A 122,010-nucleotide genomic window follows, 5' to 3' on the forward strand; every position below is an offset into this window, starting at 1 on the left:
TGGGCAGAGATGGCCTTAATGCCAAGGGGGTGAATGATTAACCAAATAGGATGGGAAGGTGATAGACAATCAGAGCTCCTCTCCAGGATTACCCAATTCTACCCATTCCCTCCACTTGCAAGTGCCTAACCCCCGTGTACCCCTTTAATCCCTCTGAAAAGTTACAGAGAAAGCTAGCTAGCTGTCTAGCATCAAGCAGACCTGAGTTCAAATTTGGCCTCAGCTACTTACTAGCTGTGTGACTGCTTCAGTTTTCTCAGCTATTATATGAGGATAATAACAGCCACCTCAAAGAGTTGTTCTTAAGACCAAATAATATATGTACTTAGTACATCATAGTAGTAGATGCTCCATAAATGCTTATTCTCTATCCCCTTTTTTATGTATATGTCTCCTTTGTTTCTCCCTTTCTCTGTTGATAGCTTAACCTCTATTTGCCTCAGTTTTCTCATCTGTAAAAATATAGATAATTATTTCACAGGATAGTTGTGAAGATCAAATGTGATCATTGTGATGAACTTAGAGCAGTGCCTAACATATAAATAGGAGTTATATAAATGCTTATTATTATCATCATCATTATAATATGCAGGGACTCCCAATAGCAACTCCCTTGCTAATGAGAAAATTTGCTTCCCTCCCCTTCATGTCCTTCCCCATCCTTTAGATTACCATGCCTACTGCAGGCATCCCCTGGGGAGAAGGTAGGCCCTCCAGGGTCATAACCAATTTGTAGGAATCCTACTTCCCAGCCTCCTCTTTTTATTTTGAGTACTACAGAATATAGTAGGGATAGATGGATAGCAATATATACCTTTAATCTTATCACAGTCCATCTCCTCAATTCTGTTCTAAATTGCCCTGTATCAATTCAAGCGCCACCATCCTCTTCGGTGTTGATTTGATTCTCCTAGATTGTCTCTGAGCCTGTCCAAGTTATCATCCACTCCTCATTCACTTCACCTGATAGATCCAAATCAGTGGCCAAATCTTGATTCTCCCTCCTCCACATCTCAGCTCTATCACTGATGCTCACCTAGCCACCTCCTCATCCGGAGCCCTCATGCTGGACGATTTGTAGTAATATGCTTGGTCTTTCTCAAGATCTTCTCCTCCATTCTATTCTCTATCCTCTGATGTTGTAATGAGATCCCTAAAGGTAAACCTGACTATGTCAGTGCTTCTTTAGGGAACTCCATGGCTCCTTATTGACCTATATCAAATATTATTTCATGTTTATCTCCTCCCTTTTAAATTTAAATTACGGGATAAACTTTATAGTAGACATTATTATTTGATTTTTTTGGTTCATTTATTAATAACTACATGCAATGGTAATTTTCAGCAATCTTTTTTTGCATGGTTTTGAGTTTTACATTTTTCTTCCCCTCTTCCCTCCTCCTCCCCAGGAAACAATCTACTATAAGCTATACATATATAACTATGCTAAATATAGATTCATATTAATCATCTTGTGAAAGAAGAATCAAATCCAAATGGAAAAAAAATTAGAAAAAAGAATACCTGAGTCACCTTTTGAAAACTGAAGATAGTAAATTTTGGTCTGCTAAACACAGCTCCTCCTCTGGATATGGATGATATTTTCCATCACAAGTCTTTTAGAATTGTCTTTGATTGGGGCAGCTAGGTGGCGTAGTGGATAAAGCACTGGTCCTGGAGTCAGGAGGACCTGGGTTCAAATCTGATCATAGACACTTAATAATTACCTAGCTGTGTGGCCTTGGGCAAACCACTTAACTCCATTTGCCTTGCAAAAAAAAAAAAAAGATAACCTTAAAGAAGGAATCCTTGTAGAAATAGTTTACCATATTAAAGTGGTGCTCTGTGTAGAATAAGGCTTTCAATAGGCACTTGAATCAGTCATTCCTGCTGCAAAATCGTTGTAGATAATGCAAGAAGAATATATAATTCAATGCTAAATCAGGATTCAAAGAGTTGAGATTAAATCTCCTTATGTCATTTAGATATCACAGAGGGGTTAGGGTACAAATACAAATAGATCTGCCCAAAGAATGAGTTTCCTATACAAAACCTGAAGGCATAGAAACAGGGTACCTTTGAAACTGGAATTTTTTCATCCCCGAGGAATTGGGATCATGGGAGATGGGGTGAATAGGCCTAGATTGGTCATTGTTCTAAAACAATAATTATCCCCCAATGAGAATCCAGTCATTGCCATTAACTATGAGTCCAGGGGGCCTGAGTTCTTGTCCAGGCTCAATCATTAGCAAGGAGATGGTCAAGTCACATCCCCTAACAGTATAATTTCCTCCTTGATTAATGTAAGAAGTTAACTTTCTAGGACTTGCTGTATTACACCAATTAGACTTAGACCTGAAAAGGATCATAGGAGTGATCTGCTTTAGCCCCTCCTTTTACAGATGAGGAAACTGAGTCCCATAGAGAGAAGTGACTTGACCAAGGTCATGTGTAATAAGTGGCAGTCCCATGATTTGCAAGTCCAATGCCAAATCTACAGTGTTCCATCTTACCATCTCTGCTTCTCTATGATCTGATTCTTCTCAACCTCTAAGTAGTGGAAAAGAAAGTACCCTTAGCCATGGAAGCAGGAAGACCTAGGTACTAATTCCCCCTAGAACTCTATCTGAGGGCATACTCAACCAATTTACTCTCCTCATCTGTAAAATGGGTATCAACTTCCTCAGAGTAGGTTGCAAGCATCAAATGAGGTCATTTTTAAATGAAATTTCTTGCAAATCTTATAATCCTCCTTCAATATTTTCTTTGATTTTCCTAAACCAGTTAGTTTACACCTAAAAGAACTCTGAAATTCCTCATTTTAAGGGAAAGTGGACCACAAAATGAGGCCCATTGCTATACATATCAAGTTAAAAATAGGTTTGAAGATAGCAGAGATTTTCAGCTTTTATTTTTCTCTTCCCTAGCTTAGTTCAAGCTTATAATTAAATAAAAATCACATGTATCAAGAAATCCTGTGGGCCCTCCTGCCAACTTCCAAATGCAAGGATGACTCTGAGCTATACCAGAGGGTTGGGTAGATGGGGGGAAGTGTACTTCCTTCCTTCCTTCCTTCCCTTCCCCCTCCTGCAGTGATCTGGGAGCTGAGTTCACGAATTACCACAGAAGCCTCCGTACCAACACAGCCAACAGCCAGAAAGACAGATCACCAGAGGGAAAGAAGTCACTTAGTGTTGATCATCGTGCCCATTAGAGGTGAAACGTAAAATAATTAACAGCCTTCACCAACACAGCTAAAATCCATGCTCCCTGGAGTGACATGTTAGAGCTGAATTCTAATCTTGTATTATTCTTTAGTGCTTAGAATTATAAGTTTTTATGTGGGAATAAGACTATCCCATATATTTAGAAGGGGGGATCTCTGGAATTGTAAAATTGGCAGAGATTCTCAGAATTTCTCCAGGCCAGAACTGTCAAACATCCAGTCCAAGGCATAAAGCCTCCTGTATTCCCAAGTGCTGTCCAATCAGATTTAAATGCAATTGGAAAATGTTTACCAAAATAAATAAAAATAAAATAATAAATAAAAATAAAATAAAACAGAGAAAATGTTACCTTGATATGTGGTTCACAGGGAGGCCTACCTGTAATTTAGTGGCACTGCCCTTTCTTCTTGAACTTGACAGAATTATTCTAAGCTCTCCCTTCTGATAGAAATATATCCACACCATCTGCCAAACATAAGGGTGTCATGCTCTTCGAACCCTTCTTTTCAAGGAATGCTACAATTCATTTCCAGTACTGGAAAGTATTGACAAGGGTCAGGAAAGCACAGGAAAAGTTTCTGCTGTTGACCCCATAGAAATTTCAGTGGATCTTAGCTGAGAGACCTATCAGGAAAAGGTTTAAGATTAACCTCTGGATCTGGATCTAATTCTTGAGGACTTGGCTTTCCAAAGTAATGTTCTAGCCAGGTGGCCCAAACCTGGAGAGCCTATTGTTGGGTGAAACTGGGGGACTGCTTGACTTCTAAGGACTATAAGTATAGCTGAGCCAGCCTTTCTTTCAGAAAGAAAACCAATGAACTCTGAGTACATATTGAAGCATACTTTTCCCTCTATTTTTGTTTTGCTTTTGTTTTGTTTTTTCCAGACTTCTTTCCAGATTTCTCAGGGTCACATAGCTAGTGTCAAGTGTCTGATACCATGTTGAATTCAAGGCTGGTGCTCTAACCATTGTGTCACCTAGCTGCCCCCTTGAAACAGACTTTTTCATTTTATTTTTCATGGGGTTTTCCCTTACTTTTTGCACCATGGCTAATATGAAAATATCTAAATTTTTACAAATGAATATTAAATACATAAATGAGGTGTTTTTTTTAATAGGATAGGCTAAAACTTCAGTATTAGCATTGGATCTGTGATCTGCATATTCCCAACCAGGATGAAGTTGGAAGATGCAGTCTCAAAAGAATGAGAAAAAAATGGTTACTTTTTTAATTTTAGTAATATTCTCATTGACACAAAATTCTTCCTCATATCAGTCAATAAACCCTTATTCTACATTTGCTGCCTGCCAGAAACTATGAGAAGTATTGGGGATGTAAAGAGAAAAACCAACAGCATCTTCCTTAAAGGAACTCATTAAATATAAAAAGGAGCTATGCAATGGAAAGAACCTGACCTTGGTCTCAGAATACCCATTGCTAATTAGGAAATTTTCAAATTGACAATCCCTTCCAAGTTGTACCTCTGGAGGAGACCCCTTGACCATGGAGACCATCCCCTCTGACAACTGATCTTGTACTCCCTATTTGAAGAGGTCTAGGGTAGGGGAGCTCATTCCCTCCTGTGTCAGCTGATACATCTCCAAGCATTTGAACGTTCTACTCCATCTCTACTCCTGACTCTTTCCTCGGGGACCAAACAGAACTATCCCTCCTCCAAACACCAACCTTTCACACAATTTCAGAGTGAACCAAAGTCTCCTAAGAGTCTCTATTCTTAGAAACACAAATAAAAAGTTGGACAATAAAATGAAGCCACAGAGTAAGTGCTTAGGAAGTGTCTAGTGAATTAAAATGAACATTTTCCTTAATAATCTGTGTGACTCAAGAAACTGACATTTACATTGATAGCTGCCAGGTTCAAGAAATACTTTATACACATTATCTTATATAAGTCTCACAATAATTCAACTGGGTTTATTATATCCATTTTATAGATAAGGAAACTGAGGCTCAGAGGGGTCATATTAATCCAAATTTAAATGGCACATAATCTTGAGTCTTACAAAAATCCTATGAGGATACTATTATTGTCTGCAGAAATATAAAGTGATTTGCTCAGGATCATTTAATCACAGTGAGTATGTCAAAGATAAGATTTGAACTCAAGTCTTCCTGACCCCCAACCCTACACTCTACATTACATTCTTTTCTATCCCAGTGGTGATGTCCTATTGCTTGAAGATATTAAAGCACTATAATTAACACTCCCTCACTTGCATCTAGAAAATGAATATTTGGAAATAAGTATGTGAAGCATTTAAATTAAATTTAAATCTACAAAATGATGGGTTCTGGTGATGACTTCTGTTAAGTAATTTAACCCTTCCAGGCCCCACGTGTAGGGAAAAAAAGGGTTGGACCACCTAGTCTCTTGAAGCATCCTTCTGGTTCTCATGTCCCTTGATTCACTTCCTTTCTTGTGTAATCCAGGTACATTTCTTTTACTAGGGCCAGTATTCTCTAAAAAGCAACTTGTGATTTGTTCATTTTTATACTCAGGTTATGTGATTCCTTTTTAGCCCTTTGCATGACATATCCTTGGAAATTGCAAGACAACAAATCTGTCTTAGTCAAGGTTTGGCAAATGAGTCACTGTTAGGTTAGACTTTAGATTCCCACGGTTTAAAGCTGGGAGTGGTGCCCAGGATAAAAGGTAGGTTGACTTTGTAATAGGTCTGACTCTGTTGGCCTAAGGCTTTGACCTTCCTGACTCACCTGGTGGGGGTTTGAGAAAAATGCCTACTCATGAGTCTTGGGGCTGGATCTACTCTTTCTCCATGCTCTTCAATGTGCATGACCCAACTACTGATTTAAAACTTAATATATTTTTGTTTCTTGTCTTTTGTCTTTAGTTCCCAGGACTACAGGGTATCACTGAATTAAAGCTAGAAAGGGCCTTAGAGTTCAACAATTTGGACAGTTCAATTCATGACCTTTGGTATCTGCTAAAATTTCAAAATAATTAGTGTTTTATATCTTAAGCTAAAGAAGAACATTGACTGCTAAACTACAGTTGATTTTCATAGTGGGTTTTAAAGATAATGTGGTATAACAGAAAATGCACTAGATTTGAGATTAGCTGGGACTGGGTTCATCTAACCTTGAACATTGGACCTCTCCGGGTCTAACTTCTTCATGTGAGAGGAGATTGAGAGATGTCTGAATTACCTACCAGACAGAGGTGGGGGGGGATAATATATGCGGAATGTAAATCTTAGTACTATATAAATGTCATTCTTTAATCCCCTCCTGTTGTAATTAATATTTCCTAGAATTTAGTTTAAAAAAATCAAAGACAAACAAAGCAACATTCATGGGTCTAATGTTTATTAGACCTGCAATAATCTTTCATGAAAGAGGAACTCACAAGGCTGAGTTCAGAGAGGGCATCTTAATGATCTTTTTTATTTCCCTGGTATGGTCAGAAGGTGGGGTTTTCAGGAGGTAGAATCTTCAGTACTTTTCCATCAATGAGTTCCCAGTTGTGGGTTCCCAGTTAGGTCATGGCCATCTAGAAGGATCTTTAAAAATAATTCCATTAATTTCAGAAATGGACCCTCCTTTCTCTTGACCTTGGGTTAGCAGTTAGGCTAAAAGATTTTTTCAAGCATGTGTGGGAAAGGGTGATAGGCCCTATTTGATAGAGTGTAAGAACTCTAAAACATGATAAAACCTATTCAATTGCAAATTGATTTGACTACCAGGATTCTTTGGATGATTAATGACCTTTCCAATCACCTTGTCTTAGAAGTTAAAAAATGAATATATATTTTTTTATAAGAGCACCAATCATTGCTCATCCTATATACAAAGCACTATACTAGTCTTTAGTTCAATTTATAGGGTTTGAAATATGTATGAGAAGGAGGATATATATTATAGAGAGGAAAAGACAGTTCAACTAAGAGTTCTGTAGGCAATCTGAGGTCAGCCTGAAAGATCAAAAGATGAACGCTCGCGAGGCTAGGTGGCTCAGTGAATAGAGCAGCGGCCTTGGAGTCAGGAGTACCTGGGTTCAGACACTTGATAATTACCTAGCCGTGTGGCCTTGGCCAAGTCACTTAACCCCATTGCCTTGAAAAATATAAAAAAAAAATTTTTTTTTTAAAAAGAGGGGCGGCTAGGTGGTGTAGTGGATAAAGCACCGGCCCTGGAGTCAGGAGTACCTGGGTTCAAATCCTGTCTCAGACACTTAATAATTACCTAGCTGTGTGGCCTTGGGCAAGCCACTTAACCCCATTTGCCTTGCAAAAAAACTTAAAAAAAAAAACCAAACAAACAAAATGTGAATGCTCAGTGTAAAGAAAAATGACATTATTAATGGAAATAAATGCAAAGCTGCTTAGTCCAAGCAGACTCCAGCTACAAGTAGTGGGGAAAGCAAGTCTTTTTATAGGGTATTGGATATAGGAGGCAGGGTGGTATGGTTTCTATAGGGACTGGGAGCCATAGAGGCTCCTTGGAAGGTTGTTTTGTTTAGGGGTTTACCAAGGTGAGATTATCCATTGTTTTGAGTTTCTATGGAGTTTAAGGTTCATGTCCTTAGGGAAGAATAATCAATGGGCTTTACTAGGCAACAAGGAAACTCAGGCCTGGGCTCCAACATTCTAGCCTTCTTGTTTTAATTTTACTAAGGGGGGATTGTGGTTGGAGATCAATTCTTCCGGAGCTACTTCTAGCTGGAGGGGGGGGGGGTTGATATTAGGTACATCAAAGGGTAATAAAAGAATGGGACTGTTGGTATCCTTGGGCCTGAAGTGGCATCATGGATTTGGCCATCTGAGATGTTGCGGTATTCACTGTTTTGTGGATGAAGGCTGTAAGCATCCAAAATAAAGGAGGACCCAAGAAGAGAGTCAACAAGACCGTGATCAGTGGGGTTAATATGGGAAGGAGCTAAGGGAATATGTAGGAAGGCTGAAACCAATTGCACCAAGTGTTAGCTGATTTTTCCCTAATACGTGAGGCTCTGTTAGCCCCCCCCTTTTTAGCAGCATCCGGAACCAATCCAGATTGTTTAATATTTTTTTTTAGGTTTTTGTAAGGCAAGAGGGGTTAAGTGGCTTGCCCAAGGCCACACAGCCAGGTCATTATTAAGTGTCTGAGACCGGACTTGAACCCAGGTACTGCTGACTCCAGGGCCGGTGCTTTATCCACTGCACCACCTAGCCACCCCCAGATTGATTACTATAGAAGCAGTATTGTTTTGTCTAGGAACAAACAGAGCCCTCCCCCCCTTCTTGGCAGTCAGTAGGTCCAGGCCCCATCTGTTTTGTAAGGTTATGGTGGCTAGGGAATCCAACTGATCTTGAATTTGTAGGAAGCTTTTGGTTACATCATCAAGACTTTCCTGAAAGCCTTGTGATAGCTGCTGAAAATAATAGAGAGAAGCTGTGATACCACCTACCCCCAGGCCCGCACCAGAAAGGGTGCCCATAACTGCTAAGAGACCAAGGAGAGAAGAAGTCCTTCGGTACCTTGCGTGTATTTTGAGGGTGACAGGAAGGGACTGGCTGTTAGGGATCACCTCAGTGCAGGGTGAGAGGTAGACGAGGGAACAATACCTGTCCAGTGGGGGGGAAGACATAGGTGTGTAGCATTCCCACAGGAAAAAAAGCTCCCATCTCCTCTCAAGCATACACCAAGATGGAGAGAGAGGAGAGGAGCAAACTCATTCCTCTCCCTGTGCCAAAGTGAGAGAGAACCCATGAGGGCTAGACCTGTTCTGGGTCTTGGCTGGCACCTGCCAGTGGGCTTGGTGGGTTGGGAAAGAATGGGGAGTAGGGAGGCCCCCTTGAAAGGAGGCACTATCACAGATCCAAAAGTCTTTGGCAAGGGGTTCAGAAGGGTGTCAGAGAAGCAGTGGGGATAGAAGCTGTAGGAGGGATTTATGTCCTACACGAAGGGAATCATGAAAGTGAGAAAAGTGCCTGCTTGCTTTGGGGAAAGAGAAGGGGGCCATTCTGAGTTAGCCAGCATCCTTGCCATACCGTCCCTTTAGAGAGGGGTGCTTGCTTTTCATCCAGTGTATATTCTGGATTCAGGGTGCTAAATAAGGCGGCTAAATAAAAGTGTGTACAGGGTTGGTGTGTAGTCTGTTTGGCAGTCTGGTCAGCCTTCTCATTCCCAATTGCTACAGAGGTGGACATGCCCTTCTGGCCCTTGCAGTGGATCACCACCAAAAGAGAAGAGTTTAAGGATTAGGTCAGCATTAATTATGGGAGAACCTTTAGAAGTAAGGCTCTCTTTACATGAGGATGTCAAATATGAAAAGCATATCGGGAATCTGTGTAGACATTAATACATTTCCCTTTTGCTAGAGTGAGAGCTCGAATTAAGGCAATGAGCTATGTTCTCTGTGGAAGAAGAGAACTGGACTTAAGATGTAGAGGATATAATGGCATACCCAGCTATCTGACCACTGAGGAAGTCCTATTGCTGAACCAGTCATTTATTTGTCTTCTTCAACCAGTCTATGTCATCTATCATCCATCTAGCCATCTACCTGTCTATATAATCTTTCTACCTATGTATCTGTCCATCTCTCTTTAGCTATCTATCATCCATTTTTATGTATCACATATCTATCATCTATCTCTATCTGTCTATCCAACTGTTTTCCTATCTGGATCTGGGAAGGGGGTTAGAAATATGAGGGAAGGACATGAGAAGATCAGAGAGGACTTCAGGACAGGATTGTGAGGGGGAGGAATCAGAGGGTAGTGGGAGAAGGGTAGCAGAGATATGAGGGCTGATTAGGAGGGCCAGGTAGGCACAATGTAGATGGGAGCCATAAAGAAAGTGTTCAGCTTGGTTGTTAATTAGGTTGGCTAGGGAGTGGGAGGAATACATGGCCATGGGCTGAGAGTGTATACTAACTTCTGGGTTTCTTTGGCTAAAAGGACAGCAGCTTCCAGGACATGCAAACATATTGGTCAGTCCTGGTCTGCTGGGTCAAGTTGCTTAGAAAGGTATGCAACCACTTTCAGGTCCAGTCCGGACTTTTGGCCAAGAAGACCCACTGCTAAAATTTGTATCTCATCATATAAAGAAGGATGGGCTTGCTTTAGCTCAGTGGTTCCTTCATCAGTGCACTCTTGCACTCAACGGTGCTATGCACTGTGACCCCCCCAAAGGATTCGAATATCTGGTTTTGGTACCAAATGAAAGGTCAAGAGGTGAACCCTCAGTAAAAAGGGAAGATGGCACTATAAATGGAAGTAAATGTAAAGCTGCTTATTGAAGGAAAGTACGATGGACTGAGTAGTGAGGGGTAGTGGGGAGAGAAAGTCTTTTTATAGGGTATTGGATATAGGAGGCAGAGTGGGATTGTTTCTATAGGGACTGGGAGTTATTGGGGTCTCCTTGGAGGATTTGCTTTGTTTAGGGGTTCATCAAGGTGAGAGTATGCATTGTTTGGTGTTTCTAAGGAGATTGGGGTTCATTTCCTTAGGAAAGGACAATCAATGGGGTTTTACTAAGTAACAATGAAATCCAACACTGCTCAGAACCAGGTCAGAATCACTGGGCCTACACCAGTCTACCAGCACCCTCCCCAAAAGATGTATACTTCAGGAATATCTAAAAGTCCAGGAAAGCTGGTCTGAAGCTCACCATCTCATAGAGAGGGTGTCTTGGGACCACTGGGTTGCAGTTGCTGTTTACAAGCAGGAGCCTATCTATGACCTTTAGGGAGAGCTTCCAAGGGAACAACAGAAATGCCACCTAACTCTTCTTAATGCTTACCTGTCAGAAAGGCAAGGGTTACTATTGTGGCCTGAGGAAGCTCTTCCACAGTGGGAAACAGGGAGCCCAATATTCATCCTGTGAAATTTGGCAATCCCTTTTCACATTAGGGAGTCAAAAAGCTTTTTTTTAAATTTTTATTAAAGATTTTATTTATTTTGAGTTTTACATTTTTTCTCTAATCTTACTTCCCTTCCCCCACCCCCACAGAAGGCAGTTTGTTTCCATGGTATACATTGATCCAAATTGAGTGTGATGAGAGAAATCATATCCTTAAGGAAGAAACATAAAGTATAAGAGATAGCAAGATCAGACAATAAGATATCAGGTTTTTTTTCCTAAATTAAAGTTAATAGTCCTTGGTCTTTGTTCAAACTTGACAATTCTTTCTCTGGATATACAGATGGTATTCTCCATTGCAGACATCCCCAAATTGTCCCTGATTGTTGCACTGATGGAATGAGCGAGTCCATCAAGGTTGATCATCACTCCCATGTTGCTGTTAGGGTGTACAGTGTTTTTCTGGTTCTGCTCATCTCACTCAGCATCAGTTCATGCAAATCCCTCCAGGCTTCCCTGAATTCCCATCCCTCCTGGTTTCTAATAGAATAATAGTGTTCCATGACATACATATACCATAGTTTGCTAAACCATTCCCCAACTGAAGAACATTCACTTAATTTCCAATTTTTTGCCACCACAAACAGGGCTGCTATAAATATTTTTGTACAAGTAATATTTTTACCCTTTTTCATGATCTCTTCAGGGAGCAGACCCAGTAGTGGTATTGCTGGATCAAAGGGTATGCACATTTTTGTTGCTCTTTAGGTGTAGTTCCAAATTTCTCTCCAGAAAGGTTGGATGAGTTCACAGCTCCACCAACAATGTGGTAGTGTCCCAGATTTCCCACATCCCTTCCAACATTGATCATTGTCCTTTCTGGTCATATTGGCCAGTCTGAGAGGTGTGAGATGGTACCTCAGGGAAGCTTTAATTTGCATTTCTCTAATAAGTAAAGATTTAGAGCAATTTTTCATATGGCTATGGATTGCTTCGATCTCCTCATCTGTAAATTGCCTTTGCATATCTTTTGACCATTTTAGATATGACTCCTTTGTCAGAAATATTAGTTATAAAAATTGTTTCTCAGTTTACTACATTTCTTTTGATTTTGGTTACAATGGTTTTGTCTGGCAAAAGCATTCCCTTTCCATAGATCTGACAGGTAAACTAGTCCTTGATTTTCTAATTTGCTTATGGTATTGTTTTTTATGTCTAAATCCTGTATCCATTTGGATCTTATCTTGGTAAAGGGTGTGAGGTGTTGGTCTAATCTAAGTTTCTTCCATACTAACTTCTAATTTTCCCAGCAGTTTTTATCGAAGAGAGAGTTTTTGTCCCACTAGCTGGACTCTCTGAGTTTATCAAGCAGCAGATTACTATAATCATTTCCTGCTATTGCACCTAGTCTATTCCACTGATCCACCACTCTATTTCTTAGCCAATACCAGACAGTTTTGATGACTGATGCTTTATAATATAATTTTAAGGTTTTTTTGCAAGGCAAATGGGGTTAAGTGGCTTGCCCAAGTCTACACAGCTAGGTAATCATTAAGTGTCTGAGACTGGATTTGAGCCCAGGTACTCCTGACTCCAGGGCCGGTGCTTTATCCACTGCTCCACCTAGCCGCCCCTATAATATAATTTTAGATCAGGTAGGGCTAAGCCTCCTTCTCTTGCACTTTTTTTTTTCATTAAATCCCTGGAAATTCTTGACTTTTTATTTCTTCGTATGAATTTACTTATAACTTTTTCTAACTCATTAAAGTAATTTTTTGGAATTTTGATTGGTAGGACACTAAACAGGTAGTTTAGTTTTGGTAGAATTGTCATTTCTATTATATTAGCTTGACCTATGCATGAGCAGTTGATGTTTGCCCAGTTATTTAAGTCTGATTTAATTTGTGTGAGAAGTGTTTTGTAATTGTTTTCAAAAAGTTTCTGAATCTGCCTTGGCAAATAGACTCCCAGGTATTTTATATTGTCTGAGGTTACTTTGAATGGGATTTCTCTTTCTACCTCTTCCTGCTGTGTCTTGCTATATAGAAAAGTTGAGGATTTATGAGGGTTTATTTTATATCCTGAAACTTTGCTATAATTGCTAATTGTTTCCAGTAGTTTTTTGGATGATTTCTTGGGATTCTCTAGTTAGACCATCATGTCATCTGCAAAGAATGAGAGTTTTGTTTCTTCCTTCCCAATTCTAATTCCTTCAATTTGTTTATCTTCTCTTATTTCTGAAGCTAACATTTCTAATACAATATTGAATAGTAGTGGTGATAATGGGCACCCTTGTTTCACCCCTGATCTTATTGGTAATGCCTCTAGCCTCTCCCCCATTGAATATAATGCTTGTTGATGGTTTCAGATAGATACTGCTTATTATTCTAAGTAACAGTCCATTCAGAAAGCTTTCATTGGGTGCCCACGAATATTGTCTTCCCCTCTACTCTAGCTTGTTCCATAAACTCCGAGGTTGGGAGTATTTGGGAATTCTCTACTTCAATAGTCTTTTGCTCAAACATATCAGAGATCATCGCATGAGATTCCAACATCTTGCTAGAGAGATAAAGGATTTGGAGCTGGAGACAATCACAAAGATCAAGTAGTCCAAGTTCCAATTTGAGGGATGAAGAACTCAAAGGACAAGAGGCAAAGCAGTTTCCTATGATCCAGTAAGTAACTGAACCAGCATTCAAGCCCACATTCTCTGCCTCCCTTCCAGGGCTCTTATCAAATCACTGTGTTCTATGTTTCCTCTGGCATATGGCAGCACAGTTCTCAACAAGTTGATCAGATAGGACAGACATTTTGTATTAAATGATGGAAGAAAGTTTAGCTCTGGAGTTAGAACAAGAAATTCTCCATCATTGTAGCCTATGATTTTAGTATCTTATGAGAACTATTACCAGAAACTTTGGTCCTGCTTTGGAACAAAATAGATCAAGACAGTTTCTTCTAGCGATTTCCCTATGGTATCATGGGTTCATTTCTAGTTCCTGTCTATGATATGATAAAGGTTTAATAAAGTATGATAAAAGACTATATGTTAGTAGAGGAAAGCCAAGACCCCTCTTTTTTGCTCCATTTGCCAGGTTGTTATAGAACCACAGACAATTTGAAGAGAAAGAAAAACTCATCCCTCTTCTAACTCTACCAAATACTGCCTTGACCATCAGAGACCCAGTCTTTCTGGTGGTTATAGAAGTGCCACCCCTTTACCTCCACCCCTCCATCCATACCTCAGTCATTGATAGGTCTTGTGATCAGACTTATCACTGATCTGAGGAACTCCCACATGAAGGAATTTCCTCTACCAATGCACCTTCTAACTTCAGAGATCTGCCTGAAACTCAGAGAGGTTAAACAATGTTGTTCCAGTATAGGACAGAGCCTAGAAGATTCCAATTTGGTTCTTTCTGGCTTCAAGGCCAGCTCTCTGTCCACTCCCGCATACTACCTTTCACTTGTATTATTTCCAGTGTAGTCTACATATAGCTTATTTGTATCTCACTTTTGCACACTGTCTCCCCTTCTTAGACCTTGAGCTCTTTAAGAGTAGGGACTGACTCTTGGCTTTCTTTGTAGCCCAAGAACTTAGCCCAGCGGCTCCCCTTAATTAGTGTTTTTTGACTGGTTGATCCAGAGTTGGTAATGAAATCAACATTACCTTTGTGGCTCTAAAACCTCTGGCAGCCTCGACAGCCTCCTGCTCCATGAGTGACTTAGAATCCCAGGGCTTCTGACTGGTAGTCTGCCCAGGAAGACCTTCCCTTCCCTGACCACCACTCCCTCCTCCTTCATTCCCATCTGCATCAGCTCCATTCCCACAGCATCTCTCTTCATCTTTCCCACCCTTCTATTATATCCTCTGGGACATCTGTCCTATTCTTAATACGACTTCATGGTAGACCTGGGGTGATCTCCCTTCAGAAATTACATTTCATAAGTATGTACATATGTAATCAAGTGATTTGTAAATATATTTTTAAATTTATAAATAGGTGCCACTCCTTCCCTGGACCCCCAGAAGGTAAGCTAGGTGCACAAGTAAGAAATGCTTGATTGGTTGAATTGAATTGCATCATCTAGTTTCAACCCTTCTATGGTACAGATGAGACCAAAACAATGTATTAAAAAGACACCTGCCATGGATTCAGAAATGCCTTATTCAAGTCTTGCCTTATACTTATTAGCTTTGTGACTCTGGCCAAACCACTTCCTCATCTTTAAATATAGATGAGCTGTGGTGTGTGTGTGTGTGTGTGTGTGTGTGTGTGTGTGTGTGTGTGTTGGGGTGGGGGGTGTATGATTGTTGTGTAAAGTTTAATGAGATAAGGTGTGTACTTGTGCTTTATGAAAACCTATGGTATTTAATTAAGTGTCAACTTTTATTATGAGGAAACCTCAGAGGTCAGTGATATGTGATGATTTTCCCATAGTCACTCAACTGGTCGGTAGCAGCTCAGCTTTAAAACGGATGAATCATTTTCTCAGGGGCTACCTTTGTCCAGGAAAGGTAATAAGACTGATCTGCTGGGAATATTTGGCAGATGAATCAGATAAAAACAATAGTGAACCTTGAAATTTCAGAGAAAAGTGTTATATTCATCTCTGGTGGTATTACTTGGGTCCCACAGTTCTTTCCAACACATCTTTCAGCCTGAAGTTCTGTACAGACTGCCAACTGTCCAGCAGCTAGTCAGATAGAAAATTAAAAATAAAAGCATCAAACAAACACCACCTCGGTCATACTGAGTGGGAAGACACAAGTCAGGCAGACCTCTTAGGAGATTATTGCAGCAGTCTAGGCCATGTGTACAGAGAGAAAGCGACAAGAGATGTGAAAAGAGATAGAAAGAAGATTTAGCAACAGATTAGAGAGAGGGTGAGTGATAATGATGGACAAGGATAGGAATAATGCAATTACAGGAGTAAAGTCATTGATTTGCTGCTGGAAAATTGAATAAAACTGCCTTCATCATAAAGGAGGGCATAGGAGGAGGCTGGGAGGAAGAGATAAGTGTTTCGACCTCTAGGTAATTTTTTTTTTTACATTCCTTTCTCTTTTCTTCTAGCAGCCTATTTCACCTTGCCTTCCTCCTTGACCCTCTGATACTTTTCACTTCCTCAAATTATGAATTGGTGTAAACTCTTTAGGTATGGTGATATGAATTGGGAGAGTTTCAATTCCTTTCCTCCCAACACACTGTCTCCACCCAAACCTTTTATATATGGTAATACAGAACGATAATGAAAATTCATCCAGTCATCTTGCAACCACAACCTTTTCAAAAGATGCTGTTACCAAATATAGTATTTACTGTTAATTCAGAACTGGGTCTTTCAAGCATAATGAGATGAGGTGAGGTGTGTGTGTGTGTGTATGTGTATGTGCACATTCATACTTACACATACACAAAATGGCAGAACTTCTGGTCAGAAGATCTGGGTTCTAATACCAACTAAATTTTTTGCTACCTATGCCTTGGGCAAATCATTTCAATCTCTCTACGCCTCTGTCTTTTCATCTGTAAAATAGGGAGGACCCTAGCAGCCTGTCTCTTGCTCATGCAGTCATTGGAAGGCTCAAATGAGATCGTGTGTGTGAATCACATTTAAAAGCATAAACCAATCAAAATTAATACTAGGTATCCTGGTTCAACCAGGGTGTCATTTTTTATGACAATGTGATCAATGAGCATATTTCTTTCTCCTAGTCCAGGTTCTAAAGTTCTCTTGTGATCCTTCATGGTGATGTGGGTGGTGACTCTGAATTCCTGAAGGCTGAAGGCTGCATCCATAGAGCATCATTTCTGGCAAGTCTCACCATGTTGAAAAGTATAGGATTGTGGATAATTAAGATGTCCCTGACCAAATGAGTTGGATTGGAAAAGGTTCATCCCTTCCAAGGTCCAAGTAAGTGTTCCTTAGAATGCTGAAAAAGGAGAGTAGAATGTTAAAAACTTGTCAGTTCTTGAAATAGGGGTCCAAGTCAACATGTATTTAGCAGCCTAGCATTCCAGTGAGCATCAAAAATACAAAGAAAAACACAAAACAGTCCCTGTACCCAGGAAGCCCCCAGTTCAGTGGGGGAATCCAATATGTAAACAACTGTTTGAACAAGATCTAGACAGGAAAAAAAATCAAGATCATTTCAGAGGGAAGGCACTAGCCTTAAGGGAGATCAGAAAAGAATTTTTCTAGAAGGTGGAATTTTATCTAGGAATCAAAAAAAATTAGGGAAAGTAGGGGTGGGAAATAAAGAGGGGGAGCATTTCAGCAATGAGGGAAAGCCAATGAAAATGGTAAGAATCAGGAGATGGAGCGTCTTCTAGGAAGCCAGTGTTCCTGGATTTAAGAGGAGGGGAGCAAGGTGCAAGAAGACTGGGAAGGAAGGAAGGGGCAAGTGGAATGACATTAGTCAGATCAGTGCTTTGGGAAGTTCTATGTGGCAGACGAGTGGAATTTGGACTGGAGTGGGAAGACACAAGTCAGGGACATCGCCTAGGAGGTTATTGTAGCCACCTGAGCCATGTGCCATACAGGAGATGTGAAGATAGAAACAAGAGTGAAAATGAGGCATCATGGATGAGAGGTTCAAAAACCTGAGTGACTGGGTCTGAGAATGACGATGCCTTTAACAGTAATAGGGAAATTAGGATGGGGGTGGGGAGAGAAGCTAATCAGATAATTAGTTCTATATTGGTCTTGTGGAATTTAAGGCAACTGTGGGGCACCCAGTAGGTAGTTACTGATGCAGGACTAGAAGTCAAGAGAGAGGTTAGGGCTGATCTGAGATGATCTGAGAATTATCTGCTTATAAATGATTTTTGAACCCAGTGGATTAGAAGAGATCAGAAAGTGAGATAGCAGAGGGAGCAGAGAAGATTCAGGACAGAATCTTGGGAACACGCGCAGCTAGGAGGAATGACATGGGGAGAAGGATCAGCAAAGGATTTGGAGAAGTGGTCAGACAGGTCAGAAACACACAGAGAACTGTGTTCAGAAAACCTGAGAAGAAGGAAGTGGGGGGGGGGGGGAGAAAGGTGATCCAACAGTGTCAAAGATCAGAGAGGAGTAAAGAAAGATGGCACTCAAAAAGAGTCCCTTAGATCTGGTGATTAAAATGTCTTTGGTATCCTTGCGGGAAGCATTTTTCTTTGAATAAGATAGGAAGCCAGTCTACAGAGAGTCAAAAAGAGGGTTATAGGAAAAAAGGTACAGGTACCACAAATGGACAGCTTTCTCAAAGAGTATAGCTTTAAGAAGGAGGAGGAGAGCTATAGAACCATAGGGTCCGACCAAGTGAGGGTTGTTTGTTTGTTTTTTAAGGGATGGGGAAATTATGGGTGTGTTTGTTTGCATTAGGAAAGGATCCAGTGGATAAGGTTATGCTCAAGATTAGTGGGAGAATAATAGAAGAAATGATCTTCTGGAGAAGAGAAGACAGAATGGGCTCAAGGGCATATGTAGGGAGAGAGGTTTGCCTTGGAAAGAAGAGAAAAGGCCACTTCTTTGGATAAGGGAGGAGAATGGGGGGAAGACCGGTTAGCCAAAATCCCCTATGTTTCAAAATGACTTCTCCGCCACATCCTACACCCATGTTTTTAAAAGCTAGGTGACATGGTGGATAGAGTACTGGCCTTGGAGTCAGGAGCTTGAATCCAGCCTCAGACTCTTAACACTTACTAGCTGTGTGACCTTGGGCAAGTCACTTAATCATCCTTGCCTCCCATCCAGAGGGCCATGAGCATGAAGACAGATTCATATCTGACCCCAGATGACTGAACTCAGATGACTCTGGAGAAGAAAGTGAGGCTGGGGACAGCTAGGTGTCACTTGGAGTCAGGAGGACCTGAGTTTAAATCCAGGCTCAGACAATAATTACCTAGCTGTGTGACCTTGGCCAAGTCACTTAATCCCATTGCCTTAAATAAATAAAAAAAATTTTAAAAAGTGAGGCTGGTGACTTAGCACAGCACCCCCTCACTCAAATCCCATTCATGTGCTTATCATGGCATCACCTCCCTGATGCTGTGATGTTCTTTGAGAACAAAGGACAAACATCAGCCCCTACCCCCATCCCAATTCCCCTAGCTTCCAGATTAGGTATTAAAGAAAAAATCTTACAAACCACATTATTTCACTATTTCTATTCTACTGCTTAAGCTTCTCCCCATGGTTCTTGGCTACCCTGCTTTTTGATCCTTCTCCAACTTCAATTACAGCAACTTTAGAGTGTGAAAAATTCAGCTTTTTTTTTTCTTATCACTTATTTTAGCTGAGGAAGGAAAAGTTTACTTGTCACCTTAGCCTCCCAAAGAATTCTGAAATTCTAGAATTCCAGTTTCCCCGGGGCTTTTGTCTTTCTCAAACTCATGGGCCAGCATCAAGGCTCAGGTTTAATCATGAACCTTGTTTATTATTCAGTTGTGTCTGATTCTTCATGACCTGGTATGGGATTTTCTTGGCAAACAAACTGTAGTAGCTTAATATTTCCTTCTCTAACTCATTTTATAGATAAAGACTTGCCCAGGATCATGTCTAGAGACAAATTTTTTTTCTGCTTATCCTTCCACTTAGAGTCAGTCTCCCCTTGGAACCATTGAATTCAACTTCTGTTAAATACTGAGGTCTCTCCAGGGCCACCTCCAGCCATTCTGATTCATATCTGACCCCAGATGACCAAACCCAGGTGATTCTGAGAAGAAAGTGAGGCTGGGGGACAGCTATTTGGCTCAGTGGATAGAGCACCAGCCCTGGAGTCAGGTGGACCTGAGTTCAAATTCAGTTGTTGGATCTCCCAAGAGGGAAAGTACTTAGGGCTGATGGAAAGCCATTACCTGTTCCCATAACTCTGTTGAGTTATCTAATTGGAGGTAAAAATCAAGATTTGCCCTTCTCTTGAGGTAGAGAAAGCAATGATCAACTCTTCTGGAGAAGAGGAAAGAGGATTGGGAGCATGGAAAAAGCACTGACCTTAGAGTCAGGAGGACCCAAATTCAAATCCACTTTCATATTCTTTACACTTACTAGCTGTGTGACCTTGAGCAGGTAACATAACCCTGATTACCCCACATTTAGAGCCATTTCCAGTTGCCCTGATTTATATCTGGTCACTGGACCAGTTGATTCTGAAGGAGAAAGTGAGCCTGGTGATTTGGCATAACCCCCCTTCATTCAAATCCAATTCATGTGCTTGTCTTGTTATCACCTCCCTGATGTCTTGCTCTTTGAGAATGAAAGACAAACATCCTCCTCCTCCTCATCGTCATTGTTATCATCATCATCTCACTAAATTCCTGGAATCATCCTTCCCCTCTCTCCATATACTCTAATACCCTTCAAATATTTTGATTATGTTTTTAAATGTCCTACCTATGAATATAATTCAACTGAATGACTTTCCATTTATGGTTAATTGCAACAAATGATCATACACATTATTACATACTTGCAAACATTCTTAAATACTTAAGAATACTGCTGCTCTGTCTTCATGCTCATGTGACATTGTTATCCATCTTCAGTCTTTGGATATGCCAACATATAGGAAAAATGAGATCATTCAAAGCCTAGATCCCATCTTATTTTTAAAAAAATTTCAAACAGACGTCAGTGATACCTGTGGGAATTGAATGAACCACAATGACTTCAATTTGTGACTCAGTTCTGATTCTAGCTCAGTTTCTTATCTGTCATATTATGACTCTAATTAAATTTCTGTTTTATAAGACAACTTTATTCCATTATAAGAATTGTGACAAAACTTTATTGCATTGTTTGAACTAACCTTTCATGACTGGGAAGCTGGACCACCTCTACCTGCTGCTTAGAGACTCTTAACTAAGGACCAGGGTTGTGCTGACCAGAAACCCAGTCAGATCCAAGTATTAATGCAAGGATTTTTTTCACAATTATACATTTCAAACAACCCATTTGTCCTAAATGAAAACTGGTCCTGTATTAGTCAATTGGTTACTATTTCCTTGTTCCTTTGAATACAGACAGCTTGGGGGAGGAGCAGCACAATTTTTTTTTTATTTCAGAGAATTGTACCCATTCATTCTTCCCCTCCCCATTTGGAAAGCTCATAAACTTTTCTCCAATTAGAAATCAGATTTCTTATCTGATTTATCCTGTTTTACATTCTGCTAATTGTTTACTTTTGATACATAAAAATCTATCTCTCCCTGTATTCAGGGTTCATTACCAAGCTGAGGAGACTTCATTCTCATTTGTTATGAATGAATGGCATGCATTACTTAATAAATCAATATATATAGAAACTCAAATTTATGTGTATAATAGTGATCCACTGAAGTTTACTGAGCAAAGAAATAGCATGATCAGAGCTTTGCTTTAGGAATATCTCTTTGGTCATTGTGTAAAAGAGGGAGATTGGAGAAAGGAGAGATCTGAGTTAAGAAAACCAATTAATAAGCTATTGCAGTAGTCCTGGCAATAAGTAATAAGGACTGAGTTAGTCTGGTGGATCCCATGAGTAGAGAGAAGGGGATAAATGAGAGAGACTTGGAATCTGATTGGATATGGGGGTGTGAAAGCATGTGAGAAGGCAGCTAGGTGCTGACATGAGTTCAAATCCTGGCTCAGAAAATTCCTAGCTATGTGACCTTTAAACCTATCTGCTTTCGTTTCCTCACCATCTATAAAATGAGTATTATAATAATGACACGTAAATCCTAGAGTTGTTTTGAGGATTAAATAAGATATTTGGGAAGTACTCTACAAACATCAAAATGAGCCTGAGGATGACTGAACAATGGTGATGCCTTCATCTGGAAATATGGAGGCTCAGAAGAAGAGTAGCTTTGGACAGACATGTTAAGTTTGAGATGCTCCTGGGTCTGAGCTCTCTATTAAGTAGTCAGTGATGATGCAGGACTAGAGGTCAGGAAAGAAGCTAGGCCTCTGCAAGAGGCTGAGAGATCTGGGAATCTGCATAGAAATGATAATTAAACCTCTGGGAGCTGATTAGATGACATGATTATGCATATCATTAGATACTTAGAGCAGCTCTGCTATTTATGCTCGAAATTACTACTTGGCCATATTTGTTCTCTCTTCTCTGGTGATAATCTGCAACTTAAAGAAATAGTAGATAAGATGATATACAGGAATATCCAGATCCCCATTAGAAAAGAGAAACAATATAGAGAAGAGCAACCGGGGCAGAGCCTTAGGGCACACCCAGAATTGGGGGATAGCGTATGGATGTATGGATGATGATACAGTAAAGACTGACCAAGAATAGTCAGAAAGGTAAAGAGAGAGAGGGAACAAGTGAAAGGAAAACCCAGAAAGGAGAGAGAGGATCCAGAAGGAGAGGGCAGTCAGTAGCATCACTTTCTGCAGAGAGATTAGAGGTCAAGATGGATGAGGACTGAGAAAAAGTCATCAGATCTATGTCTTAAGAGATCATTGGTGGCTCAGTGGATAGAGCACCGGCCCTGGAGTCAGGAGGACCTGGGTTCAAGTCTGTTCTCAGACACTTAATAATTACCTAGCTGTGTGGTCTTGGGCAAGCCACTTAACCCCATTGCCTTGCAAAAACCTGAGAGAGAGAGAGAGAGAGAGAGAGAGAGAGAGAGAGAGAGAGAGAGAGAGGAGAGGAGAGGAGAGGAGAGGAGAGGAGAGGAGAGGAGAGGAGAGGAGAGGAGAGGAGAGGAGAGGAGAGGAGAGGAGAGGAGAGGAGAGGAGAGGAGTGGAGAGGAGAGGAGAGGAGAGGAGAGGAGAGGAGAGGAGAGGAGAGGAGAGGAGAGGAGAGGAGAGGAGAGGAGTGGAGAGGAGAGGAGAGAGAGAGAGAGAGAGAGAGAGAGAGAGAGATGTGGTTGGTTATTGGTCAGTTGACGAAGCTGAAAGCCAGATTTTAAGAAGCTGAGAAATAAGCAATTTTTCTAGGAGTTTAGTTATGAAGGGACCAGAGATAGAGGATGATAACTTGAGAAGATGGCAAAGGCAAGGATGCAGGAGACCTGAAGTTGTTTAATCATAATAGCTGATTATGTGGCAGCTCTGTGTTAAGCACTTTATAATTATAATCTCATTTGAGCCACTCAAAACCCCTGAGAAATAGGTGGTAGAATTATCTTCCTTTTCCAGATGAGAAAACTAAGCAAAGTGATTTGTCCAGTATCACAGAATTAATGTCTGAGGACAGATTTGAACTCAAGTCTTTCTGACTCCAACTCTGGTGCTCTATCCACTATGCCACCTAGTCAGGAGATAGGGAGAGAGTGTAGGGGCAGTCTGAGACAGAAAGGTATAGGATCAAGGGTACATGGAGAGGGGCTGGCTTTGGAGGGAAAAAATACCACTATAAATGGTAATCTTGGCCATTTCTCCTTTAGCCCCTATCACTTGCCCCTTTGTTCAAATTCCTTTGAAACAACTAGTCAAAATTCAGTAGTGATGGGAGAGTTTTGACTATTTAGTACAAATAAATTAATTAATTTGGTTTCCTTGATTTGGTTTCAAGTTTCTTTAATTCTGTGTCCCACATCATACTAGACAGTAAGTGGTCAGTGATTTCATTAGAATTATTGTAATATGCCCTTGGGGACAGTCAGCTGACTCAGTGGATAGAATGCTAGGTCTGGAATCAGGAAGACTCATCTTCATGAGTTCAAATCTGACCTCAGATTCTTACCAGCTGTATGAACTGGGCAAGTCACTTCATTCTATTTGTCTTGGTTTCCTCATCTGTAAAATGAACTAGAGGAGGTAATGGCAAACTACTCCAGAAATGTTCCAAGAAAATCCCAAATGGGATCATGAAGAATTAGACACTACTGAAAATCCACTAAGCAAGTCCTTAGCCAAAGTGAGCAATCTTTGAAACTTGAATGTCAAAGTAAAAAATGGTGAAAAATGTCAGTTTTCTATGTACATCTATAAATGCTCTGATACAAAATACCAAGACTTATTTCTTCCATTTCACATTTCACAGTCGACAGGTGCCTGTTTTCTTTCTAATTCTTTGCTATCTCGGAAAGTGCTCTAATTTTTAACAATATTCTAAGTTTCTTCTCCTCTGTCATTGTCTTCCTTTGGCAATATGCACATTTTATAAATGGGGATAGTTGAAGGCTGATGAGGTTAAGTGATTTACTCAAGGGCTTCCAAAAATCACAGCTGTAGGATAGAAGGAACTTCAGATCATGTAGTCCAATTTCTCCCCACCCCTCACTCCCCTACCTTTATTTTACATAAGGCTATTTAACGTTCCCAAATTTACCCACAGAATGAGCGGGACCTGAGATTTTAGCCTATATCCTCTGATTGCAATCAGGGTGTTATTCTCTTCACCATGCTACCTCCCGTGATAAATAGCAGAGTCAAGAATCGAATCCAGGGCCTCTGACTGAGTCATTGTTCTGCTACCAATGCTGTCCCTCTCCCCACCATTTGTAGAGAAGAAAATCAGGGCCCAAAGAAATGACATGGTGACCAAGAGGACAAGAAAAAGAGGATAAATGATATTTCATATATATATGCACATGTGTGTTTATAGCTTTACATGCATGTTTATATAGATGTATGTATGTGGTTAAATACATAGACAAGTGGCTCAGTTATCAATGAGCTTGGTCCCAAAGATCTCTAATGAAGGTCAATCTTTGTTTTCAACTCTTAATGACTTTATTTGAGGTTCTCTTGACAAAGATACTAAAGCGGTTTGCCATTTCCTTCTCTAGTTCATTTTATAGAAGAAGAAACAGGATTAGTACTTAGAATAGAGGAAGACAAACAGGGTTATGTGACTTGTGTAGGGTCACACAGTTAGTAGATGCCTGAGATCAGATTGGACCTTAGGTCTTCCTGACTCCAGATCCAGAACTCCATCCACTAGATAACACCTAATTGCCCAGATAAATACAAATAGATATTATAGAAATATGGATGATAGACAGACACACAGATAGATAGATAGATAGATAAAGACAGATAGACAGATTGTTAGATAGGCACAGACAGAAAAATAGACAAAGAGACAGATGATAGATGATAGATACAATAGACAAATGGATGGATAGAGAGAGAGAGAGAAGACAGACAGACAGACAGATAGATGGATAGATAATAGACAGACAGATGATAATTAAATACATAATAGATAGATAGACAGACAAAGAAACATTGAAGAATGGATAGATAAATAAGCTTAGATAGACAGAAAAATAATTGAATAGACAGAAAGATGATAGGTGATATAAACATGAATAGATAGATGGATAGACAGATAAAAACAGATGGATAGACAGATAAATAGGTAGATAAATTACATAGGTAGATAGATGACAAATGGATAGATGGATCAATAGATAGCTGATAGCATTGACTGGATGAAGAAGACAGATGGATGAATGGATAGGTAGGAAGGTAGGTAAATAGATAGACAGGTATATATAGTGGTTAGATAGATTGTTTTGAGAGCCATCATGGCTCATGACTGCCATAATTCTATGTCCAAAAGATTGATTATATGTTATGAAAAAAGTGTTTTGAATCTATTGGAAAATTGGGTATTTGGTCTAAATGTGTTTTTAAAAGTTGGGAAGAAAGGGGAGGTGGAAGCCTTTAAAACTGTGTCAGAGATCAGACTGGAAAATTGCTGGAAAAACATCAGAGACTACTCAAGGAGTCCATTGTGTGGTCATTTCAAAGTGCCCTTTATACCAGTTGCCAGCTTCCACAGGCAGATCTGGTCGAGAAAATCCTCCACTTTCTGAGTGGAAAGAGAATCATTGCTAGGGGACCTGAGGAGGTCCTGAAAGAGGTGGGGCTGTAGGAGACTGATATTTCTAAATATGCCCACTGGAACTCCCTCACTCAAATGCCTTGTCCCCATTCCAAACAGTACTCTGAGGAGGACAAAGGCCAGGCATTCCAGAAATGCCATTGACCATTGCTCAAGCAAGTGTACACTGAGCTCCAAATATCTGCCCAGTGGACTTTAGGAAAGTTGTGCCCTGTTTCTAATATAAATATGAGGGAGTTGGACTAGACAACCTGAGACATCTTTTCCCGCTCTAAATCTGTCATCTTAGCATCCTAAGGCATGAATTCATCAATTAATACCTTAATTTGTTTGTCAAGGCTGATATACCATAACACTTAGCCAATACAGGTTTACAAAAATAAGGTACTTCTAGTAGGAGAAGCAACTAGGTACTAAGTAGATGGAATGTTGGACTTGAAGTCACGTGGACAAGTTCAAATTCTAATTCAGCCACTTGCTTACGGTATATACTAGACACTACCTAATCAATAATCTGAAAAAAATTATTTCAGTTTTACAAAGGAATATCTACACTCAATATACCAAAAAACTCCCCAACAACAGTAGGAACATGTCCCCCCAACATCTCAGAGGTACATTTGCCCCTTGGTCTTTGAAGAGAGTAGCCTCAGACTTGATATGATTCCTAGTTCACATTCAAAGCTGACATCACTCACTACCTGATGGGACATTGTCTCAGTTATCAATGGGCTGGGTCCCAAAGATCTCTAATGAAGGTCAATCTTTGATCTCTAATTCACAAGGCTAATCCTTACTGATTATTCTGTTTCACCTCAAATGAAAGTACAAATGTGACGCAAAAAACTCCAGCCAAAGGGTGAAATGAACAGAACCAAGAGAACCTTATAAACAGCAACAACAATGCTGTTCTAAGAACTTTGCAAACCATGTCATTGTGTGTATATTAGAAATACTCAAAGGACATGAGAAGGAAGATATAAGGTATAAGATCTGATAAATAGAAGTATGTATGTATGGTTTTATACAAACACACACACACACACACACACACACACATTTGTGTCTAATGGTAGCTTTCTCTAGTGCCAGGTAGGGAGGGAAGGAGGGAGGAAAAAAGTGCACAGGAAAAAAAAAAAGAAAACTTAGAAGGAAATGCAGAAAAACAGAGTAGCTTTGAAAACAATGGTATTATTTATTACATTGTTTAAAATAAGTAAACAGTATGAATAGAAATAATGAGGTTTTATACTGAATTTTCTTTATATATCTTTGTAATCAAAGAAATGTGGGGTTTTTTTGTCTTTTTGTATTTAAGCTCAAAATGAATTTTAAAAAAAACCAGCCACATATCAGGCCTCCCTCTTATAGTTTTGTCCCTTTCCACTATTGGTCCTCACTGACTACCAGTATAGGAGTCAAATTTAGAGTAGAGGTCCTCCTCCAAGAAAGAATAGCTGAAAGGGTTTGGCCACTTTTGTTTTTGGAAACAGCCTTACCTTATGTTATACAAGTTGTGGGGAGAAATACATAAAGAAGACTAGATGGTGGGAAGAAAAAAACCCAAAGAAATCTGTTTTGCATACTGTAGAGTTCAAAAAGATCAGAAGAGATATCATTAATAGGCTTATAGCATATAGCCATAGGAGGGGCTGTAGACAAGGCCTCTATGCTGTTGAGTGAAGGGGGAGGAATACTCTGAAAACTCCAGAGGCCTGTATCCTGTAAGGCACCATTATGACCCTGGCTCAATCACTTAACTTCACATTCTTTTGGATATTCTCAGACGGTGATAATTCTTCCTTCTTTATCCAATAATGGAATGATTGAAGCTACTTCAAGAATTCCTTTGGAATCAAGGCTGGTGATAAAAGGGGGTGACCACCCAAGGAATGCTATTTTGGGGGCAAATAGCAGATGCAACTAGAGAGTTATGAGAATATTTCTTGTGTGGGTCCAAAATGGGTCAGATTTCCTCCTAACAACTCAAGGGAACAAAGCAGCCAGGTGATGGCACATGTGATCAGACCAGATTGGACTCTTCCCCCACCTTTGATGCAGTTCATGACTCTCTATGGTTTTTCATTCAGATCTTTCCATAAATCTGCCAATCTGGGTGGATCGATACTCAGGTGGCTTTCATCAAATCATTTTAACAGTCTTACTACAGAAGCTAGACTGTTGATCTATGGTTTCTTGTTATATGACCAGCCCAATTCCTTTTCCCCAAAGATAAGTCAACCCAAAGGTCACCAGCAGCTCAATAAAAATCATTTGAAGGGGAGTATGGGGAAACCTTGGGGAAAGAGTTTAAGAAAAATCATTTCTGTGAGTATTAGTGTGCTCTTGGGCAGGCACTGCCCCTCTTAGAGCTCAGTTTGACTGTTCTCTAGTAACTAGATACTTATTTTAAAGGAAGGGGTTATTTTAGCGGAATAACCCATGCTTCTGCCAGACTTGGAGGCAAGAAGACTCATCTCTCTGAGTTAAAATTCAATATTAGACTCTTACTAGTGTGACCCTGGGCAAGTCACTTAAATTTGCTAGGAAAGGAATTAGCGAGTCATTACAACAGTATCTTTGCTAAGAAAACCACAAACGGGTCATGAAGAGTCGAACATAACTGCATAACAGAACAACAGTAACCACCTCCTAGTATTATTGGGAAATTCAAATAAGACAGTAGATAGAGAGATATAGATAGATGATTAGATAGATAGATAGATAGATAGATAGATAGATATAGACAGATAGATAGAGATAGACAGATAGATAGATAGATATAGATAGATAGATAGATGATAGATGAGAAAGATATAGATAGATGGATGGATAGACAGATCAATAGATTCATTGGTTGGTTGGTTCTTGTCCTTCATTATTGACAAAGACCAATCAATAGATAGATGTTTGATAGATAGATAGCACATTGTACCTATAAAGAGTTATGAAAATCCCACCCATTATATCATCATCATCATCATACCCTTATGTAGGAAAGAATTCAAAGGACTTCCTCATAGGAGAAGTTCTATGTTTAAATGAGATTTTTAGATTAGTCACTCTGGTATAGAAGATTGAACAATCTACTTAGAGTCAGAAAAGATCTGAGTTCAAGTCTAGCTTCAGGCAAGAACTGGATGACTCAGGGAAGTCACTTATCCTTTTCAAATCTCAATTTTTTCATCATTAGAATGAAAGTAATAACACCTAATTAATAAGCTTTTGAGAAATAAAGTTAATGGATGTCAAATGCTTTATTAATTTTGATAGTGTATGTATATAGTTATTACATATGCATACACAGACTATTCTAAAAACCAGTAAAGCAAAGCTATAAAATCTTAAAATTGTGTCAGAACTTTTGTGACTATACACACACACACACACACACATATATATATATATATATATATATATATTTTTAGTATAATATATGTGATTTCATTGGTCGAGAGAACTCCTTTCATTGATGAGGAAACGCTTATCTTCAAGCAGGCCAACACCTTCTCTGAAACATAAATTATGAAAAAAGTTGCCAAGAGTATTTGAGAGGTTATGATTTGTTCAGATTTCTATAGGCACAAAGTGCCAGAGGTGAAACCTAACTTTTCCCGGCTCAAAGGCTAGCTTGATAGCCACGACCTTTTTCTGTCTCTCTAGGCTACTCTCTATTTCTCACCCTCTTTCCTTCTTTCCCTTTTTCTCATTACCTCCAATCTCAGCATCATGCTGCTAACCCAAGCCTTGATTGATGTCACAACCTCCCTCAGCCTCCTCACCATTCTGATGGGAAGACTGGAGGGTCAAGTACCAAAGCCTTCCTCGAGAGAGGACAAAAATTGGACATCCAGCTCACAGCTCTGCCCGGTTTCAATTCCAAGGAATGAGATATATACCTAGATAAATGTATGTGAATGTGTGTATGTATAATAATACACACATACAGACACACACATATAAATGTATACACACATACCCAAGTATTTATGAACATAAGTGATTTCTGTGATGTGGGGATATATGGGTGAGCCAACAATCTACCACCTCTATGATCTTACATTTCCAATCCATTCTACCCACCACTGGCAGAATAATCTTCCTAAAATATGCCTTCCTTTCAACTAATTATCCTTTCCTCTATTCAACTGCCACAGTGATCACCCTAAGGTGCAGGGCTGACCAGCAGCTCTTTCTCTCTCCTCTAGGGTCAGGTTGCTTAGCCCCCCACCTCCTTTCCAGTCTCCTTACACTTCACCACCATCCTCCTGGATATATGACACTAGTCTCCTACATGCTCTATCTCTCTTATTCCTAGCGTTTTCATTGACTATCCCCCATGCCTGGTCGCTCTTCCTCTTCATCTCTGCCAAACTTCCTTCAGTCTCACCTAAAGTCTTACCTTTCCCAGTCTCCTTACATTCTAGTGCCCTGCATTTGGTGATTACCGTATAATTATCCTGTATATAACCTCTTTGTACATAGTTGTTTGCATACTAAGTCTCCCATTAGACTGTGAGCTCCTTGAGGGCAGGAGCCACCTTTTGCTTCTTTGTGAACCCAGCAAATTACCACAGTGCCAAGCACATTGTAGAGATGCTTATTAAATTGTGTTGACTTGGGGACAGCTAGGTGGCCCAGTGTCTAGAGCACCGATCCTGGAGTCAAGAGACTCTGAGTTCAAATCCAGCCTCAGATAGTTAATAATTACTCATCTGTGTGACCTTGGACAAGCCACTTAACCCCATTGCCTTGCCAAAAAAAATTTGCCTAACTGCACTTTCCTATGTCAATATATAGAAAGAGAAGTGGTTCATTTTCCTTTCGTTCAGCAGGGCAGGTACAAGGGCTAATGCTGTAACTTTTTTTTTCAGAAGCTGTTCTGAATGTATAGTAGCTAGGATTCCAAATAAAATGGTTTTCTTCCTTCAGACCCCTTGGTAACAACATTCTCATGGGAGCAATTCAGTTGTGACTCCCTAGAATGTTGGGGAAAGATGGTGGCACATTGCCCCTTAGTGGTCACTGGAATTATTACTCCCTGAATTAACCAGACAAATTCTTTTCCTTTTGATTGTCACTGGAACAACCCCAACTTCCTCTGTCTCTTAAATTATCACACAAAAAATTCAGTTCCTAAACCTGAGCTTAAGTCAGTTAAATCTCCATCCACCATCCCCACCCCTTCCAATTCTTTGCCTCTTTGAGATATCTCAGATCTCTGACTTAAAAACTGTGGCAAATTAAAACACAAAATATATTTGTTACAAGAGAAATAGCTAATGTTGATATGCTTCATAAAATTTTTAAAGCAATTTACAATTTATTCGCTCTTTGCAACAACCCTGGGAGGCAGGTGGTATTATCCCCATTTTCTAGATAGTCAAACCAAGGCTCAGGAGATTAGTTAACACAGTATCTGTCTGAGGTAGGCTTCCACCCAGATCTGTCTGCCAGCCAGGACAGGGCTGTTTCCTATATCATACCACCTTCAACACATACACACAAACACACACGTACACAAAACACACAAATGCATGTGTACACATATGTATGCATGTGTACACAATACACACATGCACACACACACTCGCACACATACTACACCCCAGACTGTTGCTTCTTTCAAGTGGTTATCTCTTTGGAAGTTACTTGGGATTCAGAATCCTGAAGCTGAGTTCCAAATTCTCTCCCCTCCTCCATTCCACTCCCTCTCAATGAGAAGGGCAAGACCGATGCTGGTTAGCACCTTCACCAGTCAGAGACGGTGGCTCACCTATAAGCCCTGGCCAGCCAGATGTGCTGAACCTCATTTTGTTTGAAGTTTGAAGCCTCATCTTTCTGAGTTCAAATCTGATGCTTCTTCAGACACTTCCTAGCTGCATGACCCTGGGTGAGTCACTTTATCCTATTTGCCACAATTTCTTCATCTATAAAATGAACTGGAGAGGGAAATGGCAAACAATTATAGCATCTTTGCCAAAAAAACCCCAAATGGGGTCACAAAGAATCAGACACCACTGAAAACAGGCTTAACAAAAACAACAAATGGCTCATATTGGTTGTTTGGCTAGGGTGACACCATAGAGGGGTTGTGACCAGTACCTGGACTTATTTAATAGTCAGAACCAGAACAGGTCTTATGGATCAAGCATTCAATTCCACGACCATCCCCACTCTTCCTCTATGCATAAAACCTACTTGAGACTCCAGACTCCTGTCCCTGACTCTCAGCAAGCTGTCATTCTCCACTTGTCTCTGGCTTTTTATGAATGGCATCATTTTTTCTTTTAGTTAGCCTAGAGCACTGATTCTCAAATTTTCTTGTCTCAGGACACGTGCAAATTTAAACATTATTGAGGATCTCCCCAAAGACCTTTTGTTCATGTGAACTATATCTATCAATAGTCACCATATTAGAAATGAAAACATCTTAATGTTATTATGAAATAGCTTTATTTATTTATTTTAATTTTTTTCCCCAGCTACATGCACAAACAAGTTTCAACATTTACTTCCAAAAACTTGAGTTCCAAATTCTCTCCCCTCCTCCATTCCACTCCCTCTCAATGAGAAAGCAAGTTACTTGGTATGAGTTAAAAATGTGTAGCCATGGAAAAATATTGCTACAAGTCATGTTGATTAAGGAAAAATAACCACACACACACAAGTGAAAACTCAAGAAAAATAAAGTGAAAAAAATATGCTTCAGTCTGCATTCAGACATCAACAGCTCTGTCCTTGGGATGGATAGCATTCTTTATCATAAGTCTTTCAGAGTTCTCTTAAGTCACAGCATTGCTGGAAAAAGGAAGGTCATTTACAGCTGATCATCCTGCAATATTGCTATGACTTTGTATAAGAAATATTTCCCAATGCACCTGTACGTGTAAAGTTTCCACTGAGAGCATCCTATTCAGCATTTCCCATGACTGAACACAGAATTTATTATGAAATAGTTTTGACCTCAAATATGCTCTGAAAGCATCTTGGGAACCCCAGGGTTCCCCTGATCACACTTTGAGAATCCCTGGTCTAGCAATGACCCTTAATCCAGGTTCTATGAAATTTAAGAATAGTATTTTGATAAAATTGGTTTCTTTTCTAATCTCATGTATTTTATTTTATGCATTTAAAAATATGCTAAGGAGAACCATAAGCTTTACTAGATCATCAAAAAGTTAAGAACCCCTGGGCCAGGAATTGATATAGATTACCCAGTTAAACAATTAACTATTAGCCTCATCCTTTCCATTCCTTATGGAACCAGGTTCACCATAAAGTTTTTACAAAAGCAGGATTCTACACAGCCCTTTAACCAAAACATCAGACATTCATCATTAGCGAGTTAATAGCAACTTACCCAGGACATTCATTGCCTCAGCCTTACATCAACTCTCCCACCACCCTCCCCAGCTATTGACAGACCAGTAGTTCCAAAGATCAGTCCTCTGGACCACTGCCAATCCCCATCAGACCTTTGATACGTTGTGAAACCTCAGTGATGTGATTCAGGGCCTAGGAGTGTTCTGCTCTCTTTCCCACAGAAAAAGCCTAGGTTGCTAGGCTGGGAAGAAGGGAGGTATCCACCTCTCAGGATTCCTTTTTTCCATGCTACATCTTTCCCTGGTGCAATATATTAAGGTCTCTGTCCAGAAGGAAGCCTGTAGGGAATTTTCCCCTTGTGATACAAACTACCTGGTACCCTCAGTGCCAATGAGTTCGAGGGGATCATCAGAGGGACTTAGGGCATGGGGCAAGGATTTCTCTGACAGCCCACGTGATCATAATAAGTACACTCGTCCTCTGCCACACTTGCCACACTGAACAGATTGGTACTGTGTTAGATAAATGAAATGCCACCTTTTACCCCCAAGCCATTATTACCTGAGGGCCGTAGAACATGTGCAGTCACTGAGTAGATCCAGTCTGATATACAAAGGGGCACAGCTTTGTTGTTGTTACTGGTTTCAGTCTAAATCTTCATGACCCCAATTTTTGGGTTTTCTTAGCAAAAAGTTTGTTATTCCCTTCACCACCTCATTTTACAGTTGAGGAAATTGAGGCAAAAAGGGTTAAGTGACTTGCCCAGTGTTACACAGATGTGTCTGAATCCACATTTGAACTCGGATCTTTCTAACTCTAGACTCAGTATTCTATCCACTGTACCACCGAGCTGCCCTGTGGCATAGTTATACTTGCCAACCAGGAACTTTCAGGGGATAAATCAGGGGGAAGTGTGCCATTTAGGGAAGGAGCATGTCTTAGGCTAAACAGCATTGAGGGAATCACCTCAATGGGAAGTCAAGGCTTAGACAATCACACCTGCCTTGATAAGCAATCCCAGAGTTATCACAATCGCACAAAGCACAAGATGCCTCTAAAGAGATGAAGTAGTGAATTAAATTCACACAGAATTCACAAAGAACCCTTGATTCCCAATGAGGTTCTGCCGGACAGAAGATACTTGATAAAGGGGGAGAGGAAGGGAGAGGAAGCACGGGGTTCACTTTAGAAAAGTATCTCTTTCCCTGAATTTGCAGGGAACAATGAAAAGCTATCAAAAGATACAGGAAATGTGGGTCATGTGGGAGAAATTACAGGTCAGTGGATCATGATATGTTGGAGTCTTCAAAATAAGAATAGAAGATACAGTGTTACACAGACTTTAGTTTCATTGGGGTACATGCCCCGAGATAAATCATACCCCCTTCTCCCTTACCCTAGAGTTTTTTCTCCCTTCTTTTGGGGAGACGTCCATGATCCAGATCGGCCAAACTTCATTCCCATCCCAATAATGCTTCGGACTCTCTAGATGTCATTGCTTAACATTTCCCCCCTTTTTGACTCCCTTTAATAGATTATATTCTCTCATTAGGATAGAAGCTCCTTGAGGACAGAGATTATCTTTTTTTTTTAATTTATTTGTTTTTTCAACAACATGCATGGATAGTTTTCACTGATCTTTTTTTTGGCAAAGTTTTGAGTTTAACATCTTTCTCCTTCCCTCCCTCCCTTCCCCCTCCCCCAAACTAGAAATCAATCAAATATAGTCTCTACATGTGTAATTATGCTAAATATAAATCCATATTAATCATGTTGTGAAAGAAGAATCAAATGCAAATGGAAGGGGAAAAAACAGAGAGGAAAAAAATGGCAAAATACATAAGGCAACTTTTAAAACTTGAAGATAGTAAGTTTTGGTCAGCATTTAAACTCCACAATTCCCTCTCTGGATATGGATGGTATTTTTAATACCTTTAACCAAAAGTCTTTTAGAATTGTCTTTGATTATTGTACTACTGAGATGAGCAAGTCCATCATAGCTAATCCTCACCCAATGTTGCCGTTAGAGTGTACAGTGTTCTGGTTCACTTAGCATGCAAGTTTTTCCAAGTTTTTTCTAAAGTCCTGTACTTTCTGATTTCTTAAAGAACAATTTTTTATAGAATATTGCATTCATATATAACAATTTGTTCAATCATTCCCCAAATGATGGGCATCCCCTCGATTTCCAATTCTTAGGCACCACCAAAAGACCTGCTATGAATATTTTTGTATGTGTGGGGGTTTTTTTTTCCCTTTTTTAGTGATCTCTTTGGGATACAGACCCAGTAGTGGTATTGCTAGGTCAAAGGGTATGCACAGTTTTATTGCCCTTTGAGTATAATTCCAAATTACTCTCCAGAAAGGTTGGATCAGTTCAAGCCACCAGTGCAGTGCATTGCAGCAATGCCCCAGTTTTCCCATATCCAATATTGATTAGCCATAATAGGTGTGAGGTGGTTCCTCAGATTTGTTTTAGTTTGCATTTCTCTCATCAATAATGATTTTGAGCAATTTTCCTTATGACTATAGATAATTTTAATTTCTTCATCTGAGAATTGCTTTTTCCATTCCCTTTGACCATTTGTCAATTGGGGAATGACTCGTTTTCTTATAAATTTGACTCATTTCTCAACCACTAATTGTAAAAGTTATTTCCCAATGTACTGCATTCCTTTTAATCTTGGTTTCATTGGTTTTGTTTGTGCAGAAGTTTTTCAATTTAAAGTTATCAAAATTATCCATTTTTTCTTTTTTTGATGTTCTCTATCTCTTCTTTGGTCCTAAATTGCTTCCCTTTCCATAGATCTGGCAGATAAAGCATTCCCTGTTCTCCTAATTGGCATATTCTATGTCTAAATCCTATACCCATTTCAACCTTTTTTTTTGGTAAAGGGCTTGAGATGTGGGTCTAATGCCTAATTTTGGGCAAGAACTTTCCTTTTTCTTCTCTCCAGCTAGGTCTTGACACCTAGTAAGCACTTTGTTTTTGTTCTTGCAAGGCAATGGAGTTAAGTGACTTGCCCAAGATCACACAGCTAAGCATTAAGTGTCTGAATCTGGATTTGAATTCAGGTCCTCCTGATTCCAGGGCTGATCCACTGCATCACCTAGCTGTCCCTTAGTCGGCACTTTAAAGACACTTGTTGCCTTGCCTTCTGATTGCCTTAGTAGATAAGTTTCTTAGTTTTGGGGGGTGAGGAATCTTTTCTGCACTTACAGTAAAATAGCAAATATTTACATATCTCATTTCATCCTCACAATAACCTTGGGAGATAGGTGCTCTTATGATGAAGAAACTGTTAAGTGCTTGGGGTCACACAGTAAGCGTCTGAACCCAAATTTGAACTCAGATATTCTGACTGAAGGTCCCGGGTTCTACTAATTGTGGTACCTAGTGGTGCTTATGATTAACAATAATAATAATAACATAAAGCTCTAAGGTTGACAAAGCACTTTATATATATACTGAAAGGAAAGTTAGGCCTTCAAGGAAAAGGGCAAGTTTAGAAGAGGGCAGGGTTTGGGAGAAAAACAATGAGTTCTGTTTTAGATCCAGTGTGTTGAACATTTTGAAATCAATGGTCCAAGAGACCACTGATGATACAGGTCTAGAGCTTAGGAGTTACTCGATCTGAGAAGCACATCCATAGAGTTAATCACTGGCTCCAAGGGAAGTCATGATGTCACCAAACAAGACAGTCTAAAGGGAGAAAAGAAGAAGGTCCAGCACAATGAACAGGGTTATTATGTATGATGTGGATAAAGATCTAGGAGTGGGTGCATAGCCAGGAGGAGAAGCAGGAGAGACCAGCATCATGAAAACCTAGCTAGGAGATGGTGGTTGTCAGCAGCATCAATTGCTACATAGAGGTCAGGGAGGAACAGGCCATTAAATCTGATTAGATCATTAGAGGATGGAGAGGGTGGATTAGAAGAAACACTTTAGAGGGTTTAGAATTCAAAGAAAAGATAGGAAACAGAGACACCTAGTGGAATTGACTTTCTTAAAAAAAAATGAGCCAAAAAGAGGGAGAGGTTAGTTAGTTAGTAGGGATGGTCAGATCGTGTGTGTGTGTGTGTGTGTGTGTGTGTGTGTGTGTGTGTTTTAAGGATGGGTGAGATATGAGTGTGTATTTAGGCATCAAGGTAGTGATTCATAGATCACTGAAGAACTGAGAAGAGACCGAGGAACAGAGAAAGAATGGGGAAAGAGTGTGGACAATTTGTTGGATAAGATAAGAATGGAGGCGAGTGCATAGAGAGGGGATGGCCTTGACAAAGAAGAGAGCTACTTTTTTATGTAAGATGGCATGGAGGACAGTGGGGAGGACATCCGGACGATGTGAAGAGGAGATGAAGAGAAGGAAGAGCTCTGAGTGAATGGTCTCAATTTTTAAAAAAAAATTATTTATCTAAGGCAATGGGGTTAAGTGACTTGCCTAAGCTAGGTAATAGTTAAATGTCTGAGGTCAAATTTGAACTCAGGTCCTCCTGACTCCAGGGCCGGTGCTCTATCCACCGTACCACCTAGCTGCCCCCTCAACGTTTTTTTTAAATGAAGTTTGAGACAAGGTCTTCAGCCACGAGGGCTGGGAAATGTGTGAAGGATTGAGGACTTTGAGTTTGAAAAGTTGTACAACATGACATGAGCTTATAAAGTTTATCACCTGGCAGTGTTACTAGCAGAAAAAAAAAGGTTGGCTGCTTTTTAGCCAGGCAATGTTGTGGATAGAGTGGCTAGAGACTAGGTTTGAAGGCAGGAAGATCTGAGTTCAAATTCAACTGCACACATTTACTGTATGACCCTGGACACACAGGATGGTGTTTGTCACATAGAAGGAATTTAATAAATACTTGTTTCCTTCCTTCTTTCCTTCAACTGAAATATTTCTTCCTGGATGTTTCCTTACTCTTCATTATTAGATGCTTAACAATGACATCAGATTGAAACTAATCTAATTAGACAAGGCTGAGGTCCTTGCTATAAAATCAATGACCTTGTGGCTTAGGATAGAATGCTTGCATAATCACACATAGGAGAATGATGAGAAAGTGGTCTAAGATAGGCATCAGGCAGTAGGGCCACTTCTCTTTGGTTATCTGTGTTCTTTCCCTCACTGACTAAGCTGCAGGTATATTCTGCTCCTTTGGAGAAATGGCTGTCTCAGGTCAACTTTCCTTTTGTGGGTTAAAACACTCCAGATTAAAGCTTGCTCAGTGCTAAAATTCTATGGAAATGCATGCTGGAAAAATGAGCCCATATTTGTTATATACTGTAGAATGCAGGTCCTAGAGTCAGGAAGGCTCAGCTGCCCAAGTTCAAATCCAGCCTCAGGCACTTACTAGTTGTGTGGCCCTGGGCAAGACACTTTATCCTGTTTGCCTCAGTTTCCTCATCTGTAAAATGAGCTAGAGAAAGAAATGACAAACCACTTTGATTTGGGGAATCTTTCTTGATCATCATTACCCTTTCCTTAAAAGAAAATTTATCGGTGGCGATTCAGTTCTTCTTGGGTATCAACCTCTGGGCAGTGACTGCTATGAATAGAAGTAATGCTAGAAAGAAAGGCCAACCTGTAGTTTTTAGTAGATACTTCTGGGCACATTTCTAAGTCTCCCAAAAGCAACGGAGGGGGAAAAGGGAGAGGCACTCTAAAGTTGGGAGAAACAAGCTTTCTTGATATTGTGTGGATACCAATGGAGCCCACAGGCTGTGCACCTCTTGCTCTCTGACTGACCTATTCTCTTATTCTGATCACACATTTATCTGATTACTGAATGTGAAATTCGTGACTAATTACTTCTATAAAACAGCATTTGGAAAATGTATTCATTCCACCCACCTAATGCGCCTTACCTCCTATTTTCCACCTACTCCTATCTTACTCATCCTTCAAGATCTAGTTCAAATCCCATCTCCTAAGTAAAACAATCCCTTATTTCCCCATCCTGAAATGATCTTTCCCTTCCTGTTGCTCTTTTGGGGCATTTTCCTATTTCTTCGCTAAGGCTAAACTTGGTCTTTATATTTTCATAGCATTTTGTTTTGATTTGTTGTTGCTGTTCTATGGATTGCAAATATACAAACATTTTCTTCTACCTATTTTGCTCTGCATCTTTTCACATAAATCTTCTCATGTTTCTTAATAATTTTCCTATTTACTATTCTTTTACTTTGCTTAATTCACCTTTCAAGAGTTGTAATTGAAATAGCCTTTCCTCAATTAATGGGCAGTTCTTTTGTTTCTGATTCTTTCCTATTACCTTAACTGATACCATAATTATTATAGTCTTTTAATCATTGGCCACTTTGGGATATATGCCTGGTTGCTGAATTTTGGGGTCACATTCATAAATTAATTCCAAATTGCCTTCTGGATAGGTTGGACCAAAAACTTGTATATTACTGGTATACAAAAGGTTTCTGTTCATAAACCTCAGCCAACAACTATCTATTAAGCACATATTTTGTACAGGGAAAACTCTTCAAAATCTTTGTAGAATATTTTGTTGTTCAATTGTTTCCATGGCCCCATTTTGGGTTTTCTTGGCAAAGATACTAGTTTGCCATTTCCTTCTCTGGCTCAATTTACAGATGAGGAAACTGAGACAAACACTTTTAAATGCCTTGCCCAGGATCACACAGATAGTAAGATAAGTCTTCCTGACTCCAGATCTGTGTACTATGTTTGTACACCTCAATGCTTTTCTGTAAAATATGCAATGGATATAATCAACAAAAATTTTCTAAGTATCTACTAAGGACTAGGCACTGTGCTAAGCAGCATCTTCCCTCATGGAATTCATAGATGGAGATAGTGATGGTGATGGTGAGGATGATGATGAAAAGAAGAAGAAAAGAAAGCAGAGGAAGAGCAGGTGGGAGATGAGGAGGAGAAGGAGAAGAAGGTAGTAGTGGTGGTAGTGGTGAAGATGAGAGGGTGATGGTAATAATAATAATAATAATAATAATAATAATAATAATAATAATAATTACTAGTTTTATATAATATCTTCTATATGACAGGCACTTTGCTAAGTGATTTCAAATATTTTGTGATACTCACTACAACCTTGGGAGATAGGTGCTATGATTATCTTTATTTTACAGTTGAGAAAACTGAGACAAACAAAAGTGAAATGACTTGCTCAGAGTCATACAGTTCGTGAGTTTCTGAGGTTGCATCCATTCACTATACCACTGCTCAACAAGGTCACACACACACACACACACACACACACACACACACACACACACACAAAATCACCATGCAAATATGAACACACAGACATGATAATAAAAATTCTATTTAATCATTGGATAAAAGAAATATAAACCTAGTCTTTTCTACAAGGCTTAAGCTAATGTACATGTAATGTACCCAATGTATAGTAATAAAAAGAATGCTAGATTTGGAGTCAGAGAACTTAGGTTTGAATCTTACTTCTGGATCTTCTATTTGTATGGTTAAGCTGATTAAGCATTAAGCTCTATTAACCACAGGCAATTGTGGGACTAATTGCTTTAGTGGGATGAGTTGAAATGTAATTTCATCTTTATAGGAGATGTCAACTTCTTGTCTTAGTTCACCTCGAACATTGAGAGATTAAGTCCTGGTGAACCACTTTTCAAGTAAGTTAAATGTTTTCTGATTAAAGTGCTTTCCTAGGTTTTTTCATTCTCCTTGTTGAAATTAATTTACATTGATTTAATTTCTCAGTAAATGCTTATAATCAGCATCAATATTGTTTCTGATGTCCATTTCCCATTTTTGACGTACAACAGTTTTTTAAAATAATTCAAGATTCAATTTTCTTAATGTTATGCCATATCTTTTTCTCATTTTCTGGTTTTTCTTTGTTTTCTTATGAAATCTGAATGTAACTGTTGAATCAATGATCTGACTATACAACCAATGACTTGGGTGCTGTGATATTGACTACTATATATATCTATAATGTTAAAATGTAGTTATTTTAAGCTATTTAGCATTCACTATCTCAAGTTCATAAAGACTTGAGAATCTCCTATAATCTATTCACCTTTAGCCTTTCTTTCTTCAGAACCATGTTTTACCTTTATTTGCCCCATCCTTATCTTTGTGCAAATTCACCAAATACCAGAATGTCTGTTGAGATGATATGGTGGCTCTTATCTAGTTCTTCATAGAATTTCTCTACCATTTCATCCTCAGTAACTGGTGTGTAAGCTGCAATTATTTTCATGGTAGTCTTTTTGCAAATATTATTGTATTACCACATTTGACCATGTGTACCATAAAATAGCATTTCTTGTAGCTTTGGGAGTCACAATAAAAACCACGTTGCCAATTCTTTTTTTAAGCTACAACTTCCTTCTTCTGGTTTCACTTCTAGTTTCATTTCTGGTTTCATCTGATTTTCACAAGAAGGTTAAGATTGATATGGTTCAGTTTCTTCAGCAATATGTCTACTTACTGTTTATTGGCTTAGGATCTTCTATTCAGAGCACCGACATAAAGTAAAATTTTGTTGACAGTCTAATAAGGATGTAATTCCTATAACTCTCTTTCCATATCATTATAAAATCAGAAGAGGAATACATGAAACTAAAAGCTGATTTTTAAAAATGTTCTATTTTGTGGGTTGCCATGGCCAAAACATCTTTCATCAGCAGGCACCTTACCTCCTGGTGATGTGTCTCTCTATGATTAACTAAGCTATATGTGGAAGACAAACTTAGCCTGTTCTCAGAGCCATACTTGAAGCATTTCCAGCAGGGTAAAACCTGCCAGGGCTTGTCTTCTATTGGCATCACTTTCAGAAACCCAGGGTCACAATGAGTCATCAGGATTTATGAGGAACATTAAATTATAATCATTTGTAATACCATGCCTGGCATGATGAATGATGGCACTGCAGTAACTCAGCTGTGCCATATTAGGTTTACAGGCTAATGGCATTTAAGAGCTGGGAAGGAACTAGAGTTATCTAGATCAATGTCTTCATTTTACAAATAGGGAAACAGAGGCTTAGAGAGATAAGGTGATTCCACAGAAGTTTAGTCTAGAAAGAATCTCAGAGACCATCTGGTCCAGCTTTGAAGTCTGTAGAGCCTTTTTCAAAATAATGTATTTTTTAAAAATCTCAAAATTGAAGGGAATGATAAACTTCAGTTAGAGGTTAATGACAATAAAGATATATTTATCCCCTTCGAGTTCATTAACCCTCTGAAATCTATTCATAGACAACTGAAGAATTGACAAAATGGTTTTTATTGTGGATCCCAAAACTACAAGAAATACTATTTTATGGTCAAGTGTTGTAATACTAAGGATAGATATTTGCGAAAAGACTACCATGAAAATGATTTCAGCTTACACACCAATTCCTGAGGATGAAATGGTAGCAAAATTCTGTGAAGAACTAGATAAGACTCTCCATATCATTTATTTTATTTTATTTTATTTTTGTATTTTTTAATAAAGACTTTATTTATTTTGAGTTTTACAATTTTTCTCCTGATCTTACTTCCCTCCCCCCACCCCCCACAGAAGGCAATCTGTCAGTCTTTACATTGTTTCCATGGTATACACTGATCCAAATTGAATGTGATGAGAGAGAAATCATATTGTTAAGGAAAAAACATAACATATAAGAGATTGCAAAATCTGACAAAAAGATATCAGATTTTTTTTTCTAAATTAAAGGTAATAGTCCTTGAACTTTGCTCAAACTCCACAGTTCTTTCTCTGGATACAGATGGTATTCTCCTTTGCAGACAGCCCCAAATTGTCCCTGATTGTTGCACTGATGGAATGAGCAAGTCCATCAAGGTTGATCATCGCCCCCACATTGTTGTTATCTCCAGATCATTTGGTATTTGATTCCTGAACTAGGTCTACCCATATCTGAACAGGAATCTTCTCTTTAACATACTAGACCCAAATGGTGTTCTGACCATGTCTTGAACCCTTCCACTGATAGGGACCCCATTTCCATAGGGGGGCAACTAGGTGGTGCAATAAATAGAGCGCCAACCTTAGAGTCAGAAGGAACTGAGTTCAAATGTGGTCTCAGACACTTGATATTTAGTAGCTGTGTAACCTTGGGCAAGTCACTTAAGCCTGATTGCCTCATATCCAGGGTCATCTCTAGACCCACATCTAGAGCCATTGGTCCCAGATGGCTCAGGAGGAAAAAGTGAGGCTAGTGACTTAACACAGTTCCCCTCACTCAAATCCAATTCACTTGCTTGTCATGACCTCCCTGATGGCATGGTCTTCTTTCAGAGCAAAGAACAAACATAAGCATCTTCATCATCATCATTACCATTCAGACAGAATTTACCACATCAAAAAGCAGTCCATTGCCCTTTCAACCAGGCCTAAATGTTGACCTGCTAAAAGATCCTCCAAGACAGAGACGAGTAGGGAGTGAATTCCAAGTATGACAACAAGCCAGTGTTCTATGACAACTGATCCTTACCAACAAACCTAAGGCTTGTTGGAAATTTTAGCTACCACCGATTGCTACTGGCTCTGTCCTCTAGAGCCAGGAAGACCAAGGCAAGGCCTCTTTCTTACTGAAGAAACATAGAAGAACAGCTCTTTGGTGAAGGATGTTGCCATAACTATATGCTATAAATTGAACTAGTTCCTGTATGAGTGTATGTGCATCCCACTGAGAGGCAGGAGACTACCCAAAATCTTTCAGAAAAATTAACTGACTATAACCTCAGAGATTATATGGTCCTACACTCTCATTTCACAGGCAAGAAAAACCAAGGCATGAAAAGTCAAAGGATATCATATTGAAGGTCACAGAGGCATCTGACATTTAAACCCAGGTCATCCACAATGTGGGTTTAAAGACCCAGGCCCTCCCAAAATAGGAAAATAAAATTGGTTATGGAATCAGAGACCAGTTTCAGATTCTGTCTCTGATCCTGAGTACCTGTGTAAATTTGGGTAAGACACAACTTCCCTATCTCTTAGTTTTCTCAACTGTAAGATGATGGGTATGACTGAATGACCTCTGAGGTCCCTTCTAGGAGTCTATTGTTTTTTACACTATAGAGAAACATTTAATAAGTTCCTACTGTGTGTGTAAAAAGTTATGTTAGGTTGGTATGGCATGTTGGTAGGTATTGGAGGTACAAAGTGTGTCGTCATTGAGTTTACACTACACTCACTCTTTACATTCACTCCCTCTTCTTCTCTGCCTTGTAGAATGCTTTTTCAAGTCTAGCACTGCCCTTTACACAGTCTGATCCTCCCAACTCCTGATGGCCTCCCTCCCTAACTACCTTTGAGTTCAAATCCAGCCTCAGACACTTGCTGTGATATGACCCTGGACAAATCTTATCACCTCTATCTGCTCAGTTTCCTCATCTGTAAAAGGAGAATAATAGTAGCCCCTAACTTCCAGAGTGATTGTGAGGACCAAAAATCAGCTAAAATATATAAAGAACTTTGCAATCCTTACAAATGCTAACAAGTATTATTCCACTTAGTATTAATTCCATATATACATCTGTATGTAATGTCCCCTCCAACAGGATATAAACCCCTTCAGAGTAGGAATTATTTCACTTTTTTTTAAATTTATATCTTCAACACCTAGTACAGTGCCTGGAAGCACAAGATGGACTCTTAAAAAGTGCTTGTTTGGGGCAGCTAGGTGGATCAGTGGATAGAGCACCAGCCCTGGAGTCAGGAGGACCTGAGTTCAAATGTGACCTCAGACCCTTAATAATTCCCTACCTGTGTGGCTTTGGGCAAGTCACTTAACCCCATTGCCTTGTAAAAAAAAAAAAAAACTAAAAAAAAAGTGCTTGTTTGTTGTTGCTGCTTGTCTTTCATTTTTCCAGAGTCAATGACATCACAGGATGCTGTCTTAACTTATGTGTGAATTGTATTTAAGTGAGGCACAGTTGCCCAAAGTCAACAGTCTCACTCTCTTTTCCATAATCACTAAAGTTCAATGGTCAGACCAAAGTCAAGATGATTGGCGATGACCAGGATGCTGTGGATCACCTTGGCATCTTCAATGCCAGATCAGGCTCTAAGCACTCCACAGTACCTGCTTCACCTTTGTTCATCCTTGTTGGAACAAATTACTCTCATTCATCCATTCCACCAGGAGAAGTCTTCACATGCTTGAAGGATATCTGACTCAGGGACAGGTTTAGGACCCCTGGATTACTGTCAACCTGGTTTAAGTCCATCTATTGAGGTGGTTTGCCGAAGTGTAGCCACAATTTCTTAGTCACAGATGAGAGTTGGGTCAAAGTATGGGGTGTTTCAAGAGGAATAACCCATTTGGTGTGAGGGCTTACCAAGTCCTTTGCAGAGCTATTCATCTATCTTTATGGATATTGGGGTCCAAATGCTTATTTACTGACTGATTAATTGTCCCAGGGACTGATGAGTCTTGTAAATGGAAGGTCTCATAAGTCTTGGTGGGGGGAGATGGGAAGATGAAGGAAAGGTAGAGAAAAACAATGTTAAGATCTAGTGGGGGGGGGTCAGCTAGGTGGTGCAGTGGATAGAGCACTGGCCCTGGATTCAGGAGTACCTGAGTTCAAATCCAGCCTCAGACACTTAATAATTACCTTGCCTTGGGCAAGCCATTTAACCCCATTGCCTTTGCAAAAAAAAAAAAAACTATAATAAAATAAACAAACAAATAAATGAATGAATAAATGAATAAAAAGATCTAGTGGGGGGAAAGAATGGGGATGGTATGGAAAGAATATAAATGGTTCTTATTTTTTTAAAACTTAAGTTAAAAAATTTTTAAGTATTTTCTTTACTTTTTCAACTACAAGCAATAGTAGTATTCGACAATCATTTTTTGCAAGGTTTTGAGTTTTACATTTTTTTCCCTCTCTCCCTTCCCTCTCCTCTTCCCCTGACAGAAAGCAATTAATATAAGATATATATACATATATATGTACATATATGTGTGTGTGTATGAATAATCATGCTAAACATAGAGTCCTATTAATCAAGTTGTGAAAGAAGAATCAGCTCCAAACAGGGAAAAAAAGCATCAGAGAGAAAAAGACAACTTTAAAAAATCTTAGATGGTGAGCTTTGGCCTACACTTAAACTCCATTGTTCCTCTTCTGGATATGGATGGTATTTTCCATCACAAATCTTTTAGAATTGTCTTTGTTCATTATGTTGTTAAAATGTACAAGTCCATCATAGTTGATCCTCACCCAATGTTGCTGTTAATATGTATAATATTCTTTTGGCTACATACTTTTCTTTCTCCTTTCCCCTTCCCCTCCCCTCCTCTGAGTGGCAAACAGTCTAGTGAATAATGTATATGTACTTTGGTGTTTAACATATTTACATATTTGTCATTTTGTGTATGAGGAATTACGACAAAGGGAAAAGAAAGAAGACAAGAGCTATGAAGGAAAAACATAAGAGAAATTTTTAAAAAGTGAACATAAGTGTTCATTCGGATTCTGGGTTTTGTTTTTTGTTTTATTCATGGATGTGGAGGGCATTGCCCATTACAGTTCTCCCAGGATGGTCCTAGTGCTCTGAACTGCTGAGAGGAGTTCCATCCATCGTAGCTGATCAACTCACAATGTTGTTGTGTACAATAATCTCTTGGTTCTGCTCCCTTCATTCAGCATCAGTTCCCGTAATTCTTTCCTTGCTTCTCTAGAATCCAACCATTCCTATCTTCTTATAGAACAATAGTATTCTATAACTTGTTCAGTCCATGAAAGTCTTTTTAGGCTACTCTGAAATCCCATTCCTCATATTTCAGACAGAACAATTGTGTTCCATCACATTAATATATTTCAATTTATTCAACCATGGGCATCGATGGGCATTCCCTCAATTTCCAATTCTTGGCCACTTTGAAAACAGTTGCTATAAATATTTTTGTATGTGTTGGGTTTTTTACCCCCTTTTTTGTGTCATCTCTTTGTGATACAGACCTCGTAGTGATAGTGCTGGATCAAAGGGAACGCATAGAAAAAGTAATTAAAGTTAAAAGGATTGAATGAATTTGAATTAAAGCGACTTGGCTCTGTCACTTACTGTGACCGTGGACAAGTCACCTCTGCTGGGTGTCAGAGAAAGGCTCTCGTGGGGTCCGTCGGTTCTTTGGTTCATCTGGCTCCGTCCCTTCTCCTTTCTTCTTCTTCGAGGAGCCAGGCTGGAAAGGGAGCGAGTGTTCGGAGGCCCAAAGGCTGCACCAAGGGGTCTGTGCCCCCAGAGGGGGCAGAGGGGGCAGAGGGGGGCGGGCAGGGAGCGTTCCGAAGGAGGCCCGCCCCCGCGGCCAGCCGGACAGTTGCCCCTGGACACCGAGGCACAACACTAGCGGGCGCGCCGCTCGCCTGGCAGCCCGGACCCGGACCCAGGCCCGGGCCCACTTGCGTGTTCTGGGCCCGCGAGCTGCACCCCCAGTCTCGGCGCAGCCCCCCAGGGCCAGCCCCTCGGTCCGCGCAGAGCGGCCAGCACCATGGCCAGCTCCTCGTCCGGCAAGAGCTTGTCCCTGCCCGCCGACGGCAGCCAGACCGCCGATGCCAGCAGTCAGACGACCGAGGAGTCCTTCAGTTCGAGAAGTACCTGGGCGTCTCCCCGCAGCCCCCCACTCCCGACCCCCTTTGTACTTGGGCAACCAGGGGCGCTTAGTTTGGGAAAAACAGCCGTTTTGGGGCTTCTGCCATTGGCTGTGTGACTGAGCAAACCGCCAACCCTCTCTGGGCCTGGTTCCCCCCATTAAAATAAGGGGTTGGGGTGCGCGATCTCAAAATCCCCCCTTCCAGAGCAGGACGCATTTACTGCTTCTGTTTAGTTTCACAGGCATTTGTGAGGGAACGCGCTCTTTCCACGCAGAACAGTAAATGTTCTACAATGCATCGAAACTGAGAGGGGTCCCCGGGCTCCGAGAGGCTGGTGACTTGCCCAGAGTCACACAGCCTTCCCGGGCAGACCCCCAACTCTTATCTATTACAATTACAATGTGCTTCTCCCTATTATTTGTAATGGTGGCTTATTATTCTCTAATTCGTGTCTGCTTAGACGAGGTAGAAGAAGGATCCTGATAGAATGTTCTGCTTCTGAAGCCGGAGAGCTGAAATTGCTGGCCCCAGTATTGTCTGTGTCTTGTGGGCAAATGACTCCTTTTCTCTGGGCATCATTTGAACTAGATGAGCTCTAAGATTCTTCCTAGGTCCCAAACACTCATCCTGTAACACTGTTCAAAAGAAGTCTTTCACTGCCTTGGCGGGGAGGCTTTGAGGGAGTGGGGATGGCATGAGTGAGGGGGGGATATCTTATTTTGAATATTTGTCATCTTTCCAAAGAAGTTAGAAAGGGGAGAGCGCTGGCCCTGGAGTCAGGAGGACCTGAGTTCAAATCCAGCCTCAGACACTTAATAATGACCTTCGGCAAGTCACTTAACCCCACTGCCTTGCCAAAAAAAAAAAAACCCAAAAAGCAAAGAAGTTAGGAAGAGGTATCAAATCAAACTTCAGACACTTACTATGTGACCCTAGAAAAGTCATTTTTCCTGTTTGCCCCAGTTTCCTCATCTTTAAAATGATTAGGAGAAGTAAATAGCAAATCACTCCAGTGTCTTTGCCAAGAAGACACCAAAAGGGAGTTAAGAAGTGTTGGACAGGACTGAACCCAGTGAACAAAAACAATCTTGTCAAAATCAATAGAGGAGTTAGCTTTCCAATTCAAGCTTTTTTCCAATCATTAATCTCTGAGTCTCAGTTGCTTTGGCAGTAAAATGGGGTTGGCAATTCTTGCTTTGCTTCCCCAACAGGGTTTTTGGAAGGATCAGAAAAGGCAACGTGGCTAGGTGATGCAGTGGATAGAGCACCGGCCCTGGAGTCAGGAGTACCTGAGTTCAAATCCAGCCTCAAACGCTTAATATACCTAGCTGTGTGGCCTCCAGCAAGCCACTTAACCCCACTGCCTCGCAAAAACTTAAAAAAAAAAAAAAGGCAATGTATGTGAAAGTTTTTGTAATGCATAAAAGGTGTGTCTAATAATAACATATTTTCTAGAGCAGAGGTCCTTAAATATGATTCATGGACACCTTTGACAGCAAGGTGAGGCCCCTTCTCAAAATTAGCTTTTTAAATGAATAAAATAAACTTTATAGTGTTACAAAGAAGACCAAAGGTTAGTAAATATGAGTGTATTTTTTTCATACAAATTCATCTACCCCAGAAATATGTCCACTGCCCATTGACACCATGTTAAGAACCCTGATGGGGTCATTTAAAGTTTAATGAGCACTTTACATGCATTCTCATATTTGATGTTCACAACAACTCTATAAGGTAGATATTATCTTCATTTTACTGGTGAGGAAGCTGATACTTAGAGAGATTAAGTAACTGATCATATAGCTGATAGGAAACTGGTAGGAGTCAGGATTCAAACACTTCTCTGATAACAAATTTCAGTGGGTTTTTTCCTACTCTATATGCCACATTGCCTCTCTCCAGTAACCCACTACACAAATATAAAGTAGCATATTTTTTATTAAACTTACTTTCAGTTTGGTTCATAAACAAATCCCCTGTCCCTCCAAAAAGTGTGTTTTCTTGGATTCAAAAAAGAATGGCTTCATGAATATGCTCTATTGACCAATGGTGCTGTAGTGAAATACTTAAAATTTAAAAAAAAAACATGATCCAGCTTTCTTATTTGCTAATTTTAATCCTAATCATGGGTGCTCATTCTTGTGCCTGTCCTACAAAGGTAGATGTTATTTCTTCAAAGGGATGAGGGAGGAGGCCCTGCAGAATTTAAAATACATTTTGTTCCACAGATAATGGTATTCCCAAGGTTCTCAGATCATTTAGGAGACAATCTTCATCTTCCTACCAGGATTTGACTGGGTAAGAAAACAACATAAATCCTCATTTCGTTTTTAGCTGTATAGTAAAATGCAGGATGTGGATAAGTACAGCAGGATAAATTGTCATTTAAAAATTCATTCAGCAGGTTTTTTTTGGTATTTTATTCTATTTTTCCAATCACGTATTATGAAAGTTTTTCAACATTCATCCACTTGCCTATTATAAGTTACACACTTTTCTACCACCCTTCTTTTCCACCCACCTGACACTCTCTATGGCAAACGGTGGTAAAAGTTATATGTGTGCATTTGTTTGCACATTAGTCATTTTGTGTATGAGTAATTAGAAATAAGGAAAAAGAAAAAAAAAGCCATGGGATTGGAAGAGAAAACATAAGAGAAGTTTTGAAAAAAGTAAACATAGTATCCAGATTCTGTGGATGGTGTTGTCCATAATGAGTTTCCCAGGGTTGTTCTGGGAGGAGCTGTATCCATCCTAGCTGATCGACTCACAGTGTTGTTAATGTATACAATGTTCTCTTGGTTTTTCTCCCTTTGCTCAACATCAGTTCATGTAATTTTTTCCATGCTTCTCTAAAGTCTGACCTTTCATGGTTTCTTATAGGACAATAATACTCCTTAACATTTATATGCCATAACTTGTTCAGCCATTTCCCAATTGACAGACATCCCCTCAATTTCCAATTCTTTGCCACTACAAAAAGAGTTCAACAAATTATTTTCAGAGCACACACAGTGTAAAAATCACTATGGAGAAAAATCTAGAGAATATGCTTGCCCCTCCAATCTTCAGTGAAGAGGATGGTTAGGAATTCTATAGCTTCTGGGAAGACTAAGGATTCCTTGAGATCCAGAAAAGGGAAAATATGGGAGAGGAAAAGATTCAGGTTAAATAATGTGAGAATTTCAGAGGGAAAGGGAAAAGAGAGAAGGATCTAAACTGGGGAAGAAGAAGACTAAGATGGTTAAAGATATGAGAGGAAGAGAGAAAGCAGAGGAAAAGAGATTTTCAATTCAGTAGATGTCCACTTGGAAGAATCTCACTGGTTAGGATCCTGTTGTAACCGAGGATAGGATATGGGAGAGGAAGACCAATACTTTCCCTAGCTTCTCTTTCCACACACCTGGGAGCTGATGGTGGAGAAAATAGAGAAGATGAAAACAGGCTGTTGATCAGCACATCTTTCCATCAGGTTTCCAGAGTTAGTCTGAAGTGACATTTGAAATCAGCTCCTTAGTCCAAAGATGAGTTAGTTGACCTCAAGCCTTCCTTAACAACTCTTTGACCCCCCTATGTACCAGCCATGCATGGTTCCATACTATGTTTATCTCATTTTTCTCTTCAGTGTTATTGATATCAGAAGGCCTTCCCCTCCCAGATTGATTCTTTTGAGAATCTAGGCTATATTTTGCCTCAATTGTTATTTAGTCTTTAATCACTGAATGGATATTGCCTCAGATAAACTGAAATATGGGAAAGACCTTAGCTTAAAAAAAGCCAAGGTCCTGGTTCATCAGCGGTTATCCTGACCTGTCTTGCCACTGTTCTCCAAAGACTCTGGAGAAGAGAGTGAGACTGATGACTTTGCAAAGTTCTGCCTCACTTAAATCTAATTCCCCCCAGGTCAATCACCCTCCTGTTGCTATGGTTCTTTTGAGGAAAGAACCAACAACAGCAACTCTAATTGGTTCTAACTAGGAAGTAAGCATACCTTGGAATAAGGCATCTGTGACCTTAGGTAAGCTACAATTCCCCTGATAACTTTGAACCCTCACCATGGCATAGTCTCCCCTCCACACTTTTTAAAATTAAAAAAATAAATACTTCCATGCCATGGAAAACAGAATTTTCTAGCTTTAAAATATGTATTTTTAAATGTTATTATTTTATTTTTTCCAATTTCTTTTTCAGCATTCATCTTTTGAGTTCCACATTTTTCTTCCATCCGTGACATCAAGTAACCTGATAAAGTGTGTACATGTTTAGCATAGTTCCATATTAGTCATATTGTGAAAGAAGAATTAGAACTAAAGGGGGAAAACCATGAGAAAGGAAAAAAAACATAAAACAAGTTTTAAAAAGTGAAATTATAGTTTGTTCTGCATTCAAACTCTATAGATTGTCTCTGGATGTGGATGGTATTTTATATCACAAATCTAAAATATGTATATTCACAAAAAATAACATCTATCTTGGTATATCTCCTTGAGTGTTCAACCCAATTCAATTTAAGAATTAAGTAAGACATTGTACATCTAAGTAAAAGACATTGACATCATACTTCTAGTTCTGGCTTTGGAGGTGAAGTGATCTATGTCCCCTTTGGACAAGAGGCCTCATCATAGGCATTCTCAAATAGTATGTGCCTTTCTGGGCAAAGTGATTGTGGGGAGGGTGGTTTTTGCAGCAAATGATAAAGGGTAGAAATTGGTAGAGGTCAGAAAGACCAGAAAGGTAGTTGAAGAAGTGTAGATTGTAAGAAGTTCCTGAAAAAAGAAAACATTCATTTGAAATCCAAATTCAAAAATGGAGCTAGCCATTCATAAATTATGACTATGTAGTCAATTATGATGAGGAAGCTATAAGAAAATAAAAGGAGTTAAGCAAATGTCTGTGACCAATGGATGCTCATTTACAGGAAAAGGCTGTGAATCAATCTCAGGTAAATTCTACCTACCAAATTATTTAAGAATCATACAAGGGGGAAAAGATTTTTTTTTCATTTTTTAGAATTCGCTTATTAGCAAGATGACATTAACAATGTCATTGGTTTGAAAAATCAGATTTGATGCTAATTTTTAAATTGGCCCCTAGACCAAATTCTGAGTTTCTAATATTTTATTTATTTGTTTGTTTGTTTCTTCACATTTTCTTTTTTTAATTTGTTATTTTTAATTTATGTAAATAACAGCTTAGGATTTAGAGCCAGGAGGAACCTTAGCTTCATCAGTCCAACATTTTATAGATGAAAAGAAGTATCACACAAGTCACCTCTTCTCTTTGGGGAAGCAGGGATTCTTCCATCCATCCTTTTTGTATCTCTAGTACCTAGAATAATACTGGTCACAAAGTGAATGCTTAATATTGCATATGTTTTTTGAGTTGTTGATAAACATATTCTCTTCCTCCAAATGCCATGAATTCAAGACAGTTTACCATCATGATTACTTCCTCTGTATTTTTCCAGTCTAAAATGTGGGCCCTAGAATGGTTTTGCTAACATTGAAAAACGAATATGATACATTTTCTGCCTATTCCCTCTACAGCTAGCTTGCCCAATGCCTAAAGATAACTATCATGTCTTCCAAAGACTTTTTTTTACCTGATAGTAGAAAATGTTTTATTCTGAATATTTGAATCCCTAGTACCTTACACAGAATCATAGTAGATGTTTAATATTTGCTTATTAACTAACAAACATGTCTAGCTCTTTCAACCAATTATCTAACAGCATCAACTAAGATTTTTTACTATCCTGGTTGCCTCCTTGACATTTTCCAGCCTAGTAATCTCTTTATTCAAATATGGTACCACAAAGAGAAGACAGTATTTCAAAGTGATCTGATGGGACTACCCTATCACCTCCTTATTCCTGACTCTACACCTGTCTTAGGGCATCCTCACATTAAGCTAGCAAATGAGTTTTAGAATTACTTCAATTGTGGTAGGAAGGTAAGAATAGAAGACTTTTTTTTTCCTCTTACAGAAAATCAAGGATACCATTTCTACATACAAGTTCTATTTGGGTATTAAACAATTCTCTTATTCAGATGATTTCTATGTAAATATGAGTTTCTCAAGGAATGGCTCTTAAAATTTCACACCAGTAGAAGAAATATCACTAACCATTCTGATAGTATGATAGAATATGAATTCAAATCTCATCTCTGATGCTTACTGCCTATATGACCTTGGGTAAATCATTTAACTTTTATTCATAAATGCAATCTTTTGTCTTCAGGGAAGAGAACATTGAACCAATTTCAAATTTAAATGAAAATGATGTAGCAATGCAGACGGATAGCAGCTGGCTTCGAGATAATTATGAAAAAACAATAAGCTGTAAGTGACTGAATTTCTTAGAGTATTCATTCATGCCAGTAGATGAAATAACAGGATCCTTTCTGATCTTATGGTCCAATGGAAAGGGCAATGATTTGAAAGTCAAATAACCTGGGTTCAATTCTTATCTTTGACCAGGGATAAGGTACTTAAGTCTCCCTGAGTATTAGTTTGTTCATTTGTAAAATAAGGTGATGGAACAAAGTAGTTTTAAGGGTCCATTCCACCTCTGGCTCTCTCATCCTATGTGACCCTATGATGTCTCCAAACATGATAGAAATGAAGTAGACAAACTTTATATGCTGAATGATGTCTATAAAACCTTTTTTTTTGCTATCACATTTTGTCTAGACTACCAGAATATTAGCTAAAATTGTCAAAGGTTAAATGGAAGCTCTGACTATCAGAAAAAATAATGTTTAGTTCTTCATTCTAGGAAAAATAATTTATTGAGTTTCAAACTACAGTTTTACTGAAACTCCTTCCACATTGATTTATTTCCTAAGCAGGCACAGCATGAAATTATGCTGATTTTTCTAAGGAAAAGTTTGATTTGAAAGATTGCCCACTCTCAAAATAAGCTGGGGAGGGGATCCATTCTGGGAAACATTGAACAACCAGTATTCCAAAGTTTAAAAAAAAAAAAAAGGTTTCATGACACACTTCACTTCAAATTTAATCTTCATTATTGACATTGTTTCCATCATTTAAGTCAAGATAATGAGCAAATTATCAAGTTTTTATTTATAGCCTTTGCCTGGTTGTAGGTCTCTCGTTGCTTTCCAGAAAGATTACATCAATTATGGCTCACAATCAGTATAATGGCATGCCAGTATTGGCAGCATTTCTTATTCTGGATATAGATGAATATAATGATCATTTTCAAAGAGATCTGACCATGGTGCCCCTCCCTTAGCTGCTCAAGAGAATGAGTTCTTTTGTGTAAGGACCCCAGTGAGGTTCACTTGGACCCCATGGTTAGCGAAGCCCTATCCTTTGGTCTCCTTTTATCTTGCTGATAAGCATTATCTTTATTCTAAGTCATTCTATGAATTATGCTCTGAAATTCCTTTTAAGTTCTTTCATATCCCTGGGTTATGAGACTGTATCCCTTTTAAATCATGCTGGAAATTCTACTAGAAAGATTGTGAACAATCTTTTCCCCCAACCCCAATGCCCTTGGTTGCCCTACAAACCAATGGAAAAATCTGAAAAGGATCTGGGCAGTCAGAAGAATTATGAACTCTTAACTACCTTGTGAAAGAATGCTCTGTCATTAATAATAAGAGAAATGCCCATCTAAACAACATTGAGCTTTCCCTGTGCACTCAGAAAATTGACAAAGATAATAAAAGGTGTGAATACATAATGTGGAAGGGATTGTTGAAAAAATGGGCATATTGATGCATTGTTGATGATGAAGCTATGAATTATTCTATTCTACAGAGAAGCTTGGAATTTTACAAAGAAAGTGGCAACCAAAAAAAAAAAAGGTTCATAATCTTTTAACCAGAGTCTATACTAGACTTAAATCAAAAGGAAGTCAATGACAAAAAGCCTTCACATAGACCAAAATATAGCAAACTATAGTTTATAGTATCAAAGAGCTAGAAACAAAACAGATGGAAAGTGGTTGTTGCATTATTTTACCACAAGTTATATTACATGAATGTAATGGAATATGATCAGGCTGTAAGAAATAATGAATATGGTGAAGCATGGGGAAACTTATATAAACTGATGGGAATGAAAATAAGCAGAACCAAAAAACTGATATAAATACTACAGTAATATAAATGCAAAGAACAACAAAACAACTACAACTGAAAACTGAAAATTTATAAGCATGTTTTTCCCCAAAGAAGAGATATCTGGAGGCATCTCTCCCTGCTACTTTGCAGAAGTGAAGGATTTTGACTTTGATACACTAGGTAATCATGCCAGACTTTTTTTGACACATTATTTGGTTTTTTGCTAGATTGTTTTTCCCCCTTCTCTTTTATTATTTGGTATAAGAAATAGCTCTCTGGGATCAACTAAGGAAAAAAATTAGAAAATGTAGGTGGATCTAAAAATGAAAGAAATCAATAGAAAGTACTTTTAAAGGGCAAGATGGAGATAACCTTTGAGCTCCATACCACTATCAATGAAATGGCTGTACTTCTTACAAAATCATATAATCATAGATTTCTATAGATGGAAGACTCCTCTGCTGGATCTTCATCCAGGTCACATTCACTAATCTTGGGTATCCCTGAATGCTCCATCCTTGAACTGTCTTCTTTTCTCCCCTGGTATTAATTTTCTTGGTGATCTCATTACCTCTCTGGAATTCAGTTATCATCTCCATTTTCATAGTTCCCAGGTGTATCTACTCCTAACATCCCCCCTAATCTCTAGACTTGTTGGACATCAAGAACTAAATTTTCCAGAGATATCTTAAACTCAATGTTCCAAAACTGAACTCATTGTCTCCCCCCCCCCACCCCCGCCAAGTTTCTCTTCTTTCTAACTTCTCTATTACTGTTGAGGGCACCATCCTTCTCCCAGTCACCCAGGATTGCAACCTTGGTGCAACCCATTCTCATATCCAAACTTTTACAATTCTAGCTTCATACATCTCTTGTATATACTCTTTTTTCCCTCTGACCCAGATGCTATCCTGGTACTGGCTCCAAAGTCATCATACTTAGACTATTTCAATAGTTTGCTGATTAGTCTCCTTGTTTCCAATCTCTCCCTCCCCATCCTTTCTTTCTCCTATCTGCCGCTTAGCTGACAAAAATGATCTTCTTAACTTTTAAGTCTGACCAGATAACATCCCACCCTTATTCAATAAACATCTATCACCTCCAGGATCAAATCTAAAACTCTCTGTTTGGATTTTTAAAAACCCCTCACAACCTTACTTCCTTTCTCATCTTCCATGACTACTAGTCCTTTGATATCAAAGAGGAACACACATAGACCAACCAAGTAATCGGATGGTGTCATGAGTTGCACAATTATGTTTATTACAGTGAGGAATATGCTGTGCAAAGCTCCTTCTTACTTGCCCTTACCAGATTCATTTCACTCCATGATCTGATTAATAGGAGACATGACTATTGCAGATGGTCTATTGTGGGTGTCTCTTGGGCTTCAATTGGTTTTGCTTCCTTCTGCATCAGCCAGGCACTATACTGCACCATCAATGCAGATCAAGCATCAGCATGTGACATCTGGTGATAGAATCCTACAACCCAATATATCTTAACCTGTCTCTTGGTGGACTAATCGTCAGTATGTCCACTAATGTGGATCACTAATTAGATGACTAGGCATTTGGCTGCCTGGAAAGAGTTCCGAGTACCTTACTCCCCTCCCTGCACTTGTTTTTCCACATGAGCTTCAGAGCTGTTCACCTTGCTGTTCTCCCCATTAGATACTCCACTTCATGATTCTCTGCACTTTCGCCAGCTCAGTCATTCCTGAAATGCTTTCTCTCCTCATCTCTTCCACTTGACTTCTGGACCTCCTTCACATTCTAGCTAAAATCCTACCTTCCACAAGAAGCCTCTTCTGCCCCCTCTTAATGCCAGGGCTGCCCTTCTGAGATTATTCCTGGTTTATCCTCCATATGGTTTGTTTGTAAATAGTGATTTGCATGTTATCTTCCCTTTAGACTGTGAGCATCCTAAGAGCAGACTGATTTTTTTTTTTGCAAGGCAATGGGGTTAAGTGGCTTGCCCAAGGCCACACAACTAGGTAATTATTAAGTGTCTGAGGCTGGATTTGAACTCAGGGACTCCTGACTCCAGGGCCAATGCTCTATCCACTGCGCCACGTAGCAGCCCCAGCAGGCTGATTTTTAAAAAAATTCTTTCTTTGTATACTTGTGTACAATTGGCATTGAAATCCACTCCTCAATAATAGGGATCCTGACTATGAAAGAAGCACTTCCATTGGACAGCTCTAATTCCTATTTATATTTATTACAACAATTAGATTTTGGTAATGCTTCTTAATTTAGAACTAGCTTTTTTCTTTTGATCTCTCTTAGCAAACTCTGAGCTTATTTTCCGCTATACTTTTGGATCACTTAGTGTCCTACCTTTATGAGTGCAACTGATTGTTTTGAAACCAAATGTAGAACCTTGTATCCCTATTCAATATAATAATCCTCTCCTTGCTGTACTACTTCAGGATGTCACGGGAGCCTGCAAGTGACTCTGGTTTCTCACAGATGATGTCAGTGGAGAATAAATTCTGTCAAATGCCTCTGAATTGGAAAGATTTTGGTTACTGACTCCACAGGGGCTTTACTTATAACTGCTGCCTGAGGACTAGACTAGTTAAATATGGAGGGGCTCATCACCAGAGAGTTGCCTACTTGATATTAATTATTGGAGGAGGTGGCAGAATGGGGAGGCCCCCAAATTTGTGAAGACTGCATACTAAATAAAAGATATAAGAATTGTTCTCTCTATCTATAATACTACCACCGATGAATTTGTACATTGTTGCTTTACTAAAGAAAGTGCAGTTTTGATTTTATCAGATTTAGCCCATCATTACAAACTTTTTAGATTTTTGTGCATCATTATTCTGGTATGTGGTAGATTCATTTTTCCTCCCAACTTTATTTCTCTGGCACCCAAGTAATTGGTTTTTTATTTAAATTTTTAAAAAATTAATTGATTTTTAAAAATTATTGAAGAGAACAGGACCTAACTCCACTAGAGATTTCCCTCCAAGTTGAATTTCACTTCCTTAATCAACACACTTAGGATCCCATCATTTAACCTATTCTAAATCTGCTTAACACTATCATCTAGTCCACATCTCTTCATTTTGGCTGCACAAATATTTCCAAAGACTTTGCAAATGTAGGGGCAGTTAGGTGGAAGAGTAGGTAGAGCACTGACCCTGAGATTAGGAGGACCTAAGTTCAAATTCAGCCTCAGACACTAGATACTTACTAGCTGTGTCACCTTGGTCAATCACTTAACCCCACTGTCTCACAAAAACAAATACAAAAACAAAAGATATAGGAGCTAGATGGGGTAGTGGATAGAGCACTGGCTCTGGAGTCTAGAGGACCTGAGTTTAAATCCTACCTCAGACCTTAATAATTACCTAGCTGTGTGACCTTGGGCAAGTCACTTAAGCCCATTGCCTTGCAAAACCCACCCAAACAAGACAAAACAAAACAAAAAGACTTCACAAATGCCTTGCTAAAAGCCAGGCACACTATATCTATGGTGTTTTCTGACTTTAGTAGTTTGTTAATCTTGAAAGAAAAAGAAAGAAAATTAATTGAATCTGATATGATTTGTTTATAATGAAGCCATGCTGGCTCATATTGATTGACCCTCACTTCCCTTTTGATAATCCATTCTGGAATCTTTCCAGGAATAGACATCCAGCCCCCTGACTTCTATCTTCTTTCTTCACCTTTTCTGAAAATAGGGGGGTGCTTTGCTCCAATCTTGTAATACCACTTTGTTAAAAAGCTATGATCCTTATCTCATTTGCTAGTAATCACAAACTGAATTCAGAGGATTTTGGAAATTCTCACTAGAGTTGGAATGGGTCCCAGTTAATTAAGGTACTCATTTCCAAAATTTCCCATTTAGAACTCAGTAATTTGTGACAATCAGAACTTGAGTGGAGAAAAGAATTACACAAAGTAAAAATAGGGAGAGGCCTTGTCAGTTGGACCCAAGACAATCTACAGGACACGCTCTTTTGAAACTCGGTTTCCTGTGCTTGCTTTGTCGGTGTTAAACTGCAAATGCTGTATCCAGTCTCTGGTTGGAGGTAGCCATGTGGTGATGTTTATAGTCTTTGGATCCAGATGCTTTCTGACCTCAGTGTTTACTCTGAGCCAAAATGAAGAGATGTGGACTAGATGATAGTGTAGTTAAGCAGATTTAGAATAGGTTAAATGATGGAATCCTAAGTGTGTTGATTAAGGAAGTTTGTCCCTTGGCAGTAGTCATAGATATCTTGACCCAGACTGATAGCAATATAATACTCTGTAGGATGCAATGACTTGCCCATGATCACACAGCTAGGTAATTATTAAGTGTCTGAGGTTGGATTTGAACTCAGGTCCTCTTGACTCCAGAGCCAGTGCTTTATCCACTGCCCCACCTAGCCCCTGTATCTTTTGTTTTTGTATTTGTTTTTGTGAAACAATGGGGTTAAGTGACTGACCAAGGTCACACAGCTAGTAACTTAGAGTTTTACATTTTAATCTCTTTTTTCATTTAATTCACTAACATAAGATCAAACTACAATGTGCTATTCCAATTATTTGACTTACAATACAATTTAATATTCTCTGGATCAGATTATATTTTATTTTCATAATTATTTGATTGGGACTTTTAAGGTCTTGCTGATAACTAAATTAAAAATTAGATCTTTATGCTCTTTCTTTTTCTTTGTTATTTTCAGATAGATACAGCACTACATTCCCTTTCCTTGCAACAAAGAAAAATAGTTAAAACTGAAAGACACAATGATTACATCCTTACAAGAATGTTTATATACATAGATAGATACATATCTCTCTATATACACATAAACACACAGAATTTTTGTTCTTCATTATTGAAGAAGACCAAAATGACATCACTATATTAGAAATGAACTACAGTGTGTCTGACTGTGTCTGATCAGAGCAATATGAGAATGTTCCACCACAGGCTGGGCACACATAGTTCATGAACATCTGAGATGCATCTCTCTATATTTATGTATCTCTTGTTTCCTTTGAGCTGCTTCAATTCTATCTTGCTCTTAGAGCACAGCACCCTCACTGATGAAGGTATGCCATGCTGAGCAGTCTTGTGCCGGGGTCTCCCATGCTGCACAATCAATTCTCTCACCTTCAGGGTGTCCCAGTCTTGTTTTTTCTGACCCCCCGTGAACCCCTGAGCTGTGGGAGTTCTTCACCCTTTGCCTTTTGGGCAAGCGTACGTTTGGCATTCTAACAATTTGTCCAGTCCATCATAGTTGCATTCTATGTAGTAATGTATGAAAACTTGGCAGTTTAGTTTGAGAAAAGACCTCAGTGTCTGATATCTTCTCCAGCCAGGTGATCTTCAGAATTTTCTTAAGACAATTTAAAATGGAAGTGATTCAGTTTTCTGGCATGAGGCTGGTAGATTGCCCAGGTTTCACAGGCATTTAGCAATTAGGTCATTACAGCAGCTCTGTAGATCTTCAGTTTGGTAGTCGGTCTCTCCCACACTTTCTTTCGGAACCTCCCAAATACTGAGCTAGATCTGGAAATGCATGTGTCAATCGTGTTATCAATGTGTACCTGAAAAAGTAGACTTCCAAGGTAAGTGAACTTATTCACAGTATTCAGAATTACTTCATTTGCTGTCATCAGTGGTTCCCCATGGACGGTGTGTTTCTGACTGATGAAGCACCTGAGTGTTCTTGGACTTAATTGCAGGCCAGAGTTGGTACAAGCAATAAAGAATCAATCCCTACTTTGTTGCATCTCCGCCTCAGAGGCTGCACTGAGTACACACTCTTCTACAAACAGAAAATCATGCACCAACACTCCCTCTACTTTGGTCTTGGCTTGCCGTCTTTTCAAGTTGAAGAATTTACCGTCAGGGCAGGAACTAACCTTGATGCCTCAATGAAGTTCATCCTATGTTTGATAACATAGCTGAAAATATCATGCTAATAAGTTTGGGAGCACGGACAAGCCTTGTTTCACCACATTGGTGACTGGGAAATCACGAGAGCATCATCCACTCTCCAGAAACTGGGCAAGCATGCTGCCATGGAACTGATGTACAGTACTGATGAACTTCTCCAGGAAACTGAATTGTGACACAATTTTCCATAAAACCTCATGACTGATGGTATCAAAGGCCTGGATCATATCCACAAACGTCATATACAGACTTCTATTCTGTTCTGACATTTTTTTCTGGAGTCGTTGGGCAACAAACACCAAAGCCACACTGGCTCTCAGGAAGGTGACCACCTTCCAGGTGAAGGATCAGCCTATTGAGGAAGATTCTGACAAGAATCTTACAGCAATGACTCAAAAAGAAATACTCCCGTGATTGTCACAGGGCAATGTGTTCCCTTTACCTTTATAGAGATGGATTATGGAGGCATCCTTGAATTCCTGGGGGGGGGGGTCAATCTCTTCATGCCTTTAACCTAGAAAATTTCAGTCAGCTTTTATTAGGAGCATTGGATCCCCCACCTTGTAAATCTTAGCTGGAAGAGAATCTTTACCAGGTACTTTGCCACATGAAAGGAACCAATTGGCATACAAAACTTCTTCAGTTGGAACTTCAGCTAGGGACTGATTGACTACAACTTGAGGTAAATGGTCAATGATTCTGCATTAATTGATGATGGTCTGTTAAGAATACTACAAAAGTTTCAGTCCACCTCTCAAGGATCATGTCCCTATCATTAATCAATATGCATCCATCAGCACTAAGTAGTTGGGAGGCATCATGTCTTTGACTCATATTGCCTTCAGGGCATCATGAAAGCACTTTGGATTGTTACTATCTGCATAAAACTGAATTTCATCTGCCTTCATTTAGAGCCAAGAATCCTGCATCTCCTTAAGCTTCACTTGCACTTTACTTTTGATGGAAAAGCTGCCGCCTTAAAAATGGATGAGCCTCTGGAGTTCTCGTTTTTTTAGTATCTTTCTCTATTTCCACATCATTTTCATCAAATCAGTCTTGATATTTGCTAATGTGAAAAGTTGCCTCATTTTAACTTTATATCAACTGAGTACTCAATGCATAGTAAGGCACTCCACCTCCTTAATGAACTCAATATCCTAATCTCCACATCAGTTTCTTAAAATCATTGAATTCTTCATGAAACCTCTCAAGGGTCCTCCTCCTCCCATACTCTTAGCTGAGAACTTCACCTCATATATTTCACTGCAAAAATTGAGGCCTTCTCCAAAACCACTTTTCCTCTCCTTCTCCCCACCTCACTTCATCCAGAAGCCCTTTGTCATGATCTCCTCCTTCACTCCTGTCCTATGTGAAGAACTGACCCTTTCTTATTGTCAAAGCAAACCCTTCTACATGACAAAGTAATCCCATTTTATCTGGCTTTTCCAATGCATTGCCTCCTTTATCTCACTTCAGTCTTGCTATCTCTCCTGTTTTGTTCCTGACTCCAAATATGCCCACATCTACTTCATCTTCCCCCCCCCCAAAAATATATTTGATTTATACTTCCCCACTAGTATTATTCCACATCTCTTCTCTCTTTGTAGCCAAACTTCTTGAGGCCATCTACAAAGGATAACTCCATTTTTCTTCTCACTCTCTTTGAAACTCTTTCCCATCTGACTGTTGACTTCATCATTTAACTAAAATTGTTCTCTAAATTTACTAACCATCTCTTAATTGCCAAATCTAATGATCTTTTCCCAATCATCATCCTCCTTGACCACTCTGCATCCTTTAAGGCTAAAAGTGAATTCTTCTTCTTGACATTCCCTTCTCTGTGTATTTTCCTGACATTGCTTTCTTGTGATTATTTTACTTATCTGACAAATTCTTCCCAGTCTCCTCACTAGATTTTCATCCATGTCATGCACTCTAATTTTGGGTATCTCCCAGGGCTCTCCAGGATCCTCTTTTCTCCTTCCTCTGTCTTAACCTCAACTCCAATAGATTCAAACATTATTTCTTTTTTGTTTTTTTTTGGGGGGGGAGGATTGAAAGGCAATGGGGTTAGGTGACTTGCCCAAGGTCAAACAGCTGAGCTAGTATTATTTCTGAGACAGGATTTGAACTCCAGTCCTCCTGACTCCAGGGCCAATACTCTATCCTGTGCCACCTAGATGCCCCAATTATTATTTCTTTACATGATTAAATTTATTGTCCAGGAAACATATCAATACTGATTGTTTTAGGGAAAAGTCTGTTGGAAACAATTTGTATTAATTTAGCAATCTAAATCAATCACTTTCTAGCTTAGAGAGGGAAATATCCAAACTACCATAATCCACCTATGCCCTTGGACATTCTCTACCTCAAATTAAGTTACATCTATAAGAATCTTGAAGGAAAAAAGCTATAGTATGTTAAAATATAATTTTGGTTTCTAGAACAATAATCCCTAATAGTAGTCACCTAATCATCCACTACAATTAGCCAATTCCTTCCTTTCTCATTTCCCTCTTATATATTTTCCTTCAAAGAAAAGTCCAGAAAAGTCTTGAGGTTGGAGAAAATATTATTTAATATATTCCTTTGAACTAAGAAGGAGGTTTTAAATAGGTATATGCTTTCCTTGGTTTTGCCTTCTTCACTGCATTAGTTCTTGTTTGCCTTTTTTCTTTGGATCTCTGAATCTCTCATATTCATTATTACTTGTGGGACAATAATACTGTTCCATTCACTTACAACAGTTCATTTTTTGCATTGTTGCAAAAACTCAGCATTTCACTTCTCAGTGAATTATTTACTAGCCTGTTGTATGTCACTACTATAGTAAAAAGCAAAATCTCCAAAGAAGAGGAGATTGAGGAAACAATGTCAGAGACAAAGGAAAAGAGTTCTCAACAAAAAATGACAGCAATTGGTGAGTACTTTTTTTTTGTCTTGGGTTTAGAGAATGAAAGGAAGATAAAGAATGGCAATGGGTCAGAGTGGAGAGTCTTTAGGAGTTTGGTTTTATTTGCTGGAGGAGGGAGAGGAGTAGGGGGAGAAAAGAATTAAGAGCAGAGGAGTGACAAACTCTGAACTTGTCCTTCAAGACAGAGTGTGTGGGCTTGGTTTTCCAAAAGAAGAGAGGAAGAATGGTCTGAAAGGTCAGTAATAAAAAGTAATAACCATTACAAAAGTAATGGCTGGGGGGGTGGAAAAGGGAGTACCAATTCAGGAAAGGTTTCAGCGGACTTGGGGAGATGGAGGCAGCCAGTGTAGACTTATCTTTTGAGGAGTTTGGCAGAGAAGAAAAAAGAAAACACAGGGCAGAGAAGACAGCTTAGAGTGGGTGACAGGTTCAAGGGAAAGGTTTTTTTTTAGGATTGGTGAGAATAGTTTTATATCTTATGGGAAGGAGTCTTTTTTATTTTGTCTTTTTTGACAGGACCTGGGGTGTCATTGGTATAGAGAACTCCAAAGTAGGGAAAGTCTCTCTACCAATGTGGGTCAATGTAAGAGAACTATAGTCTTAGAGAGGGGCATAGACCTCTGATTTGCCTAAGATCACACAGAGGATTCATCTTGGATCTAAGACTGACTTTGCTCTCTACTAGACTATGCTGACTCTCAACAAAAGGAAAGGATGAACATTCAAAATTGAAAGAGACAATTGATGATGAAATGTGCTAAAAGAGGTGAAAGTAGATAGGATCTCAAGAACTTAAGTAGGGGGTTAGCCTTAGAAGAAAGAATGGCTGCTTCTTCCACTGATAAGGAGATGTTGAGTAAAGGTCGGTTGGTTGTTGTCCTTTGTTCTCCAAGAGTACCTAAGAATATGCTAGAGTCAAGGTATGGTTTTTCCAACTGTGGCTGTTCAGAACAAAATGAGTTTAGAATAATACCCTACCACAAGTCAGGCACAAATAGTCCACATGCTGTGTGGCCTTGTGGGCAAGCCACTTAACCCCATTTTCCTTGCAAAAACCTAAAAAAAATAGTCCACATGAACATTTGGGGTAGATTCTCTAAAGAGCTGCATTTCATGTTTGTTTTGAGCTACTTCTATTCTTCTGTTTTGTGCATAGGGCACAGCACCTTCTTTGATGAGGATGTGCCAGTCTTTATAATAAGTAAAAGATGAAGTCATATAGTGGGGAGGGAGAACTCAAAATAAGTAGGGAAAGATGTTGCAGGAGCAACAAAAGGGAGTCATGTTAAATGAAGGAATTGTTGAGCAACAGTGATGATCCAGTTAGATCTGTCACCAAAGCAGGCAGTACACTTAGATGATCTCTTGGAAGTCTGAGAGCAGGATCAGAGAAAATGGCTAGTGGGGCTTCTCTGAGGTCATGTGTTGGCAAGATAAATATAACAGGAGATAAAGAGGATGAGAAATCAAGAGAGACAAATGTACCATTGAAACAACCATATTTTATGGGTGAATTCTTTTGTATTTTCCCAGTAACATGGCAATTGTGCTTTCTCTTTCCAGATGCTTTTGACTCCAGTAGACAGGAAGTTGTCTCTTCCGACTCTTATTGTCCATTAATCCAAGGTAAATGGACATTAAAACTCTTGAAATGTCCAATAAAGATGTCATTTGGGAGGAGATTCAGTTCATTCTTTTTATGTCAGTGTTAGCTTTAAAAGAATGGGGCTTTCATTGATATTAGGGAACTTCAGGTGAGAAAACCCCTCTCCTAGTATAGGTTGAGAAGTGTTCTGCTATTTATGGTCTTTTTAAGAAAGTTGAATGGAACACAGAGAAGATTGCAACTTGCCCAGGATTCAAAGGCAGAGCTTGGATGAAAGTCCTCCAGGCTCTATAATCAGGTCTTTAGCCACTACACCATGATGCCTCTCATAATTTTCAGGTTGTAGTATAAATTTAGAATAGCACATCCTTATAAACAGCTCTTCCTCTACCCTACTCTTGGAACATGACCAAAAAAATTAAAAAAGGGAGGGAAAGAATGATGGACAGTATAGTGTTATGGAAGAAATACTGACCTTGGAGTTACATGACCTGATTTCTAATTCCACTTCCACTTTCAACCCCTGTGACCTTGAGCAAGCCATTTAACTTCTCCATTTCTCAGTTTCCAAATTTGTAAGATGATGCTGAATTATATGATCTATGAGGTCTTTTTTCCTATTTTATACTCATAATCCCTTGACTTGGTGCAATAGAAATTTCACAGGTTTATATTTCTTTATTAACTAATGCTCATTATTCTCCCCTTAGCACAATGGACAGTAAATGAAAGTTTGCAGAAATTAGACATTCTGTATGAAATGGAGGTAAAAATTCATTATTATGCAACTAATGACACCATCTGTGCCCAGACCAAAAGCATTTTACACTCTTTTTTATCTTTTAAAGTTTAAAGAAGACTTCAAAATATTTTTTGAACCATTTCTGGAAACACTCCCAAGGATTGGCCCACCAGCCATTATAGGTTATAAGCCAGAGTCATCTCCACAGAATATAATTCTTGAGGTAATGTTCATTTATCTTCTTGTTTTGATTAGTTTTTGCAAGGCAATGGGGTTAAGTGATTTGCCCAAGGCCACACAGCTGGGTAATTATTAAGTGTCTGAGGTCATATTTGAACTCAGGTCCTCCTGACTCCTGGGCCAGTGCTCTATCCACTGCTCTAGCTATCTAGCCCCCCCCCCCCCATTTGTCTTCTTAATGTTGAAACATATAACAAGAGAGACACTTCGGTAGTGTGACCAGTTCTGAGTTGACCTTGTATCAACTTTGATGCATCCTAGCTTTGTGATCTAGGGGAAAATCACTTAATTTCTCAAAATCCTGGGGTCCTCTTCGAGAATGGGAGTTACTTACCTAGCCCTGTGGTCTCTGGCAAGCCACTTAACCCCATTTGCCTTGCAAAATACCTTAAAAAAAAAAAAAAAGAATGGGAATTACTGAGAAGGTACCTGTCTTCAAGAAGAAAGAGCCTTCTTATCTAGGACTTAGATAGTCAAGTTAACAGCAAGTTTCTTAGTGACCAGAATAAACACCTAAGTTCAGTGGAACGGAGAGAGAGATCATTGAAGAGAATAGAATACTGAACAATAAGTCAAGGGGCCTAATTTTTAGTCCCAAATCTGACACTTGCTTAATTTTAGGGCTCTGGGAAAACCATTCAAGCTCTATTTCTTCCTGTTTTATAGTGAGGACTAGATCCTTCCAAGGCCAACTTCTAGAATTCTTACACAGAGAGCTTAATACCTTGAGAACAGCTCTTATACCTTTCCATAAGGAAGCTTCATATTTAGATCTGGGAAAAAAAGAGAGCGAAGCCTCCAAGTTTTGCTCCTTAAAAAAAATTCTTTGATGGAAATACTTCATGGCTCCGTGAGATTTTCGCATGTGGTCACATGGCTCAGTGGGGTAGGAGGACCTTGCTAAGCAACTGAATTCCATGGATTAAATTGGAGTATCGTGTGAACTAATTCAAGTGTCATTTTGACCCACGACCTCAGAGAAAACGTTGAAGTCAAACCAGAGATTAGCAGATATGTTCAATGGCCCCAGAAATGAGTGAGGAAAAGGTATCCCCTCCTCTAAAAAGAAAGCTAGTAATCATTGCCATCATTTACATAGTACTTTCAAATCAGCAAAGCACCCTACATATATTACTGCATCTGACTGGATCATCACAGTATCCTTTAGAAGGAGCTGCCCTCACTCCCATTTAACAGAAGAGAAATCTGAAGCTGAAAAGGAAGAAGTGATTTTTGACCATAGTCACATAGCTAGCAATTAGAAGAATAAGAACCAGAATCCTGCACAAGAATTCTTGTGCCTGCGACAAGCCCAGGGCCCATAGCAGCAATTAGGAAGAAGATAATCCCATCACGGGCATGGCAGGAAGAAGGGTGGCACAGTGCCTAGTACATAGGGGCTAAAGAAATGTTTGGTGACTGACTGTCTCCCCAGAGACTCCAAGAGTTGACTCTTCCAGCTTAGGTATGTGAGAAAATCCTTTATTATATTGTTTGAAAAAACGTATTAATTATTAGACTATTAAATCCAACTTTACATGACTAAAGATTGCCCTCAGAATATTGTCTTCATCACAGTTACTCTATAGGAACGTCAGAAATGGTTACTTACAATGGGATTTGGGATTCCCTCAGGTCCTGGACCATCTTGAATATTTGTATCCAGGTTTTATTTTGAGTCCATCCAAGCTCACGTTTTGGGATCTCCTTGTGTTTTGGTTTCTGCTCAAATTTTTGTAAAAGTTTACATCTAGTGCAGGTAGGGGGCAAATCGTTAGAACCCTAGTCCTGGAGTCAGGAGCACCTGTGTTCAAATTTGACCTCAGACACTTAATAATTACCTACCTGGGTGACCTTGGGCAAGCCACTTAACCCTATTGCCTTGCATCCACCCCCCTCAAAAAAAGTTTACATCTATTGGCATCTATCTCCAACTCTCTAGTTAGTTCTACTGTGTTCCTGAGATTCCTGCAATTACTCTTGTCAAAATACTATATAATCTAACCCTTCCAGAGCTAGATAAGAGGGAGGCTCCTCTTCTTGGCTCTCTGTCTCTCTCTCTCTCTCTGTCTGTCTGTCTGTCTGTCTCTCTCTCTCTCTGTCTGTCTGTCTGTCTCTCTCTCTCTCTGTCTGTCTGTCTGTCTCTCTCTCTCTCTCTCCTTCCCCTCTGTCTGTCCCTTCCTCTGCCTCCATCTGTCTCTGACTGTTTCTCTCTGTCTTTATCTCTCTCTCTTTCTGTCTCTTTCTCTCCTCTGTCCCTCTCTTTCTCTCTCTCCTTCCCCTGTCTTTCTGTCCCTGACTCTCTCTGTCCCTGAATCCATGTCTCTCTCTCTAACTCTATTTCTCTGTTTCTGTTTTTGCCTCTGTGTATCTGTCTGTGTGTCTCTCCCTCTCTCCGAAATGACTTCATACATTTCTCTCTAAAGCTATTTCTAAAGTTGATCTGTTCTCATGTATAACAGGTGTTAGTGGGACGAGAGGTGCCAGGACCCTAGAGATGGCAGCCTTGGTGGTTGCATTTCATGGTGCATAAACCAGCAGAGAACCCTGCAGTGAGACACAGAGATAGTAGTCTTTAAAGGAAGGAAGCATGACCATCTTCTCCTTGACCTTAGGTCAAACCTGAGACCCCTGTACTAGTAATGACTGGTTCAGTTTTGGAGTCCTGAGAACATGAATCCATAACTAGAAGGCTCCTCAGAGGTTATATAGTCTAATCAATTCATTTTAAAGGTAAGAAAAATGATGCCCAGAAAAGGGAGAGGGATCTTGATCAAGATCTCACACAGATAGCAATGATAAAAGACTAGAATTGATCCAGATCCTTTTACTCCAGAGATGGAATTCTTTCCACTGTCCCATGATGCCTCCTAAATTGATTATTCAGTTGGTTTCATCACAGTGCTGTCTATAGTTTCTTCTCATCCTAATATTCAGTGATCAATTTAGGAGGAAAGGACAATTCGGATAGCGTGAAGAAGCAAAAGGATGACCCTAAAGTTCAGAATTATTTTTACTATTGATTTCAGACCAAAGCCAAAAAACTAAGAGCAAAAAGACAACAACACACTCCATAACTAACCCAGGAGGCTACTTTATGAAATAAGTTTATTCACTTATAGCAGAATAGAAGTTTGCTTGGAAGTCCATTCTAGGGTGAAAAACATTCAAATATAAAATATGCTTGAAGGGGTGGCTAGTGGCGCAGTAAATAGAACACTGGCCCTGGAGTCAGGAAGACCTGAGTTCAAATCCGGCCTCAGACACTTAATAATTACCTAGCTGTGTGGCCTTGAGCAAGTCACTTAACCCCATTTACCTTGAAAAAAGACCTAAAAAAAAATTAAATAAATTAAAAAATAAAATATGCTTGAGGGACAAATCACTGGCACACCTCATATCAGAGCTTCAAAGTCTCCTTTGTGCCAAGGAGGCCATATGGTGTAGTAGGGAAAGAGGTAGTCTCAGAGTCAAGAAGTCAAGAATTGAAATACTGTCTCAGACATGTGACCAGAGTTCTTAATCCTGGACACAATCTCTTTCATACTGTTTCCTCATCTATAAAATGAGACTAATAATTGCACCTCCCTCACAGGATAATTGTAATGATCAAATGAGATAAAATTCTTTGCAAATCTTAAAGTATTCCAAAATAATAGCTTTTACTTCTTCTTCTTCTTCTTCTTCTTCTTCTTCTTCTTCTTATTATTATTATTATTATTATTATTATTATTATCCTTGATGGAATCTCTATGTAACAGTGTATAAGAATCTTAAAAAGCAAAAGGCAAAGAAAGCATTCTGGGAAATGGGGGGGTCAACACTTTGGATATTGTGAGGAGGGTAAGAAAAAAGGGAGGAAGGAAGGAAGGAAGGAAGGAAGGAAGGAAGGAAGGAAGGAAGGAAGGAAGGAAGGAAGGAAAGAAGGAGGGAAGGAGGGGAGGAGGGAAGGAAGGGAGAGAGGAAGGAAGGAGGGAGGAAAGGAGAGAAAAGGAGGAAAGAAGGAAGGGAGGGAAGAAAGGGAGGAAAGAAGGAAGGAAGCAAAGAAGGGAAGGAGGGAGGGAGGATGGAAAAAAGGAGAAAGGAAGAAAAAAGATTCACTCAGATTCAATATATCTTATAGGAGACAGAAGTATTTTCTAGGTGTTAAATATTTCAAAAAAGAAAATTTTACAAAGCTACGGGATTGCAAAGACTTGGATAATTTTCATAGGAAGAAAGCTAAGAGAATTGGGAAGTTGAGATGCATCTGATTCTGATTATTTAGGGCCTACCTAGACAAGCCTTTAGATACAAGGTCCTATGGCATTGCCTTTGTCTTTTAAACTAAATATACATATAGTGGGCATGTACTACTGATTATATTAAATTAAATGGAAGTAGAATGCATTTTTTGGTTTTTTAAATAAACTTATTATTTTTGAGTTTTACAATTTTTCCCCAAATCTTGCTTCCCTCCCCCGACCCCCACAGAAGGAAGTCTGTTAGTCTTTACATTGTTTCCATGCTATACATTGATCTAAATTTAAATTGTTGAGAGAGAAATCATAACTTTAAGAAAAAAAATACAAGAGATAGCAAGATTACATAGTAAGATAGTGTTTTTTTTTAAAATTAAAGGTAATAAGCTTTTGTCTTTGTTCAAACTCCATTAATTCTTTCTCTGGATACAGAAAGTATTCTCCATTGCAGATAGCTCAAAATTGTCCCTGGTTGTTACACTGATGGAATGAGCAAGTCCATCAAGGTTGATCATCACCCCCACATTGCAGTTAGGATAGACAGTGTTCTGGTTCTGCTCATCTCACTCAGCATCAGTTCATGCAAATCACTCCAGGCTTCCCTGAATTCCCATCCCTCCTGGTTTCTAATAGAACAATAGTGTTCCATAACATTCATCTACCACAATTTGTTCAGCCATTTCCCTATTGATGGACATTCACTTAATTTCCAATTCTTTACTACCACAAATAGGGCTGCTATAAATATTTTTGCACAATTGATGTTTTTACCCTTTTTCATGATCTCTTCAGAATATAGACCCAGTAGTGGTATTGCTAGATCAAAGGGGATGCACATTTTTATTGCCCTTTGGGCATAATTCCAAATAGCTCTCCAGAAGGGTTGAATGAGTTCACAGCTCCACCAACAGTGTAATAGTGTCCCAGATTTCCCACATCCCTTCTAATATTGATCATTGTCCTTTCTGGTCATATTGGCCAGTGTGAGAGATGTGAGGTGGTACCTCAGAGATGCTTTAATTTGCATTTCTCTAATAAGTAATGATTTAGAGCAATTTTTCATATGACTGTGGATTGTTTTGATTTCCACATTTATAAATTGCCTTTGCATATCCTTTGACCATTTGTCAATTGGGGGGCTTTTTTAAAAAATAAATTTGACTTAGTTCTCTATATATTTTAGAAATGAGTCCTTTGTAGGAAATGTTAGTTTTAAAAATTGTTTCCCAATTTACTACATTTCTTTTGATCTTGGTTACAGTGGTTTTGTCTGTGCAAAAACTTTTTAATTTAATGTAATCAAAATTTTCTAGTTTATTTTTAATGATGTTCTCTATCTCTTCCTTGGTCATAAACTGCTTCCCTTCCCATAGATCTGACAGGTAAACTATTCCTTGAGCTCCTAGTTTGCTTATAATATTGTCTTTTATGTCTAAATCCTGTATCCATTTGGATCTTATCTTGGTATAAGGTGTGAGGTGTTGATCTAATCCAAGTTTGTGCCATACTAACTTCCAATTTTCCCAGAATGAATTTTTAAGGGTGCTAATTCATTCTCTAGTATAATCCTTTCATCCATTAAGAAAGTGATGGAGGAAATTTAATCATGTAGTTACACTGCCTTATTAATTTAATCTACTTAAAAGTATTTCCTTGTGTGGCCTCGGGCAAGCCATTTAACCCCATTGCCTTACAAAAAAAACCCTAAAAAAAGTATTTCCTATATACAATTTATTCAGAGCTCTAGCTCAACATTTCTCAGAAGCCCAGTGTTTATAGGAGAAATTGGAGTTAATGTCAGAAGGAAGGCACTAGCATTGAGAAAGAGTGATTTCAGAAAGTGGATTTTAGTAGAGACTTGGGAAGCAGGAGGAGGAGTAAAGGAGAAGGAGCATTCTAAGCATAAAGGAGAGATTGTTACAAGACTCACAGAAGGAGATGAAGCCCTGGGGGAAAGAAGAGCCAGGATAGATTACTGGGTAGTAAAACAGAAGAAGCCTGGAAAGGAAGAAAAGGTTCAATTGCAAGGGACTTTAAAAACCCAATGGAGGATATGCTGTTTGATGCTAGAGATAAGAAGGAGCCAGGGGAGTTTATTGAGGAGAAGGCAGACATGGGCAGCCCAGCTCTTTAGGAAGTTCCCTTTGATAGCTGAGTGGTACATAAACTAGAGCAGAGAAGACTTGAGGTAGGAAGACCAACCAGAAAACTATTGCCATGCTCCAGGTGAGAAATGATGAGAACCTAGAACAGGGTGCTTTCTGTAGGAGAGAACAGAGGATATGTAGAGGGATATCATGAAGCAGAACTGACAGGACTTAATCGTGTATTGAATATGGTAGAGAGGGGATTGAGAGAATGGGGAGTCTAGAAAAACACCTAGGTTACAAGCCTCTGTAAATGGAACGATGATGGTCTTCAATGGCAATAGGGAAGTTTGCAAGAAAGCAGAATTTGGAAGGGAAAGATAATGACCTTAGTTTAGGACATGTTGGGGATTTTTTTTTTATTTATTTTTTTTAATTTAAGGAAATGGGGTTAAGTGACTTGCCCAAGGTCACACAGCTAGGCAATTATTAAGTGTATGAGGCCAGATTTGAACTCAGGTTCTGATTCCAGGGCCGGTGCTCTATCCACTGTACCACCTAGTTGCCCCAATGTTGGTTTTAAAATATACATCTACAGACATAAAATTTTAGGTAACTACCTATGTGGAAAATATGATGGGAAAATGGAAGTTAGGAGCAGGGATAGTATTGTTAATTGGAGAATCAGCAGCATAGAATTGAATCCTATGATTCAACTAATAGAGCATCAAGTGAAATAGCATAAGAGAGAGAGAAGAGGAATGGACATGGACGGTGCCTTGGAAAACACCCAAGGGTGGTAGATATGACCTGGATGAATTAGCAAAGGAGACTGAGAAGAATTGCTCAGTCAGGTAGAAGAACCAGGAGAAAGTAGTATCATGAAAACCTTTAGAAAGAAGAAAGTATCCAAGAGAAAAGGGTGAGAGGCAGTCAAAGGTTGATTCTATGACCCCAATTCCAACTCAGATGTTTACATTCTAAAATGTCCAACTGGCACTCCTTGTGCCCAAGCTTCTCTTTCCTTTAGTGTTGTGCACTAGCGTTTTATTGGATGCTACCCTCATTCTCAAAGATATCTCATCAGAACCGAAGAAATGAGTACACTCCTAAGATATTTTATGGGAGAAGCAAGTATTACCTCACTAGAGTTAGATTTTGTTACTTCACTAAAATCTCCCATGAATTAGAGGTTTGCAAAGACCTTCCATAGGTTGCCTCATTTGATCATTACAGCAGTCCTATGAGGTAAGTTACCCTTATTATCTCCATTTTAGAGGTAACTCAAGGTGACTAATTTGACAAGATTGGCTTCTTGGATCCAGATATGTTTGTTTAAAAATTTGACTTTGGACTTTATATTCATATCTTGTCTATGTTAGACCTATCCCCACAGATGCTGATCTTACACTGAGTTTCTTTTCCAAGTTGAGCTATCAAACATTCAAACTTTATTTTTTTTAGGGTTTTTTTTGGGGGGGGGCAAGGCAATCAGGTTAAATGACTTAACCAAGGTCACACAGCTAGATAATTAAGTATCTGAGGCAGGATTTGAACTGAGGTCCTCCTGACTCTGCTTGTGCTCTATTCACTGCACCACCTAGCTGCCTCCATTCACATTTTATTGACGGGCTGGCTGCATTGTCCAAATGCCAAATGTACGTTTGCCTAAAAGACCATTTTCCTGAGAGCTCACACAAGGCAAGTACTCGAAGGAGAACAGAAGAAGCAATACAAGGATACTCTCAAGGTACCTTTGAAGAACTGAGGGATAAATGTGAGACATAGTTGGCACTGGCAAAAGACCTCCCAGCATGATGTCAAAGAAAGCATTCTGCTCTAAGAGGGAAGCAGAATCTCAGTAGCTCAAAAGAAACATGAGATGTGTGAATTTAGATGTATCTTCATTCTAAATGTTTATACCAACCATACTCTCTCTGTGAGAGAGCCTTGTGAGCTCCTATCAGTCTAAACAGCCACAATTTGGCATGCTGTACAGTGACCTCGACTTAGTGATGCCATTTTGGTCTTCAAAGACCAAAGGACATGAAGGACAACCACCAACCAGCCAACATTATATTATTGAATTGTGTTAAATTTAGCCACAACAAGCTAAGTCACAGGAACATGGATGATTTCCCACCCTTCTTCTAACAAGCACATTTAAGCCCCCTGCTCAGGAGGGCTACACAGATACATTGGACAGCTCCTTCATTGGGAGGAGGCTGCACGGGTTTGCATTACATCTCTCTCCTGAGGACAACTATTAAAAATGCTCAACCAATACAGGCCACGCATGCTTTGATCCCCTTTTGAAATCAACATCCTATCTGGACTATAAACTCAACACTGATTCAAACACTAGCCCATCCCTTTTTAATTGCAAACCCATCAGAATTGTCTTCTCTTGTTAGGAAAATTTGTCTCTAAAAAGTTGATCAGGAACAGGGAGGTATTGCAGTGGATTGAGCACCTGACCAGGTGCACCGGGAAGAACTGAGTTCAAATCCAGCCCATGATACTTACTAGCTATATAATCCTGGGTAAGTTATCTTACCCTGTTTGCCTCAATTTCCTCATCTGAAAATGAGCTGGAGAAGGAAATGGCAAACCAGCATCTTTGCCAAAATAGAGTCAAAAAGAGTCAGACATGACTAAACAGTAAGAACAATGGTGGACTTAGCTTGGGGCCTGGGCCCATATGATTCATATATCTTGTATGTGATAATAAACTACTTTTTACTTCATTTTTCCTTAGCTTATTTATTGTTGAAGCCCTAATGAAGATTTTTCTTTCAATTATATGATACATTACTTTGTATTGTATGATATATTACATTAAATTTAAAAGTATATAATTTATAAATTATTGGAGAAAACCAAAGTAATTAGTATATATATACATACAAATGTATATTTGTGTACATAAATATACATATATATACATAATTACATATGTGTATGAATATGTGTAATAATGGTTCTGATAAAAGAGGAGCAAGTTGACCAGAAGACTTTATATTCACAGTGCCTTGGGCACTTTCCCCAGAAAGCAGGTCATACATGGGAAAGAATGCTGAATTTGGAAGCAGAGAGCCAAAGGTCAATTCTGTTTGCTACCAAATCACCGTAGAATAGAAGCTCCTAAGAGGGAAGCAACTGTTGTTTCATTGGCTTTGATATCTACTGTGCCTAGTAAAGTTAGGCCAAAGCACAGTACAGAGTAGGCAGGTAGCAAGTATGTTATATTGATCAAACTCTATTTCCCCCCAAAAGCAAAATAAGAATATGGAGCTAGATAATCTCTAAGATCCCTTCAAAGCACCGAGTTGGCAGTCAGAGATAGACACGGATTCAATTGCTGACTTTGTCACCGACTGTCAAGTTGGTCAAGCCCCTTGTTTCTCTAGACCTTGGTTTTCTTATCTGACAAATGAAAGACTTGGACTTCAAATGTCCCTTCAGGTTCAAAGGATGTGATCCTATGATCCCTCTTAGTACTTATTTTACTTATCAATCATTGATTATTTTTATTTCTCCTAACAGTGGGACAAAGAGACTTCTCCAACCTGTGAATTTTGTGGAGCTGACTTGAGACCATTTCCTTCCATGGAAGATATTAACTTTGAATCAGAAAGTTATGACCATGTAAGATGTGTGAAAAAGCCTGAAAAACAAAGGTTTGCTAAGGAAATATTTATAAAATATTATAGTGCAACACAGAGTCTGAGACAACTCTCCTAATCCCCATTCACACCAAAAATTAAATCCCCAGAGAGTTGGTACTGAATATCTCTTTAGGATTCAAAGGGTAGCTCTGAGAAGTTGAGGGTTGTTTTTTGAATGTTATATTTAGCTCACAAACTGCTTCCATTGCTCTATGATTATTGATTGATATCAATTAGTAAGTCAGACTTAATTAGCTTTAAGAAAGAGTTATTTACCTATTAATGAGGAATAATTGCCCCAAAGCAAATAAGTAACACAGCTTCTGGAAGACTTTTTTCTGGAATCCTCAAGACATTTCCTGTAGCTTTTTATTTGTCCTTGGCTCTCAATAAAGATGAGCCATCAGTAGTTCCTGAGATGTTGCTAAGATACGGATGCTAAATCCAAAATCCTCAGGACCTTTCGGAGTTCAAAAGGTCTTCCAATAGCTAATGAACTAAGGAAGAGACCAAGGTGTACTCATTTCCTGGTCTCTGTAAAGAATTCATTTGACCCAGAATAACTTGAGGTCAAGTAACTTGACTCTCTGATTCCTATTAGCATTTTAATCTGGAGTTCCACATATCTAAAGGGCAAGACCAAGTTCTTCAGTCAATCAGAAGAGGATTCCTTTTATACATAGGGAGGTAGCCAAGCTGTGTTCAAACATAATGACTAGTTGAAAAATATCCTCATGTCATAAATGTATCGGGAAGGGTACTTATAACTTTAAGTAAGATGGGATGATGTGATTGCATTACTCAACTGAGTCCCACCTTTCTATCAGCATCCTTTCATACAAAACTTTCTGTGCCTGTAAGGTATAAATGAACTGAAATTCTGTGGCATTGTCATCATTTTTAATCAACCCACTTCATTGATAATTAACAAAAACAGCTTTTTTTTTCCCAGCTTTTCTGTTGTCTTGAGTTCAAGAGGCTGGTTGAATATGTTCTCCAAGAAAAGAACCTACTTAAAAGTAGGTATCCAGAATCAAATTTAATCACCATCGAACCTCATTCAGCCTTTGGCAGTGAGCAGGACAGACTCAAAGCAAGGGAAAAGGCCCTTCGGAGGTAATATCAGTCAACCCGAGTGGTAGCACCCAACACCTAGATGCCACCTGTTCTTCAGATGTTAATTGTAGACAGTGGAACTTTGATGGAGTGAACAAAGATCCACTGGCATTCAGTAACACAGTTTCTCATTCAGAAAGATATGGGCTGTAGAGTCAGTTCCCCAGAGGTCAAGATGCAGTGGATTTAACAAAAACACACATCCCAGATTGGCCATGTTATAGGAGATAGAAAACCTGATTAGGATTGAGAGAGAGAGAGACAGAGACAGAGACAGAGACAGAGACAGAGACAGAGACAGAGACAGAGACAGAGCTGGTTTCAAATCCCATCCCTGTCATCTATGTTCTCCTAGGTAAGGCATCCAGCCTAGGGCTCTCTCTAAGACTGTAAGTTGTGGAGAATGTACTAGCCTGAATTGATAGAGGAAGTGGTGAATAACCTATGCTAATAAAATCATAGTTCTAGTCCAAAAGTTACACAGCTACATTAATGTGAGGCAACATATGGAAGTGTGCTAGGTTAGAAGTCAGAGGACATGGGTTTGAATCTTGGCTAGTCTACTTATTAGCCTACCCTAGGAAAGTCAGACAACTTCCTTGAGGAGGCTCACACTTCTCTTTGGCTTCAGTTTCCAGCTTTCTAAAATGAAGGTATTGGATGCAGAAATGGCCTCTGAGATCCCTTCTAGATCTAAATTGATGATTCTACATACAGACTTAAACATTCAAAGAGAGAGACAGAAAGAGACAGTGAGAGAAAGAGACAGAGAGACAGAGACAGAGAGATAAGGCAGGCACTACTCACATAGAGTTCAGAGAGTAGCAAGATTTCTTGGTTGGTCCCATCAAATTAAAGTTATAATAGATTGCACCAGGATATCAAAAGTCATAGGTTGGGGCAGCTACGTGGCACAGTGGATAGAATACCAGCTCTGGAGTCAGGAGGACCTTAGTTCAAGGACCTCAGATACTTAATAAAAACTGTGTGACCTTGGGCAAGTCACCTAACCCCATTGCCTTGCGGAAAAAAAGGGATCGTCTACTGGATCCAATCATCTATGCAAAAAATGCATCTTGATATCTGTGTTTCATTTCTTTAGAAAACAAGAGAGACAGATGGCTAGAAATTTTGTATTTTTGTCAGCTGAACGCGAGGAGGGTGAGCCCATTCTAACTAAAGGACACCAAGGTAATTAAAAATCTGAATGTTTGATAACAGAATTTTAAATATAATCTTTAGAGCACAAATATGCTAGAGAAAGAACTGCAGCATAGTTAGTAGCTTCTTTGGTCAGGGGCTAAGGGAGGACAAGGATAAGAATCTCATGGGATGAGGTCTGGATGGGGGCAGAGAATGTCGACATTAGAGATAGCAGTCAATTAGGGGCAAACATTCTTTGAAGGAAAGCAAGAGATCAACTAAAAAGCTGAGGCAATGGTATGTTCTATTTACTTAGAAAATAACCAATTAGAAACCCTTTTCCAACTCTAATTGAAAAAAACTTATTGTTGGTTTTTGACCATTTGCTAAAGGTAGTTCTCTGAATACAGTTGAATCTTTCCTTATTAGTTGAGGTTCCTAGAGACCCTTAGGACTGACCTTTTTGGATGTACATTCTAATTGTATGAAATTGTATAAAATTAAAGCCAGGATTCAATGGCTAGTGACTGAAAAAAATTTTCAAACCAGCTCAATCTTGTACATGAATTTGCTTTCTTTCAAATTGTTTCATTCTCCTAAAAATGAAGTCCCAGAAAAAAAATGTACATAATTGAGGGTTCCACTGTATTGGATTGTGGATAAGATAGGGCTCATACTCAAATGCCATTTCTCTTTTCTTTTTTCTTTAATTAAATAAATCCATAAAAAATATCTAAGAATTAATGTTAGAAAGTTGTAATTAAAAAGTACTGAGTTGGTGTGGCTAGATGGTACAGTGGGTAAAGCACCGGCCCTGGAGTCAGGTTCAAATCCGGTCTCAGACACTTAATAATTACCTAGCTGTGTGGCCTTGGGCAAGCCACTTAACCCCAATTGCCTTGCAAAAAAAAAAAAACCTAAAAAAAAGTACTGAGTTCTATATGGATGTGTGAAGAGTTTTTCTAAGTATTAACATGTCCTTTTTTTTTAGCTGCTTCAAAGCAGACTAGGCCAACAACGTACCAACTTGCACGGAACCCCTCATTAAAAGTAAAAAGAGTGGATAAAATAGTTGATACATTTGATGAGCACAGTGGTGACGTTTGGGTACTACCTTGCTTAAAGGTAATTTTTCTATTACTTTTCACTTTTTTTCTTTTCCTAACCCATTTGAGCATTTATTTAAAGTCATAACTAAACATCGCTAGGATGATTGGATCATTAGACTGATACAATCAAAGAACTGTGGACAGAATTGGATCATTTCAACCAGTTGTTACTCAAATCATAAATCCTGTCTACAATATTCCCAACCTTCTCATGACTTTATAAAGTAATTCATTCCTCATGTTGATCTAAAATCTACCTGTCTAAAATTTCTTTCTTTTTCAATTTCTTTTCTTTTTTTCAATTACATGCAAAGATAGTTTTCAGCATTCATCCTTCTGCGAACTTTTGAGTTCCAATTTTTCTACCACCCCCCTTTTCCTATCTTCTCCCCTTCCAAGCAAACAATCTGATATTGTGTTTAACATATTTTCATACTCTTCATGCTGTATAAAAAAGAATTAGAACTAAAGGGGGAGGGGAACCATGAGAAAGAAAGAAAGAACATAAAAGTTTTAAAAAGAGAATTTACTATGCTTTGCTCTGCATTTAGACTTCATAGTTTTTTCCTCTGGAGGTGGATAGCATTTTCTATAACAAGTCTCTCAGGATTGTCCTTGATCACTGAACTGCTAAAAGGAACTTCATCCATCATGGTTAATCATCTCACAATGTTGCTGTTAATGTGGACAATGTTCTTCTGGTTCAACTCATTCCACTCAGCATCAGTTCATGCAACTCTTTCCAGGCTTTTATAAAATCTGACTACTCATGATTTCTTACAGAATAATAGTACTACATGAATGTTAATTCATATACCATAACTTGTTCAGCCATTCCTCAATTGATGGACATCCCCTCAATTTCCAATTCTTTGACACTACGAGAAGAGCTGCTAGAAATATTTCAGTACATATGGGTCCTTTTCCCTTTTTAATGATTTCTCTGGCATAAAGGCGTATAATTTCTAATTAATGAACTTAACTCTATGCTACAGGACCACATGGAAAAATCCTCTACAATGTACTCTTTTGAAACACTTGAAGACTATAATCACATCTCCTTTCCATAGCTCTCTCCTTCAAGATAGAATATTCCTCTTCTCTCAACAATCACCATATAGTTTTTTGTTCCTTCAACATCTTGGAAACTATCCTCTATATATGCTCTGGTTAATCAGTGTCCCTTCCAAAATGGAGTAGAAAGAACTTAGTTTTGTTATTTTTCTTGCAAACTTTATCAGCTTAAAGAAATAAACTGAAAAACTCAGATTTTATTTTTTAAATAGTGCAACTTTTTAAATAGTGCAACTTTTAGCATTCATTTTTTACAAGATTTTGAGTTCTAAACTTTTCTTCCTCCTTCCCTTCCCTACTCTCTTCCTAAAATGGTAGGCACTTTGACATAGGATTTATATTTACAATTATGTAAAACATTTTGATATTAATCATTGTTGTGAAAGAAGAAAGATCAAAAGGAAAAAAATCCATGAAAAATTAAAGCAAAAAAAAGTATGCAAAGATTTTACTTAGAATATATCAATTCTTTATCTGGATGTAAATGGCATTTTTCCCATCATGAATTCTTTGTATTTTTCTTGAATCAATATGGTCTCAAAAGAGCTAAGTCATTTATAGTTGATCATCACATAATATTACTGATACTATATACACTATTTTCTGGTTCTGCATATTTCACTTTGCATCATACAAGTCTTTACAGTACATCATATAAGTCTTTTCTGAAATCTGCTTGCTCACCATTGTATTTCATTATATTTATGAACATTAATTTGTTTAGTCATTCCCTAATTGGTGGACATCCTCCCAATTTCAATAGTTTGCCAGCATCAAAGAGCCTTTTGAGATACAGATCTGGTAGTGGCATTGGTAAATCAAAAGGTATATACAGAATGATTGCCTTTTGGAAATACCATAAGATGCCTTAGTTTGACAATGAATTGTACATAGAATTGGCCTTCCTATTCAACTACATTTGTCCCTTTAGACACTACCTCCTTTTCTCATTTCTCAGAACTATGATGTGATTGGCATCCATTGCCTTTGGATTACTGAGCCCACCCTTCCTCTTCAGTCACCTTCAGTTCAATGTGAGAAACTGAGGAGCTCTTCTATGACACAGTAACAAACAACATGCTGAACTATGAAGACAAAAGTTATCACTCCTGCCCTCAGGGAACCTTACATTCCTCTAAGATACAAGAAAAATGGAGGCAGGAAAGAGCAATAAAAATTCATTGGAAGAGTAGGAGAGGAAGAAAGGTACAAGGAAGACTTTGGGAAAAAGAGGCAACAGAGGGAAGGAAAAGGATTCAGAGATATGGGAAAGGAAAGATTTCATTATAGGCTTTTAAAAATGCATAGAGGAAGGGAAATAGGGTGTAGAGTTTGGTGAATCGTTTTTACTATACCCTTATAAGCATGAAATAAAGCTAAGTTAGGTAGGTGGGAGCAAGAGTTTTTACAGTGCCTAAAATAACAAGACCTAAATATCCTATAGAAATTAGGGAGCCAGTGAAGATTTTTTTTTTTTGAGCAGGAAATTACTCTGGTGTAAAATGAGAGGGCTTTTTTTTGGGGGGGGGGGGGGGGACTGTAGAGAGAATAGATAAGTCGTTTTTCACCCTTCACTTGAGAATCTTAAATGAAAAGTTTCCTCTTAGAGCAGTTCATCCCACATTTAGATACCTCTAAGTGCTTTCTGTATTACCAGTCCTGAACTAGACTCTGGAAATAATACAAAAACAATAAAATTTACATTTTATTGAAGGCATATCACCAGGGCGGGTGCTGGAGCCAGATCAAACCCTTCTCCAAAGCTGATTATTAGATTTTCATTGTGAGCATTTATACCTCAGAAATCAGCAAGTAACAACCAGGATTTCATTCATTGTTTTGTTAATTGTCTAGATAGATTACTTTAAATAGTGATGGGGGGGGCGGCTAGGTGGTACTGTGGATAGAGCACCTGAGTTCAAATCTGATCTCAGATGCTTAAAAATTACCTAGCCATTGTAGCCTTGGGCAAGCCAACTTTACCCCATTTGCCTTGCAAAAACCTAAAAAAACTAGTGATGGGGGAGAGGGTGCTAATAATGCAGCTGAAACTTAAAAGTGTGTCCTAAGTATATTTTTTTCAGAGAGTTGGTTGTTAAACATTTATTAGCATACCACCAGTCATAATGTATACAGGTAATAAATAAATACAAGGTAATTTAAGAAGGGAATGAGCAGGGGCGACTAGGTGGCAGTGGATAGAGCAGCAGCCCTGGAGTCAGGAGTACCTGGGTTCAAATCCAGTCTCAAACACTGAATAATTACCTAGCTGTGTGGCCTTGGGCAAGCCACTTAACCCTATTTGCCTTGCAAAAACCTAAAGAAAAAAGAAAAAAGAAAAAAAAAAGGGAATGAGCACAAACAACTGGGGGATCTGAAAGACTTCACGTGGAGTACCCAGATTGAGTTTTGGGGAGGTTTGGGGTTTTTTTTGTTTTTTAGTTTTTGCTAGGCAATGGGGTCAAGTGGCTTGCCCAAGGCCACACAGCTAGGCACTTATTCAGTGTCTGAGGTTGGATTTGAACTCAGGTCCTCCTGACTTCAGGGCTGCTGCTCTATCCACTGCACCACCTAGCCCCCCCAAATTGAGTTTTGATGGAAGATAAAAATGAGTGAGAGTAAAGAAGTATATTCTCAAAAGTAAGGGAGAGACCATGCAAGAGTCCTGAGGTTAAAATCAGTAGGTGAGTTTAGCTGAAAAATGGAGTTTGGGAAAGGAATGGATAGAATTCTAGAAATAAAGGTAGGAGCCACCCTGTAAGATACTTGAAGTCCTAGACTAAGCAGATGATACTTCAGTTTAGCAGCAGTAAGGAGCCACTATAGGCTTTCTGACCAGGAAGTTACAAAGTCAGATCTGTGCCAGAAGATGATTTTAGCAACAGAGTGGAGGATGGATTGCAGAGGAGAGAGATTGGAAACAAAAAGAGCAATTCAAATTACAGCAACCTAGACTTAGAAGAATTGATGGTCAGAAATGGGATAATGGTCAAATGGGTGGAGGGGGTAGGGAATAGATTGATGTTTTAAGTCCCTATTGAGAAACTCAAGCTATAGGATCCTACTTAGCCTTTCTCTGAATCATTTGAAATCTCCCCTTCTGATGTTTCTTGAACAAATATAGGCTTAAGCCTCCTGGCCATTACCTCTCAAGGTTTCTTCTACTTCCCTTCCAAGACAATTTCAAAGGATCCATGATAAAAAAAAAATGCTATTCACTTTCAGAAAGAGATCTGATGAACTCTGAAGGCAGATAAATGTATAATCTTTGTTTGCTTTTTTTATCTTTTTTGGCAGCATGGCTAATATGGAAATATGTTTTGCATGACTTCACATGTATAATGGATATCATAATGCTTGCCTTATCAATGGGTGGGGGTAGAGCAAGAGAGAAAGAGAGAATTTGGAGCTCAAAATTTTTTTAAAAGGTAAAAAAAATCTCGAACTTACCCAGTTTGCCTCTCCCTTTCTTACTAATCACTTGCCCATTTTTCCTTATTCGAAACCTAAGTCTTGAAGATAATGCTAATGACTGTTTTCATTTACTTGGAAGACAGAATAGGCAGGTCCATTCTGCCTGGCCCCAGAGGGAAGAATTAGGAACAGTGAGTAGAACCTAAGGCAACTTTCATCTTCATTTAAGGAAAAACTGTTAGAATATGGGTTACTCTAGATGGTTTCAAAAGTCCCTTTTAATTCAATTTCTGACTCTTATCAGTCTTCATAATTGCTATTTTGGAATATTATACATGGGAGTATTTTTAATGTCCATAGACTTATTAATATCTAAAACTTGTTTTTATTTTTTAGAAAGATTTTATTTTGAGTTTTACAATTCCCCCCCCATTCTTGCTTCCCTCCCCCCCCACAGAAGGCATTCTGTGAGTCTTTACATTGGTTCCATGTTATATACATTGATCTCAGTTGAATGTGATGACAGAGAAATCATATCCTTAAGGAAGAAAAATAAAGTATGAGATAGTAAAATTACATAGTAAGAAAAGGGTTTTTTTTTTTCTAATTGGAAGGTAATAGTCTTTGGTCTTTGTTCAAACTACACAGTTCTTTCTCTGGATACAGATGGTATTCTCCATGGCAGACAATCCCAAATTGTCCCCGATTGTTGCACTGATGGAATGAGCAAGTCCATCAAGGTTGATCATCACCCCCATGTTGCTGTTAGGGTGTACAGTGTTTTTCTGGTTCTGCTCATCTCACTCAGCATCAGTCCATGCAAATCCCTTCAGGCTTCCCTGAATTCCCATCCCTCCTGGTTTCTAATAGAACAATAGTGTTCCATGACATACATATACCACAGTTTGCTAAACCATTCCCCAGCTGAAGGGTATTCACTTAATTTCCAATTTTTTGCCACCACAAACAGGGCTGCTATAAATATTTTTGTACAAGTGATGTTTTTTACCCTTTTTCATGATCTCTTCAGGGTATAGACCTAGTAGTGGTATTGCTGGATCAAAGGGGATGCACATTTTTGTTGCCCCTTGGGCATAATCCCAAATTGCTCTCCAGAAAGATTGGATGAGTTCACAGTTCCACCAACGATGTATTAGTGTCTCATATTTCCCACAACCCTTTCAACATCGATCATTGTCCTTTCTGGTCATATTGGACAGTCTGAGAGGTGTGAGGTATCTCAGGGATGCTTTAATTTTCATTTCTCTAATAAGTAATGATTTAGAGCAATTTTTCATATGATTATGGATTGCTTTGATTTCCTCATCTGTAAATTGCCTTTACATATCCTTTGACCATTTGTCAATCGGGGAATGGCTTGTTTTTTTTGAAAATTTGACTCAGTTCTCTGTATATTTTTAGAAATGAGTCCTTTGTCAGAAATACTAGTTACAAAAATTGTTTCTTAATTTACTACATTTCTTTTGATCTTGGTTACAGTGGTTTTGTCTGTGCCAAAGCTTTTTAATTTAATGTAAACAGAATTATCTAGTTTGCTTTTAATGATGTTCTCCATCTCTTCCTTGGTCATAAACTGCTCCCCTTTCCATAGATCTGACAGGTAAGCTACTCCTTGATCTCCTAATTTGCTTATATTATTGTTTTTTGTCTAAATCCTGTATCCATTTGGATCTTACGTTGGTAGAGTGTGAGGTGTTGGTCTAATCTAAGTAAAACTTGTTTTTAGTGCCAGGGATCAAGAATTTATGCATTTATGGATAAGACACCTTGGTATCTGTAGACTTTGTTAGATAAATCTGCTCTCCATAACCACTGAAAGATAAATGTCCTTCTTTTCTTTATCCTTGGCTCACAGAAAATAGAAAAGGAGTTCCTGGTAAAGTACTACCAACATGGAGGAAAGTTCCTCACTGTGTTTCCAGATGCCACAGGCCAAATATTGTATCCTTTCTATCATATATAATTGTTAACTTCATCATTCATTCATGATGCTTCTGGTGGGGGGGAGTCCCGAGTACAAGCTGGGGAGGAATGGACTTGGCAATATTTGGATGACTTGATAGATAGCAGAGAGCAGCCTCTTGCTAAAATGGATGATGCTGAGGGTGCAGACAGGAAGACCTGGCTTTACTGGCTGTGTGGACATAGGCCAGTCACTTAACTTCTTGCAGCTTCAGCTAATCCTATCAGACTTCTCTTCTTGATTCAAGATGACTGTGTTGCCCATCAGTGGAAGAGAAGGGATTTCCCCAGAGATGAAATCATAGATGCCTTCTCAAGGATTGACCTTCATCACCCTTCTCACATCTATCCACACTTTCCTTTCTCACTGTCACCATCCTATTACAAATCTTTACTACCACCTACCTGGATTCTTCCAATAGCCTCCTAATGGGTCTCCTTACTCAGACTCCCAGATGACTCTTCCTTACAAAGTCATTTATTGGTTCTCTATTGTTTTTCAAGCAAAGTTCAAAACCCTTAACCTATTTTTCAAAACTCTTAGCAATCTGTGCTATCCTTGCCCACCCCTCACATTTCCAATCCTTTGCCTCCACTGTTCTTTATGTCTGGAAAGTCATCTTTCCAGCGTTGTCTATTGAAATCCTATCTATCCTTCAAGAGCCACCTCTTCAGGATGGCCTTCCCTTGATCCCCACAGTTGGAAATAATCTATCTTTCTTCAGACCTCAATTACCCCTTTGTTATTGGCTTCAATCTTATGCATAATAGCTATTCCATTTTCTGTGTTAGTGCTTTCTATACATATAAAAAATTTTCCTTTCCAACTTATAAGCCCCATGTAGACAGGAACCTGATCTTGTTTGTGGATCTCACCCAATGGTCTAGCAGACTATTCTGATAATAAAAGTTGAACTGAATGGAATAGGAGCAGTTGGGGAAGAAGATTGGTCAATCTTTCAGTGACTCAATTATCCTTATCTAATCCCAGCTACCCCTCAGGAAATTTAGCAGTAATTGTTTTGACCAACAAAATGAAAGGTTTCATTTGTGTGATCCAAGAAGATACAGCAAATAAACCTGCAATTAGGGCAGTAATGGATTCCCGTGGTAAAATTAACTGCTACTATCCTAATGGAAACATATGGTAAGTTTTTTGAGAACCCCCTGCTTTTGTGTGACTTTGTCTACTGATGCAGCGCATTGAGGGACATCCCTAGTAGTTCTTTCATTCAGAATTACGAAACAAAATTTAGATTCCAACCCAAATGTACTTAAGCTTCTAAAGAGAAGAGGTACTTCTAAAGATTAGTGTAACATATAGAGCAGTGGACTTAAGGCCAGAATGACCTGAATTTGAATCTTGACTCAGGTACCTGCTAGCTATATCACCCTGGGCAAGTCCTTAAACCCCATCTCAGACTCAGTTTCCTCATATGTAAATGGATAATCAATAATACATCCTAGCCCCATTGTGATGATCATTAAGGTGAAATAAACAAAGCTGTTGTGAATCTTAAATCTTTATATGTGTTGGCTACCAAAGTTATTCTTGACAGGTTTTTATTTGGCCCCCAGAAGAATTCTTTATAATTAAGTTTTAAGAGGAAGCAGATCATAAAATGAATTTAAAATTTAGTTATCAGAATGAAGGTTAATGATAGGGTAATGCTAAAGATAAATCTTCAAAATGCTATCTAAATGTCAAGTTTTTAAAGTTATTGTTGGGAGAGTGTAGAAAGGAAAAATGGATAAAGTTTTGGGAATTCACTCCTGATTGACTGTAGAATAGATTGCTCGGTCACCAATGAAACAAAAAGCAAAAGCCAGAAGTGCTACATGCAGGATCCTAGCTCATGGAATCATCAACTTTGGAGGGAGCTCCAGTGCATACCATAAATGTGAAATGGGAGGCATGTTAGCTTTCAATGCTCATATATTATATTTCTAAAAAGTTTTCTCTTCCTTAGACAAAGCACCCTCAGTAGCCTCAACTATCCTTTATATGATATGGTTTCCAAACTTCCCTCCCCAATCTTGATCTCCCTAGTTGGGCAATATCAATTTCCCCAGGTCGTCAGTTTAGTTGCCCACCAGAGGCAGTGGGTCAAAGGTAGGTGGCACCTCTGACCCTAGGATTCTGGTGCTGGTCCTGGCAACTATTACTACAGTTTGGGGGGAACTGGTACTCATGGTGCTTGGCCTGCCTAGTTCATTCCATGCCTTCCTCAGTGGGTCTCGCCATTTCAGTTAGGCTAACTTGCCTACTTACTGGTGGCAGTTGGTCAATAGATACTATTGGTGGAGGAAGAGGAAAGGATATGGCAGGCTCCTTCTCTATAAGCGGTTTGATGATGGATAGCCAAAAGGAATGGATTGACAGCCGGTCTAGAGGTCTGATGAACATCACAGTTCCCAAAGCTCTTGGATTTAGCTGCCCATTAACATAAGTTGGCGTTGTTGATAACACTCTGTTAGGGACAGGGCATATCATGATTAAAAAATGAAAGAATCCCTGCTCTCAAGGAGTTTCTATTGGAATAGATCTGAGACCTCAAGCCCGCCCCCCCCCCCCCACCCAGTTGACTTGCATCTTTGGCTTGCATAAAATTGTCCTTTGCTTTAGAGAAATAAAGGCAGCTTGCCATAACTGACTAGAAAGAATACTAATCCTTGAATCAGAAAAATGAATGTACGTCCCAGTTCCAATATTTAAAAGCAGTATGGCCAGGAGAAAATTATTTAACCTCTTGTAGTTTCCCAATCTGTAAAATGAGTATCTCTGGGAGGTAACCTGAGGGTCTGCTCTTTAGAAATGCTTATATTCTCTTATTTGGTTGCTTTTTTTTTTGGTAGGATCAACACCAACATCTCAGGAGGGCAGTTTTCAGATCAAGAAGGCAACCGAGTGAGGACTTGGAAGTGGTCCAGTACCATGACTTCATTGCCTTTAGTTTCATTTAAACCAATATTTCTGTCTTTAAATAATTATGTAGGCATCCGGATATTAGATCAAGACAAGATTATTGTCTCTTTTCTAGCAATGGGTCAACAGGCAAGAATGAATGTGGGAATCAAGCTGAAGGTTAGTATATTTTTTAAATTCAACTGATTCAATCAACTAACATTTATAAGGCATTTATTGGATTCCAGGATTTATGCAAGACACTGGGGATACAAAGTCAAAAGTGAAACGATCTCTAACCCCAAGTCCTTACATTCTTTTAGGGGAGACAACACGTACCTTTAAAGGCACATATGAAATAGAGACAAGGTAAAGTGTGAGGCACAAAGCACCAGCAATGGCAAAATCAGAAAAATCTTTGCTGTAGAAATGAAGTGGATTAGATGAGTAAACTATGCCCTGATCAGATAAGAATGGTTTTTACATTTTTAAATAGACTTTTATTGTATTCTTAGCTTGTAAGCTGTACAAAAATAGGGGAAAAGTTAAATTTGACCTTTGAAACATAGTTTGCTGACCTTTGGGCTAGGCTATTATTAGATACAGGAAGAGAATAGTTTTCTAGAACTCTCAGGAAAGATTTTTGTCATCATTTATCTAGAGGATAACATTACTGGTGAATCCAATTCAGTCTCCACATAGTCATCAAATTTATCATCCTAAAGTACAAATGGCCTATGTCATTCCTAGGCTCACAATGACTCCCTCTTCTCTGATTCACACACATGCCCTCATTCATAATAGAAATGTTTGTTTAGCCTTCATAATCTGCATTGCCAGCTTCTTTCATGGTACACCTTCATAATTATATCTTCTGCATCCCTCTTGCTGATTCTCATACAAAAACTTTCCATCTCCCAGGTCTATCATCCCTAAAATGTTCTCCTCCCTTACTCTGTCTCCTTTATGGATTCTCTAGCCTTCTTCGGATCTCAGTGCCACCTAGTACTGCCATCATCTACATGAAGCTTTTGGTTGGCAGTACTAGGTGGCACAGTAAATACAGTGTTCAACCCAAAGTCAGGAAGACTCATCTTCATTAGTTCAAATCTAGCTTCGGACACTTATTAGATGTCTGTTCCTAAGAAAGTCAGAACCCTGTCTGCCTCCATTTCCTCATCTATAAAATGAGATGGAGAAGGAAATAGCAAATTACTCTACTTGCCAAGAAAACACCAAATGGGGTCATGAGGTCAGACATAACTGAAAATGACTGAACAGGAAGTTTTTCTTCCCCATCTCAAAATCAAATGAATTTTTTTATTTTTAAATTTTTTAAATCATTTTAACTTAAATACAAAAAAAGCAAAGAAAGCATTTTAATGTACATAGCACAACACAAAAGATTCAAAAGAAAACCATGAATCTCTACTGTTTACACTGTTTACTTTAAAAAAAATTCTGGAATAAACACTGAATATTTTCAAAACTAATTTATTTTACTTCCTTCTGAGTTTTCTTTAGTTCTCTGCTGTGCACATTTTTTTTATCCTTCCCCACTCTAGAGAAGGCCATCTTTACACACACACACACACACACACACACACACACACACACACACACATAGACATACATAATACAGTGTGTAAAACCATACTATACATGCTTTACATGCTTCTATTTATCAGTTCTTTCTCTTGTGGTGGATCCTATCTCCATTTGTAGATCGTTTGTAGTGGATTTGAGTATTTGTAATACTGAAAATAACTTGGTCATTCAAAGTTATTTTTCAAAAAATACTGCTGTTGAGGGGCAGCTAGGTGGCGCAGTGGATAAAGCACAGGCCCTGGAGTCAGGAGTACTTGGGTTCAAATCCGGTTTCAGACACTTAATAATGACCTAGCTGTGTGGCCTTGGGCAAGCCACTTAATCCTGTTTGCCTTGCAAAAACCTAAAAAAAAAATACTGCTGTCAGAGTATCCAATGTTCTCTTGATTTTGCTCATTTCACTTCTCATTATTCATTATTCACATTTTTATTATTTCATGTCTTTTTATGTTTTTTTCTAAAATCAACCTGTTCATTATTTCATATAGGATAACAGAATTCTATCACAATCATATGTCACAACTTGTTTGCCCATTTCCCCAATTGATGAGCACTGCACAATTTCCAGTTCTTTGTTAGCACAGAGAGCTGCTTTAAATACTTTAGAACATATAGGTTCTTTTCCTTTTTCCTTGATCATCTGGAGAAATAGACCTAATAGTTGTATTGCTGAGATCAGTTCACAGTTCCACTAACTATATTTACTTTAAAAATATGTAAGGTATTTAATCTGTCTTCATGGTGTGGTCCTCTAAATATAAACTCCTCTAGATCAAGAACTGTTACATTTTTGCATTTGCATTCCCAGTGTCTAGTACCTGTAAATAAATGCTTTTTGAACTGAATTCTATACTTGACTATATGTAGTTTACTATTGGACTCACAGTTTTAAATTTAAGGAAATAGCCCATAACAAGAATTTCATTTTGGACTAAACCAGCCTTGTATTTATTTCAGTGTTTCATTTTCACAAAATGCCTTTCGGTAAACTCAATTAGCATACCTGCTGCTTCCAACTGGTTTTCGTGAAATCTTCAACTACGGCTCTCCAACGCACAAAGCTGAGAAATCCTTAGGTTCTCATTTCTTGGAATTTAATTCTCACCATTGTCTTCACATTTGAGTGAAGGGGAGGACCAAGGCAATGATATGGGTCATGTCTAAAGAAATATAAGATGCTTGCCTAGGCACCCATGGTATTTTAGTTCAAAATATGCAGATATTAGTTTTAATTTTTATATGAATATTGTTGTTATTATTATTATTATTATTATTATTGCATGAGGTAAGTAGATGGAAGGCGATCTGGCCTCAGACACTAGTTGTGTGACCCTGGACAAGTTACTTAACTCTGTTTCCATTTCCTCATCTGTTAAAAGGGCTGGAGGAGGAAATGGCAAATCACTCCAGTGTCTGCTAAGAAAACCCCAAATGGGGTCATGAAGAGTCAGACATGACTAAAACAACTCAACAAGTAAATGGAATACCAAAATAAGAATCAGAAGCCATAATCTTCAGACTCATTTTTGCCCCTAATTTGAGAAAGAAGTTACTTGACATAGACTTTGGTTTCCTCCTCAGTAAAGTAATTCTCACTAGTCCATCATATTTCTTTCTAAAGGTACTATAAAAGTCCAAATTGTCCATTCTCATTCCAGGGAATCAGTTTGCCAGAGGAGTTAAGAGATGACCAACTCCCTTCATCTCTCACTGACTCAAATAATGCTCCAAGGTCATAAAATGCAGACAGTTGCAGATCTGCAAAGGCAGAAGACATTAGTTACTTCAGTGGTAGTTCCCTAAAGCAATTAAAATCACTCATCTAAACATATATATATATATACATATATATATATATGTATGTATATATGTGTGTGTGTGTGTGTGTGTGTGTGTGTGTAATTGGGCATATTTCCTAGAAAAGTTTTGGTGAATGCATTCTTCATAAAATACAAACTTCCTATTTTAAAAAGCTTATAAAAAGATCTGAATACATATATTCAAGGACAACATTTTAGTGGTAGGGGAAAATCTCGTTTTCTACTCTTCCTGAGAATTTGTTCTCCTGAAATTGTGTTTACTGGCATAGTCCCCAGTATAATCATCTTCTTTGTGAACTTTCTACCTAAACTCTTCATATTTCAAGCACCAAAAGAAAGTAATGGTAGGGAAAGGGAAGGAAATAAGAAGAGCCTATTATATCACCAAGCATTATGCTAAATGCTTTTTACAAATATTATCTTATTTGATTCAGTACTACCCTTATTCCTAGACTTTAGCATTAAGCCCTCACAGAATTAAGAATTCTGTCCTAATTATCTCCATGATTCAGTCTCCTTTCAATATCAGTCACTGGCCAACCATTCACTGTCTTTTTCCTCTAAAAAGGTGGAGGAACAAGAAAAGATCCCCAAGCTCAAATATTTCACTGATGAGGAGCTTTTTCTGCTTGCATTCATCATAAAGATTCGACGTTTGCTGAGCAAAATTGAGATATGTGTGAACTTTCCCAGCATTGAGAATTGGTATAAATTGAAGACACCTTCCTACCTTGCAACTCGTGCTATAAAATTACTCTCAATCTGTCAGTATTATGAGTTAAGTAAAGATGCACTTTCAACAATAACTGAATTATTAAATGAACCAATTTAACTAAGAATTGTTGTTTGGATTTAAGAAAGTGTGGTCTGCATTGAGTAGGAAAGACTCCAATGTACTTCCTAGTCAGTACCCATAGGTTCAAGGTACAAAGTCTTTTTATCCAGAAAAGTGCATACATCAAGGACCAAGAGAAGCCCTCTAGAAAAGGAGACTAGCTTCACTAAAGCGTGTTAATTTAGGAAAAGATGATAATGAGACTTGTTCCTCATGGTCCTGTAGCATACTGGAAAGTGCTGAACTTGAGGAAAACGCTTGGATTCAAATCCCATCTTTGGCATATATTAGTTGTGTTAATATGGCAAATCATTTAACCTCTGCAAACCACATTTCCCTGATAATCTCTTTTTTAAGTCTCTTTTTTTGCTTTTTTTTTTTTGGTCTGAGATCATGATTAATATCCCTACCTTTTTTTTAACTTCAGCTAAAGTATAATAGATTCTGCTCCAGCCCTTTATTTTATCTCTGTGTGCGTCTTTCTGTTTCAAATGTGTCTCTTATATACAACATATTTTTGGATTCTGGTTTCTAATCCATTCTAATAACCTACTTCCTTTAGTCTAATTTCTTATTAAAAATTAAAATTAATTCTCATCTACACATGTACCCATAAAAGTCATTTTTCACATGAGGATCACAGTGTTCACAAATACTATCTTTCTTGGTCGTACTTAAAAAGTCAATAATAAGGAAGGGCAATGCAAACCCTTTAATGGCAGGGAAAGTTTTTGCTTTGGTTTTTGTATCCCAAGCCCAGAGCCCCAATAGATCAATTTACAAGTTTATTGAATCAAACTTAGTGGAAAAGGACTGCTGCAGTATTAAAGCCTCTTTCAACACTTTCAACTCGCCTCCCCACTACACACACATACACACACACACACACACACACACACACACACATACACACATACACACACACACCTTTCCATAAAGATAACTCATTTCCTTTTCTGTAGCATTATTTATCAATATCAAGACAAGTCAACCCTTTACCTATAGATTTAAGTTCTGCTCCATTACACTCCAGTCATTATTGTAGTATTTTCATAAGGCAAACCTGCTAAGAAAAATCTCAATTAAGTAAAAGTGATAACTAATGGAAGTCTGTTGAAATAAGAGCATTTGCCTGCCATAAGACCTTCCCAAATAATACTAAATATTGTCTTTGGCAGGTAAACACCCCCTGAAGTTTTCCATTGTAATATGACTTCAACCTTGGTCCCAGATGGCTTAGCATTCATTTCAGATATGCCTATTTTTCCTAATATCATAATGTTTTCAAGGATTCAGAACAAGTCTTAAGCAATTCTCTCAACATTAACATTCATCTTTGCCAAAGAATTAAATGGTCCAGGGGCAGCTAGGTGGCATAGTGGATAAAGCACCAGCCTTGGAGTCAGGAGTACCTAGGTGCAAATCCAGTCTCAGACACTTAATAATTACCTAGCTGTGTGGCCTTGGGCAAGCCACTTAACCCCATTTGCCTTGCAAAAACGTAAAAAAAAAAAAAGAATTGAATGTTCCAAACACCAAAAATAAATGTGATTAAAAAAGGTTTGGGGTGGGAAATAAAGCCGAGAGAGCAAATTAGAGGTAGCAAACCAGATGAACTCTTAACATTTCCCTCTTTCAAACAACTTTAAAATAACACCTCAAATCAAAAGTTTGGAGTGTCCAAGTCAACATGATGTTTTTGCAGTCTGGGATGTCCTCAGGAGGGATCTGTGACAGAGTGAAGGCTTGTCCAGAATGCACACACTTGATCACAGTAACTGCAGCCTTGGCAGCAGTTTAGGAGTTTTCAACCCAAAGATAGCAAAGGGGACAGACAACTGATCAGAGATTATAGACGGCCTTTTGCAGACACCATGCACAGCTGGTACTGATTAGTAATTCTATTGCCCATACACAATTCTGGCTTACAGTTTCACAGTGGAGAGATGTGTCTATGGTCAGGGGTCCTGATAACAGTTCCAGGTCCAAGAGGAGCACTAGTGCTTGTGGCTGTAGGGGAGCAGAGGAGGAGAGTAGTGCCAACCAACACCTGTTCCCAGGCACACTACCCAAAAACTTGCAGGCTCCCTGCTCAACCCAGAAATATATCTAAAAATAATAGCATGAAAAAGTCTGGAGCTTGAGATAGTGCATCCCTTTAACATAAAAGTTTAAAGTTAAAAAATAAATTGTGAAAAGTGAACAAACAATAACAAAAGAACTTGATCATAAAAAGCTAATATAGTGGCAGGGAAGACCAAGATACAAACTCAAAAGAAAAGAATATGAAAACAGCTGCAAACAAAGCCTCAGAATTGGACTGGAGGCCAACAAGAATTCCTAGAAGAGGTAAAGGAAGAAATAAGAATGGTAGAGGAAAAACTAGAAAAAGAAACGATAGTGATATAGGAACATTATTTAAAAAAAAGAATTAGTAGTTTGGCAAAAGAAGCACAAAGACTGCTGAACAAAATAACACCTTAAAAACTGGCCTAATTGCAAAATAGGCATAAAAATTCACTGAAGCAGAACTGATCAAATGAAAAGAAGTACATAAGTTCATTGAAGAAAATAATCCTTTAAAAAATAGAACTAGATAAGTAGAAACTAATGACTCCATGAAACATCAAGAAAAAAAGAATTTTTTAAAATAGAAGTAAATATTAAATATCTTATTGAAAAACAATTGAGATAAAAAATAGAGATTAAGAATTACTGAACAATCAGCCATTATCAAAAAATATTTCAAGAAATTATAAAGGAAAATTGTTCTAAAATCTTCAATACAGAAAGGAAAAAAAATTGAAAAACATCTACCAATAACCTCCTGAGATTCTGAAATGAAAACTCCCAGAGATGATATCACCAATTTTAAGAGCTTCCAAGTCAAGGAGAAAATATTGTAGGCAACCAGGAATGTTTCAGATTTGGAACCACAGCAGGATAGCACAAGATTTAGTGGCTTCCACATTAAAGGAAGGAAGGACTTGGAAGGTAATATTCCGGAAGGTAAAGGGACTAAGATTACAACCAAAAATAATCTATCCAGCAAAACTCTGGATATTTAATGAAATAGAAGACTTTCAACCCTTCCTGGTGAAAAGACCAGAACTGAACAGAAAATTTGACATTCAGACATATGATTCAAGAGAAGTATAAAAAGGAAAAAATGAAGAAAAGATATCATAAGCAACTTGTAAGGGAGTGTTTATATTCCTATATGGGAAGATGATTCATGAAATTCTTAAAAATTTTGAAATTATTAATGCAGTTAAAAGGAATTTACAGAGACAGAGAGCATGGGTTTGAGTCAATTATATTGGAATGATTTCCCAAAAAATGAATGGGTGAGTAAAAGAATGCACTGGGAGAAGGGGAAAGGGAAAAGTAGAATTGGGAAATTTTTCTCACAAAAAAAGTACACGACAGTTTTTATAGTGAAGTAAGAATAGGAAGGTTAGCAAGCAATATATGAATCTTATTCTCATGGGAATTGGTTCAAAGAGGGAACACACACACACACACACACACACACACACACATACACACACAGAGGTGTATATGGAAATCTTTACTAATAGGAAAATAAGAAAGAACATAAGGGAAAGGGGGGGTTATAAAAAGAAAGGGAGAATTATGGAAACAGTAACTCAAAGCAAAACAGACTTTGGAAGAGGGACAGGATAAAAAGAGAATAGGGGCAGCTAGGTGGAGCAGTGAATAGAGCACCAGCCCTGGAGTCAAGAGTACCTGAGTTCAAATCTGACCTCAGATACTTAACAATTACCTAGCTGAGCGACCTTGGATAGGTCACTTTAAACCCATTGCCTTGCAAAAACAAAACGAACAAAAACAAAAAGAGAATTAAAAAAAATTAGATGGAGGGAAATACGCAGTAATCATAACCATGAATGTGAATGGAATAAGTTCACCCATAAAACAGAAGTGGATAAAAGAAGAATGGATTAGAAAGGAGGGAAAGCATAGAAACCAGAATCCAACAATATATTATTAACAAGAGACATATTTCAAGCAGACACAGAGTTAAAATAAAGGACTGAAGTTCATCAAAAGTAAAAAAGGCAATCATTACCTCAGACAAAGCAAAATCAAAAGAGAAGTAAAAGAAATAATCAGGGAAACTTTTAGGAAACATATGACAATGAAACAAAAAATTTTATAAGTTTTATTGAAAGAGCCTCATATCTCAAAAAAATATATATATATAGGAATTGAGTTAAATTTATAAAAATAAGAACAATTCCCCAACTGAAAAATGGTCAAAGAATTTTTAAATGAAGAAATCAAAGCTATCTATAGTCATATGAAAATGCATAAAACCCTACTGATTAGAGAATTGTAAATTAAAGCAACTCTGAGGTACCACCTCACACCTATCAGAAATGACAAATAATGGGGGGCAGCTAGGTGGCGTAGTAGATAAAGCACCGGCCCTGGAGTCAGGAGTACCTGGGTTCAAATCCGGTCTCAGACACTTAATAATTACCTAGTTGTGTGGCCTTAACCCCATTTGCCTTACAAAAACCTAAAAAAAAAATGACAAATACTGAAGAGGATGAAAGAAAACAAGTAAATTAATGAATTGTTGGTAGAGTAGTGAACTGGTCCAGGCATTATAGAAAACAATCAGGAACCATGCCCAAAGAGCATAAAATTATTCACTCTCTTTGATCCAGCAATACCACTACTAGGTCAGTATGCCAGAGATGAAAGAAAGGAAAAGGACATATTCATACAAAAATATTTATAGCAGGTTTTTGTAGTAGCAAAGAGTTGGAATTCAAGGGGATGCTCATCAACTGGAGAATGACTGAACAACAAATGATTGTGATGGAGTACTACTATACTCTAAGAAATGGCAAGGGCGGTTGATTTCAGAAAACTATGGCAACACATAAATGAACTGAAACAAAGTGAAGTGAGAACTGAGAGATCATTGTGCAAATAACAGCAGTGCTGTAATGATGATCACCTGTGAAAGATTTGGCTACTCTAATCAAGACAATGATCCTAGACAATTCAAAAGAATTCATGAAAAGAATATTATTCATTTCCAGAGAAAAACCTGATAAATTCAATACAAATTGAAGTATAATTTCCTCACTTCTTTTTGTTTTTTTAATATTACTAACAGAAATATATTTAATAAGACTTTATATGTATAAATGATATCATATTGCTTGCCCTCTCAGTGAGAAGTGAAATAGAAGAGAGGGAGAGAATTGGAACTCAAAATTTTAAAAGAAAATGATGAAAATAAAAAAAAACATCTCAAAAGTCATAGAAAATAAATTATTATTATTAGACTGAAATATAAATAAGAATAATAAGCTACTTAGTGCATAGACACCGCCATTGCTTCAGTAGCTTTAAAGGTGTTTGAAAAGTTGAGTTGAACAGTACAATAAAATAGAAAAAGGAAGAAGAAGAAGAGTGGAATGAGGAGGAGGAGGAAGAGAACTCAGATTTACATTATGTTTTAAGATTCATAAAGTGATTTACACATATTATCTCACTGAATTTTCACAACCCTATGAGAAAGGTATTGCTATTATCTCCATTTTCACAAATGAGGAAACTGAGGCCTAGAAAGGTTAAATGATATTTGTCCAAGGTCACATAAGTAGTAGAGAAAGGATTCAAACCCCAGTATCCAATGATTCTTTGCTTTTTATGAGGAAAGGTTTGAAATATACAGCTGGGAAACTGTCTATAACGTCATCTCGATGATTTACAAACATGAATGACAATTGCATTAATATTCTCTCCAGTTGGGACTGGAGTGGATGGATGCCTTTTCTGGACACTAGTAAGCCTGTATGTTATTCTCTCCCTTCCCTTTTAATTTGAAGCTAAATTTGTAAATTATTTTACTGATAGTCTATACTTTTACACATTTACAATAGCAATAAAATATCTTTCAAGTTTTCTGCTTATAATGGAAAAAACATGCTATGTGTAGGTAAGAGAAGTATAAACTGTGCACCCTCTTAGTCCAAAGACTAGCCAACCCTATTTCATAAGATTGTAGACTAGGATCACAAGCCTATAACAAGAAAGGACTTCAGAAGCCATTGAGTTCAATCCCCTCCCCTCCATCTACATATTTTACAGTTGAGGAAACTGAGGCACAGAGGAGTATAGTGAATTGCCTAGGGTTGTATAATTCATTAAGCTTACCTTCAAAGCCATTGTTACCTCTCATTACCTCTTTCAAAGTGGTAAACTTATGTAAGATTGATTCTCTGTGTTCTCCCCATTCACACTGGGTGTTTAGTATTTTGTCCCTTCCTCGGGGGTCTTTAGTGTTGTTGCTGCTGTTGTTGTTGAGTAATATTTTTCCTATTACAAGTAAAAACAATATCTAATATGCATTTTGTTTTCTTTTTAAATTGAAATTTTATTTTATTTTTCCAATTTCATCCATTGCAAGTTTATGAATTCCACATTTTTCTACCAGTCTCCTTCCCTTCTCCCTCCCCCTTCCCGCCCTGGCAAGGAACAGTCTGATAAAAGTTGTACAAGTATATTCCTATTTAATATATTTACCGATGAGTCATGTTCTAAAAGAGGAATTAGAACTACAGGGAAATGAAAAAACCATGACAGAGAAAGGTAAAACATAAAAGATGTTTTTAAAAAGTGAACATGTGAGGGCGGAGCCAAGATGGCTACAAGAAAGGATCTGGTCTTAGGCGCTCTCTGATAAAACTTCTAAACTAAGGACTCTAACTAAATTTTCGAGAGACAGAACCCACAGAGGGACCCAGTGAGGCAGTTCTCCTACTCAAGGTAACCTGGAAAAGAGCAGAAAGGCTCTGCTCCCCGGGGCCGGAGGGGCGGCCCGCCAGAGGGGTGGCCCACCAGAGCCAAAGAACCTCAGCCTCCCGGAGACAGCCCCAGGGCGCTGGGAGCCGCAGCTCACAGCAGCGAGGGAGTCTCCTGAGCTACACCCCAGGGAGCACCGGCACAAAGTGGGGGCACAGCGGGGGACCTCTGCCAGAGCGAGCACATGGAGCCCAGCCCTCAGGGCACACAGCCAGCAGCATCATCTTTCCCCAGCCCTGATCCAGGAAACAGAAGCAGGCAGAGCCGGTAAGCAGGAGCCCCCAGGGCATGAGCCCATTGAGCTGAGGGAGGGGAGTGAAGAGAGACTGCCGAGCTCTGTCCTCTGCCCCTGGAACAGGACTCTGGGGCTCTGACCACATTCAGATCCTGATCCCAGTGTAGGCCCCCCATAGAACAGCAGGGCCCCCCCACCTCAGCCCCGTGGCAGAGGGGGGTGCTTATGGTTATTCACAGACCAGGAGGGAGGACAGAGGCTCACACACTGAGACCCTTGTGGGAGTGTCCCAAAAGCTCAGGAAGCACCCCAAAACCAGGCCCAGGCTGGGAAAATGAGCAAGCAGAGAAATAAGAGGAAGACCATTGAGAAATATTTTGCAAATGAGCCCAAGAAGGACCAAAATACTCAGTCTGAAGATGAGGAAGCACAAGCTCCTGCATCTAAAGACTCCAAGAAAAACAGAAATTGGGCTCAGTCTAGGACAGAGCTCTAAAAAGACTTTGAAAATCAAATGAGGGAGTTAGAAGAAAAACTGGAAAAAGAAAGGAGAGAGATGCAGGAAAAACATGAAAATGAAGTCAGCAGCTTAGTCATGGAAATCCAAAAAAATGCTGAAGAAAATAGCATGCTAAAAACCAGCTTAGGTCAAATGGATAAAACAGTTCAAAAAGTTGAGAAGAATGCTTTAAAAAGCAAAATTGGCCAGATGGAAAAAGAGATAAGAAAACTCTCTGAGGAGAACAAATCCTTCAGACAAAGAATAAAATTCAGGGAGATTGATGAATTTACCAGAAATCAGGAATCAATACTTTGAAACCAAGAAAATGAAAAATTAGAAGAAAATGTGAAATATCTCATTGAAAAAACAACTGATATGGAAAACAGACTTAGGAAAGATAGTTTAAAAATTATTGGAATACCTGAAATTCATGATCAGGAAAAGAGCCTTGACATCATTTTCAAAGAATTACTACAGGAAAATTGCCCTGATATTCTAGAAGCAGAGGGCAAAAGAGAAATGGAGAGAATCCACCGATCCCCCCGAGAAAGAGATCCCAAAAAACCAACCCCTAGGAATATTATAGCCAAGTTCCAGAACTCCTAAGTCAAAGAGAAAATATTACAAGCAGCCAGAAGGACACAGTTCAAATATTGTGGAACTGCAGTCAGGATCACACAGGACTTAGCAGCAACTACATTGGAAGCTCGTAGGGCTTGGGATACAATATACCAGAAGGCAAAAGAGCTTAGAATGCAGCCAAGAATGAACTACCCAGCAAGGCTGAATGTCCTCTTCCAGGGAAAAAGAGGGACTTTCAATGAACCAGGGCAATTTCAAATGTTCCTGTTGGAATGGCCAGAGCTGAACAGAAGGTTTGATCTTCAGATACAGGACTCAGGGGAAGCATAGAGAGTGGAGGAGAGGGGGGAAATATGAGGGACTTAATGATGATGAACTGCATGTATTCCTGCATAGAAAAATGACACTGATAATACTCATATGAACCTACTCAGTTAATAGAGCAGGTAGAGGGAGCTTTTGTAGTTGAAGCACAGGAGAAAGCTGAATTCGAAGATAAAATATGGTGTAAAAATGGAGTCAATAGAAAAAAAGGGAAATGTGATGGGAGAAAGAAAAAGGAAAGGGGGAATAGGCCAAGATATTTCATATAATAAGATTTTTATTACAATGAGCTATTGCAATGACATGGAAGGGGGGAGGCAAGGGGGAATGAGGGAACCTTTGCTCTCATCAGAGGTGGCTAGGAGCGGAAACAGCAAATATACTCAATGGGGTATAGACATCTGGAGTAAGAAGGAGGGGGGAGCAGGGGGAAGGGGTGGGGATGTGAATAAAGGAGGAGAGGATGCACCATGGGGGGAGACTGGTCAGATATAACACATTTTCTTTTTTACTTCTTGCAAGGGGCTGGGATTGGAAGGCCTGTCCGGGACCATAGGGCCAGGTGGGTTCTGGGCCTAAGGGGTGGTATGGGGGCTCAGGGCTTCTTGGCCCCAGGACCAGGGATCTGTCTGCTGTGCCACTCAGCTACCCTACAGCAGAGTCAGTGAAAGGAGAGAGAAAATAGAGTACATGGTAGTGGAGAAATAAGAAAGGAGGGAGTTGCGATCAGCAATGGCAACGTTGGAAAAATATGGAAGTAACTTTTGCGATTGACTTACCATAAAGAATGTGATCCACCCATGACAGAGTTGCTGGGGTTGGAACAAAGACTGAAGCACATTTTCTATTATTATTATTATTATTTGGACGAGGATGCAGAGCAAATAGGGCTGGGTGGCCTGCCTGGAGACTCATGGCAGGGTGATTGTTGGTTGTCTGAGGCCAGATTTGGACCTGGCTGCTCCTGGCTCAAGGGCCAATGCTCTGTCTGCCACCCAGCCACCCCTTCTATTATTACTATTTTATTTTATTTTGGGTCTTTTTTTTTCTTTTTTTGGCTTTTGCAGGGCAGTGGGGTTGGCGTGGCTTGCATGTCCCATGGCTGGTGATTGTTGGTTCTACGGGGCTGGATGTGGGCTCTGGTGCTCGTGGCTCCAGGGCTGGTGCTTCGTCCATTGCGCCACCTGGCCATACCTACAATTATTGTTATTATTTTTTTAATTTTAATTTTTTCTCTCCCCTTTACTTTATCGCTCCATCAAGTCTATATTTATGGGGGGAGGGGGTATTTCATTTACTCTTAAACAAGAATATTTTATTAATGTAAAAAAAATTTGTACAAAATGAGAATAAATAAATAAAAATAAATAAATAAATAAATAAAATGGATAATGAACAAAAAAAAAAAGTGAACATGGTATGATTTGCTCTGTATTTAGACTCCATAATTTTTTCCCCCTGAATGTGGATGGTATTGTCCATAGCAGGTCACTCAGAGTAGTCTTTGAATTCGGAACTGCTGAGAGAAGCCACATCCATCATTGTTGGTCATCTCGCTGTGTTGTTGCTGTTAATGTGAACAATGTTCTATGCTTCTCTAAAGGCCATTCACTCATGATTTCTTTTTTTTTTTTGGCAAGGCAAATGGGGTTAAGTGGCTTGCCCAAGGCCACACAGCTAGGCAATTATTAAGTGTCTGAGGTCAAATTTGAACTCAGGTACTCCTGACTCCAGAGCAGGTGCTTTATCCATTGCACCACCTAGCTGCCCCTCACTCATGATTTCTTTTAGAACAGTATTACTCCATAACATTGATATACCATAACTTGGTCATTCATTCGCCCAATTAACAGGCATCCCCTTAATTTCCATTTCTTTGCCACTACAAAAAGAGCTGCTATAAATATTTTTTGAACATGTTAGCTTTTCCTGTTTTTATGATTTCTTTGTGATTTATGTGTTGGCATTACTGGATCAAAGGGTATGGTCAATTCTATTGCTCTTTGGGCATAGGTCCCGAGTATGGTCCAGAATGACTGGATCAGGTCACAGCTCCACCAACAGTGCATTAATGTACCAATTTTCCCACATCCTCTCCATCATTGATCATTTTCCTTTTTTGTCTTCTTAGTCAACCTGACGGATGGTGAGGTAGTAACTCATAGTTGTATTACTTTGCATTTCTCTGATCAATAATTATTTGGAACATTTTTTTCAAATGACTATAAATAGCTCTAATTTCTTCTGAAAACTGCCTGTTCATATTTTTGACTATTTATCAACTGGGGAATGGCTTGTAATATTATAAATTTGATTCAGTTCTCTAAATTATTTTAGAAATGAGATCTTTATCAGAACCTCTAGCTGTGAAAATTGTTTCCCAGCTTTCTGCCTGCCTTCTAATCTGGCTGCATTGGTTTTATTAGAGTAAAAACTTTAAAATTTAATATAGTCAAAATCATCCATTTTGTAATTTATAATGTTCTCTATTTCTTTTTTGGCCATAAATTTCTCCCCTCTCCATGGATTCGACAGATACAATACTTCTTGATCTGTTAATCTGGCTACTGAATAGCCTTTAGGTTTAAATCCTTTATCTGTTTTGACCTTATTTAGGTATAGGAAATGATACATGGGTCTAGGCCTAGTTTTGTTGAATAATATTTTTTCCAATTACAAGTAAAAACAATATTTAATATGCATTTAAAAAAATTCTCTCCCTTCCTGAAATAGCAAGCAATTTGATATTGATTATACTTGTGCAGTCATGCAAAATATATTTCCACATTGGTCATGATGTGAAAGAAAACATACTTATACTAAATAAAGTAAAAAAATGTCTGCTTCAATCTGCATTTAGACTCCATCGGTTCTTCTCTGAATAACATTTGTCATCATGAGTCCTTTGGAATTGTCTTGGATCATTGTATTGCTGAGAATAGCCAATCAGGGCTTCTAGTGCATAGAAATCAGGAAGACTCATCATCCTCAGTTCAAATCTGACCTCAGACATAAGCTATGTGACCTGTTTACCTCAGTTTCCTCATCTGAAAAATGAGCTGGAGAAGCAAATGGCAATCCCCTCTGTTATCTCTTCCAAGAAAAACCCAAATCGGGTCATGAAGAGTTATTCATGACTGAACAATAACATTCAATAAAAATAGGATTGGTCTCAGACACTTAATAATTCCCTGTGGGCGGCTAGGTGGTGCAGTGGATAAAGCACCGGCCCTGGAGTCAGGAGTACCTGGGTTCAAATCCAGTCTCAAACACTTAATAATTACCTAGCTGTGTGGCTTTGGGTAAGCCACTTAACCCCATTTGCCTTGCAAAAACCTAAAAAAACAAAACAAAACAAAAAAATAGGGTTTCCCAGTACTCTGAGTGGAGGGGGAAGAGGGATGTTCTCGTATCTCTGCCCAGTCTTCCAATGGTGATGCTCTCCAGTTCAATTTAACCATATATAATGGTCAGATCAGCTTTTAAAGAAACATTTACCTCAAAGGTATAGCCAGAACAAATATACAATCATTTCGTCCCAATAAACCCCACTCTGCTATCTCAGACTGATGAGAAGGGAATTAGGTTCACAGTGTAGCTCAGCTCCTTCAAAGCTTTAGTCCCATGTCCAAAGACCCTCTTTCTTCCTCCATCCTGGGTTGACATCCTGATGCCCAGACTTCTCTGGGCTCCCCTGCTGGGGTGGGGAACATCTAACCTGAAATCCTCCAAGGTCAATATGAGCCATGCTCCTACTTCCAGGACTTCAATCCTCAAACCTAGAACTGAAAGGAACCAATGAGATCAAATCCCCAAAGTGGTTCTATCCTCAGGCCCTTAAGGCCCCTTTTCCTGGATAGAGTTCTGTAGAACCTGGTGTGAATAAATACATTCTTCACCCCTAGATTCAGCTGGAAAGAGAGGGAGCCTGTGCCACAGATTTTAAGATTCAGTCAATTCTAGGTATGCACCCAGTTTTCCACTGGGTGCATACCTGGAATTGACTGAAACTGGAAGACCAACAGAGAACGTCCAGGGTCTTCCATCTACCAGAAGGAGGTCTCCTCTCTCTCCCACATGGATGCCATCTTTTAGGTGGCCTGAGAATCCACCGCCCCTCCCACATGAAACTGAAGGAAGCAGTTAAAAGAAGGTCTCTCCCCAATCTCACCTTATCCCCCCACTGTCTCTTTGGCTTCAGGGTCAGTGCTCTAACAACTGGGCCACATAGCTTCCCAAAAAGCAGTGACGGCTCTCAAGGACTTCCAGTTTAAGGGGGGGAGGAGAATCACAGACAACTAGGTACAATCTAGCTCTAGATAGGATAAATTAAAGATAATTAATAAAGGGGAGGTATTGGAATTAAGTGATGGATAAGGAAAGGCTTCTTAGCTTGGACTTGAAGGAAGTCAGGGAAGTGGGGGGCCACAGAAATGAGGAGGGAGAAAGTTCTAGGCATGGGGGACAGCTTGTGGAAGTGCCCACAGATGGGAGATCAGGGGGTAGTAACGTGTAAGACTAGAAAGGTAGGAAAGGGGTCAGGTAATGAAGGGCTTTGAATGCCAAACAGGATTTTATATTTGATTCCAGTAGGGAGCCACTGGTGTTTATTAAGCAGAGTGGGAAGGGAGGGTAACAAATACTTTTGGAAATGACTTTAACAGCTGAGTGGAGAATGTTCTGGACCAAGGAAGGATTTGAGGCAGGAAGACTAAGGAAACATTCTACCACAAATCTTGCCATATGATTTCACTAAATACCTTTTCTTTGAATTAATTTTGTCTTTAGTTAGACAGGATAACAAGTTGACATCTCTGGAGGTTCATGAGATATGGTTTTGAAAGGATATGGACCAGGATCCTACATGTGAAACAGGGATAGCTGAGGGTTGCAGTAGATGGAGTCCCAGCTCTTGAATCAAGAAAATCTGAATTCAAATCTGACCTCAGTCCCTTACTAGCCATGGGATTCTGGGCAAGTCACTTAACCCCGTTTGCCTCAGTTTCCTCATATGGAAAATGAGCTGGAGAAGGAAATGGCAAAGCACTCTAGGATCTTTGCCAAGAAAACCCCAAATGGGGTCGTGAAGAGTCAGATATAACTAAAATCTCTAGTCTTTTTATTTTTTTTAGGAAATCTTTATTTCACAAACCTGCAATTTTTTTTAGGTTTTTTTTTTTTTTTTGCAAGGCAAATGGGGTTAAGTGGCTTGCCCAAGGCCAGACAGCTAGGTAATTATTAAATGTGAGACTGGATTTGACCCAAGTACTCCTGACTCCAGGGCCGGTGCTTTATCCACTGCGCCACCTAGCCACCTAGCCACCCCCACCAGATATAGCTAAACAAGAAAGTTTAATGGAACCAAATGAAATAGCTTATCCGTTTTCAACATAAGGAGAAAGAAAACAAGAATGACTAAATACAAGTCAACATTAAACATTAAAACTATGTAAAAAGCATGTTAACTGGAAATCATGAAACCTGGCTTCTAGTTTGGGATCGGTTTAATAAACAGAACAAAATTAAAAGAAAACAAATAATGTAATCTTGGGGAAGTCCAACATTTCATAGGATTAACAGCTAGAAGAGATTTTATGGCTCATCAAATACAATCCTCATTTTACAGATAAGGAAATTGAGGCACCGAGAAGTTAAATAACATTCCAAGAGTCACAGAGTTAATAAGTGAAATGAGACTGGAACCTAAGGCTCTCCTGAGTCTAAGTCCAATTCTCTAGATCCTACTCCACAAAAAGGAACGACTTGCATTAGATAATATCCCAAGATTTCTATATGAACTTCAACAGGCCTGTTTACTGAGCAGCTATTTGTTATACTGAAAAGGTGGCATTTGGAGTCTGCATACCTGGGTTCAAATCCCAGTGATGACATTTGGTATGTGGGTGAAGCAACTGACTTCACCTTTCTGGGACTTAAATAAAAGAAGGAAGGCTAAAATGAGAGGGCTGGTTGAATGTGGTCTCTGGCAGATCTTAGGTAAGTCTTTTTATATAATACTTTATATAATATTTCCCCAAGCAGAGTGTAAGCTCTCCAGGGCAGGACTCATCTCATCTTTGTAGATTCAGCTTCTATCAGTCTTGCACATAAGATTGCTTAGTGGTTTTCAGCCACGTCCAACTCTCCATGATCCCATTTGTGGTTTTCCTGTCAGAAATACTGAAGTGGTATCCTATTTATTTCCTTCTCCAGCTCATTTTACAAATGAGGAGACTGAGGCAGACAGGGTTAAGTGATTTTCCCAGGATCACACAGCTAGTCTGTCAAATTTGAACTCGAGTCTTTCTGATTTCAGGGCCAGCACTCTCTGTACTGTGTCACCTAGCTGCCCATCTAGCCCATCTAAAAGTTTGTTCAGTTGAATTTGATTGAAGGATGTAATGGAAAGATGATTGATTTGAAGCTGGAGGATCTGGGTTTGAACCCCTACTCTGTCTTCTACTTGAGTGACCTTGGAGGAGTCACTTTCCCTCTTCCTCAGCCACAAAATGAAAGGGCTAGATCAAGCCATCTCCAACAGTAGTTGAAATAGTCCATGAATCTATAAAATACTGTATTTGGGGGGAGGGGGTGAAGTCCCAGATTTAGGAGTTGCGATAGATGGGTCATCTCCATTTCAACACTTTAAACAAAAGCAAAGTCATTCTTCTCTGTGTTGTAAACATTTGCTGGGGAATTTTTAAGTTATAATTCAGATTTCTAGTTTTGTTATAATTTTGTGTGTGTGTGTGTGTGTGTGTGTGTGTGTGTTTCTAAAGTTGAAGGGTGGGGCAAGAAGGGAAGGCAGTCAGTCCTGGGAAAACTGCCCTGCCTATAAACAGACCTGCACTTGGAAATAACAAAGAAGAAATAATTGTCTTCTACCCAACAAGAGTTATTGTTATACAAGAGAAACACTGGGGTCTCGAGGAATCTCAATTATTCCCCACCCCCTGGCTGTGTGTGGGTGCTCCAATTCTTTTTTAGGTTTTTTTGCAAGGCAAATGGAGTTAAATGGCTTGCCCAAGGCCACACAGCTAGGTCATTAGTAAGTGTCTGAGACCGGATTTGAACCCAGGTACTCCTGACACCACTACACCACCTAACCACCCCTGGACCATTTAATTCTCTGGCAAAGATGAATGTTAATACTGAGAGAATTGCTTAAGACTTGTTCACCTAGCCGCCGCCCCCCCACTCCAATTCTTTCAAAGTTGCCAATCACTAGGTCTATTCTTTTTCATGGGGCTAGGTGGTACAATGGGTAGAGCGAGGACCTGAGTTCAAATTTGACCTCAGATATTTGGCGTTTGCTGTGTGATCCTGGGCAAATCACTTAATTCTGATTGCCCCACATCCAGGGCTACCTCCAGTCATTCACTGGACACTGGAGCCAGATGGTTCTGGAGGAGAAAAAGAGGCTGGTGATTCTGCACAGCACCTCCCTCACTCAAATCCAGCCCAAGTGCGTGCCACCGCATCACCTCCCTGATGTCATGGTCTTCTTTGAGAAGTAAGGACCAACATCATGACCAGCTTCAGGCATGAGCAGCCAAGTACCTGGCTCTCTCAACTCACACACACAAGGATGAGAAGCCTTTGCTAGAACAGTTTTCTGAAACAGTAGGCCAGAAGAGAGAAGGAGGGGAGCAGGGAGGATGTTCATTTAGAAAGATGCCACGGATTCGGGGGTCAGAGGAACTTTGCTCAAATCCTACTTCTGTGTGACCTTGATGTTGCTTCTGAGGTTCCATCTAAGTCAAAATCTATGATGTTCTAGGACTGCTATTTCTGAAGCGGTGTTAAGGTATGTAGCGGATAAGAATAACAGAAATAGAAATAAGAGCTACAGAAGGAGGCTGACAGTGAAGGCTAACAGCGAAGTGATGCAATGGATAAAATAATAATAGCAGCAAGCAATGTTCTAGACTTATAAGTACTTCATTTGATCAGAACATTGGACCCGAGGAAGACCCGAGTTCAAACCCTTCCTCACAAACCTGAGATGCTAGACACGTCCTATAACCTCTCTCCGTCTCAATTTCCTCATTAAAATGGGAGCGATACTAACCCCTACTTCCTAGAGTTGTAGTGAGTATATGAGATTGCAAACCTCCAAATGCAATCGGCCTGAGGAAGGTAAATCGTACTAGCTCACTGAGGAGATGGAAGAAGAACACAGACTGAAATCTCCTGGCTCTGGTCTGTGATCCAGAATAGAAACCATCCAGGAGTTCAAGCCAGGAAGTGTGGCCCGCCGTTATCCTGTCTATTGTCCTCAAGGATCTTATCGACCGGAGATAGTCAACAATCCATGGCAGAATCTGAATGTTGGCCAAAGAGGATGCACGTGAAGGCAGTACCATGTAACGGTGCTAACACTAGGCAAGCCAATCCTGAAGAGGAAGTAAGTATTGCCGAGTTGAAGAGAGTATAAGAAAGAAATAGTGTCTAGGAAAATCTCCTCCTCCTGCCTAATAATATATCACCAGAGCAAAAAAAGGGGGGGGCAAGAATAATAAAATGCATTTTAATGGAAATTTTCATTATTTACCTGTCAGCAACATGAGCAGAAAACTCATACTTTCCCTTAAGGACTCCATATAGCACTTTGGCAACTCAATAATTATATTTAGCAAGAAACACTGTTTGTATCTAATTATTCTGCTAGTCTGTGTATGTAAAAACCATATTTCTTCAAAAGTCTTATCTCCAAGGGGTAGCTAGGTGACAGAGTGGACAGAACAATGGCCCTGGCATCAGGAGGACCTAAGTTCAAATCTAGCCTCAGACATCTGATAATTACTGGCTGTGTGACCTTGGGCAAGTCACTTAAAGCTATTGTCTTGCAAAAACAAGAACTATCTCCATCAATGCCTTATCACATGATTCTACCCACAACTGGCATTTATTAAAGGGAAATTATTACCTGCACAGATAATCATCATAGACCTTCTAATCACATTTAATTTCTTTTAACTCAGACTATTTTTGGAAGACTTTTCATGCTTAAATTATCTATCATCATTATTGATGGGTAAAGAAATCTTGTGTTCCACTAATGGCTTTTTATTAAGTTTTTCTAAATTTTCTTTCACATCAGTATTTGTGTTCTTTTTCAGGACCCCTATTGTTCCAGATAAATTTTCCATTGTTTTCTAAATTGTCTATTTTCTTGTTCATTCCATTGATTTCTTGTTTGAAAGCTCTGCTTTCCATTCTAATTTCCTTTTCTTTTTTAATGTTTCCTTTTTTGAATCATTTGAATTTCTTCTCGTGATTGTGGGAAGAAGGAATTTACTTTTTTTGTTTGGTCATCATAATAGCTAACATTTATCTAGCACTTGCTATGGGACAAGCACTTTACAAATGTAATCTCATTTGATCGTCATTATAACCCTGAGAGGTAAGTGCTATTATTATCACCATTTCACAGGTGATTTACAGGGCCACTGGGGCTTTCAGACATGACTATTAAGTGTCAGGCGCCAGATTTTGAACTCAGATCTGATCTACCACCTTTCTCATCCTTTCCTGAATATGTTATCACTCGTAGAGTGTGAAGTGAATAACTTTGAAGCTAAAGAGACTCTGTTCACTTCTCTCCTCCAGAGCCTGCTGTGTTTTCATTCACAAGAAATTTGACCTGAGTTCCAATTTCTCCTTATAAAATGGAAATGATGCCAACTGTGAAAGCCACGCTCCTACTTCCAGTACTTCACTCCTCAACCCTGGAACTGAAAAGGACCAATGAGACCAAATCCTCAGCACTGGTATCTGGGGCCATCTTCAGGCCCTTAAGGGCCCTTTTCCTGGATAGGGTTATGTGAGTAAATACATTCTTCACCCCTAGATTCAGCTGGAAAGAGAGGGCGCCAGTGTCACAGTTAGATTTTAAGATTCAGTCAATTCCAGGTATGTACCCAATGGAAATAGGCTGCCCCCAACCATTGGAAGCCCAACACAGAATGTTAAGGGGTCATTCATAAGGTGGCAGTTGGGTGGCAAAGTGGATAGAGCACTGGTCCTTGAGTCAGAAGAAACTGAGTTCAAATCTTTCCTCAGACCCTTGATACTCACTGGCTGTGTGACCTTGGGCAAGCCACTAAATCCCATTGCCCACAACCCCCCCCCCCAAAAAGAAAGAAAAGTTAAAGTTATATAGTTCATAGGATTGTTGTAAGCAAAATAATGTATTTAAAATGCTTTTGAAACCTTAAAGCACAATATAGTTGCAATTTCTATGTCCTCCGCCATTCAAAGGTTAGGGAGCTCAGCTGGATCTGGACTATGTGAAAACTCCACAAGGGAGATTGTCATAGTTGGATTAACTGTTCCACACCAAAGAAACCAGCTCTTCTTCCCTTCTTTGTCAGGGGTCAGATCAACAGCCATTTATTAAGTGTCTATTAGAGGGAGAGAGCTGGAGACACAGAGAAAAGGAGCCCCAATTCCTGCCCTCAAACCCACAATCCAATCAAGGAAATCACACGCAACAAACCATCCACCTCTATCATCATCCTGAGTCCTTCAGTAGTAGAAATCCCTATGGTCAGCAAACAAGGTGGAGCGAAACCAGAGGAAATTATCACACCTCACAACACTTGTCTGTTTGGGGTTGATGCAGGGCAGGGGGAGAAGAAAGCTGTTAGCTGAGATAAATGCCAAGAGGTCCAGGAGAGAAGTGGCCATAGCTAAAGGTTTGAATGTCAGCCTCTTGGAGGTCATCAACTCCAACGGACAAGCTGGATTAGGAAGAAATGGGCCATGCATTATATAGACTTCTGGTATTTCAAGAGTAGGGAGATGTTTCCCATTTCCTCCCCCTCTAACTTATACAGTTTTAACTTCCGTATATTTGGTGCACTTTTTTTTTTAAAAGGTAGTGGGTTTGGGAGTTCTAAGAACCAAGGAGTCTTGCTGGAAGCCTCCCACACTGCGTTTTAATTACTGCTTGAGCAGCCCTGTGTATGAAATGGAAAGAACATCAGATCATGACTCAGGAGTCTTCCAGCCAGCTGACTCTGCCTGGAGACAACTAACAGCAGGTGGATTCATTTCCCGGTATAGACCCCAGGTTTTCAAAGTTGATTGCCAGACCCCCTAAGCCCTCCTAAGCCTTATGTTGCTATTTCCTGTGAAAAACACAATTGGACACACTGAACCAAGAGAAAGGAGCTAGATTTAAAACATGCAGAGTAGGGGTGGCTGGGTGGTGCAGTGGATAGAGCACCAGCCCTGGAGTCAGGAGTACCTGGGTTCAAATCCGGCCTCAGACACTTGATAATTACCTAGCGGTGTGGCCTTGGGCAAGCCGCTTAAACCCATTGCCTTACCAAAAAAACAAAACATGTAGAGTAAAATATTGAGAAGGAAGTTCCACAATCAGGACTCATTCCCTAAAGATTGTAATCCTCATTTAATTAGTTACAGAAATACGGGTTGGAGTGGAGACTCAGTCCCCTCATCAGCACTCCCGTTTGGCATTCCCTTTCACCACCACAGAGGAAGTCATTTTATCCAATCTGTGGATCACCTATACTCATCCCAGGCAGCTAGGTGATACAGCGAGAGACCTAGAATCAGAAAAACCTGAGTTCAAATTCAGTTTTAGAAACTTTCCAGCTGTGAGACTCTGAGCAAATCAACTCTCTCTCCCTCCGTTTTCCTATGTGTAAAATGGGGATAATCACAGCACCTACCTCTCAGGATGGTCATGAGGCTCAAATAAGATATTTATCAAATACACTGCAAACCTTAAAGTTTGACATCTAAATAGATAGATTGATATTAGTTACTATGATTGTTCCTTCTCTCTATTATTTGAGGTTTCTTAAGTTGAAGCTAGAACTAATGGCAAAAATGAATTTCACTGCCTGGAAGACAGTAAGGAATATGGGTAAAAAACCCACACCCAGGGCCAATCTTTAACAAGAGGGCACTTTTGAGGCATGTCTTTTAGGGAGGTCCTATAAGGTCCTGGGGGGGTCTAGCATACATTTCATCAGTCCTTTCATGGTGGAAATTCCCATGAGGACAATGTTGGGCAAAACCAAAACCTGAGCAAGTTATCAAACACTGAGCAGCTCACTTTGCAGATAGCAAGTGAGCCACAATAGACTATTTGGCATTCTATCACTGATTCCACAAGTCACATATCTAAAACTCAAATGAAAGCCATGGCCCATTAGTAGGCAAGAATCCTTATCTCCATGGCCACGGACATCATGTACTTTTCATTTAAATAACCCAAGTGCAATCTGCTTTGTAGGCAGTGTCCTACTTCAAGCACCAACTTCGTTGTTCAACTGTTTCAATGAATAATTGTGATGGTGAGGCTTCCTGTGGCCCACAAACATAAGGCTTGCCTCAACACTTATTTCCTTCACCTTTCTGTTTGGTCTTCCAGTTGGGTTCTCACCATATGGCAGAATCTGACAAAATCATTCACAATTTTCCAAGAAATATGTTGACTTCCTATTTTACATTCACATTGGACAGCCACATGGTCTACAAGCAATTCAGTCCCTTGGCATGTTAATAAAACTGACAAAATAAGGGAGAGTTTAGGGGAGGCATTTCCCAATCCCTCCACTCCTCTCATCTAGCCTGTTTTCCCCCCTTCTACTGGAGTCTACTGCAAGGGGGGGATCCATAACAATAATCCAAAATATATGACACAAGTATTATTGGAAAGAGGATGGTATTGGATTAAAATTAATACCTATCTCAGGAGACCCAATTCCTGCCTTCCGGAGGCCTTTAAGGTTTTACCTGATAGAAGGCAAAGGGTAGAGTGTCCTTAAACTTTGTGACATGGATCACTTTGGCAACTTGGCAAAGTCAGTGGACCCCTTATCAGAGTAATTCTTTTAAATGTATAAAATAAAATATATATAAAGGAAACCAATTCTATTGAAGTATAATCCTGTGTGTGTGTGTGTGTGTGTGTGTGTGTATGTGTGTGCGTGTATAACTATACATGTGTATATGTGGGTATGTTCATGACCTCTGGGTTAAAAACCCTTGTCAGAGGGCAATCATACTCCACCACATCTGAGTACTCAAACTTTTTGGGACTCACATGAGTAAATCACATGGAGACATGTGGATCTGGATTGAGGTCTTCCCAAGATTAGCCCCATTAACAGTCAGATTAAGTGGGTATACCTTTCCTGCCCGGAGCCGGGCCTGGATCGCTGGCGCTGCTGGACCCTGGAAGGCTGCCTCATCCCTCCCCCCCCTTTGACCCCTCCTCAATAAAGCCCTTCCGTAGGGAAAAAAAAAGATTAAGTGGGTATAAAAAGAGGTGGGATCAAAGCATGTTCATCCTGGAGATGTCATTTATTCTTGGACATGCTGGGTTCATCAAACCTAGGAAATTAAAGGTCTCCAACTTAAACCTATATGGAGCAATCTCGTAAGAAAAGTTGTCAGCGACCCAAGGCTGTAAGAGTAACTGGTAGACATCACAGGATGTGTCTTTGTGCAATTTTTTTTTTAAATAGAGCCCAATAGTAAGCAAAAAACTCTATAAGGATGGAAGGCCAGTGTTAAAACAGGTGGGAAGGTCGTTTCAAAATTCCAAGAGGCTCCTTTGCTTTTGGCTATAGGTTCCAAGATTCCTTCTCACAATAGGTACAAGTGTCAGAACTCCCTGGGGAGGAAGGGGGTACCAGGGCAAGGCAGAATTCACAGCTGACTGACCTCCAAGCTGCTCAGAGATGGTCATGTCTGATGACCCTGAAAATGGGCCATGGTAAGATAGCGCATGGTTACCAACACATACATGAGATTATAATTGCCAAGCCTCCTGTTGAAGGACTTAAAGAATGGTCTGGAAGCTAGAGATTCAGTAGTTTACCTAAGGTCATCCAGTTAACATGGTTTAAAGCCAGATCTTCCTGATTCTGAGGTTGGCTCTAGTTTAGCACTGTCTCTTTTCAATAATCCCCATTACAAGCCCACTGCTTCCCAAAGTAACCCATTCCACCTGGGGCCAGCTTGTTAAAGTTTTCCTTCAGATCAAACTTAAAATTTGTCTTTTTGTAGTTTCTATTTATTCACTGCTTCTAATTTACTTTCTAGAGTCAAAGAGAACACATCCAACCCAAGAGACTCATAATCCTGTTGACAATGGTCAATGGAGTGCATGATTCCGCTGTCTCTCCCTCAAGGGGTTAGGCAGTCCGGTCCCACCGAATAAGATTATGGCCAACGATAGGTGGGTTTACATACTGTTCAGAAAAGGCATCACCATATAATTCTTCAAGGGGCTTTAACTCTGGTAAATCCTAGGGGACCACAAAAAGAACTCTGTTCGATTCAGGGTAATCAACTCCCTAGTCAGAGATACCAGTCATTTACAGGTCACACAAGGAAGGAAACAGGATGTGAGAGGATCCTTTACTCTTTCTGCTTGGGATTCCTTAAGAGTCCAAGTTATCCCACTGGTACCAATCAAGAGGGTTTCTATTTATCTTTGCCCTTCACAATAAGTCTCACAAAGCATAACTAACTGTCCACCCACTCCAGAGGCATCAAAATGACCAGATGTATTTAGGATTGAAGACAATTGCTACCCAGTATTTCATCTGTTCCTTGGAAAAAGGGGAACAAATTTCTTCTTCAGTCATCTTACTCCAAAAATGAAGCAAGATCCAAAACTAGTAAGCTCTCTCAGGATCAAGCGGATTTTAGACCTTCAGGCCAGGGATTTGGTCATTTTGCTTCTCTAGGGTACTGCTTGCTACCTTGGTGAATGGCTTAAGACCATTTAAGGAACTAGGGCAAAGTCAGGAACCTAATGCCCACCTGGACTAGAGTCTTCTCACCTGGGTATTTCCTAGATCAATGAAGTGTATAGTAGTCTAGTCCATGATTTCAGGTGGAGTGCTTAGCCTGACCTAGGGGAAGACCATCAGGGTTCTACCCACCCATTGGTTCTGTAGGGACAAGAATTATTTGTAACTCAGTGGTCAGGGTGCTTCAAATTGGAGAATTGCTTAGAAAGGACAAATTAACAGCAGATATCCAAGATACAGTGCATGGGTTTCCTCAAGAATTTGTGCCTCAGGAGTACCCCAGTTTATTAACCACCCAAAGGATCCTTTGCTAGAAGTAGAACTACACCAAGAGATTCAGCTATGGGAGAACCCTGAGATTCCCGCACCATACCATACAGGGTCAGGAAAAAATGGTCCACATGGTTTGTCAGAATACATAGGGAGAGGGGTGGCTAGGTGGCACAGTGGACAGAGCACTGGCCCTGGAATCAGGAGTACCTGAGTTCAAATCCGGCCTCAGACACTTAATAATGACCTAGCTGTGTGGCCTTGGGCAAGTCATTTAACCCCATTGCCTTACCAAAAATACATGAGGGATCTGATCATGGCATCCTTCCCCCACCAAAAAAAAAAAGTTGATACCCAAGGATTTAATTGTGAATCAAAACCGTTGTTTCATCAGTATCAAACAATATTGACCACCTAAATCAAGAGGGTTATGAAGCAGGACAAGAGATTTTTTTTTTCTGGCTTAAGAGTATGTGCATAGGTAGCAATTTTAAGAGTTTCAGAAGTTTCCAAAGTGGGGGAAAATGTCAGGGTTTTAGCTGGGTTAACCCAATCTGCTCCTTCACCAAACAGAAAAGGCATCACTTATGGCATGGGGGAGCCCTTTAGTCTATTGACCTTTTCTTGGCCATTAGTATTACCAGTCCTTGAATGATTTCATCACTCCCTACCAGGAAAAACTGGCAAGAGAGTAATCACCACAGCCAGCTACAAAAGGAAGAGATTCAAAGGTATGTGGATCACAGGGACAGGCAGGGACCCAGGGTTGTTGCTTCCCTAGTGGGCAATGTGACAGTTGTGAAGGTGCTAGATATACCCTTGGGGAGGGAGAAACTCATTTTCCCAGAGGCCCAAATCCCAGGATGTTTCTCAAACCTTTTACTTTATCCCCAGAAACCTGCCGAGGCTTTCCTGCCAATTGACTTTGCTACTCAGCCATGTATGGAGCTGATTTTTGGTTTTATTTTTTTTTAATGTTTTGTGGACTCCTAAGGGAAGTTAATAAGTCACTACAACAACCAGGTCCTGAGTCTTGTGGTCTCATCTTTTATCTTTAGGCTAAGGGCCAACTGCAACAAACTGTAATCTTTATAGAAGTTTTTATAATGGATCACTGTTAGGGTGGTTTTCATTGCTGTAAATCCCCTGTCATCCACAGGGACTTCCTCTAGGTTCCAGGAAAATACCAGGAACTTTCAAAAAGCATTGTGAAATTCTGAGGGGTAGCTAGGTGGCACAGTGAATAGAGCACTGGCCCTAGAGTCAGGAGGAACTGAGTTCAAATCCAGCCTCAGACAATAATTACCTAGCTGTGTGGCCTTGGGCAAGTCACTTAACCCTTAACCCTACTGCCTTGCAAAAAAAAATATTGCGAAATTCTATAAAAGGGACCACAGACCATCAATTTGGTATAATAGTTTAACCCCAATTCCCTGCCTTGAAACAGATATTACACCAATAATATTTAATCAATAAGGTCTAAGTGTGTGTAGGAGTCAATGCAAAGAAAGATAAAGAGTAAGAGGGAGAGCCTGGAAAAAGGAAAGAAGGGACCAAGCCCCCAAAAAGCAAAATAAATTTAACACTAGGGAAGCCTATGTTCCAGTACAGATATAGCATTAGATGACATTGGTTGTAATCATGCCAACTCACAGGAAAATCCACAGAAATAGGACCTCTGGGGAGCAGTGGTATCTGAGAAGGGATACTAGGAATGAAATAATGGTCTTTCTATTATAGTTTAGTTTTTCAAAGCACTTTCATTCATTATGATATTTAGAGCAAACACTACTTCCTAGTTTATAAATAAGGGGACAGGCTACTTAAACTACTTAGCCTGGTCACAAACAGCTAGTCAATCAGAAAACTGGAAACCTGGAACCTAGGCTCTCTAGATGAAGCCATTCCTGTCAAAATTTGGGAGACCTGTGGTAGACTCTCGATGACTCCCTGTTAATGATAATCTCTGAAGCATTTTCTAATTTATAAAATGGGAATAGGCCACTGGCCTGCATTATTGATGTTATATTCAATATCTAAATCAATCAAGTCAATTTTTACTTTTGGACACTTTGTTGAATGACTTTTAATATGAGTGTTAAAATTTTACCTTACTTTTCCAAAACCAAATAAAAGCCAAAGCAGGAAATTATTTCTTAAACATCTATTGTCAAGGCTAATCATTTGCTAAATGAACTGACTTCATTAGAGTAATTAATGCACCCATAAATATATGCTGAATTTGAATTTCAAAAATATACTTAAATAAAACACATCCTACTTTTCTCTACAAGACTTAAATTTGGTCTGTTTCCATGTACTTCTAAACAACAGACAGGATTTTTATTAATTTTAACAAATAATTGCCATTACAATTTAAACATAAAAATAAAACTATGGAATTCATTATAATTTGGTTTTCACATGAATTCAGACAGAACATAGATTGAAATTTATTCCCACAAACTGAGGGAATCTGTAAAAGCCTGAAAAGACATGTTAACTCTATTTTTACCAATTAAGAAAGCAAAACTTTCTTTGGGTGTCTTGATAGGCTATAAAATTTTTCTAACAAAGAAATCTTACAAGTGGAATAACAAAATAGAAACATGTGTAAATAAGACTTAAAAATGTAGATGCAACACTCAAAAAAAACCCCTCATATATTAACTAAAATTGAAATCTATGTAGATTAAAGAAAAAAATATTTTCCCTCAATAAAATACCATTAAAACATTACAAAATTTTTCATAACATTGTCCCTGACTCACAGGGCATTTATAATATTCAATTTTTTCCATAGTAAAGAATCAGGTTTGCCCAGACTCTTCTTGGTATAAGCCAAGGACCAGGAAAGTCCACCAGAAGTCAGGAGATGGAAGAAAGGGTTCTCACACCCTGAGCAGATGGGAGCACGTGGACAAGAGTTGCCCAAGAAGAGTGGGCAAAGGCAGATGGAGCTGCCTCACAGGAGGGACTTTCTGAATCCAAGAGCTCAGGAACCCACTGGAGAGACAAAATGGCAGAGTGCTGTGCAGAACCTTCTTGCTTGGCCTCACAACAACCCTGTGAGGTAGGCACTGTAACCACCATCCCTACTTACAGATGAGGAAACTGAGACCTAGAGCTGCGTGTACTTGCTCAGGCCACAACTAGTTTGTATTAGGAAGTTCCTGACTCCAAGGACAGCCCTGATTGTACCGTATCAAAACCCTTCACCACCTCCTGAAGCTTTCTTTCCCCCAACAAGTTGTTGGGAGGCAGAGGCTCCAAGCTTGAATCCTAGAGCTGCTGTATGTTTGCAAATCACCTGATGTCTCTGGGTCTCAGTTTCTCAAACTGTAAAAGACAAAGGGTTTTTGTTGCCCCATCCAACTCTAAATCTATGAGGTTGCATTGCCATCCATGGACCACTTACTTTGAAGAGCCCCCTGAACACTTCTACCTCCTTTATAGTCTGCCATCTTTGTCACCTAGCTACAACATGAAGTTGTCAATGGCATTTCTTACATCTCTTCTCTCTCCACCATGATTACAAACAACCCCAGAATATGTGCTATCCAAACATTGCTATCCAAAACACTGTATATGGTAGGTTCTCAATAATGACCTGTTAATGATGGCAACCTCTAAATTATTTTCTAGATTTTCTAATTCATAAAATGGGAATAGGCCATTGGCTTTGTTCATTGGACAATGGTTGTCATATACAACATTTAAATCACCAAGTTGGTTCCTTTTTCATTTTTGGCAATCTGATGAATTACTTTTTAATATAAGTGTTGCAACTTTACCAGTTAAAGGTCAAAACAGAAAAGAAAAATTATCAAATTCATTAACTATAGTCTTCCTAAACTTCTACTGTCAAAGTTAATTTGCTAAAATAACATCTTCATTAGAGCAATTAATGCCTTTAAGTAGATGCTGACTTTGAACTTCAAAACGGTGCTTAAACATCACCCATTCTACTTTTCTCTCTCTCTAATACCTAAATTTGGTTACTACATCAATGTACTTTTCACCAAGGGCCAAGATTTTTGAATAATCTACCAAATAACTGCCATCTCAATCTAAGTATAAAAATAGAACTCTAATTTGTAATAAAACTGGAACATTAGAATTCTCGAGAAGACACCAACAATAGAATCCCATTGTCTTTTGGTTTGCTCTCACATGCAT

At 39.1% G+C, this 122,010-nt stretch overlaps 1 protein-coding gene across 4 annotated transcripts; it reads left to right on the plus strand.

The window, feature by feature from the left end:
• Positions 1-47,493: 47,493 nt before the first annotated feature.
• ERICH6 (glutamate rich 6) lies at positions 47,494-94,426 on the plus strand. 4 transcript variants are annotated; one of them, XM_074191072.1, is made up of 17 exons: positions 47,735-47,748; positions 49,977-50,046; positions 51,940-51,998; positions 53,990-54,090; positions 64,591-64,680; positions 64,856-64,909; positions 66,238-66,300; positions 66,991-67,046; positions 67,129-67,245; positions 77,137-77,238; positions 78,211-78,374; positions 79,477-79,565; positions 80,509-80,642; positions 86,991-87,076; positions 88,089-88,244; positions 89,954-90,182; positions 93,999-94,426. In XM_074191072.1, the coding sequence occupies exons 4-17, from the start codon at positions 54,039-54,041 to the stop codon at positions 94,260-94,262; spliced, it is 1,656 nt and encodes a 551-aa protein (XP_074047173.1). In that variant the 5' UTR covers positions 47,735-47,748; positions 49,977-50,046; positions 51,940-51,998; positions 53,990-54,038; the 3' UTR covers positions 94,263-94,426. The 4 variants fall into 4 exon arrangements, with proteins under 4 accessions (XP_074047170.1, XP_074047171.1, XP_074047174.1 ...); XM_074191069.1 differs by lacking the exon at positions 51,940-51,998 and having other exon boundaries at positions 47,494-47,748; XM_074191070.1 differs by lacking the exons at positions 51,940-51,998; positions 64,856-64,909 and having other exon boundaries at positions 47,494-47,748.
• The last annotated feature ends 27,584 nt before the right edge of the window (positions 94,427-122,010 follow it).

This window comes from Macrotis lagotis, chromosome 6 (assembly GCF_037893015.1).
Source record: "Macrotis lagotis isolate mMagLag1 chromosome 6, bilby.v1.9.chrom.fasta, whole genome shotgun sequence".
NCBI classification, from domain to species: Eukaryota; Metazoa; Chordata; class Mammalia; order Peramelemorphia; family Peramelidae; genus Macrotis; species Macrotis lagotis.

Excerpts from the sequence above, each read along its gene's own strand:
- ERICH6 (XM_074191069.1), top strand. The coding sequence starts at position 47,646 with ATGGCCAGCTCCTCGTCCGGCAAGAGCTTGTCCCTGCCCGCCGACGGC. Across the intron at positions 78,375-79,476 it reads AGGGAAAAGGCCCTTCGGAG|AAAACAAGAGAGACAGATGG; the intron begins GTAATATCAGTC and ends TCATTTCTTTAG. Across the intron at positions 90,183-93,998 it reads ATGTGGGAATCAAGCTGAAG|GTGGAGGAACAAGAAAAGAT; the intron begins GTTAGTATATTT and ends TCCTCTAAAAAG.